The sequence below is a fragment of the Marmota flaviventris genome, chromosome 14, assembly GCF_047511675.1.
Source record: "Marmota flaviventris isolate mMarFla1 chromosome 14, mMarFla1.hap1, whole genome shotgun sequence".
Classification (NCBI taxonomy): Eukaryota; Metazoa; Chordata; class Mammalia; order Rodentia; family Sciuridae; genus Marmota; species Marmota flaviventris.
Genome location: NC_092511.1, coordinates 61,922,065 through 62,043,960, shown reverse-complemented (window position 1 = coordinate 62,043,960; position 121,896 = coordinate 61,922,065). Strand labels below are relative to the sequence as shown.

Below are 121,896 nucleotides of genomic sequence, written 5' to 3'. Positions count from 1 at the left end.
CTAGCAAAGGCTTTCTCTTCACATTCTTGTTTTCTTTGTTTTGTAGGAGTGTTTTAATTTGATGCCATCCCATTTATTAACCTTTGGCATTATTTCCTGAGTTTTAAGAGTCCTATTAAAGAAGTCATTGCCTGCCCCTCTGTATTGGAGTGTTGACCCTATGTTTTCTTCCAGGAGTTGCAGTTTCTGGCCTAATTTCTAGGACTTTGATCCATTTTGAGTTGAATTTTGTGAAGGGCAAGAGATAGAGGGATCTGGTCTCATTCTTCTACACACAGATCACCCATTATCCCAGCACCATTGGTTGAAAAAGGCTATCTTTTCTCCTACATATATATTTTTTGCAGCTTTGTCAAAAATCAGATGACTATAGATGTGTGGTTTGTCTCATGTCTTCTCTTTGTCTATGTGTCTGTTTTATGCCAGTACCATTCAGTTTTTTTAATATATCTCTTCAGTATTATTTGAAGTCCGGTATTGTGATGCCTGATTGCTTTTTTGCCTTAGAATTTCTTTGCCTAGCTGCACATGGTGATGCATGCCTGTAATCCCAGTGGCTCAGGAGGCAGAGACAGGAGGATTGCAGGTTTTAAGCCAGCCTCACAACTTAGCGAAGCTGTAAGCAACCTAGTGAGAACTTGTCTCAAAGTAAAATGGGCTGGGGATGTGACTCAGTGGTTAAGTGCCCTTGGGTTCAATTCCTGGTTACCCTCCCCCACCAAAAAAAAAAATGGCTTTGACTATTCTGGGTCTTTGGTTCTTCCAAATAAATTTTAAGATTATTCTTTCTAGTTTTGTGAAAAAGAATGTCATTGGTATTTTTATAGGAATTGTATTGGAACTATGATGTTTTGGTATGACCACCATTTTAACAATATGAATTCTGCCTATCCATGAACATGGAAGGTCTTTCCATTTTCTTGTGTGTTCTTTGATTTCTTTCTTCAATATTCTATAGTTTTCATCACAGAGGCCCTTTACCTCCTTGATTAAATTTATTCCTAGTTTGTTGTCACTGTTGTTTTGAGGTAATTGTGAATGAGTTATTTTCCTGATTTCTTTCTCAGCAGGTTCATTACTGGTACACAGGAAAGCTGTTGATTTTTATATGTTGATTTTGTAACTGCTACTTTGCTGAACTTATTAGCTCTAGCAGTCTTCCGGTGGAGCTTTTTGGACTTTCTAAGTATAGGATCATATCATCTGAAAACAGTGATACTTTGACTTCTTCCTTTCCTATCTTATTGCTTTTATTTCCTCCTTTTGCCTAATCATTATGTATATATTTTAAATTGTTATAGTTTAGATTTGAGGTAACCCCCAAAAGCTCATATGTAGTCAATGCAAGAAAATTCAAAAATGAAAGGATTGGGTTAGGAGAGCCATAACCTAATCAGTACATTAATCCCCTGATAGAGATTAACTGGGTGGTAACTGTAGGCAGGTAGGGTGTGGCTAGAGGAGGTGGGTCACTAAGGGTGTGCCTTTGGGGTTTATATTTAATCAGTGGTGAGGGGAGCACGCTCTCTATCTCTCTCTATCTCTATCTCTCCTTCCTGGTGCCATGCTTATAGCTGGTTTCCTCTGCCATACTTATCTGCCATGATGCTCTGCCTTACCTGGGCCCTGTGCAGTGGAATTGGCCATTTATGAAACCATGAGTCCCCAGATAAACTTTCCTTTCTGTAATTTTTTTTTTGTCAGGTCTTTTGGTCACAGCAGAGAAAAAAATGACTAAGACATAAACTTTTTTTGTGTGTGTGGTGCTGGGGACAGAGCCCAGGGCCTCACCCATGCTAGGCAAGCACTCTACCACTGAACCACACCCCAGGCCTTTACTGTGTATTCTTTCCTGTTCTATAGCTGTTTCCTGGTCTGGTATCTACTGGTCTTGCTTTAGTTGAATAGGTAAGATGTCCTTTTTAATCTTTTTCAAGTATATAGCAGTTACTGGCTACCCTTTCATATTTCTTGCAAAGGACTCATTGCTAGTTTTTGAATTCTTTTTTTTAATTTTGTTTTTAGTTGTTGGTGGACACAATATATTTCATTTTTATGTGGTGCTGAGGATCGAACCCAGAGCCTCAAGTGTGCTAGGTGAGTATTCTACCACTGAGCCACAACCTCAGTCCCAATCTTTGAATTCTTAATGTTTGTTGTTCTTTGTGCCATAAAACTTTTAATTTGGCTTTAGATTCATTTTGTTTCCTGTTTATTCATGTTTTCTTGAGTAGAATCTTGCTAATCTTTTTTGTTCTTATTGATACTTTTCTTTATTTGGAGTACTTTCAGAGTTTAAGTCAATCTTTTAATGGAATTTAAGAGGAGTGAGTTTTTGGTGGTCCTTCAGGAAAGATATTCAGCCTGGAAACCCTTTATACTGAGAGGCCACTTGAAGGCACCAAGGAGATCATTAGACAAAGATACCAAGAGGCCTATGCAGTCCTGGAGATGCAAACTGGGCCAGGTCCTGTGAGACTCTTGGACATAGTTAAGATGGGTACCTTATCCTGAGAACTGCACCACATGGGGAATTTTGAGCAGTATTTCAGGGAAATGGTATTGTTCAATTTGTTTTTCAGGAAGACTGTGTAAAGAGATTGGCTTTGGTAAGCTGGGTAGGCAAATCAAACAAGGACTGGAATCCAATCCTTTCAATATCAATATCTGTTGAGAATGCTCTAAAGAACATCAGTTTCTTCCTGTAAAGCCACCTTGTTACAATCTGTGCCTCTCTTGCCCATAAACTTCCATCCCCTAAGCTCTGCTTATGGGTAGAGGCCCAACAGCAAGGACAATGTGTGTCTCTTGGGCATACAGGTCTTAGGGTGCAGAAAAAAATGAGCAAGAGATTCTACTTGTGGTAGAATCCAGATTTGATGGGTGTCAGAATATGACAAGGAGAAAAATGGGAAAGTTGACAGAATTGAGATGTCAGTTTTAGTTATGCAGCATTTAAAATTTTGACTCTGCCAAAGAGCCACCTAGAGCTACTCAGTAGCCTAAACCTTCAAGGGAGACCAGGGCTAGACATGGTTTTGAAAAGCATTGGCATTGGCGTCATAGTTGAGACCTGGTAGCTGAACAAGGTCCCTGAACAAGGTCCCTGAGGGAAAGCCTGTAGCTGTGGAGATTAAATCAATTATCTTGTGGACATTAGTATTTAAAGGACATGAAGGCACAAAGGGGCCCATGAAGAGGGGTAGAAGACTTTGGGGTCCTGTTGTTACCAGCCATGGAGCCTCGGAGCAGAATGTTTCTTGATGGACAGGGGACCAAGAGTCAAGACTTCAGAGATCAATGAGGACAAGGCTCCTGAGCCTGGAAAATGGCTCTTTATGCAGGAACAGGGATGGGTGAGTGGGTGATATTAAAGTGGAAACCTGCAGAGATTGGGTAGTGGTAGGATGACCCAGGAAAGTGTAAGCCTGAAGAATAGCAGCATCCTGCCTGGGCAGCCCTGAGAGTCTAGGATGGGGAGAAAAGGAATAACTGCAAAGCATGTTCCCAAGGAGCAGCAAAAGTAGAGATTTAGAGTAAGTCAGTGGAGGGGGCACCAAACAGCAGGGGTTGGAGTGTGTAGAAAAGATAGTGAGGATACAAGAGGGTGGCTTGAGGTGGAGGACAGGAAGTTGGGCAAAGTCCTTCAGGCCAGTGGGGCTTCTCAGTAGGGGAGGGAAGGAGGCGTTGCCAAGACTTCTGGGGGTGGGAAAGAGGATGGGCTTGGAGGGATCCAGAGTTTGACAAAGCTTTGTCTGTCTTCTGTGATGTCCTTGCAGCTCTGACAGGAGTGTGCCCTGGACTATGTGGGTTGAACATATTTTCCTCCTCCAGGATGGGGAAAGCCTATTATTTACAGAGTACAGTGGGAGGGATAATGACGACTAATAGCTCTTCAGGATTAAGAAGGCTGTAAGAGCATCAGTGGGAGAGCTTCTGATAAGGTTGTTGCCCGTGCTGTGTATCTGGGCAGGGACAATGAACACTCTGACAAAGTGAAAACTCAAAATAGGGAGGATGGGTGAGAGTCCATTTGAGATGGCTAAGCTTCAAGTGCTGTGTGAAGCATTTGAGAAACTAATCTTGGTCAGTGAATGAAAGCTTTGTATACGTCAAGAGTGATGCTGGCTGTGATCAATTAGTTGTAAATACCACTGATCTCAGACCAGCAAGTCTGGGAATGGAACCACCATTTGACCCAGCTATCCCTCTCTTGGGTCTATACCCAAAAGACTGTAGTATGCTTACTACAGGGACACAGCCACATTGTGTGAATAGCAGCACAATTCACAAAAGCTAAACTGTGGAGGCAACCTAGATGCCCTTCAGTGGATGAATAGATAAAAAAAAATGTGGCATATATACACAACGAAATTTTACTCAGCAATAAAAGAGAATAAAATCATGGCATTTGTAGGTAAATTGGAGAAGACAATGCTAAGTGAAGATAGCCAATCCCCCCAAAAAACAAATGCCGAATGTTTTCTCTGATATAAGGAGGTTGATTCATAGTGGGGTAGGGAGGGGGAGCATGGGAGGAATACACGAACTCTAGATAGGACAGAGGGGTGAGAGGGGAGGGGAAGGGAGGGGACAGGGGGTTAGCAAGGATGGTGGAATGTGATAGACATCATTATCCAAAGTACATGTATAAGACATGAATTCGTATCAACATACTTTATATACAACCAGAGATATGAAAAATTGTGTTGTATATGTGTAATAAGAATTGTAATGCATTCTGCTGTCATTTATTTTTTAAAAAAATCAATTAAAAAAAAAAAAAGAGTGACACTGGCTTTTATTACCTTCCATGCCCCTAATGCCTGGCAGTTTTACTTCTGTAGTTTTGTTTGGTCCTCATATCAACTTTATGCCATATCATCAGCCTGTTTTTTAGACAAAGTGAACGGCATAGGGAGACAGAAGTGCTCAGCTTATATAATGCAATTGGGAAATGAGGGAGCCAACTTCTCTCCAGAACCTGGATGGTTTAGCCGATTAAAAAATTAATAAGCCTTGGTTTGTATTTATAAAGATGCCATAAGCAAATCATGGGGCTCCTTGGTGTGTCTGCTTGGCTTGGATCAACAGGAGACCAACTGGATGAAGACGTTTATATCTGGAGGTCCAATATGAAGAAAGACGCTCTAGGTGACAAGATGGGGGCATGGTGGATAGGATCTGGGACTGTTCCAAGGAGGGTTGGAGAATGAAGGATGCAGTCGTGCAGTGGAGGGGGACTTACTGTGGTGCTACTACGGTAGAAAGAAATTCAGTGGGTGGGCTTGGAAGCAGGTTTGGTTTAGTATAATTGATACTTGCAGCAGGTGGGATATTAAAGAGCTTGAAAACTTGGGGATGATTAAGTGCTTCTGTATCAATACAATGAAACACTAGGTGACTGTTTTGTGTTAGTCATCTTAGTGTTACTGTGACCAAAATACCCAACAAGGACACCATAAAGAAAGTTAAATTCATTTTGGCTCAGTTTCAGAGATCCAGTCCATGGTTGGCTGACTTCAGCCCTCTGGGCTTTAAAGGTGAGGCAGAACATCATGGTAGAGGGAAGCTGCTCAGGACAATGCAGCAGGAAGCAGAGAAGGGAAGGTTCCCATGGGAATATGCACCCTCTGGGGTAGGCCCCAGTGACCCACTTCCTCCAGCAATGCCTCACCTGCCTACAGTTACCACCCAGCAAGTCCATTCAAACCAGGAAAGTCTGATTAGGTCATAGTTCCTATAATCATTTTTTCCCTCTGACTTTCTGCATTGACACAGGAGCTTTGGCAGGGTGGGGGGGCACACCTCATATCCAAACCATATTTGAAAAGGTGTAGCTCCATATAATTTTTGAATATATATTAAGCGAAAAAAATGATACAGTATTACTGTATTCCACTTTAAAAAATATATATACACACACATATGATCATATTTACGTACTTAGAAAACGTTTGCAACCAATGTGGTATTCTTGTGTGGAATTTCAGATAATTTTAAAAATTTGTCTTCTAATTCTATATTTAACATGGACTTTGTATAAGAAGAAATACGCATATTTATAGCTACCCAGTAGTGAAATCAGCCCCTGCTGAAGAAGGACTTGCCCGCCCTCCCCTTGGGCTCTGAAAGACATGTTCACCATGATAGGGACCTGGGAAGGGTCCCTCTCAACTTGTAGGAAAGCAGATTACAAAACACAGTGTGTTCCTGCTTTTGTGAGAATACAAAGAGATATGAGGATTACTGGGTATACTGAGGGGGCTTTTCTAGAAGGTTCTACCTAGTCACCAGTTAGAGTTATGGAGTTTTTAGTCAGATGCCCTCAGAGATGTGCTTTCATGTTGTGGGAAGTTTTGTGGATGGCTGGGTGCTTGTCTCACACACCGGATTGATTACAGTGCTGTTTCAAGCAGGAGGAAGGAGAAGCTAGAAGGGAGGTTTTCCTCACCATTTATCCTTCCCTCTCCTCCTTCCCCAGTACAGGCTTCCCCCTTTATAAGAACAGCCACCATCAGAACCAGCAATGTGAAATAAGGAGAGTAGCTCCAGGCACGGGCCTTTAGGGGAACCTCCTCCCACCAGGGACAGCAGAATCTTGGGTCCCACCTTTGCCCCTCCCTATTAAACTCACACCCTAGTCAGATTCCATGATCCTTAGCAAATGTTAACTCTGGACAGTAACAATTTTAATGGAGGGTGGGGGGGGCAGATTGCCAAGTTGGATGGGAAAGGGGGACAAAGGGAAAGAAAATAGGAGAAATAGATGTGGGAAAGGCCATCTCATATCCAGATTTAACAGCAGTCTTTGAACATGGCTTTATTTATCTGGGTGCACAGTGGACAAGGACAGTCTTTGTCCCTGTGAGCAACAAGGACTTCATTTGTGCATCTACAACACAGGCTGAAAGGGTGAGGTTACAGGGTACCATAAGGGTCAAAATTAAATCCTGGTTCAAGGAGGAAAGAAAGGATCCACAATGAATTTGAGTGCAAAAAATAAATATAAAATTTATTAAAACACCCACAATATTTTAAAGATACCAGGAGTAATACAGTTCACAAACCCAGTTGTTTGTGTAAATTATAATAAAATACAAATCAAAAAAGGATACATACTTGCAATTTCTAGGCACCCTAAATTAAATTTACTGAAACACTGGGGGAGAAGGGAGAGTAAGGAGGGGTAGCTCAGGAGGCAAACCAATAAAGTGGAAGGAAAAAAATATTAACAAAAAGGTAAAAATTATACAAAATAAAATTATCAGCATAAATTTACTGTACTAAGAATATCTACAGTTTAATACACATCCTATTGCCTTGAGACATAGCAAAAATCTACCATTCATCCATCAACCCCAGATAAACTTCATTTCAAGTAGCCACAGTTTACAAAGTCAAGACGGAATATTCAAGTATGGTTGTTAAGTTCACCTCCATTGGAAGCCAAGTAACCAAACAGGAATTCAAAGAGATAAGAAATAAAACACATCAGAAAGCTACAAGGGCTCTAGATTAAGTCTAACGTGTTAATAATATGCCACAAGACGACCTGTCCTTGTTTCTTTAATACATGAAAAAGAAATGACATCACTCCTGTTTTTCTCCCCTTTTCCCCTCAAAAGAAAAAAGGAAAGGTACTGGAAGGGAGGAAATTTGTAATGTTCAAATGAGCCAATTGGTATTTTAAGTCCCCATGTGAAGAGTGATGAGTTCCCCTGAACGACGGGTAGTCAAAACGAGGAGAGCACAAACAATACCACTACAAAAAGCATCCCTGATATCAGAATAGAAGCGTAGGAGGAAGTAGGCCAAATAGCTCACTGATTCTTAGGCAAAACTCAACTTTAGACCTGGCATTTCTGCGCTGAGGTCTCTGCTCAGGGGAGAAGCCTATTGCTTCGCTCTTGCCGGCAGCTCGGCAGAAGGGCTGGGCACACCAGAAGGGCCCCATGTTCCAGGAAAAAACGACGCACGTGTGTGTGCGGGACTGTATAACCTATGCTGGGGTATGCACCTCGATGTCCATTTTGGTCCAGGGTATGATGAAGCTGGCCATGTACTACAGCAGAGGCAGTTGGCTAATGAAGCTAGGTTTTGAAGGAGTCATTTCAAATGACAGCAACGATGACTGAGAAAGCATGATGAGATGGGCATAGGAGATTCACATTTTAATCTAAAGCAAAACTTAAAGGAAACAAAAAAAAAGCTGACCACGCTCCTTCCTTTAGGCGTTCTGCCATCTTAACTGCCAAAGAATGAAAAAACAAAATGACCCCAGATTCTTCAAGGTCAAGCATATCATCAAATGGACAACCTGCAGGTCTCAGACCCTCATGGAATCTACTGAAGTTGTCATGATGTCCTGTTTTTGAGGTATTTAAAAAAAAATTGTGAGAGTGGATGATGCAAAATGGAGCTTCCTGTTGAGTTCTAAAATATCAACTTCTGTGGACCCAAGGAGAAATTTAGCACCAACTAAAAAGCAGCCTCAGTGGCATTGAGGGACAAAGAAAGCTCCTGCCTGTAGTCTGAACATGACGGCAACAGAAGCCACGCTGGGGCAGACTGAGAAGAGCAAAGGAAAGAACTCCTTGTCTACTGTGGCCCCAGCTGGTATCAGAAGAGGAAGGAGCTCCCTCTGGACCCCTCAGTGTGCCCCTTCGAGACTCCCAGGAAATCTGCTTAGCACCCTGGGCCATAGGAGGAAAACGTGCGGTCCTGGCTCTGAGGACGCCTGCCATGCTGGGAGAGGCAGGAGTATCTGACTCCCTTTCCTCAAACGTATCACTCCCAAGCCCTCCCCATGTTCTTCCTCATCAGGCCTGAGAAGACAGGCATGAAACCAAAGCACCAGCTGAGCCAGACAGGCCCATCACCACCCTCAGCAAGGGAGTGAGCTGCTTTCTCACCTTGGGTTAGTTTGGCCACCAAGGGAAGAACCATAAAACAAAACACAAAAATCTGCTCAGAGCAGATTACAGCATGGTAAACAGAGGTCTAAGAAGACAGCACCAAACGAGGAGGGGGAGGGAAAAAAGCCGAGAGAGACTGGAGCCCACCTTATTTTTGGTTGGTTGTGGTTTCAGAACGTTGATAGCACCTCAGCAAGACAGGATCAGGGACAGTCACATTAAAACACCATAGCACCATTTTATTTAGTCTATTTCAATTCATAAAAATGCTTCCTAGTCCATAAAACACACTTCAGTAACAAAAGGAAAAGAGATATTGGTTGAGGCACGTCAGGGATATATCAGAGTTTTCCACCAGCTTTGCCTTGGTTTGCGATCTCATGGTGGTTAAACTTCAAGAGGAAAGTCTGGCTGGGTATCTCTCAGTGAAGCCAGGTCACGTCTACTCATCATCAACCATCCTCACACATCTGCTGCTGTCTGATACAAAGCAATTAAGCTCTGCTACTTCTTTCCTTGCATTAGCACTTTAAAAATCCCTTGCTCTGCAAACTACTGTTTTCAAAAGAGGCAGGTGGAAGGGCCAGAGGGGACAGGTAGCATCCCTTTCCATGCACACCATCGTCAGCTCAGCAAGAAGGCAAAGCAGCACCCAGGAAGCTGGGGGTATGGGGAACTTAGGACCTGCTAAAAGCCAGACCCAAAACAAAACCCCCCAAATCCACGCAACACCTTTAAACAAGCTTACCAATGGCAAGACGATGATTTCTTGAGCTAGCACCAGTTATTTTATAAGAACCTGCTGCAAAGTGATTTTTCTTTAAAAAAAAAAAATCTCTTAGCATAGAATTTTGCAAGTACTTCCCTTGCATGCAACAGGAAGGGAAAAACGCATCAAAGCAAAAAAAAAGAACCGAACATTTGCGCTGCATGTGGATGGTGTCCATGGACGGGGCACACTGGGGAGATGACAGTAAGACTCCATCATTTTCTGTTGCTATATTATCATTCTTAAAACTTGGTCATGCTGTTAGGTTCTTTAGTTGCAATGGCTTTATTTTTTCTTCTCATGATAAAAATGTCAATCATCTTTAGGACTTAAAAAAATGATAGTGCCAGTAAAAAATAAAAATTTGATTTTTCTCTTTAAGAAGCCTTCAGCAGCAAGGGGGGATAAAGAGCTGTGCATAGTTACTTTTAAAATATATGTCTAAAGCATGCTAATTTCAATGACTGAGATTTGAGGTAGGTTATACATGTAGTGTGTAAAGATCAGCAATGGGCTTGAGCGCGGCAACAGCACCACCTAACTCTCAGAACACGCTTGGAGGGCAATGGGAGCGTCCCACGGAGACTGCCTCTTGCCAGCCTCTCAGCTCCTAGCCAGGAGGCTTATGACCCAAGGCTGTGTGGGCTGGGGACAGACTTCACATGCTTTTAGCTTGTATTGTTTTCTCCTTTCATCTAATGGCTTTGCTACCAAAGGGTGACGAGGGGAAGAGTATATTTAACATACATCAGAGAGATCCACACATGCCAAGTATCAGAAATCACCTGGGTTACACTCGGGACCTTCCAAACCAACAGCCAACCTGGGGCTTCCACGGGTCATACAGACGGTCACATTCTCCAAATGTTTCGTAAAATATCATATTTCTTGCTTAAGATCATTTAAAATGAAGTTTTCAAGGCACCCCCGCATCTACCTAAGCACGGAGTCAAATGAGACCTGCATAAAAGTACTGATGCGATAAGCAAAATAGCATTTAAAGGACCCAACTTTTCCTCAAAACTAGAAAATTAGCATGCTCATTAAAGACTCTGCTTCCTTTAGCTTGTCAAACTGAAGGTCAGAGGTTTTCCTATAAATCTGAGTTCTGAATAATTCTAAATCCTGATAAGCTCTTGGGTATTTATTTCAAAAGCAATAATATTTCATTTTTGTCCTGTAAAATAAATGCAACTTTACAGAATATGGTAAAAGTGGAGGATAGACAAAGCACGTTAAATATTCAGCTACTATTTACAATTTCTCCCACAATTACATGTTAAAACGTACTTTTTTTTTTTTTTCAAGTTGCTGTTTAAATCTAGGCAAAAGTGCTTAAAAAAATCTTTCACTATTTACAATTAAAACCAGACCACACAAATGCTCAGGACGTCTCACAGCGACTCTCCACCGGTGCTTCCCAAGGGCTACAGTGAACACCTGGCGGGTCGGTTCTCAGCTCTTCCACAAGGCACCTGGAAGCTCAGGAGCTTGCCTTTCGCATTGTCATCTGATTGTTAAACTTGACTTATGAAGACCTACATCTGAATAAAACTGCTTAATAAATATCTGATGTTTATTTCAGGGCTTGGCTGTCATTCACCATGTGGCCACATCCCCCTACCCCTGACCATGTCCTGACGAAACCCTTCACTCGCCACACACATCCATGTGGAGCTTGAGATCATCTCTGCTAATACCACAGGAAAAACGAACACTCCAACAAGTGTGACTTGCCATAGACGAGGGCTACTTCCACCTGTCAGGCCCAACCTCTCTTAACAATGTCACTAAAATTAAGCACCACATTCTCATTTCAAAGAACTGAACAAATGCACCAGAATTTTAGAACGGGTGTGTTACAAGGGGGTAGAGAGAGGAGGAAGGAAAAAAAGAAAATGGAGAAAATGAAGAACTGGCACCAATGAGGGAGGAAAATCATAGCAACCTGTTGAAAATGTTTGACTCTTGCACTTTAAAATTAAGTGGAGGCCTCACCCCCGCAGAGCATGGAGAGGGGGTAGACTGGGGCATGCACCATTGTCCAATGTGGAGATCCAAGAGTAAGGACAGATGTGGTAACTGCTGTTACACTGGTTTGCTGAGCTCCCATAGGACACAACCTGCCCAAGAGTCAAGAAAGTTCCAGCACAATACTAGAGCACCTGGTTCCGCACAGCCCAGCACCATGCGCAGAGCCATGCTGGCTCTCCACTGCTTGGATTCAACTTGCTTTTAGAACAGTAGCCCTTTTGCAGCATCAGCATAGACTTTGGGGCGATTCTGAAAAACTGCCACTAAGACAAATTCCTTCAGCCCAGTATTCATTGGCTTATCAAGTGGTGGAGAGGACTCCTGGGAGCCTCTCAACTCCAGCTCCAGCATGAGGTGCTGCCTAGCAAACCATGACATGATGACTTGGTAAATAACGGACAGATAGGATTCAGTGTGGAGACTAGCAAGCTTGAAGCTGTCTACTTCCATCCTGGTTTCTGGGAAAATTGACACCAGGGTCTCTGGGGCTGGGCCTGGGGTGCCCCTGCCCTGCCGCCAACTGGAAAGGGGCCCCAGATGGTTTTCTACAGCTTTCCCCATCCTGCCAGAGAGGACGAGGCTGTCCCAAGGGCTCCCTGCCCGTGGGGAGGGATGAATGAACTGGGGGGCTACACGCTGCACTTGGCTCACAAGGGGCAGATGACTGAGAACCTGTCAGCTCCCAAGAGGCCGGGCTCGCCGGGCAGGAGCGAGCACTGTGGGCCTTTCCTGCCCTCCATTACCATTACTATTGTCGCTTTAAAAAAATCCAATAAATACACATTTTAAATGGAATTTAAAACTACTCCTTTGTGAAAGGACACTATAAACTTTCTTTCCATTATTGTGATATACAAGGATAGAGTTTTAAAAACAAAATAAAAGCCCCCCCAAACAAGGGGAAAAATAAAACAACGTGGAGATATAAATATTAAGATCACGGAAAAAATCACCCGACAGCCGTAGTTTCTTCTTCAAAGTGCTGGGGACGTGGGGGGAGAGGGAGGGGCGGGTCAGTTCTGAGGTTTGGACCATAAATACATATATATGATAGGCATATCCATATATGTATGTATAGATAGAAAGACTTCTGCACCCCCAACCCGCCCCCGGTGTGAGGGCAAAAGCACCAGAGGCAGCTCGGGCCGGGCCCGACGCTGAGGTACGCTGGCTCCCTGGCACCTAGATCCAGCGGCTGTAGGGGCCAGTGACCTTCGTGTAGGCGTAAGAGGACACGGTGACCGCTGAGTCTGTGGGCACGGCCAGTGCCTGCCGGGTGGGGACAGCCCCCTTCTTCTCCTTGTGCTGGGGCTCAGGGACCATGGCACCCCCCCACTTGCGCTTCTTGCCATAGAGCTTGGCCTCCTGCTGGCCCAGGCCCAGTCGGGCGGCCTCCTCCTGCCGGGCCCGCGCCCGCTCCGCCAGCTGCTTCATCTTGGCTTCCCAGAGGGCCAGCCCGTGGTTGGGCTGGTTGAGGTTCTTGTGCTGGTAGAAGACCAGCGAGATGCGGGTGGGGTGGCAGCGGTTGGGCTTCTTGAGTGGTGTGGTGGCATGCAGCTCCCGCCGGGCACACTCGATGAGGATGGAGCCATGGGCGGGGGCCACGGCCACGCCGCCGATGTTCTCGTCTAGGAAGTTGTGTTCGCTGTCTGACCACAGCTCTTCCTCCTCTTCCTCCTCCACGCCAGCACCACCCTTCTCCTCCTTCACAGCTCCCTTGCTGGGGGGCTCCTCAGCTGTTCCCTCCTCCAGGCTGAAGGGGTCCCATAGCTTCTCCTCCGACTTCAGGGCCCCAAACAGCTTATCACTGGAGCCCAGAGGCATGCCAAAGGCCTGCCAGGCTTTGTCCAGCTGGCTCGCCCCGGGGGTGGGGATCCTTCCCTCCTCCCCTTTCATGGGGTTCCACAACTTGTCTTGGAACCCGGCACCACCTTTCAGGGCAGAGTTGAAATCACCTGTCCCCACCCCCCATGGCTTCTCAGTCAGGCCAGGTCCAGTCAAGGCTGAGGTGTTATTCCCAAACTTACAAGGACTCCACGGTTTGCCTCGCAGCCGTCCTCCAGGATGCGGAGCCGACTGCTGCCCATCGCTAGCAAACAGCCCCCACTGGCCATCTGGGAAGTGCGAAGGTGTCAGGCAGCTGGTCCCAAAAGAACTAAGCTTGTCGGGGACGACGGCAGGACTCTCCCCTGGAGGGAACACGCCCCAGCTGCCACCCACACTGTTAGTCCTCTTGGGAGACATGGTTGAGCCTCCTGAGTATTGTCCCCATAGGTGATTGGGTCCCCCATTCTGAGATGCCTCAGGCAAAGGTGTTTTGCCCAGCTTACCAGGATCCCTGGTTACAGATTCGGCCTGAGCCAGTGGGTCTACCGGCTCTTGCTTGATGGATCTGTTATAGCAGTTGGAGCTCTGAGCAAAGGGAGAAGCGTCCCTGGATGCTGGGTGGAGCTGGGGAGCCTTGGGAAGCAGATACTCCTTGGGGCCTGGGTAAGTAGACTGCTGGTGGTGAGGAGTGGGGTGGTGGGTGTCTGTGGGAACAGCCTGGCCAGGTAGCTCGGCAAACTCAGCACCACCGTAGGCTGGGCTCAGGCTGTTGTGCAGAGCATGGAGATCTGGCTTCTTCTCAAAACTGCTGCTGCTGCCACTGTGCCCCCAGGTGCCAGGACCCAGGAACTGGGAGGGGAAGACGGGGTTGCTGGGTGGAAAGCCATAGTAACTGAATGAGGGAAGAGCGTACTTGGAGTGGAACCCGTTGACGGAGGTCAGGCTGGGCTGTGCATAGTAGGAGTGGTAGGAGTACACGCTGTTCATGCTGTAGGGGTCGGAGGGCCGGCAGTTGCCCAGCACCGAGTAGCTCTCCACCACAGAGTTGCCGCTGTACTTGAAGGAGCTGAAGTGGTTCTGTGGCTCCACCTTGAGGGAGGGCTTTAGGCTTTGCTGGGACAATCCACCCTTCAGAGAAAGGCCTGGGGAGAACAGAGGGCAAGGTGGGAAGGAGCCAAGAACACCGCAGCCTGGCAAGGCCGGGGTGGAGGACAGGGGAAGGGGTCTCCCTCCTTTCCTGAGTCCTGTTTCAGGTGGGAAAGACAGGACAGGTGAGATTCTGAGACTTACCCAATTCAGGACCTGGATGTCCCTGAGCACAGGCCCCAGCCCCATTGTGGGTTCCAGGAGGTGGCTTGCAGTCCTCATTCTACCCCAGTGAACTCCCTGAGTCTTCATCAAATCACCACTTCCAATGCTGGATCAGGGTCGCCAGACACAAGAACCCAAGTGCCCACAACCCCCTGCAGTAGCATGCCCACAAGCCCTAGGGCAATGCACCTTTCCTCAGACTCCAGGGGGATGTGTGAGCATGCGAGAGAAGCCAAATGCTCCCATCCACCAAGCTGTTCCCTGGAGATAACCAGCCCTCTCTGCACTTCCCTCCCCAGGGGCCTCCTCTCAGGTAACTTTGCTACTGACCCAACTAAGCAGAGGCCCCAAGACTCTCTGTCTGGTTGATAGCATGATGCAGGAATGGGGGTGGAGGGTGAGGCCCTCTAGGAAGGGGCCCAGGCCAGCCCTGACAGTGCCCTCTCCACACACCTGTGTCAGTGGGAACCCCAGCCAGCTCCAGGGCCTCCTGCTTGATCTTCTCGGGGGTGCTCAGCTTCTCCTTCTGAATCTTCTTCTTTTCAGCTGCTGCCCTCCTGGCTTCCAGCTGCCGTTGGCGGCAAGACTTGGCAGGCTCAGGGAGGCGCCGGACCTCGCGGGGGAAGGCAGTGAGCACCTGGATGGCCCCGCTGCCCACCTTGGCATTCTGGTTCTCCTCACTGCCAAACTCATCTGTGCTGGCCATCTTGTACAGGGGGAGCACGTGCAGCTGCTCGTCCTCGGGAATCTGGCCCACACAGCGATTGTCTTCCTTGGTCAGGGTACAGACCTGACCCACACGGGGAGAGAAAGACATGGGGTTGGGAACCAAGTGCCAGGGAGGGTCTAAATCCCCAGATGACCTTTCCTCAGACTCCAGGGGGATGTGTAAGCATCCCCATGCAATCCAAATGCCACCCACCCACCCAGCCCTACCACTCTCTGCTGCTTCCCAGAGTTTCTAAAAAGCATCTTGGTCCATACAGTACCAGTACTGCCAACATTATAGCCTGCACCACAGCTTTCAAAACGGATCTGTTCATGTTACCTCACATGCCCCTGATGTGGCACAAGGTCAGTGCTGGCAAGGGGCTGCCAAGAACAGGAAACCTGCTCTGCCCTGTGCCCAGCATTGCTGCCACTGCACTTGGCTGAGCCTAGACCTTCCAGCCCCTGTCTTGAACATTCAAGTTCCTTTTGCTCTTGAGACACTTCTCCTTTTTGTTAAAAACTATGTATTGGTTATACAAAATTAGATGAGAAAAAAAAAAAAAAAAAAACCCCAAGGAAATAAAAACTATCTCCATAATCTCACTACCCAGAAACAATCATTGCAAACACTTGGGTCATTTGTGCATACACATACACATAATTACTTTTTGATAATTAAATAGGGATATACTACATATTTTAATAAGTCCCTTTCTTAACATAGTATGAATATTATGCATTAAATATTCATCCCTGTATGATTTATATCATACATGATACATATGACTATGGTACCAATGTTACTTAACTAATCCCTCATTATCAAACATTTCAACTTGTTTCTAATTTTTTCCTACCATAACAATTTTTTTTCAAAATCTTTTAGTATTTTTCAAAAAACTTAATTCCTTAGAATAAATGCCGTGAAGCACACCAACCACATGCAGCCAAAATGCCCTCCAAAATTATTGTTTTACTCACACTAACAGAATGTGAGTTTCAATTCTTTCTCACATTTTTGCTGATAATTTCGTCTTTGCTCTCTTTAAAAACATTTTGTTCATTAAAATGTATCTTATTGTTGGTTTACATTTCCCAATGAGGCTTATTTCCCTCCCCCGCCCCCCCAGTTTACTCTCTCCTTTTGTATTTTCTTATTTTTTGTATTCTTGATGCTGGTATTTGAGGCCTTGACCCTGGAGATCTGGCCCCTCCCAGAGCTAGTTAATTCCCGGAGATAGCACATGACTCCCTGAGAATAAGCCTTTGATACAGAACCAAACAATTCAGAGCCCACATCCCCCAACCACCTCCTTCATCAAGCTCACATAGCAAGCCAACATTCTCCACTCTAAATCGCCCTACGGCCAGGTCCCAAGCAACCATGGACCACCTGCATAGTCCAAAGCCTGCTGAAATTATCCAAACCCGAACAGACTCCACATACCTACCCCTGCCTTGCTATTCCTTCCTGTGGAAACCACAATAAAGGCTCTGGCTAAATTTCCCCCAGCTCCCCACTATCCTGGTACTACCTCTACCCCATGGTATGCCATGTCTTCTGACTCTAGGGATCTGTATGAATTTCTTCCTTGATGACAGTCACTTCATGTGTCTCTTTTTTCATGCCTATATTTTGTTTATTTTTATGTTGTGCTAATGATTAAACCAAGTGCATCACACGTGCAGGAGGCAAGTTCTCTGCCACTGAGCTACAACCCCAGGCCTCATGTGTCTCATGATACCCGATTAAAATAAAGTTGTACAACTCTGTAGAATTGTTTTCCTTCTTTTGTGCATCTTATACCTTTTGCCAAATTTTATTCTATATTATTCATTGTTTCATACAGTCTTCTTTTTAAAAAATATGTATTTTTTAGTTGTAGATGAACATAATACCTTGATTTATTTATTTTTATGTGGTGCTAAGGATTGAACTCAGTGCCTCACATATGCTAGGCAAGTGCTCTACCACTGAAGTACAGCTGCAGCCCCATATAGTCATCTCTGTATGTTCATGTTATCATTCCTTTATCACAAATGCTACTGCAGTTGAGCTCTGTGCACTGTTGGTCATTGTGGGCATTCTGATGACTGCTCAGACAGCTGAATGAGTGTGCACATGTGCAGTTAGACACTTCGACACAAATGAGCTCATGTTATATATCCCTGCTGTTCTAGGACCTACTTTTATTTTTTGAACACAGCTCTACCTCTGAGCTATACCCTATTTTTAAATTTTGAGACAGGGTCTTGCTAATTGCTGAGGATCTCACAAAGCTGCTGAGGCTGGCCTCAAACTTGAGATCCTCCTGTACCTCAGCCTCCCAAGATACTGGGATGACCATCAAGCTTGACTGTACCTGGGAGGTCCTACTTTTTTTAACTCAAAGATAATTCCAGTTATCCATTTTATATTTGCCTTTTCATTTTTGTATCATTTCATTTTATTTCAGTTTTATTTATTGAACAGAAACATTACACTTTTCAGGGTCAGTTTTATAAATCCTTTCATTCTGACTTTCTCCTTTGGCTTCAAACTCTAGCTTGATCCAATGTTATAAACAGGAAGAAGGTAAAATGAAGGGTGAGACAGAGATAGAAGCAAAGTTTCTGTCCTAGCACATAAAAGACACCTAACAAATGACAAACGAATGGCAATCCTGATTTTAAAAATAAGTAGTAAAGGACATAAGTGGAATATTCACAAAGCTGAAATGGGCAAGAAAAATAAGAAAGATGTTCAACCTCTTCAGTAGAAAAGACACAAATCAAAGTGAGACTGCATGTTGGCCACTGGGGGAGGCAAAGACTAAAAGACTGATAAAGTCCAATGCTGCCAGTAGGCGGAACAGATGCTCTCCAAGCCTCTACAAGTAAACGTTCCTCCCTGGGGACCTCAAAGAGACTACCACATAGCTGCACAAAGCTGCGTGAGGCTGGATCCTCCTTGTAGCTTATAGATGAGAAACTCTGAAAGTACCTACGGTCCATCCATAGGGGCTGGTGAAATAAGTGACAGCAGAGCCATACCCACAGCTTCAGCAAGCGTGGACGTAAAGCCATCTACACTGACACAAAATCTGAGTTATCCCTGAGTTAGGAATAGCAAGTCACAGAAGAGGATGGAGAGATTAACTAGAAACCCTCACACTAGGGTGTAGACAGGTGCCTGCCCCATCTTGCTTATCAATCTGAGGCACAGAGACAGGAGACATAGTGGAGGAATGAAATCCTGAGATGGGGCTACTTCACATGGCCAAGAAGTATAGTCAGAATCTGGGAGCTCCCTTGCCTCTTCCACAGCCGCCCAGGAGCCCTGCCTGCACAGGACCTAGCTAAAGAGCATAGCACAGCACGGGTGCCATCTCTTTGAGGGGGATTCCCCACCTGAGCCTCTTCCCTTCTTCATCCACAAATATGCCCCTGGAGAGCCATTCGGCCTCAGAGCTCTGCCAGCACCAGGCCCTCTCCTCTAACTGCTTCTTCTGTGCATCTAATAGATATCTCAAAACAAATTTTTGATTTTCTACCCCAAACCTGGTCTTCCCCTCTTATTCTACTTCTCACTAAGTGGCACCAGTATACTCCCAGTTGCTCAAGTGTCTCCCGTCCCTTTGTCCCTCACACTATTTACTTCTCCCTCAGCTTTTACTGCTACCAGAGTATTGGGGGACTCTGTCCATTTTATTCCCCACCATCTAGACAGTACTCAGGAACACAGTCAACACTCAATAAACAATTGCTTAATTAATGAATCAAGGGATTGTCTGGAATTATATCCAAAGGTCCACAGAGACCTGGAACCCCATGAGGGACTCCAGGTGTCCAAGGCACTGCATCCTACAGTATCCACCTAAGACACAGAGCCCACACACCCCACCAGCCTATCATTATGGGTTTTCTCAGAGAAGCAGCAGGAGCAGGCAGTCTGGCCAGACATCACCCAGAATTCTCAAAATACTGCCTCCTTGTCCCTCCTGACCCTGGGCCTACTTTCTGCAGAGTCCACAGCTAGGCAGGTGGGGTTATCGCAGAACACAGGCTTCCTTACCACAGTACACCCATTGTAGAGGTTATGCTGGTCCTTGTGGGCGTGGGCACAGAAGTCCATGCAGGCTGTGACCCCCGAGAAGGGCCGCCCTTCCTTCAGCCCCAGGCGGCAGTCGATCGCTATTTCCTCATTGGTAACCTGTGTGAATGTCAAGGAGAATGAGCTGCCCATGGGACCCAGAGGTGAGTTATCCTGATTCTGCACCTGAGGAACCTCAAGGTCTTAGAGGAAGGGAGGTTAAAGATCACAGCTGGCTTCAACTTGGACTGGCTGAGAGGCCCCAGTTCCTAAAAGTTACTTTCCAATCCCTGTAGAAATGGTTCCCTCCCAGATTATCTCCAGCACCCCTGCCTCATCTGGGAGGTGCAGGTTCTAGGAAGAGCTCAGGCCTCAGCAGTGGAAAACAGACTAGAGGTGACAGAGGACAACTGGGATAGGGGACAAATACTAGGGGTTCTGTAGAGATGGTGTGTGATGCAGTTAGCTTGATATAAAAAGGATTTATCAAAGAACTGTATCACCTCTTTCCTTCTGGGCTGGGCTCTTTACGAGCACAAAGGAGCCCACTCCTACTTCCCAACTTTAGGGAGCCCAGGGTGGGGAGAGATGTGGACGGTTTGTGGGCAGAGAAAGGCAGGCCCCAGTACCTGGTTCTGATAGGCCTGAGGTGCCAGCCGTTTGTACAGGGGAGCGACTTCAGTGGCCAGGTCCTGGAAACTCTTCCGTAGCACTTCTTCCTGTGGAAAGAAGAGCAGTCATACATATCCAGAGTGGCCCTGCATGGCAAACTGTGTGCTAGGAATGAGCCACCATCCAGAACCACAGCTAGGTGTATCTGGCAAGATGGAAAGTCAGGTGCAAGTGAAATTTTATTGTATTCCCTTTGCCATGTCCACTTCAAAGCTGGGGGCACTGAGGCTTACACCAGGAAAAGCCACTGTCAGAAGAAGGTCCAGTCATCTTGACTACTATGCTACTGCCCAGTTCAGCCCAGGACACACAATACACGTTCTTGTTTTCAGTGCTGAACAACCCGAGTCAAAGATGTGATAACACAGGCATAGAAAAATTGTGAGCAACAGGTAGAGAACTTCTTAATCATGTGAGAGACAGGAAGGCAGAGCAGACAGGATTCTGTGCTAGAAAATCCATGTCCAGCCTAGCCCAGAGTCTGTTATGAGCCAGGTGTTCAGATGAACTCCCAAGTTCTGACTGCTAAACCCATACCACCTAAGTACAAATTCAGTCCCTCAGGGGCACTAGCCACATTTCAAATGCCCAGCAACTCCTGCCCGCTCATCATCAAAGAAAGTTCCACTGGATGGTACCACTCTAGACAAAGTAGTGGTCACCTAGTAACATTCAGAGATGTCTCTCTGGTCCTCACAGAGAAGAAAGTCAGACTATCAGGGGCTTTTACAAGGCCTTCAGCACAGGCACAAAGAACCTATGAAGAAGCAGGAGGAAGACGGAAGAGAGAAAGAAGTATACACACAGGATTAGAAATGGAAATTAAGACAATGGCTCATCTCTCCATCCAGTAAGATGGCCTGGTCACTTCCCTGGCTGCTACCAGACATTGCCACTTATATAGTGGGCCTGAAGCCAGTGAAGCATAGAGAAAAGGCCCATGAGATCTGGGGAAACAGGCCGAGGACTGAATTTTGCCTTCACCATAAGCCAGAAGACCTTCAGCAAGGCCTTTGCCTCTCTGTAAAGTGAGGTAACAGTGCCCACATTATTGAGGGGGGTGGTATCTGAAATTAACTGAGATACCTGTGAGGAGCTCAGCACAGTATCTGGCCAGGCATGGTGGCGCACACCTGTAATCCCAGAGATTGGGAAGGCTGAGGCAGGAGGATTGAGAGTTCAAACCCAGCCTCAGCAACTTAGCAAGGCCCTAAACAACTCAGTGAAACCCTGTCTCTAAATAAAAAATACAAAAAAAGGCTGGGGATGTGGCTCAGTGGTTGAGTGCTCTTGGGTTCAATCCCCAGTACCAAAAAAAAAGAAAAGTACCAGGAAATGATGACTGACAGCATGGGGGAAGTATTTTAAGAGACTAAACCAGTCTTTCTATTCCTGGGAATTCTTAGGTCTTGGTGGCTCTGAGGCACCTCCATTCACCAAAGCAATTGCATTTGCTGCTTCAGGGAAAGGATGGATCCTCTCTTAAAAGTCTAGTACCAAGTTAAACTATTGTAAGCTAACAAACAAAATAGTCTAAGAGACAGGTTTTTTTTTTTTGGGGGGGGGGAGTTCTGAATTTGAAAATCCTTCCTTTTGCTTTTAATGCTTTAAAGTTGCTTCCTTATGTTGGAAGTTGGAAAACACAAGTTCATATGAGCTGTGGTGCAGAGAAGAGGTGCCCAAATGGATGTCCGTACTTCAGCATGAGGAGCTGGAAGGTTAAGACTGGGATCAAGACGCTGTGCCTGGATTCCAGCAGAGTGACTCAGTACCTGCCCGCTCAGGAGCTCAGGCAAGGGGGAAGGAGGCAGAAGTGAAGTGATGGCTCAGAAGGCTTAAGCCTGCTTTGTTGTGGTATGTGAGTCCTACTCATGCCCCCCGCCCCCCCCAGGTGAGAAAGGGGAAGGGTCCCTGTGCTCCCTGCACAGCTCTGCTCACCTCCTTGGGATTGTCCCCTGCCAGGCGGAACTTGCGAGGTGTCTTGCTTCGGGCGTATTTGCAGCCATTGAAGTACATGCTCCAGGAACAGCCAAAGGAGAAGGAGGCACCACAGGTGTTGGGGTCTTTGCCTTGGCAAGCGCAGGTCCGGCTGCAACATATATCACAAAATAGGCACACAGATGCAATACCAATTTGCTCTGGAATCTTTTTCCTCCCATGAGGGAAGTCCCTGATGAGGCCTGGCATCTACTAGCCTCCCAGTGACTTGGACTCATCCTTCCCTGCCCCCACCTCAAGTCCTTTCTCAAATTTCTTTAAGCAGATGACCAGCTCTCAGCAGCCCGCTCTGCCCCCACCTGAGCATGAAAAGCTAACCTGGAGTCTGTTGTTAGGAGAAGCATGTGGGTTAAGGTAGGAGGATGAATTAATAAAGGCCCAGTATGGTTTACACTTGGCTTTAACTCTAACATCCTGACCAGCTCCAATGCAGACCCCCAAGCAGGGAATGATGTGAACCCCAGGGTTGGAACATGCCTGTTTCCTATAACCCAGCTGAAAGGCTTTGAAACTAAAGAATGTTGATATAAAAATTCAACACTTAATAAAATGTGGAAACAACCCAAATGCCCCTCAACTGTGGAATGGATAAACTGTGATACATCCATACAGTGAAAGACCCCTCAGTGGAATAAAAAGGAACAAACCACTGACACATGTCAACTGGACAACCCTCAAAAACACCACGCTCAGTGCATAGCCAGGCTCAGCAGGCTGCACTCCATATGATCCTGGAAGGTGACATTCCCACAAAGGTAAACCTGCAGGGTCAGGAAACAAGATTGGTGGTTGCCAAGGGATGTGAAAAGGGATACTGATAAAGGGGCGTTTTATCAGCACAGGGAGTTTGGGGAAGTAGTGGAACTGATCTCTATCTTGATTGTGGTGGTGGTAGCTGCATGACTGTAAATATTTATCAAAAGTCTCCCAATTATATACCTGAAAGGATGAATCTCACTGAAAATAAATATACTTAATAGAAAACAAAAACAAAAATGAGGAAATCCAAAACAAAGGCAGGTTTTGTAAAATATTTATGTTTGTGGGGCACATACTTTTTTCACACTGTTCACATCCTTAGCGCCTCAGCGCCGATCTGGAGTTTAACAGTGAAACTGAGTCAAGTCAACAGCATCCCCAGAGCAGGGCTAGCACCCAGGTCAGGATCTGTGGGGAAGCATTTCTCAACCCTGGTCCCAACTCTGCAGGACAACAGCACCCAAGGAGGGTGTAAGCTTGCCCAGGGTTGTCCAGAATCCCTGCACCTGATGCCCTGAGCCCTACAGGGGACCTTGGCACCCTGAGCCTGCCCTACTGCCACGTACTCATCGTTGAGGCCACATCTTCGGCTGGTGGGGTTCCCATATTTCCGCAGAGTGTCAGTGAGCTCCTGGTACAGGGTGTCTCCGAGGCTGCGGGGAATGCCCTCCCAGGCCAAGATGAGGATGACAATCACGGCGTTCTGGCAGTGGTGGCCAGCCCGGTGCCGCACCAGGCAGAGCAGCTTCTCTTCCAGCGTGTGCCTGCGGATCACCTGTGGGGATGTGAGGCCACATTGTAAACTGTGGGAGTTTAACAGTGAAACCCCTCCACACGGTGCCACAAATCCCTCCTTGTCACATAGCGTCTTTAAGGTATAGACCTATGAATGTCACAATGTGGCAGTAGCAACCCCACAGGCTAAGAGATTATTAAAATTAGGGCATAAACCACAAAAAAAGTCTTTTAAGAGTGGAATGAAGAACGATCACTACAGTATCTTAGACTTTGTAGTTTAAGATACTGATGACTTACATAGGCCTTGAAGTAAAAAGACATAAAATTCTTTAGATAAAATTCTAAGACACAGAAATTTTTACATTGTCCTAAAACATTTCTAGTGAAAATACAGCATACCTGTGTTTTTAGTTAAAAGCAAGAGGATTAGCACAGTGGAAAACAGATCATTGTCCCTCAAAAAGCTAAAAGCAGAATTAGTATATGATCCAGCAATTCTACGCCTTGGAGTACATGCTGGGGAATCAGGGGCAGCAACTCAGGCAGATACTTGCACACAAATGTTCAACGCAGCACACTGACAACAGTCAAAGGAGGAAACAACTCAAGTTTCTATCAGTAGATGAATGGATAAACAAAGTATGGCATATACGTACAATAGAATATTATTCAGCTATAAAAAGGAATGAAATTCTGACACCTGCTACAAACTCGGATGAACCCTGAAAACACTCAGCTAAGAGAAATAAGCCAGACACCAGAGGATGAACATGGCAGGGTTCTGCTAAAATAAGGTGCCTAGAATAGTCAGATCCACAGAGACAGAAAACAGATTACAGGTTATCAGGGGCCGGGGAAGGGGGAGTAGGGAGGGAATTGGGGAGAATACCTAAAATACCCAAAACAAGCTGTTAAAAAATTTAAAAGCAAGGGCCCTGGGCATCACACTACTCTGCAACTCAGGATTCAGCTGTTCCTCATCCAGGTTTTTTCATCTCCTCCCTCCACACACAAAAAGATGCATCAGGGCAAAGCATCCTGGGAGCTGGGGAACAAGATGGCTGAATTTCCCCAAAGGGTCCCAAGCAGTTCTGTGAAGAGATACAAGGTTGAGGGCCTGTAAACAGGGGTGGAATGAAGGCAGACAGAGGGGAGCTAAGTGGCACCAATGTAACAAAGCAAAAATGCACACAGTCCTGAACTATAGCAACCGGGAAGGAAACTAGCAAAGGAGTGGATCTAGTGGGGAGAAAAGTTTGGGACTATGGGGGCTGACGGACAGGGAAATACTTTAAGTGACTTCCAAGTTTTGTGGCTTAGGAGGCAGCAGTGGTGGTGCTGAATGGCATGTCAACTGGGAGTTCTCAGAGGTCAAGCTACTTGGGAAGATCTCAGGGGTTATTTCCACCAGGCCTGCAGGTCTGGAGGTCGATGTCTGGGCTGCAGATGGCCATGGTCACCAGTATGCCCAGGCAGGAGATGAAGAAAGGGGTAGCCAAGCAGATAACACTAACAAGGAAAGTGGGCCTGATCCAAGGCCAGGGAGTGATGGGACCACGGCAGTGTGAAGGCATCTGCCAATCAAAAGGGGGAAGCAAGGTTTCGGCTCCATCAATTGCCTGCAGTTGGGGGATCCTGGCCTAGCATAGCCAATTCTTCTGATACTTTATTGCAGGAAAAAAGATGAAAATTTACAATTTTACGTGATTTTTTAAAACGTGGATACCACATTCAACTTTTTTGTCATGGTAACATATACAAAAAATTTACCACATTAAGTGTACACTTTAGTGGAATTGGGTATATCCAAACCATCACCATCTCCAGAACCTTTTCACCTTGCAAAACTGAAACTATTCAAACAATAACTCTGTTTTCCCTACCTGATAGACCCTGCCAAGCACTATTCCATTTGCTCCACTCATGAATTTGACACCTCTAGGTACCTCATAAAAGTGAAGCCAAGCAAAATCTGTCCTTTTGTGACTGACTTGTTTCACTAAGTGCAATGTCCTCAAGGTTCATCCATGTTGTAGCATGTACCACAATTTCCTTCAAACTTTTAGGGGATACTTTGCATGCTGAACAAAATACATCTCTGTCCGGTTCTTGCTTTGAGGCAAGGCAATAATGGTTCCTCCCTACTGAAGCATCAATTATGTTTATTTTTTAAATTGTATTTTGGAAACCAGTAACACATGAATAAGATACTAAGTCACATACTGTGTTTGAACTTCCTGTGTAGTTACCTGGCTTTCTGCAGAATGAGCTGGGGAATATCATGGGCATCAACACGCATCTGTAGAATCTAATATGACAGTGGTCCCTGTTACAAAGATTTGTGAGGCACTATGTTCAACCTCTGCTCACTACCTGGGCACCGCACAGGCTAATCACACTCATGGGTCATGTACTCAGAGCACACAGCAAGACCCAAGCAGCCAAAGCTGTGATGGAAGCTGTGTCATTCTGGATTCCTCAATGGCAAACACACAAATGTCTTAGCACAAGTAGACAGCTTTCCCTGGCCACATCCTCACAGGTCTATGGATATGGTCAAAAAACTAGGAAAGCAAAAAAGAGGAGTTGCTCCCTGCCCACACTCCCATGAAGAAACCCAGCAGGATGAAATGCACAAAAGTGTAAAAGTCAAAGGTGAATGGAAGACATGAACACACAAACACTGAGCACTATAAAGTGGTGGTTCACATTCTGTGAAAGCATCATGAATATCTCACTTCGTTTCTAGGCAGGCAATCCCTAAGAACTGAACCAAGAGCAGTGTAACGCCCAACAGAAAGCAAAGTGTCTGCTCCTAGAGGAGGGTCTTCATTTCATTTCCTGGGGTTTCCCAAGTCAAGTCTGCTCCACTATGCCTGATGGGACTTCAGATACCTGCCTTCTGATCTCTACTAGCTTTATCCTGCCCAACCAGCATCTCTGTGGTTCTTCTATCAAAACTGTCTGCTGTCCTCACTGTGTGCTTGTGTTTATTCTAAGCCTTTGAATGCTCCCTGGGCACTCCCTCCTTCTCAGGTTTGGCATCTTCCATATTTGGTATAGGATATCTTAAAATCAGACATTACAGTTGGGCACTGTGGCACATGCCTATAATCTCAGCAATTTAGGGGCTGAGGCAGAAGGATCACAAGTTCAAGGCCAGCCTATGCAATTTAGTGAGATTCTGTCCCAAAATAAACAATAAGCCGGGTGTGGTGGTGCATGCCTGAAATCCCAGCAACTTCGGAGGCTGAGGCAAGAGGATCGCAGGTTCAAAGCCGTAAACAACCTAGAACACTCTGTTTTAAAATAAAAGAAAATAAAAAGGGCTGGGGGTGTGGCTCAGTGGTTAAGAACCCTTGGATTCAATCCCTGGAACCAAAAGAAAAAAAATCAATAAAAAGGACTGGGATGTAGCTCAGTGGTAGAGTTGTTCCCTGGGTTCAGTTCCCAGTATTGCAAAAAAAAAAAAAAAAAGAATGAAACAAAAAGAACAAGATCAGAGGTTACTCAAGGACTCCCTGGATTGACCCATTGTGTTCTCAGATCATTCAACACATTTTCTGCACACTCGCAATGTGCCTTAACACCCACATGCTCTACTCATAAGAAATAATTTCTTTTCTTTTATCTTCACTCCACAGATGGGAATTTCCTTAACTCTGGGAATAGTCACTATGTATTCCCTACGATGTCCACCAGGGCTTGGAGATCTCCATGAAGACCAAAGTAAAGAGGACGGAGGGTTTTTTTTGTACCTTTCTGTCTCCCTCTTGCAATAAACAAACGGGCTCTTCCTAATCCTTGGCAGAGCCATACAAGCTTGGTCAGGAATTAATGCTCTACCACCCATTCCAGGTTCTAGAAGTGCACATTCTCTCCTTCAAGAATATCCACATAGCAGGCCTATAATCCCAGTGGCTCAACAGGCTGAAGCAGGAGGATCAAGAGTTCAAAGACAGCCTCAGCAAAAGCGAGGCCCTAAGCAACTCAAGTGAGATCTTGTCTCTAAATAAAATACAAAATAGGGCTGGGGATATGGCTCAATGGCCAAGTGCCCCTGAGTTTAATCCCTGGCATCCCCCCCACATACACAGACAAGGAATATCCACATAGCCAGCTGTCATCTTTAACATGACAACTTTTTTGAAGCTGGAAAAATCCCTCCCTCTACCTGTGCCCTGAGAGGCTTTCCTCCCCAAAATGTTGGAATTCCTCAACAATCAGTTGAATTAGCAAGAGAAACGTGCAACTGTCACTCTATGGCTGATGTAATTTCATGGATGGGTTTTATTGAAAGAGAACCTTCACCTTGGATCAGCCACATCAGACCTCCCACTGCAACAACCATCTCTCACGAAGGTGGGGACAACATGTTTCTCATACCTGTGAATGTGCTAAGTAGTTCCAGATTATTTTGTTGCATACACTTCTACAATAGTGACTAAAAATAGGTATGTGGTAGTTGGAAGTTCGGATGCCTTTGATTTTCATTAAATGCAAAGATGCAGGGGCCTGGGGCACATGACAGTTACAACAGGCATGTGTGCAGATGAACAAAAGCTGACCAAGGTCATTCTACCAACCTCCCTCTCTCAGTCATGTGTTGTCCACCTAGCCTTTCTGCCTTTGCCTACCTGACCCTCTTGCTTGGGAATGCTTCTAACCTGCTCCCCAGTCCAAACATGGGCCAATACCCATGGCCCCATGCGTGTCCACTTTTGGGAAAACCTAGCCTGAACACTCCTTCTGCCACTCTAGGTCCTTATCCCTGAACTCCTATAGCACCATATCTGCCTCTCATATTAAACCTCTATTATTCATGCCTCCATGGCTTTATTTTGCTTATCTCTAAGTATAAATAGCTTCCACCCAAAACTGAGCATCTTTCACATGCACCCTTACTAAGCCCCCAGCTGAGCTCACAAGACTAGAAGGGCCTTGCTGCAGCTCCTGGGAACTTGTTCTGCAGAAACAGATGCTCTGCTATTGACATATCTCCCTGTGGACAACCATGACAAGACCAGGAGAATTTTGCTTTGGTTAACCGGGGTCTCAGTTGGTGACATTCTCCCTGCTGAGACACCCAGGCTTCCTGGGAGGAAACTGCAACTCAGAAGTCGGGCAGTTGCAAGGCTAGTCATGACCCTGCTCAGAGGTTCAGCCTAGTCCCTCAGGTTGTATTACAGTAGATCAGTCTTCAGTTTCCAGTGAGAGACAGGAGTACTGGCCACTCCAGAGTACACAGAGAGGGCAGAGGAATCGAAGAGTCCCCAGTGGGGCCCGGCATTGGGTAATGACAGCTATTCCAGCTCACTTTTTCCTACCCTGTAGCCCTGAACCAAAGACCATATGAACCAAGATAATGTTCAACAGTTCTCAGACAGCCCAGATGCCAGGAGCTGGCATTTAGACAACATGAAGACAAACAGCTGATGCTGGAGGAAAATGACCCTAACCACTGGCTCCAGAGTTCCCCCAATGGTCAACATACCTGTGTCCTACATCCCCTGCCCAGTGGGGAAGCTGCTCTTAATAGTTGAAGGGGTGAGGAGAGCAAAGAACAGTTTGGCTACAGGGACTCAACACTCACCCACTTTGCAATGGGGCAGCCCCGAGAGCTCTTCCCCTCCTTTCCTGTGTAGATGACCTTCTCGATCCGGATGGCTTTCCCCTTCTCTCCATACCTAGAGAAGGAGACAGAGGCCACCATTAGCTCAGTGGAATGCCAAACACCTCATGGTAAGAAGGCAGGCCCCCAGGAGCTTCAGTTTGGCTTTCTGGTTACTGTTGGGGCATGAGAGGGGAGAGAGGTTTGAACGTTATTCAATGCTTCGAGGCTCTGGAGACACAGTGGCTACCTCCAGGTTCCCAGGCTTTGGTTCACCTGCTTCTTCTTTGCTCTTGTCCATGTGGCCCATCTCTGTCCGAGGGCAGAGGGATAGTCAAGTAGAATATCCCTGATTATTACCTGTGAGCCTCCAAGAAGGGTCCTGAAACCAAAGGCTAAACACAGACACTTGTACTCTGTCCTGTTAGCTTAGCCACCTCAGAATTAGTGATTTATAAATCCAATGCACAAAAGAAAATAAATGGGGAAACTCTTACTTTTCTCTTTTAGCCACCTCAACTGACCTCTGGGGAAGTGACCCTTCCAAACACACACACTGGCTTTCAGGTTCCCCTGGACAGTAAATACATCTGGTTCTCGCACACACCCACTGCCCTGGTCCACACACACAGTTCTGCAGAGCTGCAGGTCTCTGAGACCATCTAATCAACTATATCATGTTCAGAGGTGACAAGATCATAGTTGGCCTCAGAGCTGAAGTGACTCATCCAAGTCCACACAACTATATGGGAGAAACAGTGGTTCACCTACAGCCTGGGAAGTCAGACAGACTGGGTTTGAATGCCTGTCCTACCACTTTCTACATCTATAATGACCACTTACTGACTTCTCTAAATCTCAGTTTTTTTATCTGTAAGATGGAGATGAAAATTGTTCCTACCTCCTAGGCTTGATAAACACAGCGCACAGGGGAGCGGTGGTGGTTCATCTTACTGAACCATCTCATTTTAATTTCAGGAAAAATATAACATCTGCAGATAATGGTCACTTGCCACCTCTTCCTTTCTACTCTCGATGCCTCTATTCCAATCTCTGTCTCTCTGACCTCATGTTTCTGACATGCCAACAGCCATCTTTGTTTTTTTTTTTTTTTTTTTTGGGTACTGGAGAGTGAATCCAGGGACACTTTGCCACTGAGCTACTTTCCCAGTTCCTTTTTATTTTGAGACACTGTCTCACTAAGTTGCTTCTGATCTCAAATTTGTGGTCCTCCAGCCTCAGCCTCCCAAGTTGCTGGGATGACAGATGCGCCCCGACACCTTTGTGTATTTCTCCACTTCAACAAAAATGTTTCTTGTAATTTATTACTGAACATGAAGTCAGCTGGTGCTGGGGAAGACTCCTTGCTTTGAGGAGTCCTACTAAAGATCTATTAAGAATTTTTAACTCTAAGAATCATTTAACTCTTATCCAACACAGTTTTAACATCTAAGGAGACATATGGCTAGTTTTTTTTCTTTGACCAATTAACATGTTTTGTTTTTGGTACCAGGGATTGAGCCCAGGGACACTTAACCACTGAGCTCCATCCCCAACCCTTTTTATATTTTATTTAGAGACAGGGTCTCACTAAATTGCTAAGGATGGCTTTGAACTCACAATCCTCCTGCCTCAGCCTCCTGAGCCACTGGGATTACAGGTGTGTGCTACTGAAGCTGACTAGTATGCTCTTCTTTTTCTTTCTTTCTTTTTTTTAATGTGGTGCTGAGGATCGAACTCATTGCCTCACACATGCTAGGTAAGCTCTACCACAGAGCTACAACCCCAACCTACTTCATAACTATCTAAATCACACTTTTCTTGTATTTCTGTAATGAATTCAGTTTGAGCAAACATTTTAACATACTATTTAATAAAGCATAATGTTATCATAGTGATTAAAATACCACTTTTTTAATCTCCTCTCCTCCATTTCTAGGAATCACTACCTCAAAATAACCACATAAATGCAGTGCCTGGGGTTGGGGCCCAGTGGTACAATAGTGGGTAGAAATGATCCCATTTGGCTCAAAATTTCTCTGTATGTGTATTTTTGTAAATGTTTAGAAAGATGGAAAGGAAAACATCAAACCTTTAAAGCTTATTCTGGGAAGAATAACTGCTGGAGGGTTTTATTCACTCTGTACTTAGACTTTTTAAGCGTCTTCTTTCATTTTCATAATTCAAAAAGGTGTTGTTGTTGTTTTTTTAATGCTAACTGAAGGTTTCTGAGTTTCATGTTGTCTCTTCCACTGAGTTCTCAGTGAAGGGGTGAGAAGTGCTTCTGGTCATTACAGCATTAGAATTTGAAGGCTCTGTTAGGACACTGAGAATTCTATAGTGTGGTCTGGATCATGAGTTAAAAATCACACAGTGCTGCTTTTGTTTGGCTCCTGAACAACTTTCAGTTGAACTAGCATTTATCAGGAATCACCCACAAGTTTAGGGTCTGGGCCTCTGTGTGTCCTGGGGATCTCTGTTGGGAGAACAACTCGAGGTGACCACACTAACCTCTCTAAAATGTAGGACTATCATGTTCCTCACAGGAGGGTGAGCCAAGGACACGGATGCTGGCTTTCCACCCAGGTCCTCCCCACCACCCCTGTGAGAAACGCGTCCTGCAGCAAGCTTCATATTAGAGATCAAATAAAAAGACCAAGCACTGCCTGAACAGTTACACTTCTTTAAAATAAATACATAAAATAAAAACAGAATTGAGTGTCTCTTTGTGTTTAAATACAACCAATCAACTCTTACTTCACTCTTTCTTCTTAAACATCTCACTTTCTGTCCTAGCATGGAACATCCCTTCTACTACATAAACTCCCAGACCATAAACTAAGCCAACAAGGACAGGCTGAACCTTATTCTAAAGAGAAACTAATAATCTTAGCCAGTGGTTCTCCAAGGGTGGTCCCAGGACCAGCTGCATTGGCATCACCTGGGAACTTGGTAGGAATGGGAAGTAGGCTTTTACATCACATCCCAGACCTGCTAGGTCATAAACTCAGTGGGGCCCAGTGAAATGTGCTTTCAAAAGCCCTTAGGAGCTTCTGATGCCTGCACAAGTTGAAGAACCACTGCTCTAATGCTGTATTTCTTCAGGGTCAGCTCTACCACACTAATGAGATCAATTCCTCCAAAGCTCAGAGGACTCTCTAGCGTAGTTTTGGTTCTTCATTTCTAGAACAAGCATTTAATGAACTAGGCTGCAGGGAATCCCTTTCCCAGATAGAACACACAAGGCTCTGGGCAACGTACCATTCTCAGATCTGAGTTTGACAACTGACTCCAATTATCTATGACAATGAGGACCTGGGTACCCAGGAGGTATAAAGCCCATAAATAAATTGAGATATTTTAAGGAGTTGCTTTCAACCGCCCTCTCCTTTCTCCAAATCTGTACCAGAGAAACTAACAGCATCATCTCTTTGATGATTTCAGTTTATTTCCCCTCCTTGACTTTGGCCAATGCCTGACAATTTCAAAGGTTCTGCAGAGAAAGGGTGGAGGGAAAAGAACTCTAGAGAGATGGCAAAGATGATTCATAAACTTGGCCCCCAGTCAGGGAATCATTCATTCATTCCCCTCCCTTGTTCCAGAAAGGATCTTAATAACATTCCTCTAAGATAAAAATAATAGGTGATGAAAAGAACAGCTACTTGGTACAGAAAATACAATCAGCGGGGTTTTACATGTACTTTTGAGATGAGTCTGGAACATTTTGTCATATGAAGAAGAATCAAAACATTCGGACACTCTTTAGGGTTATATCAAAAGGACTCAGGAGCAACCTGAATAGGTCCCATGGCCAAAGGAGGGACATCACATTTCTCCTAGTGGTGGGGGTACAAAAATCTGGCTCTAAACTTACTAGCAGCCAACATAAAGATGGAAATGCAATCCGTTACATGATTGACAAGGTCCTTAAGATAAAAATAAACCAATTGCTGAGGAAAAAGACAAGTATTCCTGGTCTTAAGAGGAATTCCTCCCTTGGATCAGATTCTGAACAATCTACAGTTGGCTGTTACTTTTAAAACAAAGAGGGAAAAATAAATATACAAATCTCAACTTTTATCTCTCTCTCTCTTAATCCATTTTCGAAATGTACTCTTCCATAACTAGAAGTTATTTAGGGAACTACCTGGAAATCTCATAAAAGTGGTACCCCCTAGGCCCCCCCAAAAAGCCAAAGCAAAAAACAAATACCCATATTGGATCAAACTTGTACATTTCTCTACCCTTCGGCAAAGGATAATGTTGAGATTCCTTACCAAAAAAACCACTGGCCAAGGGCTGGAGTCGTGGATCAGTGGTGGAGCGCTCGCTAGCATATGCGAGGCAGGGCCCTGGGGTCGATCCTCAGCACCACATAAAAATAAATAAATAAAGGTACTGTGTCCAGCTACAACTAAAAAATAAATATTAAAAAAAAAAAAAACCCACTGGTCAAATGATGTTTATTCCAATATAGAAACTGTAGCATGCATGCCTGTGGGCACAGGAAGCAAGCATGCACAATACACACGGTTTTAAATCTGTTGTGCTCTCATGGGCTCAGAAGTGCCCTTCACATCGGGCTGGAATTTACCAATTGGGTCTTTGATCTACTTTGAATATAAATGTTTCCAGATGATGTAAGAAATTAACAGTAACCACAGCAGATCGCAGACTTCCATCCATCTCACCTTACAGAAATTCAGCTCAAAATCATGTTCCCTACTATGCCAACAGGACTCATTTGGCTCCCCTGCTCAGATAAAATCTGGTTCCCAAACCTGTGGAAACTCTAGGCTGCTCAAGTCTTCCACAAAAACTGCTGTATATGTGTGAGCAAACATATGCTCAGGTTCACGTCACCTCTGTTTTCACTTACAATGCTCATGCTTGTTATTGAAACTGCAATCAGTGCACAAGTACACGAGGCGGACAAAGACTGCCCACCGTGTGGTGCTTGCAGCAGACACTGTTTTTCATACGTCAGCTCAGTTTATCCTCACAATACCCCCACTCTGTATGTGCTTCTGTCATCATCCCTATTTTGTCATTGAGAAAACTGAGTCATACAGGAGAACAACTTACCAAGGACTCAGCAGTAAGTGGCAAGGCCAGGACTGGACCCAGAATAGCTCCAGCATCTATGCTCTCAGCCACCACGATGCATTACCTCTCCACAGACTGGAACTTGGTATTTACTAACTGCTATGAAATGTACATAGATTTAAATACTCTATCTACATGAGTTGCATGTTAATTAAAAAAAACTATTAAATATTCTATAGTCTTGAATTTGAATTGGGAGTGTCAATATAAACTCAAGATGTTTAACCCCTAGCAAATAACAAAAATTAAAAACTCACAGATACAACTTAGGCTTTTCTACTGAAATGACCTAAAAACAATGAACAAAGAAGTGGTGTACGCCCATAATCCCAGACTTTTGGGAGGCTGAAGCAGGAGGATCATAGCTTGAGACCAGCCTCAGCATCTTATCAAAACCCCATCTCAAATAAAAAATAAAAAAGGCTGGGGATGCAGTTCAGTGGTAAAGCACCCCTAGGTTCAATTCACAGTTTTTAAAAAAATTTTTTTTAAGTAAAAATAAAAACAATTAACAACCTACTATTAGCAATGAGCACCCTTGGTACGCTGATAGTCTGTTTCCTCAATGACTTTTCCTCCAAAAAAGGAATCAGGACTTCTAAATAATTGTATGACATGAGTCCAAATGTTTTCATTCAGAAATCAATTGATATTACCTATAAAGTAGTTTTGAATAAAGACAGGGAAAAAAAATCAACCTGACTCCAATCAGCCTTTTAGCTCTGATTACCATACCATAGGACTTACAGAGGAAGAGCATGTTAAATGACATCACAGGAAAGTGATAAGAACAGCTCAGACTGTGGGAAACAAACTCTGCAGGACATACACCCACATAACCATGTTCCTTCAGTAAAAATATTTCAGGAATGAGGGGGCATATGGAGGGCCGACAGATTCAAAGAAACCCAGGACTTCCTGGAAGTGAGCACCCCACATTTGACCTGCCACAACATGGGTGTGAGGGCTTCCTTTCTGCACATTGACTAGTAGGAGGCATATTCTGTCAACACGTCCATTTCTTCTAGGACATCTGTGCATCACTCACCGCTCCTCCATGAGTTCCCGGATGGAGGCTACCGTGGGGCCAGATCCCAGGTGAGTGTAATAAGGACCTTCATCTTTCTCCACTATTTGTTCTGCAGAAACACCAAGAATAAGCATTATTTGAAGATAACAATTAGTCAACACCAATTAAGAAAGGCAAGCCACCAACAGGAAAATTAATAGGCATGTTACAAAACAGGAAACGCAAATGACTTATAAGCATGTGAAAATGTATTCAATCCCTTCAGAAACCAGAAAATCATAATAAAGCATCATTACACACCCGCCAAATGGGCAAACATTTAGAAATCTGGTAAAACTAAGTGTCATCAAGACTGTGGACTAACCTCTTTGGAATTAAGCTCACTAACACCCAGTAAAGCTGGAGTGTTGCACACTGTGTGACCCAGTGATTCCCCTTCTATGTACACACTCTAGACCAGGGGTCAGCAAGCTACTCCAAAGGGACTACAAAAGAGACACAAATGCCAGCATTCATAGCCATCATTCACAACCAAAAAATGATAACACCACACGTGCCCATCAATAAATGAACAGATAAATTAAATGTATGTATCATCTAATGAAATATTAGTCAGCCTTAAAAATGAATGAAGTTCTAGCTGGGTGCAGTGGCTCATGCCTATAATAATCCCAGCAGCTGGGGAAGGATTCAAAACCAGCCTCAACAACTTAGTGAGGCCTTAAGCAACTTAGCAAGACCCTGTCTTCAAAACATAAAAAGGGCTGGGGATGTGCCTCAGTGGTTAAACATCCCTGGGTTAATCCCCAGTATAAAAAAAATAAATATATAAATGTACCATAAGTATGTAAGGGAAGCTATGTAAAGAGTATACAGAAACTTTCTGTACCATTTTGCAACTCTCCTATAAATGTAATATTATTTCAAAATAGTTGTTTTTCTTTTTTAAAAAAATAAAACAAACCAGGCAGTGAGTTCTAATTTGTGATTGTGTCTATTAAAAAAATCATGGTCAGGGGCTGGGATTGTGGCTCAGGGGTAGAGCGCTTGCCTAGCGTGCATGAGGCACGCTCATACAAATAAATATGCACCACATACAAGTAAATAAATATTTAAAAAAAAAATATGGTCACATATATCAAAACACATATAAAAGAATTTGCAACAGTCAAAACTGGAAACAACCCATTATGGGTGGAATGTCTGTGCCCTCCCAAAGTCGTATGCGGAAGCCTGATCCAATATGATGGTATTAGAGTGGGGCTTTTGAGAGGTAATGAAAGCAGTCCTTATGATTAGGATTAGTGCCCTTACAAGAAGGGCCCCAGAGAGCTCTTCTCCCTTCCCCACTCCCCCAAACCCTCAAAGGATAATTTCCTTAATATTATCCTCACCCCCCGCTTTTTTTCTTTGTATGTGGTTCTGGGGATTGAACCCAGGGGTGTTCTACCACTGAGCTGTATCCCCAGTCCTTTTCATTTTGGGAAAGGATCTCACAAAGTTACCCAGGCTGGTCTTGAACTTGCAATCCCTCCTGCCTCAGCCTCCTGAATCCCTGCGATTACAGGTGAACATCACTGCACCGGGTTTCCTTAATACATCAAGAGCTACGACAGCTAAATAAGGTCAATAGTATAAGAAAAACTTGGGGGAAAAAAAGGATTAAAAAAAAAAAAGAATCTTGGAGAAAGCAAATGGTTCAAACACACATGAAACTACAATAAGATAATTTTCTCCTTTCAGATAACTCACTGTGTTGGCAAGGTTATAGGAAACAAGTAGTGTGGAATTTAGCAATATGTTAAAACTAGAAATGCAAAATCTGACTCAGCAACTTCAAATAATTTATTTAAAAAAATTTATTTCTAGAGTTTGGTTATACTTGCATATGTATTAAATAAGAGTATGAGAATATTTACTGTATCATCATTTGTAACAGGAAAATATCAGAAAGAACTAAATGTTCATTACTAAGAACTGGTTAAAAATATTATGGCATACCCATATAATAAAATATTAAGTAGCTAAAATTAGAAGGCTCCAAATATACTGAGAAAATGATTTCTAAGGTATCTTAAGTAGAAGGAGATTCAGACTCTCAGTATAGCGTGTGTAATATGCATATACAATCACATACACGTTCGTACACAGACATAAGATAAAGGTGTATACATTATTACCAACACTAAGAACAGAGTAAGAGCAAGTTTAAACTGACTTCACTTGTATTCCTGAGGGGGTTTTTTTTGTTTTTTTTTTTTTAATGGTTAGCAATGTGTACAACCCAGCAGATGATCTGCTCATGAAGGCACTTCGTTCCTCCCCATTGCCCTTGGACAGTCTTTACTTGAGTTATTACCATGGTCTCCTAACTGGTCCCCTCCCTCCTAAAGTCATCCTATCCAACATCACCAGTTATGCTCTCCAAACAGAAATCTGCTCACACAACTTACCACTGACAACTCCACACTAGATAAAAGAAAGACCACCACCACCAACTCCAGAGCTCTGTCCTCAGGTCCCTGCCATTCAGGCATCTCTACAAACCTGCTGACCTTGCATTCTGCCTTGGCCACCAAGGCTCCTGCACAGTATCCCTGTGTCTTTAAATGTTTTCTCACTGACAACAGTGCCTTCCTTTATTTCTCCCTTTGGAGAAACTCATCTCTTAAGGCCTAGTTTAAGTGCTGTCCTTTCTGTGATGCCCTACTGGACTCGCTCAGAGCACTTTATACACAAAGCACTATCAGGCATGGGTCACAATCCATTATGTAACTGTTAATGGGGCACAGAAGAACAAACACAGATCTTGCAGACAGAGACCTGGGCAGCCGTAATGCATTATGTTCCAACCTCTCTAATCCTCATGCCTTCATGTGTAAAATACATAAAGGGTTTATTAGCACAGTTTTTGGCACATAATATGAACTCAATAGGTTGCTATTGTTTAGGCTCTGACAAACAAACTGTGTGACTACGGACAAGTTGCACAACCTTTGTAAGCCTTAAAGCAGTTGAAATAATATTTACACATGATAGAATTATAGAGGATTAGATGAGATGTAAGGTACTAGGGCTTTAACACTGAAAGAATGAATGGTTTCAACTAAAGAGTTAAAAGCTACCTGCTCCAAATTTACATTTTTTGAACCATAAAACAGATTTTACAGATGTCTGCTAGTGAAGAGTGGAGGAGGGGAGAGGCTGGGAGAGACTGGGGTTTAGGGAAAGACAGTGTGAAGTCGTGGGTGTTGGGGTAGTAGTCTGAAGCTCTTTATAGGTGCTAGGAGACCACATGGTATACAGAAAATAGAATAGAAGAACATGCCAGAACTTCTGGGCTCTGTTCCAGTTTCTATTGTCTGGAGAAAATGCAAAGTTATGAATTGACTACAGGGTCTTACACTGGAACTAGAACCTAATATAGCTTTTGGTGACTACCCTCTGCCCCACATTAGAAAAACTCAAAACTCCTAGGGTTAAGGGCAGAGAAAGGGAATTTTCAAGGAGAAGATGCAAACTAAATCTTGGCAACTCCAAACCAGCAACTGGAACAGACGAAAAGAGGATCCTAAACCAAGCCAACCTGGAAACCGGCTGGTCGGGTTTCTCTGGGAGGGCCAGTGAGACACACAGGGCAGACACGCTCCAAGAGCCAAACGAAACCAAAGCCACTTGTAGCAGTTTACAAGGCAAAACAAGGAGTGTCTCAACAGCATGCTTCTTTTCACTGCATCCCTTGCCCCAGTATGTGTCTGTGTCGGGGGAAGATCTGTGAAGAAATCTGACAATGAGGGATATCTAGTATGAAACTGGTGTGTATATACTACGCACACTCTGACGCCCCAATATCTCACGTTCATATAGTTTTTGTTTTAGTATATTCAATATTATATAGGGTGCTTAAAGGTTCCTGAGTTAGGAACTAACATATTAAGGATAAAGGAGATGTTAAGCATAACAATTTAAAAATTAAGTAAAAATCCTGTTCTGTTAAATTTGAAGTATAAATATCACAGTGACACATACCTGAGATAATCTACTTACAAAGAAGAAAGGCTTCATCGGGCTTATGATTTCAGAAGTTTTGGCCCATGGTTGCTTGGCCCTGTGGCTCTGAGCCCGAGATGGCACAGTGCATCATGGGTGGTTTATGGCAGAGGAGGTCTGTCACCTCATGGCAGCCAGGAAGCAGAGAGAGGAAGAAGAGGGCCAAGGTACCAACATCTCCTTCGAGGGCAGGTCCCCATGACCTTTCTTCCACTAGCCCGGGCTCCTAAAGGTTCCACCACTTCCCAGAAGTTTCTGGCTCAGCACAAGCCTTCAATACGTGGGTTTTTGGGGGATATTAAAGTTCTATTTTAAACTGTAGCAATCACTATGAACTTGGGTTCTACTCAAAGAGCATAAAAGCAATGACACTCTAGTAACTTTAAGCACCCCTAGCTGACCAGTTTTGATTTCTAAATATCATTATCCACCAAAAGGAATAGGCATCCTCAAAGAAACGATCAATTCAAGGTCTAAGGCAGAAGTACAGCTCATGTGTGCACTGGTGTCAAAACGGCTGCCCGGCCAACAACTTGCACAAGACATCACTGAGTACAAGCCACAGGCTGATTTCAGAAATGTTGAAAATGTTTTTAAAAGGTATACACACATGCACACTCACACCGAGTATGAGGAAACGTGATATTAAGCCACCTTTTATATTCTGATAATTGATAACTATTGGAAAATTATGCATAATCCTGGCTTTCTGGTAGAAGCTAACTAAATGATGAAGACAAATCCTGCCACCTTTTGGTAATAATACTTGATGTAATGCCTACCCTGTTAATTTTTAAGTGCACAACATGGCACTGTTAACAACAGGCCCTATGTTGTACAGCAGATCTCCAGAACTTTCTCATCTTGTGTGACTGTAACGTTACACCCACTAAACAAACTTCCCGTTTCTCTCCCCCCATCCCCTGGCAACCACCATTCTATTTTCTACTTCTGCAAGTCTATTTTAAATACCTCACATAAGTGGAATCATGCAGTATGTGTTGTTCTGTGACTGACTTATTTCACTTAGCATGTTTTCAAGATCCATCCATGTTTAGAAAAGTGTCACTTTTTAAATATACAAGGAATGATAGAAAATTATCACTTTGTCATCTCTAATGAAAAATTAATTTACTTAAGGAATATAGGGATCTGGATAAGCATGTGACTGCTGTGATTTGGCTATGAAGTGCCCCCAAAAGCTCTTGTATTAATGCAGGAATTTTCAGAGGTGCAGTGATTAGATTATGAGAACTGTAACCTAATTAGTGGATTAATCCTGGATAAATACTTTAGAAGAACTACCGTGCTGAGTGGCTGCTGTAGGCAGCAGGGGCAAGGCTGGAGGAGGAAGGTTTCTGGAGGTATGCCCCGGCCCCTCCCTTTCTCTTTCTGCTTCTTGGCTACCATGAGTTGAGCAGCTTTCCTCCACCATGCCCTTCTGGCCTGACATTCTGCTTCACCTTGGGCCCAGAGCAATGGAGTTGGCTGACCATGGACTGAACCTCTGAAACCATGAGCCCCAATGAACTTTTCCTCCTCTTAAGTTTTTCTGATCAGGTGTTTTGGTCACAGCAATGAAAAGCTGAACTTCCTGATCAACTGTCATTACTAACATTGGGACAAGCATACTTCTGGATTCGATGTAATGAGGAGCATGGCATCATCCACTTAAAAAAAGTTCTCCACCAGAACCCAATCAAGTACTCAGATCTAACCGTCAGCCCACAGGAAACACAGAGAAACAGGAATAAGTTAGGCAACATCACAAACCCAGAAAGGGCAACATAGAGGCCAACTAGGCCTGTGCTCATCAACAATGTGCTCTGGGTATGGCTTTGCCTTCCCTTCTGCCAAACCACCACCATGAACTTACACAACACCATGTGTACCTTGCACAGAAGTGCAATTGGATCTACTATGCAGCTAACAAAAGGCATCAATGGGCTTGAACTCAGTTATGGTGCCAGAGAGGAGAGGACACTTTGCGAAGTTGGGGTGCTTTGTGTTTCTGTTTGTTTGGTACTGAGGATTGGGCCCAGAGGAGTTCTATAACTGAGCTACATTCTCATCGCTCTTTGAGACAGGGTTTTGCTAAATTGTTGAGGTTGGCCTTGAATTTGTAATTCTCCTGCCTCTGCCTCCCTAGTTGTTGGGATTACATGTGTGAACCAATACAACCAGTTTGGGGCAAGTTCTATGTGATATTTGTGTTCGGAATCACAGATCAATATATGGTACTATATATACAGCTGTTCTGTGACTGACTTATTTCACTTAGCATGTTTTCCCATAGAGAAATAGTTTGTTCACCTTAGTGCTGTTTAATGCTATCAATCCTCAACTGAATAGGTGAATTTATTTATGTTTAGTGTTATATATTTAGTCTTCTGTTATTTTATGTTTTCCAAGTTTATGTGCTTCCTTGTTTTCTTTCTTTCCTATTTTTGCCATAGGTATTGTATTTTCTTTTTTCCTCTCACCAGCACCTCCTTTGGCAATCTGGAAAATCTAGAGTATGTTTCTGGTAAAGCTAATGGGACTTTTAGAAGCAAGCACCTTTGCAATTTCTCCCATCTTTTCCTTTACTTTGCCTTTTGCTCATAGATGTCTCCCCTTCTCTATTATAAGATACTTAACATAAAAATAAATTTATTTCAAATGAGTGAAAATACCTTTTGTTTTAGAAAAATAATTATCATAGACTTTTCTTTTATTGAACAGATTTAATGTTCACTGCTGGCACCAATTCATACCACAACTTTGACATCTATTATTCATTTTAATGCATCTCCACAAAACTTGAGTTTTTGTGCATTTGGAAATGTTTTAATGAAGCCTTTACAAACATGAATGGTAATTTAATTGGGTATAGACTTCTTGGATCAAAAGTTTTATCTCAACATTCTACTCTGAGGACTGTAATATATATGTTCAACAAATAATTCAGACCCAGAATAAATAATCCTTACCAGCAGAGAAACAGGCAAGTAGACTCACACAGATACTCTATAGAAAAGGGCATATGACAAAGTGATGGGACTCATTAGTCAACAGGGGAAATGTCAAAGCCACAAAGAGATACTATGGTATACCTACTAAAATGGCAAAGAAACTGATGACAGTATTTGCTGGTGAGGATGTGCAGCAATGCTGGTGGGAGTTTAGATCATTGCAACCACTTTGGAAAACTGATAGTACCTACTAAAGCTAAACACCCACAATTTCAATCCTAGAGACAAGCTTAGCAGAAATACATAAATGTGTACATAAATGCACCCAGAGACATGTATAAGAATGTTTCATATCAGCATGATTTATAATAACCCCAAATTGGGAACAATCCAAAAGACCATCTGTGATCCAGTAGCTACGCAATGGTATATTCACAAACTGAAATACTGTGCAACAGTAAGAATGAACAACACTGCTACATACAACATAGATCAATCTCACAAACACGCTACTGAATGAAAACCAGAAAAGTACATACATGTGTATGCATGATTCCATACATATGAAGTTCAAGAACAGATGAAATTGATCAGTGTGGTCAGAAGTTAGAAAAGAGCCTTGGGATAGGGGTCAGCACACACTGTGAAGGGCCAGATAGTAAACATTCTAGGCTTTGCAGGGCATGCAGCCTCAGGGGCAATTACTCAGCTTTGATATTATAGTGCAAAAAAAAAAAAAAAAAAACTTTATATGATACATAAACTAATGAGCATGGCTATGTTTCATTGAAACTTTATTTACGAACCCTGAAATTTGGATTTCATATAATTTTTATGAGTCATGAAATAGTATGCTTCTTTTGGTTTTCTTTCAACCATTTAAAAATATAAAAACATTTCTTTTTTTTTTTTAAGAGAGAGAGAGAAGAGAGAGATAATTTTTTTTTAAAATATTAACTTTTCAGTTTTCGGTGGACACAACATCCTTATTTTATTTTATGTGGTGCTGAGGATTGAACCCAGCGTCCCGTGCATGCCAGGCGAGCGTGTTACTGCTTGAGCCACATCCCCAGCCCAATATAAAAACATTTCTACTCACAGATGTGGGCCAGATTTGTTCTTCAGGACACAGTTTGCCAGCCCATGCTGTTGGGGACAGGTGGTAAGTCACAGGGGAAGGGGATGAGAGGCACTGTGGAGTGCTAGTCATGTTCTGTTCTGGTTACGTAAGGGTATAACTGCTATAAAACTGTATTAAGCTGTACACTTAAGATTTATATTCTTTCCTATATTTCAATAAAAAGAACTTAAAAAAAAAACTTTTTAAAAGTTAGGAAAAAAAATACTTTGAAAAACCAAGTATATGTCACCAACCTGATGGTTAATTTGTAGGCATTTCTTCATTAAGTTCATTAAATTCATCAGAATCATTATTTGCTTATTTTTACTCGTTTTTCCTGGGATCGCTTATGATCATTTCTTATCAAAGCTTTCGAAGTCTTCCGCTGCCTTTGGCTCTTATCTTCCATTGATTTATTCCAGGCTCCTCACTGGGAACACCAACAAATGTTCCCCATGTTTCCCATAAAATGTGGTCTCTCTTCTGAGCCCCCCATCTGCACTGGTTATGTTCACTCCTGTTTTTTTTCCCTGTCTTCCTCCCTCATGCTTGTCCCCCATCCTCACTGATTTGCTTTTCCTGTAGCTTTCGTTCTACTTTTTGCAGCTCCTAATGCAGTCTTAAGTGCTTTGTAATGGTGCTCTCCTAGCACTTAATCCATAACTCTTGTCACTCTGTAACTTCAGTACCTCACCCTTCATTTCTCATTTCATGGTGAACATTTCTTCAGCCTCCCTTAAAGTATAAATTGGTTGAATGATTCTTTTATTTTCTAGGGTAAATTTCCATCTTATGTGTTATATTAATTCCTCTCTTTTCCCACAGAATTTAATGGGTACCATATTGGATTTTTGTACATTAATCATTCTTTTCATAAGGAAAGTTTATTTCTAAGGGCTTCTCACCTTCAGCATGACCGACACTGTGCAGTGGATAATTTGTTGTAGGGCTGTCTTGGGTATGGTAGGAGGCTCAGCAGCATACCTAACCTCTAATGCCAGCAGTATTTCACCTGTTATGACAACCAAAAATATCCTCAAACATTTTGTTTGAGGCAATTAAGAGGGGAAAAATAGTCCCCCCCTCATTGGAAGTCACTGATCTAGACTCATTTATCCAAAAATAGAGTGGGTAGAATCCTACTCCTGGTTACCTGACCACTGCTCAAATTCTTCCCTTAGACATTAAGTTAGAGAACTGTATGTTGTAGAGGTTTTGATTATTAGTTCAAAAGCTCAGCAGTCTGAGAGGGGCTGGAGGAACTGTGGCTTGCTGTGGACAGTTGCAAGTGGGAAATTTCATCTCTGAGAATTCCGTTTGCTGGAGCCAATGCCTCTGAATTTGTATGTGTGTTTGTGTGTTGAGGGTTGGATTATATACTCTGTCCTAATGGGGACAAACACTTTGGGACTTGGGCTTATTCCCTCAAAAGGGCATGAGCTGGTCATTCTGATAAGACATCAAGTTAAAATAAAGCCTTACATTTGGCAGGATTTTTGTTTGGTGGTTCAGCAAATACTGAACAATGGCCTTTGTTTGATGTTGCTGGCCTTCAGCTACAGAGTTGGCTCCTACTATATGGTTTCTCCTCTCTCCTGCCAACTGTCCTTATCCCACACCTTACTCCACCAGAAGCTGGAGTTAGAGGGACTCAGTCAACTGCTTGCACCCCAACTTTGCACAGAGCATGCCTTCTAGACAGGTGGTCTCCAACCCATTCCCTAAGATGTAGGTTCCCTCTGAGCCTCCATAATCATCTTCTCAACACTGGAACTATATACCTTAGTATCCTTTAACTTGATCTTATACTGGCAGACAGCCCTTGAAATTCATGGTTTAAGATGGTAGCTTTGGCCAAATTTCAGTTGATGAGACTTTCTCTTCTAATTTTGTTTCTTTTGGTTCTTTTCATCAGGTTCTAAGAAAGGAGTTTTTTGTTATTTTGCTGTTAAGTCCTTGTTCTTCCTTTTAGTCCCCAGTGCAATATTTCTTCCTTCTCCATAAAGGTAAAGTGACAGAGCAGAGAAATGACTCCACTCTCTTAAAGAAAAAACTTGCTTTATGTCTTACTTTGAGCAGAGAGACAAGAATTGAGTTCTCTTTCCTAAAATATTCAATAGAAAGCTCTGGGGGACAGCTCAGAAGAGCAAAATTCAATTTTTTAAAAAATGCTGATCATATGGCTCTAGGTGTTTTTCTGAACCCTGTGCACTTAATTTTACACTCATTAAAATAGAAAAATATGCTCTGTTCTTCTGCACTAGGTTGGGGTGAGAATGAAATGGATCTTTTCTGCCATCAGCAAGAGATTACTAAACATAAGAAATTACTCATGACTACCTAACATGAAGAGGGATCCTCAGATCTAAATGAAACTTACACCTTTCCCTCCCTCTCAGAGACCAGGGGATCCACACTTTGCCAGTAGGAAAACTCAAGGGTAGAAATGTACATGGGAGCACAGCTGAGGCACTTCTTTTTTATGACACTGGTCCACAGAGATAATAAATGTACAGATGTCAAAATCACACAAGGGGGTGCTGGGGCTGGGGCTCAGTGGTAGAGCGCTCGCCTAGCGTGCATGAGGCACTGGGTTTGATCCTCACACCACATTAAAATGAAATAGAGATATTGTGTCCACCTACAACTAAAAAATAATTATTATTTTTTTAAATCATACAAGGGTTTTATTTGTACCTATCTTCTCTTTCCAAGCAATCCTTTATAATGCCTCAGTTTTCTAATGTAATTAGCAGACTTAAATCTGAACATCTTAAGCATATACAACTAATTAGATTCCACTTCAATGACGGTCAGTAACCGACCACTAGCATGATGCCTCCTGATAGTCATAAGCACACAGCAATGGATGAGCAGATGGTCAGGACCTACCTTGGATCAGGTATGTTAGACAAATTTTTTAACACTAAAATCTCAGGTCACTTATGAGTCCATGGGCAGCATGCTGGGCTTACTGGTAATAGATATAAATACCTTCATAAAAATGCGCCCATTTGCCAACAACAAAAATTAAAAATAAGATCATGCCTAAACCTGACATCCTTGTAGAGTGAAATACAGAAATAGAGTAAGGTTGACTAGGTAACCAAAAAATATGTAGAGTATTTGTTCTGTGTTCAACATCAGTACAATGCTTTAAAAAATACAACACAGTTTCTGTTCTAAGGAACATGGAAACTAACTGCAAAGACTAATGTACAAAGTCAGACAAAGAAGGACAAAGCATTATAACTTGACTCTTCCCCAGCACCGATGCTATTTTCTGTTCTCAGCCCTGAAATCCAACCTCTGTTGGATCTTCCACCTACCATCTCCTCCATTTCTTCCCACGGCTCATCTACTTGTCCTTTAGAGCCTCCTGTTTGAGCCTTCTCCTCTAAACTGTGGTCTCCTCCATTCTCAGACTACACATTTAGCCTAGTGAAAGGACCCAAACTGTAACTTCAGCTCCCATCTGTTTGCTGAAGAACTTCCATTTCATAGATCCAACATGACTCGACAGGGATACCCCTCACAGAAGTCTCCAAGGCTGGAGGGCCAAACTCACTCTCCTCCAGTGTTTTGCAGTGACACCACCATCATGCAATCAGCCAATCCAGGACCCTAGGAGGAGCCTGTGCCTGCTCCTTCTCTCTTCTTTCTGCATCCAACTGTTAATGAAGCAGAAATTCTTCTTCTTATTCTTTCTCCTATCTATTCCTCTTCCTCCTCAGCATCACTCTCTTAGTTCAGACACCCATTATTTCTTGCCTGAATGACACCTGAACCTGCAAACTGATTTCTCTGCCTTTGAATATCATCCCTTCTTCCCCAGAACTCTCCTCTCCAGCTACTCCTGGTCCTTTGTCTAACACACCAGCCACCTCAGAACCACCTGTGTTTCCCCCTGTTCTGTGATCTCCACATCTTCACTCCCCTCACTCCCCCCACACACGTGTTTCTCCTCCATAATCTTCATACCTCTTTGCCTGGCACACATAGCTACCTTCTCCCTGTTGACCAATTTTAAACTTCTATTGATCCTTTAAAATTCAGATCTCACCTCCTCCAGGAAGTTCTCTCTGATACCCACCTACTCCCTTTATATTGGTATCCAAATAGTCTACCATCTTGAAAAATACTTCATATGACATTTCTCTTTACCTCTGAATTCAAGGGAGGGGGAATAAGTTCTCAAAAATACTACAGAAAATAGACTTTACATGACTGTAAACAGAAATAACTTTGTGTCATCCCATTCAGGACTGTGGTCCCTACCAAGGTTAACTGACAGATACTGCAATCAGCCACATCCATTGGACAACACCTCTCCCTTACCTGGACTTGCACCATGATCCAGGAAAGGAGATTTTTTTCATATGACCACTTATTTAGGACAGGATAATCAACTGATTAAAAATTCAAGCATTTCTTAGGATAGCAGCCCCTAAAATCTGCATCTCCCAGCTTCCTGCTTTGGCTAGGAGTTTAGTCTCTGCAGCTTCCTGTCAGCTGTTCCTCAGAGATATCAGGACAACATTTAAAAGCTAACAGACTGTTTCCTCGTCTATAAAATGATGACTAGATCTCAAAGGATGCTTTTCCCACTAAAAAGTCATTTGGACTCATTCTCTACCCTAGTGGCTCCTCTGGGAAATTTCCACATTATTGAGAATGGATACAATGCAGAGAGGCCTGCACACATCCTGCCCCTGTGTTATAGGATCACTAGGGGATCAGGGGCATTTGAATGCATGCTTCAACGTAATAGAACTATATCAACAGCCATGCATCCCCTGCAATAACGCAATACAGAGCTTCAACTTAAGTTTTCTCAAAACTGTAAAATCACATGCTTTTTGGAGGAAAACATTACCTTCTCATATCATCTAAATTTAGTTTTTTGAAGCTTCAAGGGTGCCTTGAATTCTAGTACTTCGATGAATCCCCTTCAAACCCTTGGAAACTCATAAGTTTTACATAAGGGTAAAACAATGCTCTCAGTGCTCAGGGTTTTAATATGATGCCCATATTGGCCAAAATTGTGTATTGGCAAGACTTAACCAATACACTTGACTAACAGGTTTCTTTGCTATGCCGTAGGGACTAGTTATGCTTTTATAAAGTTGTTCTCACCGTCTGTCATCAATTGTTTATCCTGAATGCTTAATGGAGACTTCATTTTTCAGCTACTGTCACATCCATGGCAAATTCTTCCTTATATGCACCTACCATGTACCTCTCTGCCTCCCATGGGTGAGGGGATGAGTTGGGGGATACAGGATGGTCCCTATCTATAATTAATCCTTGAGTGAGCACCTTTATCTCTAAACCTTGTCCTGAGCCTGAATTCACAATGGCAGAGTTCTCCCCACTCCCATCTCCCCCCAGCTGATGAAGCACCTGAGCAGACGCAGGGCTCCAGACACCTCTGGAGTCCAGGATAGCTTCCCTATCACAAACCCTCAGTCCCCACAAAAATTGTTTCAGGAAAAATCCCTTCTTCTGTGCTCTCTTCACTCTGCCGCCATTGGTACAGTTAGGGCTTGTTTCTCAACCAATTTCAATGACACGTGGTCAGGAGTCCTGCTGCTGAGCTCAAATCTCACTTCCAACTTTCTATGACCTTGGGAAATTATTTAATCTGACTTTTGTTTCTTTGCTGTTAAAATGGAGCCACTGACGGTCCTCACCTCATACAAATGTTACGAGGATTAAACGAGGTGGTAACTGTAAAGTACCTGGCACAATGCCTGGATCAGAGCAAGTGTTTCATAAATACCAATATTGTTATTCCCAACAGCCACCAGTCTCCTGCCACAGGGTAACCACCCTCCACCAACCCATCTTCCATGTTACTGCTAGGGTGCACTTTTAAAAATATCGATTATAGGGACTGGGGTTTAATTTCATTTTGTTGCATTTGGATTTCCAGTTTTCCCAGCCCCATTTGTTGAAGATGCTATCTTTTCCCCAGTGCATGTTTTTGGCACCTTTGTCTAATATAAGATAATGGACTGTGGCTCAGTGGTAGAGAGCTCGCCTAGCACACGCAAGGCGCTGGGTTCAATCCTCAGCACCACATTAAAAAAAAAAAAAATTAATAAATAAAATAAAGGTATTGTGTCCAACTACAACTAAAAATATTTTTAAAAATTATAATATCAATTATAAAATACATATTTTTGTCATAGAAAAAAATTCAGAAAGGTTACCTGTAGTCTGACCATAGAAACAATCACTTGACAAAGTGCCTGCTAGTCTTTTTCTCTATTTTCTTTTAAACCAAACAAGATTACCATTTATATACTTTTCTTTTGGGAAGAGAAAAGTCACCAAGAATTAAATCCAGGGCCACTTAACCACTGAGCCACATCCCCAGCCCCTTTTTATATTTTACTCAAAGTCAGGGTCTTGCTAAATTGCTTAGGGCCTCGCCTAAATTGTTGAGGCTAGCTTTGAACTCACTATTCTCTTGCCTCAGCCTCCTGAGCTACTGAGATTACAAGCATGTACCACCGTGCCCATATATATTATACTGTTATATTTTCTGTTTTCACCCAAGCATTTTCCTATGATTGAACAATAAACAACATAAGGTAGGTTTGGTTCTAATTCTTTGTTTAGATACAGATAAAATACAACCTGGAAGAGTAAGTGACTGGCAATGATGGGACTCTGCTCCCCTTGCCTCTTGCCCATTGCCGATGCCCTCCATCTGCCTGCTAAGGCAGTAGCTGCCACTTTTGCATTGCTGGGGTTCTTGGATGCTGAGTGTCTATTGCCTACATTTTTGCTCATTGGCTTGAAGCTGGTACACTTGAAGCTGGTACACATCCCCCCTGGGAGCTCCTCAAGTCCCAGGAACACAGCAGAATACCAAGGTTTCAGGTCCAGCCCTGCACTAGTGGGCTTCCACCTGGATCTGTGCTCCCTGCTGCCCCAACCCTGTGTTCATGTATTTCTGTGTCTGGAGAGGCCACCTTCTCACCTCTCACCATCTGTATTCTCTACATTTTTTTAAAAACTCAGCTTGGCCAAGTTTCCTAAATAAAACATGTATCTCCTTAATGATGACCAAACCTGGTCCTCCACATACTCTTATAGCACAGCTACTTCCATGCAAGCATGGCTGTGGTGGAGTGCAGGGTCAGATCCCACTGAATGGGCCACTATGTATTTTATCATCTATTCTGTCTCCTCAAGCAAGCCACAAAGTCCTTCCTTGCTGAGCCACTTGTCTTCATTTTTATTCATAGTGATTAAGGATACAGGGCTAGGTGATCAATGAATGACTGATAGATACAGGACAACAACCTTGTCCTTCTTTTACAATGCATGTGTTTTTATTTCTTTTTCTTGCTGATTGGACTTGACAGGCGTGAGACCAGCTGGTGCTCCTCTAGGCCTCACTATGACCCAGATGTGGTTCTAAGTGTTTGCACAGATGAACTAACCCAACCCTCAGCCTGGTGAGTAGGTGCTATTACCATTTTCATTGTACACTGAAGAAACAAGATATTGGAGGTTGGGAAAGTACCTAAGCTCTCCGCACTAGTAAGCATGGCAGTTGAAATTTAAATTAAAAAAAAAAAAAGAAACTAATTTGACCAACCCTAATACCTATGCAATTGAATGCAACAATTAGAACATTTATTAAGAATCAACTATGCCCTAAGCACTTGGTAAGGACATTTCTGACCTTGGAGGAAGGGAAACACCTAACATAGCACTAAACCCAGGCAGGAGGGACAGATGTGTACAAACACAGAAAAGAGCAAGGGGAGGGGGCCCAATTCCTATGATTGGAACTAGATTCCCCCAAATACTGGGAGATAAGGTGGCCCTCGAGACCTTGTCAACACTAGTCATGCCTAAGGAGCAAGGTGAGCGGAACGTGATGCTGACATGTCTGTGCACACTCAGCAGGACCCTGCATGTCTGCTTGCTCCAACAGAAGCCAACATTTTTTGCACTGCAAGAGAATCCTTGTCCCTGGTCCCTTGGTGTCTACACAGGACTCTGGGGTAGCTGGAGTGGAAGGACAGCTCCTTCTCACAGGCTGTGACTCGGCTTCCCAACAAATCACACAATTTTGTTGCTATTTATGTATTTTGACAAGTCAAGAGGACAGGACTGTCCTTTCCTAATACCCATTTGTGTACCATAAAGTCACAGTAATTCAACATGCTTATCGCCAGCCTCAGTGTTCTTCTGTCAACACCTGTCTTTCAGAGAATCTCTATCAACAGCAGAGCTCGGAGCCCAGGGTGAGCCTGGAGCCTACCACCGCACCAGCAACCTCCTCTAAACAGAATCCACGTGTCTTATTTTTACCCTGGAGAGCAAGGCCTACCATACCAGCTAACTCTTCAGTGTTCTGACCCCACAGCACTGCTGCACGCATTACCCCACAAGTACCTCTGTTAAAACCCCTAACTCATCCCCTGGCCTCTCAGCCACTTCAGACCCACTCATCCAAACAGAACTCACAAACTCTCCTTCGAACCTGTGGTCTTAGCAAACACCACCACCACAGTAGAGACCCAAGTTGGCCTCATTGCCTTCTCCTCTTAAGAGGTTCTAGGACCCTTTGTCCTTTCCTAACCCACAACTCCTTTCTTATAGAACCCTCCACCAATCTTTCCTCCTCACAAGCCAGAACAGTCTTTCAAAGCATAAGTTGGCAGGGCATTAGTTGCTTTTGACCTCTTAGGAGCTCACCTAGTCCAACTGCTGACCTTGGCTCCCTGGGCTCTGCTCCATCTGGCCCCTGCCTACCCCTCAAGCCACCTTTTCTTTCTCCTCTCATCTCTTGCCAGACCAAGAACAGTCCAAACAAGTTCCACCTTCCCATAGCTCAATCTGTTCCCTTTTCCTAGAATGTCTCCTTTCTGCCTGATGGCCCTGAGGGGCTCAGCACCGGAGCCACCTTCAGGTGCTTTTAGCTCAAGCTGTACCACACAGCACCTGTCCTACCTGCACTAACATGGCACACACCTCACGGCATCATAATCAGTTCCCATCAATCTTTTTCATTCACCTCTGAGCTCACTTCTGTGTTCCCAGGACTCAGCTTGCTGGGAAACTCATAAGTGTTTTCCAAATGAAAAGGCAGAGCCTGGAGATTCAAAGCCACCAGGCCATGGCCCTTTGCTCTTCCCTGACACCTGGGTGGACTTACCGACACAATCGCAGGTTGGGAACTCGGCCTGAGCCCTCTTGGCAGGTGTGTCCAGCAGACTCTTGGTGGGTGTGTCCAGGTACTTAAGAGGTGACTCCAAGAAGCCACTGAGGGTGGGTGTGAGTGGGTTCTCAGCCTTGGTTGGTGTGGCCTCCTGGCCTACCTCCTCCGAATGAAAGCAGGTGGTTGAGAGCACAGTCACAGCCCCTGAAGACTCAATCTTGATTTGCTTGGGGGAGCGGGTAGCAAAAGGGCTCTCAGGGGCTGGGAGACATGCTGGTTGGTTCTCAGGGTCCTGAATGGGCACAGAAGGGGGGCCGGGAAGCCCAAAGCTATCCCCAAATTCAGCCTCAAACTGCCGGATGAGCTCTTCCAGCTTGTCATCGGCAGGGGGAAGGGGGCCAGTGGAGCCTGGCTGCAGGGTTGCCATAGGGCTGGGGGACCTCATTTCCTGAGTAGGGGGCAGCAGGCTGTCCCCGGAGGGACTAGGTGCAAATAGCGCAAGAGAAGGTTCTGGGGGCAAGGAGACAGCAGAGCCCTGTGAGGCAGGGAGAGAGACAGGGGGAGGGGTTGGGAGAGGGGCAGGGAGAGAAACAGGGGGAGGGAGGGAGACAGAGACTGGGGCAGGGAGAGACAGAGAGACAGGGGCAGGGAGAGAGACAGAGACAGGGGCAGGTGGATGTGCCTGCACTTCCTCAGAAGCTGGGGACCTCAGCCCTTCCAGGACAATCTGCCGCAGCGGCAGGAAGAGGGGCTGTGCTTCCCGGGGCCTGGACTTCTTGATCTGAATGGGCTTTCGGACACTGGGCTTAATTCCAGGGGTGGTTTTCTCTGCTCCCACAAGAGCTCCAGCTGGTGTGGGGGGCTTCTTCTTCTTCTCCTTGGGTGGTTTGTCAGGAGGCCGTGGGGCAGGTGAGCTTGGTGGGGCCCACCAGCCAGGAGTAGGAGGCTCTGAGGGAGGGGGAAAGGAGGCATCGTGGGCCTGTTCTAGAAAGAGACTTCGCTTATGGTGGAGGTGCTGCTGTAGGGCGGTCTGGGCCTTCTGGTGGGTACTGGGCTCCGAGGATGGTGGGGGAGCCTCCCTCTGGAGGACTGGTGATGGGGTTGGGGCTGGAGAGGAAGAGGGTGCCTCAACCTTGACCTTGGGCTTGGTGGGTAGGGCCTCAGGTCGCTTGAATACTGACTGGATGTAATCACTGGCACTGCCCAACAACTGCTCCAGTTCAGCCATGGGGTCAGGGCTTGGACGGGGCACAGGCCAGGAGTTCCGGGATGTGGCTGGTGGGGTGTTGGTGCCCCAGGCTTCAGGAAACTCAGTTCTAGGAGTTGCTGGAGGAAAGGCAGGGCTATCAGGAGCAAAAGATGCATGCTCCTCGGGGGGAACCACAGGCCATGAGGGGGCCCGGAGGTAGGACTGGGGAGACCTGAAAGGGGCTGGAGGGGACAAGGCCTCAGGGAGGGGGCAAGAAGCCTGGGAGGTGGAGTGAGAAGGCTGGGGGAGGGCAGAGGAGAGTTGTGTGAGGGCCTCGATGGCGATGGCGGTCTGCAGGCTGATGTTTTTTTCCTTGGCGATGCTCAGGGCACTCTGGGACAGGGGCAGGCCCTCCAGGGGAGGAATCTGGGGGACCTCAGAGCTAAGGAGTGGCCTGGTGCTTGGGGCTGGGAGGCTAGCCTCACCAGGAGGCAGAGTCCCTGGGAGCCTGGGCCTTTCCTGCCCTCCTTCCATGACCACAGACTTGATCTTCCCCTCCAGCCACTCGAGGTAGTCAGGGCACTCTGGGCCATCGCAGTTGCAGTTGGGTGGTTTCATGCCATGCCGTGCAAGGGCCAGGGCTGTCTGTAGCGTGTCAAGGTCTTCACTGCCAGCAGAGCAGCCCTCAGACCCTGGCCGGGAGCCCCTGCTATTATTCCCAGCCTCGCGACTCATCTCACGGTTGAAGGTTTCATAGAGCCGGGTGCTAAGGGCCCCGTAAGAGGACACAGCTTCGGCCACAGCCGAAAAGGCCACCAGATCGTGGGCATCTTCCAGGCGAGCAGTGTGAGCTGGGCCTGGGGCAGCGTCCCAGTCGGGCTTCTGGTCTACCCGCCAAGGACCCGCAGTCCCCAGCAGACTGGGTCCGGCGGGCTCTCTAGCACCATTGACCGGCGCCCCTGAGGTGCTTAGCTGCCTTGAGTCCCCATGGTACACTGGCCCTGAGTCCATCTGACCTGGAACAGGTCCATCAACTGGGCTGAGCTCTGGGCCTGTCTGGAGAGAGAGGGGAAAGCAAAAAAGGAAAAAAGATGAACCACATTATTTGAAAGGCATCACCCTCTTCACACAACTCCGATGTACTTCCCAATCCTGTTTTTCTTACAAACCCTCTCCTGGTACTTCCTGAGCCTCAGTTCATCCTCCCATGTCTCTATTCCTTAGTTAGCCTCACCAGCTGCAACAGAAAGATTTTTTTCCCCCTAGTGCTGAGGATTAAACTCGGGGTGACTTATCACTGGGATACATCCCCAGCTTTTTCATTTCTGAGACAGAGTCTTGATGTTGCATGGGGCTGGCTCAAACTCACAATCCTCCTGCCTCAGCCTCCTAAGTAGCTGAGTTTACAGGCATACACCACCACACTCTGCAACAAGGAGGTCCTAACACAGAGTCCTCAGTGTTGCTCAGGCTCTGTGACAGTCTCAGACTAATCATACTGACAAGCTCCCCGAAACCAAGGGCACCAAGAAAAAGTCTAACTCACAATCACCAAAGTCACACCAGGACCATATTTTTTTTTTCCCCAAGACGTAAAGAAAGCTAGCCAAGCCCAGCACATAACTATGTGCTCTAAGTGGGAAGCATGTACATGTAAGGGTCAGTGGGGAAAAGCCCTTTCATAAACTCAGCCTGGACCAGCAGTCAGCCCTGCTACTTATCAGGAAGGAATCCACAGTTCCTTTCTCTCTCCTTTACTGTCCTCACTTAAGCCCAGGCTGAGCTGTCAAACAGCAAGGGACAGACCACATTCCCTACATAGCCCCAGGCTGGAGGGAAACACTGGATCCCACACGGTGTGTGTTTAGCCCGTGCCAAGTCAATCATGCTGATGACAAGAAAATTGCTGCTTAGGAAAAAAAAAGACTCAGGCCACTTCCCAAGTCCAGGAACCACCATTATACACCTGATATCTACAGAAGCACAAAAGGGAAAGCACGAGAGGAAGGGGACCAGGAACACCCAGCAAGGCCAATACTAATAAGACATGAAATTGAGTCCGCGAAACTCATCCTTCAGGAAAGAAAAGTTCTTCTTTACTATCAAATGCCAAGAAAGAACACCCAAGGAATGACAGATTTTGAAAGTCACAGTGGATGCTGCAAGTAGTATACAAAGATAGAAGGTCTGAAGGCACCTCCTTGCAGATCACTTAATTACAACAGGAACTCTGTAGTGAAGAAATCTGATGTATACCACTTTAACCAAATGACCAAAGTTATCATCACCAATATTAAGACAAACCAACATCATGGGCCTGCCTCTGCCTATGATACACTGAGGATTAACACCCTTCACACAGAACTCTTGCCAAAATGTAGAACCTGAATCTACTCTTGAGGAAATGTCAGGAAACCAAAATTGCAGGGTGTTCTACAAAGTACCTGAAATGTTCTCTTTAAATATTTCAGTCAAGAAACAATCTCTTCCAATTTGTAAGGACAAAAATGCACGCTCACAGGTTCGATCTCAGACTGAGAAAAACCATCAATAAAGTATATTGTTGGAACAATTCATGAAATTTGAATGTGGACATGGACAAGATAATACTGAGTGCACTTAATCTTCTTGATGTGGATCATTAGGCTATGGTTACATAAGAGAATATCCTTGTTACGACACACACGCTGAAGTAATGGGGTAAAGGGACACAGTAATTCCAACTTATCTACAAATGATTTCAAAAAAGCTATATGTGTATATAAAAAATACCTACATACTATATACAGAGAAAACTATAAGGCACATGAGGCAAAATGTAAACAATTGGGGTATACAGGAGACCCAGGCACTATTCTTACAAATGTTTTTTGTTTGTTTGCAATAACCATTGAGCTACATCCCCAACCTGTTCTATTTTGTTTCAGACAGGATCTTATTAAGTTGCCCAGACTGGCCTCAAATTTGTGATCCTCCTGCCTTAGCCTCCCGGTTGCTGCAATCATAGGCATGTACCAATATGTCCATCCCTGTACAACTTCTCTGTAAGTTTTAAACTTGCATCAAAATAAAAAGCTAAAAAAGAAATCAGGGGCTGGGGTTGTGGCTCAGCGGTAGAGCGCTCACCTAGCAGGTGCAAGGCCCTGGGTTCAATCCTCAACACCACATAAAAATAAATAAATAAAATAAAGTTATTGTGTCCAACTAGAACTAAAATATAAAGATTTTTTTTTTAAAAAAAGAAAGAAAACAAAATACAAAGCACTTTAAACAGATTGCTAAAATGATGCTAGCTCCAAGACTGCCAGAAAGGGCCATCAGAGGCTCCAAAGTGGTGGCAGAAACTAGGACTTCAGATCAGACCTGTGAGAGGTGAAGCCCCAGCCTTCAGTTCCTGCCTCATCCTCATCACTGCTCCTGTTCTGGTCACAAGGGACCCTTAGGCTTCTCCAATGGGCCACTTTCTCTGATGTCAACAAGCTTTGTACATGGAGTTACCAGTCCTCAGGCACTGAGAGGGTCACTCTGGCTTATTTTTCAAGCACCAGCTAGCGTCACCTCCTCTCCCACCCAGTTGGCAGAGTTATCTGTGGTTCCTTCTCCTGGGATCTAATGACACTTTGTACACTGTGGCTTCTTCCCTAGGTTCCCATAGAACCTTTATTATCATTATCATACGCCATGACTATCACATGTTCGAGCAGCTGCCTGCCCTACCAGCCAATGTCCAAATCTTAATGACTCTGTGCCTCCTGTCCACAGCTGGTACAGCAGCATAATCCCAGGAGATTAAGAGGCATCACATCCCCCACTGGCCATGGAATAATCCAGCATCTCTCTAACCCTGGAGGAAGACCACTTTTCAGAGGAAAGGCCCAGGAGTATGGCAGATGACCCCGCACTCCCTTCCTTCTTATAGACCTACATGAACGTGAGCTGACAAAGCCTACAAAGTCTGAAGCAATCAAAATTTACATGCTTGTATATAAAGGACAGAAGGAGCACGCATAACCACAGAGAAACATGAGGTGGGCGCAGCGGAGAACTCTTGTAATCCCTGCAGCTCGGGAGACGGAGGATTCCATGTTCAAAGCCAGCCCCAGCAAGTTAGTGAGACCCTGTCACAAAATAAAATATTAAAAAAGGGCTGGGAATATGGCTCAGTGGTTAAGGACCCCTGGGTTCAATTCCTGGTACCAAAACAAAACAAAACAAAAAAACTCACCAAAAACGTGAGTGTAGCATGGATTTACAAAAACAGTGTCAGGAAGACTAATGCTACACGAGCTGAGGCTTTCCCAAAATGGTCACAACAACGAAAAGGGATTTAAAAAGTTATTTTTGGTGTGTGAATAAGAACAAGGAAGGGCTAGGCTAGTTTCGTGCCTTAGAATTCCCTGCGAAGTAAAATGCTTTTTGTCCCAAAAAAAGAGAAGAAAGGGAAAAGTAGGTAAGGATATGAGGGAAAGGAAACAAAGCCAGCAGGGGTGGGGAGATCTTAAGAAACCCTAAATTCTAGTTTCCCAGTCAGGAAGCCCACTGAAATATTTTTCAACACCTGCCAATGGTCCTGGAGCAGGGGAGGACACCAACAGGCACAAAGGGCAACACCATTCCCAGCCTCCAGTCGCCTCAGTTTGAGAACCATGCCGGGTAAGACCCCTGAATGCATTCCCAGAGGAGCCACAGGAGCCAGGTTCCACAGAGGACCTCAACCTGTCCATACCCAACTAGTCTAACTCCTCTTGTCACGTGGTCAGTGGGCCAGCAGATGGAGAGATCCCATGGCGGTCCAGTCACAAATCCGAAGGCTGTGGGCCAAATCTGCCACCAATCTGCTGGAAGGCCTACACAGTATTCATATTTTTGTTTATTTTCCCAACATTTAAAAATCAAACTGCACACAAAACCTGGGATTTCCTTGATGGTCCACACCTCTACAGCAGCGGTGACTGCAGAATCACAAAATGTAAGTGCTCCAGCTCATACTCAGTTCCACCACTCTGTATTGCCTCGAAACCAAGGTCAGGGGTCAGGGATTACTTACTAATTGCCTGAATTAATTATCATTTCATTCACTTGTGTTACCTGCCAAGCCCCTGAAGGCTTTTGAATATGCAACTCAGTCTGTAGAAGTTCAAATTTCACAAGGTCTGCTGTGGCCCCTTTGAGGCTGGCTATGGAGCATCACAGCTGTAAAGGCTGGCTCACCACTGGAGACAAGAGCACAAGTGGGATGTCAAATGATGGGGGATGAATCTCTAGAAGTCCACCACAGGGCTTTGTTCTCAGAACTGTCCAGTTCAACATGTTTATCAATAACAATAGAGAGGGCACACTTATCAAACAGGCAGATGTTGAAAACAGGAGGCAGGCTGGGATTGCAACTCAGTGGTAGAGTGCTTGCCTAGCATGTGTGAGGCATGTGTGAGGTTCGATCGTCAGTACTACATAAAGATAAATAAATAAAATAAAGGTATTGTGTCCACAAAAAAAAAAAAAAAAAGAAAGAAAAGAAAATAGGAGGGATAAACCTATGCTGAATGACAGTGCCAGGAGTCAAAACTTCAACAGGCCAGAGAGAAAAAATCTAACAGGGTAAGCAGGGTCCCGTACTCACGCCCCAAACCACATCTACACAGATTAAAAATGGGAGAAGCAATGGCAGCAGAGCACATCCGACTGTCTCAGGAATCGAGAGGGAGAAAAGACTGAAGGCTAACTGGAGGTATACTCAGTATGACATGATATGGTAGCATCAAAGGGTCTCATGACCCACAGTTTTTTTCAAACTTTGTGATTACAAATCCTTTATGAATTTATAAACAATGTTTTACAAAACACTACTTCCCTTTACTAGATAAATATGTCTTTCTTCCTTCCTTCCTTTCTTAATGTTGACTGATATCTTTTAAGTCTATCTCACAGTCTACTAAAGGGTCCCATACACAGCTACCTAAAAAGGACCTGTAGCACAGGTGGAGATGGCGCCACTCTGCCCAGACAGTCCCTACCTGAACACAGAACTTCCCTTTAGGGACACATCCTCCGAGAGCACAGAGAAGAGTGAGCAGGACAGCTCAAAACCATAAGAGCGTAGGTACCCCATAAATACATACAAGTATAACTATGTTGTCAATAAAAACAAGCAATCCATAAAATAAATACGTCCCGTTTGGTCCTGAAAAACTTAAGGTCTTTAAACATGTCATTTGGGAAAAGAATTAAGAGTTTTGAGTAGCCCTAAGGGTAAAGCTATAAACAGAACCTAGGCTCCTTTTAAGGAGAGAATTTTCCTAATACTGCAATGAACCCAATCCCCCAAACAGCCAGAGGGTAATGAGTTCTTATCAATGGAGACTCTAGACAAGGAAACCCAAGACTTGTCTGACAATTACTAGCAGGGAGGGCAATGTTGGAGGACAGACTCCAATTTAAGCCCTTTCAAAGTCCCAGCTCAGACATTCCTCAACTCTAAACTCTCCATATTTTCCCTCTTAATTCTTACCGTCCTCTGGGTTCCAGCAAACACCGTGTGAGGAAGCTCCTAAATGTCTGCTTCCTGCCTAGACTTCTCAAGTGCCCTCCAGCCAGCTCTAAACCCTGGAATGTGTTCCACACTGAGAGTCAGCTTGTCTAAAATGGAACTAAACTCTCCTTCTCCATCTCCAGTAACTCCTTTCCCAACTTTACCATTTTTGCACTTCACGTTCCCAGGCCAAACATTACCCATGTCCCTCCATCGTGCCTGGGTATCAGATCTAGACAACTTTGAATGTGTACTGTCTCTCTGTTCTATCAGTCTAACTTTGCACTCCTGCTCTCCAGTCTAGGTCTTTATGTGCACATGCACTTTTTACTGATCCTAAGCAACAGTGGCTTCTTTAAGCAACTCTATGCACCCTTAGTCCCCCATCCCACCATACACACACACACAGAGAGAGAGAGAGAGAGAGAGAGAGAGAGAGAGAGAGAGAGAGACATGCATACTCTTTTCTCCACCCTGAAATCTATTGCTGAACATACTTCTGTGGGACTCCCAAACTTCAAAAAATCTCATATTTTACTCTTCTTCAAGCTTCAGATTTTAAGGATGACGTGTTGCATATCAAGGGCTGTGTGTGTGTGTGTGTGTGTGTGTGTGTGTGGTTGACTATATTTCCCAAAGATGGCCACAATAATCCCTTCATCCCATAAGTTCTTGTTTTGTGACTTTGGTATTTCTCTCAGGGATGGGTGGGGTCTGTTCCCTTCCCTTCAATCTGGGTGGGCTGTGAATATGATAGAAGTGACACTTTCAAAGTGACACCTTAATGACCTTCAAAGATAGATCAAAAAGTTGACCCAGCCTGGGTTTCTTGGGACACTCACTCCCAGCCACCATGATATGAGGAAGTTCGGGCCCGTGGGAGCCCACAAGTAGGAGTCAGCATTCCCAGCTAAGGTCCTGGCCAAGCTATGGTTAGTCACCAAACGAGGGTGAAGGAACTCTTTGAGGATTGACTAACCTGGGATTCTCAAGCCTTTCCAGTTAGATCCTAAACATCAAAGGACAGAGACAAGCTACCCCTTGCCAAATCATTTCTGATTTCCCAATCCAGAATCCAAGAGCACAAAAAAAATGACTGCTGTTCTATGCCACGAAGTTTTGGGCGGTTTGTTACTCAACAATAGACCAGACTATAGATTTCAAGAACCTCAAGAAGATACAGAAGAAAGGTGAGGTCTATAGAAATAATGCCAAGAAGCCTGTCAGTGCTGTGAAAATAGGGCATACCTAGGCCTGTGGGGGGAAGATCAGTTCTCCCTACGCAGGAATGCATGTGAGTACGTGGGAGTCAGAAAGGGTTCATCTCAAAATAACCTTTGGGATGAGGCTGGAAATATGGGCAGTATTTTGAAAGAGGGGCAGGAGGAGGAATTCTAGACAGAAACAATGAAGGAATAACATATGCAAAGGCTTGAGGTTGGGTGAGCTGCTGTGGGTGTGTTTGACCCAGCCTGAACCCAGGGCCTTATGCATGCTAGGCAAGCACTCTACCACTGAGGGAGAGCCCACAAGTAGGAGTCGGCATTCCCAGCTAAGGTCTTGGCCCCACTTGTTTTTAAATTTTGAGACAGGGTCTCATTAATTTGCTGAAGCTGGCCCAGAACTTTCAATCCTTCTGCCTTAGCCTCCTCTGTCGCTAGAATTACAGGCCACTTCATCCAGCAGTTGTTTGTGTATCTATCCTAAAGTAGGAGGCAGAAGGTGCATGGGCTACAGCATGAACACAGCAGATTTATAATTCGGGACATTCAGGTGTCCCCACAGAGCATGCACTACAGGATTCAAGGCTGGTGATCGAAACACCAGTTACACTAATGCTACTGCTCAAATCCACAATAGTGAGGGCTAGAACCAAAGCACTGGCTGAGATAGGGATGAAATGTGGTCATGGAGGTATATGATCAATTGCAGGGAGAGAGACAAGAACTGAATCAATTCCCTCCTAGGAGGTCTTCCTTGACCCGCCACAGGGTCTGCACCAGACTACAGGTACAGTCACCAAGAACAACTTGTTCTACTGGGGATCTTTTCATAAAAATGTATGATCAAATGGAACTACCATTTGGCCCAGTTATCCCACTCCTCAGTTTATACCCAAAGAACTTAAAATCAGCATACTGTAGTGACACAGCCATATCGATGTCCACAGCAGCTCAATTCTCAATACCTAAACTATGGAACCCACCTAGGTACCCTTCAACAAATGAACACATAAAGAAATTGTGGTATATGATATGTCAAGAAATTTGTAATGTTTTGAACAACCCACAATAAAAAATTTAAAAAAAAAAAAGAAATTGTGGTATATACACACAATGGAATATCACTCAGCCATAAAAAAGAATGAAATTATGGCATTTACAGGTAAATGGATGAAACTGGAGAATGTCATGCTAAGTGAAATAAGCCAATCCCAAAGACCAAATGTTTTCTGATATGCGGATGCTAATTCACAATGGGGCAGGGGTGAGGAACAGAGGTATTTGGACTAGACAGAGGGGAGTGAAGGGAGGGGAAGGGGTATGGGGGTAGGAATGATAATAGAATGAATCAGACATTATTATCCTATGTGCATATATGATTACAAAACCCTACATCATGTACAACCAGAAGAATGAGAAATCATACTCTATTTATGTATGATGTGTCAAAATGCATTCTACTGTCACATATAACTAATTAGAACAAGGGTAAAAAAAAGCATATGACCAACTACACCTTACTTCCATCACACCTTTGGAATCTAGCAGAAAACCTCTAGGATGTGTTCTAAAAGATCTGCCCCCTCTGTTTCCTGAAGGACCTGGCTGGTACACAGCTCATCACCCCTGCGCTTTCAAAGGAAGATCGGTGAAAACTCCAAGCAGAGTCAGTGGTCTCTCCTCTATGACAGCACTGTCACATGCATAGATGGCAGAAATCAGCAAAGGCTGCTGAATGCCACTGGGAATGCCTTGGTCCCAAAGGACCCAGGAATCCAGCCACAGACCCTAGAACAGCTTGGCACTCCCATCCGCCCTCCAGAGAGGCCCACCAATGGCACCAGTGCTGCCCCCTTCCAGGTACAGAACCCTGCCCAGCCCTACTGGGACCTTCCCACCCACCCCCTATTAGGTTCCTTGCCTCCCACTATCATGTAGATGGCTCCAGTCCACCCTAGGCAAGGCCTTCCCCAGCTTGGGGGCTAGCTCCCTCCTCCAGGGGCAGCAAGGATTTATTACCAGACGATTCAGGGGTAGTAAACATTACTCAGGCAGAGCCAAGCATGGTGGTGCATACCTGTAACCTGAGCGACTCAGGAGACTGAGGCTGGAGGATTATGAGCAACCCAGTGAGACCGGGTGTCAAAAACAAAAAGACAAAGTCAAAGTGTCCCTGGGTTCAATCCCCAGTACTGGGGGGAGGGGGACTACAACAAAAAAAAATTACTCAGGCAGAGAAAACATCCTTTTCAGATCCAAGAAGAGACCTAACCTACCATTCTCCTTCCTGACACTGCTGTGCATGCACTGCATTGCCACCTGCAGTCTCGGATCTCACCCACCAAAGACTTGCCTCTCCCCCAGGGGTCCAGGAACCTGTGCTGGGATGTGGCTCTGCAGCCTGCCTGGCTAAGACTGCAGAGGCCCTGCCCATCTCCTCTTCTACAGCAAACTCCCTTCTTGGACTCCCATATCCCCAGGTATCTGCAGGTATTCAACAGCCGCAGCCTGCCCTCTCCACCCACGGGGTTCTGGAACCCCCAGGTGCCAGGTGAGGCAGGAAAAGAGTAGAACTCCACTCAAACACCACTTTCGGTCACCAATACAGACAGAGGTACAGACACGACATAGGTTTCCCAAGTCTTTCCTGTCTCTCTGAGTATCAACACACTGCAAAACCACATCAGCAATTCTCTACTAAAAGGAAATGGAAGAGTAAAAGAAGATGAAGGACATTATCTGGAAGGAGCAAAGTCCTCACTGGCCATATCTTCTTAGGGCCTCTAAGAAAGGGGAAGCTGCAAGATGTGCACAGAGGGCCGACTTGACCATCAGCGGTGACATGCCACGTTAGAAAAACGTGTCTAAGATGTTTTCAGCCAGAATGAACATGTCTGTAATCAGCCTCCACAAGATTCTTCCACGGTGGAATCTCCAAGAGTGGACTCTCATGGGACTCCAAGGCAGTGGTGGCTGCTTCCCTGCCAGAGGGCCAGTAAGTCCCACCCAGTGCTTTCCTGACCACACACACCACGACTCTGCGCCTCTGTTCTGTCAGCGGCTGTTTGAGGGCTTGACCCTTCCCAGCCCCACCCTTTCCCTCAGTCCCTGAGCTCAGCATCCACCTCCCAAACAGATGGCCCCATTCCCTTGAACAGTACATGGGTTGTATTTATGGCACGTTGTCTAGAGTTGATCAATTATTCATCTCTTAAGAGGATCCTGCCCTCTTGGGATTTACTGATGAAACCAATCTGAGTGGAGAGACTTTTAGGGGACTCCTGCAGAAGATGTGCTTATCTGCCTGTTTTTGCAGGAGAGTGTATACATGTACGTGGGCTAGCCCAGTTGAACGTGTGCACCATCCACATCAAAACTGGCCCTCTGCAGACAGCAAACCAAAGAGGGTTATCTACAACTTCTTGAAGCCATCACATGTCGGCAGAGGGTGTTCCTGTGAGAGGTGGTGGGGGAGACGTGTTTCTCATGGTTACTATTTACGTATCAGTAAAACATTTTAAAATCTAATGTTTTCTACTACAAAATGGATGAATACAGATCTTTCAGTGGCTGGGGTATAATGCACAGGAAAATGCTGAAATGGGCTTAACTCCCTGAGGTCATCATATCTGGCAAAAGCAGAGCTATGACTGTTCCTGCCCTCTGACCTAATAATAATTAATGCGGCTTTGAGGAAGAAAGGAAAAGAAGCAGCACCAGGAAAAGTCTCTATAATGCTGATGGAACACCCTTCTGATAGGCTGAGCATCTTGCTAATCATTCTACACTTATTTCATTTAATCATCACAAACTCCCACAAGGTTAAGTAACACTCTCAAGATCACAAAGCAATCCAAAAGAGGCTGTCCATTTTAAACTTATATGAAATTAATGTTACCTATGCCAAAGATATCCCCTGAAGCATTAACAGTGTGTAACTACAAATAACCCAAGAGTCCAAACATGAGGGAAGTGGTGTCTAAAAGGTATATTTCTTTTTTATGAAAATAAAATGGGGGAATAAACATATGAAAAATACTTAGCTTTATCAGTATCAAAGAAATACAAAGTAAGACCGTAGTGAGATTCCATTTTATACCTATCATATAGGACTCAAGAGGAACATTGAGTTGACTCTTGTCCCCCGGCCACTTACAAACTGTGACCTTAAGAAAATTAATCTGTCTCCCTTTCCTCATCTGTAAATTAGGACTTCACAACAGTACCTACCTCAAAGCTGTTACAATGATTAAACTAATAACTATACAAAGAACACTCATAACAGCACCAGATACATCGTAAGCACCATGAGAAAGGATTTTAGATCAAAACCAAGTGACTACAGTTTAGCATTTACTTTTCCTTATACACCACTGGCAATAAGGAAAATAGGACAAACATTCTGGAAAGGTTTATGGCACTACATTTAATGTCGACCTTGCATATTCCACATCAGGAATTAAGTATACAAATGTTCACAGCAGTATTACTCAAACACTGAAGTGTGAAAATATTCTAATTGCCCATCGACCACAGAATGGACAATAGAATATTACAGAGCAGTGAGAATAAATGAACTACAGGATCATGAATGAATCTCAGAAACTGCACTGGGGCTGGGGGAGAAGCAAGCTTTGAAAGACTACATATGCTCTGTTGATCCTAAAAACCTCTAACAGACAAATAAACAAAATTAAAATGTGTAAAAACATAAACATATAAAACGAAAACTTTAAAAGGCTAATGAAAGAAAAACACAAAATTCACTCCTCCTGGAGTGAAGAAGGGGGATGGGCTGGGAGAACACACCAGAGTGGGGTCAGTGATGCTGTCCATGTTCTAGTTAGAGAATTCACATGTGTCTTTTATCATTAGCTTTATCTATTGAACATATAAAACACTAGTTTAATAAGCTTACACACATATAATAAAAATTACGACATTTCATCAGTAGATTCACAATTGTTTAAAATAGGAACATGACGTATAAGGAAATGTGTTAAATGAAGAAAGGCCAAGAATGTACTTCTTACATGGATACTTCGAAGGTTTTTCTGTTGGAGAAGTGAATACTATTTTAGGTAGAAAAACAAAAACCAAGATTCAAAATATTGCTTAATTTAACAATTTCATTCCATTAACACACATGAAACATCAAGAAGAAATACATGGCACCATGAAGACTGCTTACCTCTGGGTGGTACTGAGTGGGTATATTTTCTTATTTATAGTCTCCAAATTTTATTATACTTCAATTTTACTTAGGGGGAAAGGTTTTAGAACACAAACTGAAAGTTTGTGCGAACCTTGCGTGCCTGTTAATCTCTGGGACAGGAATTTGTGGGTGAGGTATTTTCTGTGCTATTTCTATTGCTAGAGAGCTGTTCACAGCACACAGAGATCACACACGCAAAGTAAGGAAAATGCCTAAAAAGACGAAGAATACTCTGGAAGGAGTGTGGCCGAGGAGGGGTGCTTAGCTTGGAACTTCCCACCCATTAAGGATTTCTGCAACTTGCTGTGGAACGAGAATTCCAAACAAAAGCCTTGCCACTGTGACCAGCGATGGACCGTCCCCTCCCAGCTCACCGCCCCAAAGCACCCCGTGGCAGGGTTGGCAAGCGAGGGCGAACAGAGCTGCAGCCACTCTGCAGAGTCCCCCGCCAGCCTCTTGATCTGCAGCCAGGAAGCAGGATCCAGCCCTCCTGACGGAAGCCCCTGTCTCAAGCAGCCGGTGGCGGACCGGCCAGAGGCCAGCAGGGAGGAAATCGAGCCCGACCACATCTGAGGCCTGGCATAAAGCAGCAGTGGCTGCCTCCGCAGCCGCCAGCACACAAGAACCAGGTCATGACGTGCAGGCGGCTCCTCAGCCAGACGCAGCTAGAGCCGGGCTCCCAGCACGCGCGTGCGGGCGCACACTCAGCCCAGCAGCGCTGGGCCACCGAGGGCCACGCTGCGCACGTCTGCAGCCAGAAAAGCCCCTGGCAGCTCCCGGGAGGCGGGGCAACCCACAGCGTGCCCACCCGGTTATTCACACCGAGTTCCAGCACCACCTCCCAAGCAAACAAGAAAGCAAACTGCTGGCACCACGGCTCCCTGACAGAGAGCCAGCCCTTGGCTAACAGCCCCATATACTTTCCCTAAAGGGCCCCCACAGCCTTCAAAACCCAGCTCAGGTGTGTTGTTAGGGAGTAGCGCTGAGACGGCTGCTATCAGTTTTGAGTGCCCGGTGCCACCTACACTAAGCAAGCACTTTTACATTTAAATGTAACCTTCCAGTTCCCACAACTCCACATCCATTTCAGCAGGTGAGCAGATGAGGCACAGAGAGGGTAACTGACCTACTCCTCAAAATTGACAGCAGGGCAAAAGTTGAATCCAATATCAATGCAACTGATGTGGATGCCCCTGGCCTCCCAGCTACCACGATTCTAATCATTCAGAATCTGGAAAATGAGCTCCTAAATTTGAGGGAAGTGCTCAGTAATTACTAATGGATTTCAGCTTCTTCCTCAAACCCCTGCCAAACAAATCTATCCCTTCCTCATTCCTTTTCCAAGGACTCAAGAAGACTAAAAGTCCTCCCCCACCTTTTTCATTAAAATAAATCAATCTTTAACCACCCCAAAATTTGAAGGAAAATTAAGTGGAGAGGTATCCACTTCTAAGCCCTAAGGCCAACTTTACACACTGGGCTGGGAAGTGGCAAAGGGGCATTATGTGTCAGATATGCCTGTTAAGAGACCCTGCTGCTGTTCACAAGGCAGGAAATAGCTGGGCTCAGTGGCGCATGCCTGTAATCTCAGTGGCTCTGGAGGCTGAGGCAGGAGGATCACAAGTTCAAAGCCAGCTTCAGCAAAAGCGAGGCAATAGGCAACTCAGTGAGAACCTGTCTTTAAATAAAATAAAAAATAGGGCTAGGGATGTTGCTCAGTGGCCAAGTTCCCCTGAGTTCAATCCCCAGTACCCCCCGACCCAAAAAAATGAAGGAGTGCAAATAAATTCTCTTTACCCTAAACCATAACTCCAAACAAACAAAACTCACAAGACGCATTCCACAGCCTCATTTTCCATAGTCACTGCTGGTCTGTTACCTCCAGTAACTGAACAATGCCAGTAATCAGGGTCTTCTACATGCTCACCTGTAAGTCCTGCCTGCAGTGTGGGAGAGGGAACAGCACCTTAGCCCAGCCGCATCCCTGCTCCTTAAGGTTCAGGAGGGGTGAGGAAGGTCCTAGGAGTCCCACTCCTTTGGCCTCTATGGCAGACCACCCAACCTCCTGCCTACCTTCACACCTCCCTCCCTCCTTCTGTTTTTATGATCCTACTGAATCCTGGTCCTCCTCCATTCTCCTTTCCCTCCTTCATCCTCTCAAGGAGCTGCTCTCCTCCTCCTCTCCCCCGACTCTTGGAAACCTCACTTCCTTTCAAGACTCCATCACCCCAGCTTACACCAATAACCCAAAAGCTTCTTTCTCCCTCCAGCTGCCAGACATGATTCCACGTGGATGCAATTTAAAGCTCATACATTTAAAACATAACTCAGGGGCTGGGATGTAACCCTTTGGGGTAAAGTGCTTGCCTAGTGTGTGCAAGGCCCTGGGTTCAATTTCCAATACCTCTAAATAAAGAAACTAAATAAGTAAAACCTAACTTAGCACCTGTCCTCCTTTACCCAGCAACTCCTCCTCTAAACAATCCCTCCCACTGCCTTTTTTTTTTCTTTTCTTTTTTTTGACAGTACAAGGGAATGAACCTAGGGCCTCATTAGGCAAGAACCAGTATCACTGATCTTTCATTTAGAGACAGTCTCACCAAGTTGCCCAGGCTGATCTTGAACTCGTGATCTTCCTGCCTCTGCTTCCCGAGTACCTGGATTATAGATATACACCTCCATGCCGCTTGGACAATACTTTTCTTTAGGAAAAAAAAAATCATGTTAAGGGCTAGGAGGAGTTATAGCTCAGAGGAGTTGCTAGTTGTGTACAGCACTTGCCTAGCACGTGTGAGGTACTGGGTTCAATCCTTAACACCACATAAAAATAAATAAATAAGACAAAGTATTGTGTCCATCTATAACTAAAAAAATTAAAAAATAAAAAAAAGAGCTATTCTCCTGGGTACCCTATTCAAACCCTCCATCACCTTCAGTGTCCTCATCTTTACATTTCCATATGCAAACAAAACTGAAACCTGCCACATGCTCCTCTTGAGAGCACTTCAAATCTGCCTTCTTTCAGTTGACTATTCTCTGAATCCCTCACAGGACAATCACAGTAGAAGGTTCCTTGACTGGTCGGCCCACCTCTGCTTTCATCCCAGCAGACCACTGTTAGATTCACATTCAATCTACTGAGCCTAGAACCTCTATATCACATCCCCCACCCCACCACAGTCCCCTCTAATTCATTACTTTAATCTTCTCTTTTGGTTCAAACAGTAAAAAAACTATCTTCCCTTTTGGTTAAAAAAAAAATCAGTAGATAAGTGAATGAATGAATGAATCACAGGTAATAAAGGTCTTTCCATCAAGTAGTGATTCTCCTAAGACCTTAAAACTTACATTTGTAAAAAGTCTTTTCTACACTTAATGAAAACTGAAAACTCATTATGAGAGGAATGTTCTGGTAGACTATGATACAACTCAATGGAATATTATGCACTTGTCAAAACCCTTTACTATAAACACTAAGGGAAAAAGATGGATGAAACAGGAAGCAAAATAAATAAATAAAAGCAAAATACCATACTGTATAAAAGTTTTGATTGGAACAATGTAAATCTATATATGCAAATGATAAAAAGATAGTTTTTTTGTTTTGTTTTGTTTTTTCGTACCAGGGATCGAACCCAGGGCCACTTAACTCCTGAGCCACATCCCCAGTCCTTTTCTTTATTTTTTTATTTTGAGACAGAATCTTCTTAAGTTGCTTAGGGCCTTGCTAAGTTGCTGAGGCTGGCTTTGTACTTGGATCCTCCTGCCTCAGCCTTCCAAGCCACTGGGGTTATAGACATGTCCACTATGTGCCGGGTGATAGTTTTTTTTGTTTGTTTGTTTGTTTGTTTTTAATGAAAATCCTCACAAAACTATGAAATTCTATCTACTATTGCTATCAGCACATTGTAACAATCTAATTAAGTATCCATTCGCTTATTCCTCTAACAAATATGTATTCAGCATTACTTTTAGACACTGAGGACATAGTGGTGAAGAAGCAGAGTCCCGACTCATGAACAGGGACTTGTTAGATGTCTGAATCTGTCTTAGATCCTGATCAAAATTAAGCTCCTTCAGGAATTTATACTGTACCAGTGTCACTAAAATGTGTGTAGCAGTATAAGCCTATATCACATACTGAGACTTTGAATATATAATGAAAGCAATGAAAACTGATATTAACTATGAGTTTATCTCCAAGTGAAGCTACCTTTTGTGTAGTTACTGATAGGATATCAAAGACACATCATAAATTCATTAAAGAGCCAGGGAAAACCCTGGTGGATGACCCAAGAGAATAAAAAGAGGTCAGAAAAACAGAATGATAAGGAAGAAAAGGAATAGTTTCAGTAGAAATTGCTCAGTGAGATAGAAGAACAGGGGGCTCTTTTCACTAGAAAGTGAAAAATAACCAGATAAAAACAATGATATTCCCACTGGCAAGAAATGACCATGGTTTGTGTGTGTATGTGTATAAACACACATATAGTTTTATTTATATATATATATATATATATATATATATATATATATATATATATATATATATATATTATGCCACATGTACTTCATTTACAAAATTCAAAATTCAGTATATTCAGTGGGGTTTTTAAAAATATGTATTTATTTTTAGTTGCAGTTGGATACCACACCTTTATTTTATTTATTTTTATGTGGTGCTAAGGATCAAACCCAGGTCCTCCAACGTGCTAGGCAAGCACTCTACCACTAAGCCACAACCTCAGCCTCATCAGTGGGTTTTTATGTGTTAAAATTTTCCCTAACTAGGGGCTGGGGTTGTAGCTCAGTGGTAGAGTGCTCACCTTCATGTGGAGGGCATGGGGTTCGATCTTCAGTACCACATAAAAAATAAAGGCATTGTGTCCATCTACAACTAAAAAAATTTTTTTTAATTTCCCTAACTATATCATGAGCATTTCTCCATACTGTTAACTATTTAAGAACTTCACTTCTAATTTTGAAATATGCCTTCTTTCAATTGGCTCAATCTCTGAATCTCTCACAGGACAATTGCAGTAGAAGACACACATACTGTTCTCCCTGATATGTGCATGACATACACAGAGCTTGCAGCAAATCTCTAGGTTCACTACAATCCTATAGCATATAGTGACTGTCGGGGTCATTTCTTGCTTCCTCCTACATCCATTTGGACTTATCATTCCCAAGGACAGGCATGAAAACTGGCAATAAGACAGGGCTGAATGGACAGACTGCTCAGCCCAAACACAACAGGCAACAACCATGGTAACAACAAGGGGTTTTACTCAGATTAGCACAGGGTTTTATTTTATTTGAGTGACTATTTAAAAACATGTCCCTAGCAAGCCTTGGGGACAACGCCCCTTCCAAGACTAGAGAGGGAGTAATTGGTGCGGCAGTATCTATTGGTCTAGTGCCATAGGTGACACTGATGAGGTCCCCTAAGGCCCCTTAAGACATGCCCATCAAGCAATAAGGAGACTGAGCACGGGCCACGGGGTCTTGGCCTGTACTATTCCCCACTGAGTACCAGGGCTGCTCTGCAAGCTCCATCAGTCCAGGACAATGTAAGTACCAAAGCTGAGAGTCAACTCAACTTTGGAACCTGCATCACAATTTAATAATGTTGTGGCAACTAAACACATAATTCACTTTTACTGTATTTTACAAAATGATCAGCCTATGATGGATTAGAAATTTTAAAATCAGGAGAGGATAGTTAATGGGTACAGTAGTACAGTTGGAAAGGAGTAATTTCTTAAGTCCTATAGCACAGTAACTATGGTTGACAACAATTAATTGTATATTTCAAAACAGAGTGAATGTTCCAAACATAAAGGAATGAGGTGATGGATATCCAATCATCCTGATCATTACACACTGTGTCCACGTATTGAAATGTCTATTTCCCATAAACGTGTATATTATGGGGGCTGGGTTTGTGGCTCAGTGGTGAAGTGCTTGCTTCACATGTGTCAGGTACTTAGTGCGGTCAATCCTCAGCATCACATAAAAATAAAGATTTTTTAAAAATACATGTATTATGATTCAATTATAAAACCTAGTCCCTTCACCAGAAAATCTGAACAGCATTGATATACATCATTTAAATGCTAACACCAGTCAATTCATATAAATAATTAGTTAAAAAAAAAGTTGAAATGATAAATCTAGCTATCTCACTTGGTTTAAACATCTCACAAACCTTTAGAGAACACCAAGATAATTCACTGGGGGAAAATGTCTTTTTTGATAAATAGTAGTGGACAACTAGATAGACACATGCAACAGAATGAATCTGTACACCTGCCTCACACCACATACAAAAATCCACTCACAACGAATTCAAGACCTAAGTGTAAAAAGTATAAAAAAGGTCTAAAACTAAAAGGTCTGTAAAAGGTCTAAAACTGTAAAGCTCTTAAAAACAGACATAAATCTTCCTCATCTTAGACAATGGTTTCTGTGATGTGATACCAACAGAACAAAGATCAACCAGATTTTACCAAAATTAAAAACTCTTCAGCTCCAAATGACACCATCAAGAAAGGTGGGGGCATAGTATGGGGGAAATATTTGCAAATCGTTAACACTCCTAAGAGATTTCTATCTTCATAGAAAACAATAATAAAATGACAAACCAATTTAAAAATGGGCACATTCACACAAAAACTTGTACATGAACATTCATGATAGCATTATTTACAATAGCTGTAAAGGGGAAATAAACCAAATGTCCATCAACTGATCAATGGATAAACGAAACAGTCATACCAAGGATTATTATGCAGCTACTAAAAGAAATAAAGTATTGACACATGCTCCAACATGGATGGCCCTTGAAAACATTGCATTAAGTGAAATAAGTCAGACACAAAAGGTCACATACTGTATGATTCCATTTATATGAAATATGCAGACTAGGCAAATCCACAGAAACAAAGTATACTAGTGGTTGCCAGGGACTGAGGGGGCTGGGGAAAACCAAAGGGAGGTTAATGCTATTTGCTATGGTTTCTTTTGGGGTTGATGAAATTTTTATGAAATAGAATGGTGTTGGTTGTGTAACTCTAAATATACTAAAACCACTGAACTGTGAACTTTGGGTGAATTATGTTAGATGAAGTATATCTCAGTAAAACCATAATTTGAAAAATATAGAAAACCTTACTCTGCAAGAAGCTATAAGAAACACAGAAGCTAAATACCTGCTCAAGGAGGGGAGTGGTGGGGAGGGCCAGGCTGGTGAGCTCACCCTCAAACAGATGGAGACACAAGCAGAGGAAAAACTGAAGCAGGAAAGCACATCTTGTAACTCCCTCACAAGCATTTCTCTCTGCATTTTCCCATTAGGTTATAGGTGAAAGTGAAAACAGGAGGATCCTATCCCAGGGACCTTGGTGGCAGCAGTTCCTTTTGTATTAAAGGCAGACAAGAAGAGCACCTCCGGCACCTCATTGACAGTCTCTGAAACAGATAACCCCTCGGGTGTCAGGGGTAGTGGCAAGAATGTATATTAAGTAGTAAGTATGTCCTTAAAGAGTTAAATGCAAATCATTAGTTGAAAAAAAAATCATGTTAATACCCACAACAGGGAGCCTGATATGCAAAATAATCTAATAGTCAATTACCTGTGAAGCATCCTCCTTGTAATGTAAATGACCACTCCAGAAGTACTGCACTGGAAAACGGAGCAGCAACTAGCTGCTCTGACCCAATCTGAGGACATAGCTCAGTTGGGACATATCTCAGGCCACCACCTCTGGTTAGGGATGAAGAAGGCCCAGCTGAAACCCCCAAGTAGTGGCAGGGTGCTAAACCACACTCAGCCTGAGGGCATTCCTCCTCAGAAATCAGCAGCTGTGCCCCACCCAAGGTGGTGAACAGTTCCCCAGCACTGTTCTCAGGGACAGGCAGTGGCTGGACCAGTTTTAAAGTCCCTCTCTCTCCAGCTATGGCCCTAATCCCAGGCCAACACCAAACCAGCCAGGGACAGGGTAGGGTGTGGGCTGTGGCCTGGCATTGCAAAGACAGAAGGGCAAAAGGAGAAAGGAAGGAAGGCAGTTCCCTGGGGAGCTGGCCCTGTTCCACCTCTCTGCCTATGGACTCGGCGACCAGACTCCTGCCCAGCTTTGCTAAACCTGTCTTGCTCTAATCTACCAGGGCCTTAAGTTCCTCATCAACTTAAAAAAAGAAAGCTTTAAAATAAAAAAAAAATTTACAAAAACCAGACTGTATGCAAGCATGACTGTGTAACAACATATCCCATCAATATGTACAACTATAATGCACCAATAAAAAAATTTTAAAAAAGAAACAGAAAAAAAAAATGACCACCAAATACTGAATGTGATGTGTGATCCAGGGGTTTTTCTCCCACAAAAGAGGTTGTTGACACTGCCAAATATGATTAAGTGGGGCTGGAATTGTAGCTCAGTGGTAGATCGCTTGCCTAGCATGTGTGAGGGACTGGGTTTGATTCTCAGCACAGCATATAAATAAATAGAATAAAGGTCCATCAACAACTAACTAAAAAAATTTAAAAAAATAAAAGATGACTCTTTAAAAAAATATATGATTAAGGTCTGCAGATCAGCTAGTGACACTGCATCTACAATGAATTTCCTGATTTTGATCACAGCTGTGGATACCAATGTGATTTTTAGAAAATTCACATTCAAGTATTTAGAAGTACAGGACATCATGTTTTCTACTAACTTTCAAATGGCTCAAATAAAAATCACAAAGAAAGGTTGAAAGTATAGCTCAATGGTATAGCTATACCTAGCATACACAAAACCATGGATTCAATCCCCCACGAAACACACAGATAAAGAGAGAGGGGGCAGGGGAACAAAGCAGATGTGGTAAAATGTTAACATTTAGGAATCTGGGTGAAAAAAAATTCCTGTAACTTTTGAAACTCTGAAATTATGCCAAAAAAATTTTTTTAAAGAGTGATTGTTGCTGGATATCTCAAAGGGTCTTCCAGTTTCTGTGAAAAGGTGACATTCTCCACAGTTTACAGGTGAGGAAGAAGAAACAGGATGAAGTGTGTGGTCAGCAGAGGGGCTCTAGAACTCAGGTTCTCTCACTTAACTTAGGTCCGTCCCCTCCACCAGCCGCAGGTTTTCCAACTGAGGAACAGTGAGCATGAGACAAAATAAAACACTAATAAAATAAAAGAAATATGTAATATTTGCCAAAGTATAAAAAAAAAGTTAATACCACTAATATAGAAGCTCTCATGAATAAGAAAACTCTAAAGGAGGCAAGGAAAATCAGTATATATTCACAGAGAAAAAGATACAGACCACAACTAAACATAGCAATAAAGGATTTGTAGGTCAAGACCTTTTACATCATTTTTTATATCATTTAGAAAATAGTTTCTTAATAAACATGTATTATTTTTTAAATTAGGGTAAAAAACAGACATCAAAAAATTTTTCAAAAATGACTATTCTAGAAAGGCAAAATATTAACAGGAGTTTAAGTGGAAAATTAAGGACTATTAACCCTAACCTAAACTATCTTTTCTGTGATGAATTTGCCTTCTTTGTAACAAGAGCAAAAAGTTTTAACTATTTCCAGAGTTTGGTCATATCAGAAATGGAATAGCTTTTACACTTAAGCTCCCTTGCGTTTTCACAAGTGTATGCATAATGCCTGGCCTTTTCACAAACCATCACAAGCACTTAAAGGCATGTCTTTCTAGTCCTGATCAAGTATTGGGAGCCCAAATAAACAGAGCTCTTTTTGTTATATTAGTCCCCAGTGGAGCAGTTCTCAAACTCCAGTGTGCTTAGGAATACCTTGCAGAAAACTGGCTACTGCTGCTGAAGCCAGGTCTCACCCCCAAAGGGGATCCTGACACAAGTGGTCCCCAAACTACCCTTTGAGAACCCCTTTTCAATAACCCTGCAGGGATGAGGGTGAGCGCAAACATGGGGAGGAGCCCCACCTGATTCAGAAGCTGGGAGAATTGGGACTCTTGCAGGCTGACGGGGACAGCGCTCTCTTTCTACCTCCCAGGTGCACACACGCTTGAGAAGTCAGTGGTCGGTGCCTTTGCTCTTTGAAAAGATCACATGGACAGGAAAGGCAGGGGTTGGAACAGGCTTTGTCCAACAGGTGAGCTGAAGTCCTGGGCAGCCTGGCATTGCAGCCTCACTGCCGGAATGGGCTCTGCTCTGGGAGAGGCATTTGGAACAACTCCACAGGTTCACAGAGGTCCATCTGTCAGAGTTTCTGCTCAGCACCCCGAGAAGGCAGCTCCTCCAGAGCTGGCAGAGATACAGAAGTAGCTGCCAGGAGGGGCCCTTGTCTCAGCCCCAGGGCCACCTGGCACACAGTGCCTCACCCACTCCAGGTGGGAGCTGGGAGATGCACTAACATGAGATGGGCCCAGAACAATATTTCCACCTCCCTCCCTGACCCACAGCATTTCTTGGGTACACCCTTGCTTCCCCTGCTTCTGGGGAATTAAACTAGCAAAGAAGCCAGAGAAGCATTTCGATCTCCTCTGATGCCCTGAGCTTGGGAGATAAGTGGAAAAGGAGGGCGAGCCCAGACCACCAGCTAAATGAGTAACAGTTTGCTGTAGCAATGAAGCAAAAAGGGTGACACACTGACGCACAGCTCTTGCAGAGGGACTGTCATCCTGTTCTTGTCCTCCACCCCCGCCTTCTTACGAACAGCAAGGGTTTCCCAAACTCCAAGTCCATACCCCTAGGCTCTTGGGTCTCTGTGAAGCCAGCCCTCCTAGGCAGGCATCTCCTGTTGGGGGGGAGGCAGAGACCAGGGTCCTGAGGGTCTGCAAAGACCACCAAAGAGGCGGAGTGGAGAAGCACACCCCAACAACCCCATCAATTGATTCCCAATTACTAATAAAAGCTTAGAAGGCAAATACCACAGGAATTAACTTGACCTAGGAAACGCTTCAGGGAACAGACTCTGGAGAGGACAGCAGTGGGAAAAGAAAGATGCTATCATGAGACAGGAGACTGGGCATGGAAATGGGGAGCCAGTTTCACCAGTAGTCTTTATAAGTCCTCCTTCCAGCCTTGCTGAGTCCTCTTCCCTGTACAGAAGTTGCATGTTTGTTTTGTACTAGCTTCAAGTGTTTGGAAACCCAGAAAGCAGTCCTCCCTACTAGTTAGTATATTAATAATGAGGTTAATGACAAGTGAGTTGCAGTCCCAGGGTAATTATGAGGTATGGGATCCTCCCTGATGTCTACATGTGGGAAAATGTCCCAGGACTTTTTTCTTCCTGTGGGGACAGGGTGGGTGCCCCATCTGTTATCTGGATCACTGCCTCCAGGCTTGGAGCCAGGGCTGCCTTAGGCTCTTCTCCTCGCCTTGGCCCAGGCTGGTACACTTTGAAGAAGGGATGTGATGTGATGCTCACTGACTCTCTCACCAATTTGATTTCACAAACATTTATTAAAAGGATTTACTGCATGCAAGGCTGTGTGCCAGTTTCCGAAAACATGAAATTGATAAGAGGAGCACCCCACCATGAGGAATCCATACCCACACACTGCAGTATTGCTAAGGAGGTGCAGTGAGCTTCCAGAACTGAGGGACAGAGGAGGACAGGGAAGTGTCAGAAACAATAGCACAGAGCAATTGACTAAAAAAAAAGAGTCCTGTTGCACTCTTTAACCTGCAGAGACAGGTTAAAGAGTGCAACAGGAGAACAAGAGCTGGGGCGGAGGGTACAGCTCAGTGGTAGCACCCTTACCTGGCATTCACCCAGCACTGAATGGGGACTGGGGACTGCAACAGAAATTAACCCATTCACAACAGTCATTTACAACCATAGTATGCCTAGGAATGAATTTAATAAGAGATGTGTAACAGCCAAGTGGAGAAAACTTTCAAACTTTGATGGACATCCAAAAAGAAAAGAACAGAATAAATGGAAAGATATACTTCCCTTCCTCTGAAAGGGAAAACTCAATATAAAGCTGTCTATTCTCCCCCAAAATCTCTAAATTCTATGTGATTCCAATTGGAAACTCCCAACAATTCTCACAGAACTTGACAGGTTGTTCAATAAGCTTATCTGGAGAAAGAAACTAGGAAGAAAAAAAAAAAGGCGAACAATGTTGTGGAAAAAGAGTTTTCAGAACAGAACTGTTAAATAAAAACGGTGGTTATTAAACCAATGGAGTACACGGAATCAGACTAAGAATTCAACAGACCTGCAACAAGGTCCTAGAATACTAGTGAATAAGAATATTTATGAAATACTTCCCTTGGAATTGCAAACCACTGGGGAAACTATAAATACTCAATGAAGAGAATGGAAATAACAGGCTTTCCATTTGGGAAAAGTTCAATCCTATCTTATATAAAAAAAATATATGTGTCACCGTGGAGATCTGAATGTCTAAAATAAAACTATATAGTAAAAACTCAGAAGCCAAAATATTGATAAATTCCAAGTGTACAAAAATCAAATCTCTGTAGACAGATATTACGAAGGCCAAAAAATGTTTTTCAAAATAAAACAGACGTTGGATGGGGGTGTAGCTCAGTGGTAGAGAACACATTTAGCATGTGCAAGGCCTTGGATTCAATCCCAGCACAAAAAAAAAAAAAAACAAAAACAAAAATAAACTGGGTATGGTAGCACACAACTGTAATCATCCCAGTGTGCTCCCAGGTAGCTGAGGCAGGAGGATCACAAGTTCCAGGCCAGCCTCAGCAATTTATCAAGACTCTGTCTAGCTGGGCACAGTGGCACATGCCTGTAATCCCAGCAGCTCTGGAGGCTGAGTCAGGAGGATCCCGAGTTCAAAGCCAGCCTCAGCAAAAGTGAGGCATTAAGAAACTCAATGAGACCTGGTCTCTAAATAAAATTCAAAACAGGGCTGGGGATGTGGCTCAGTGGTTGAGTGCCCCATACACCCCCCACCCCGCAAATGACCCTGTCTTAAAATATAAAAAGGGCTTAATATGTAGTTAAGTGTTTGCCTAATATGTGAGAGGCTCTGGGTTATCTCCAATGCTGCAAAAACAAATATACAACAGAAATTGACAAATAATATATTAAGAACTTTTGTCGATCAATAAAAAGATAATCTAAAAGTAGATAATGGATATAACAGGTAATACACAGAATGAAATCAAAGTAACCAACATTTTGAAACATTCTTAACTTCACTAATAAAAGAAATTAAAATGAGATATTTTAACCTATCATTGGCAAAAATTAGGGACTGAATTGCTTATTTGGTGATAGTGAAGGATAATTTGTTAGGTACTATCAAATTACCTGTAGAAAAGGTAACTTGGCAATAGCAACTAAAAATTTCATTTGTTATGATTTTGTCCTATAACAATCACCTGAACAAGTAACAACCAAAAAAAATCTATATACAAATATGCTCATTACTTCATTATTTATAACTGTGAAAAAAGTTGGAACTGTGAATGTCTATCAATGGGAAACAAGTTAAATTACAATAAGCCTATAAAAAAAATACTTCATAGCCATTTAAAAAGCTAAGGCAGATGTGCTGACATGGAAAGAGGTCTTCAACATATTAGTGAGTAAATAAAAGATTACTCCAAACCATTGTGGTACAAACACATAACTGTGGAAAAAGTAGTAAAGATAATGTCCTTGTTTTAAAGCCTGGAAAGATGTAACAATTGGCAATGATTACACTGGATTAGTGAAGAAATAAGAATTCTCAGTTTCCAATTTTAGGCTTTCATATTATTTTAGTTCTTTAAATTGGCACGTATTACCTTAAAGTTCAAAACAATTTTCATTTTGAGAAAAAAAAAAAAAAGAAGACTACTATTGAGATTTCTAGGTTGTACTCAAAGTTCATCCCTTGAGTCGGGTTAAGGGCAAGAAAATCTTTCCCCAAGATTCTTTCCCCCCCACCCCCAAGAAGATTCTTCTTCAAAACCTTCTCCCTTGGGCTAAGTCATTTCTCCACTGGTCTGAACAAGTTCAGGACAACAACAGGCCCTGCTGAGTACAGAAAGAAGAGACTGGGCCTTGACAGTGTCCATCACTGATGCCCTGTACTTTGAGCTCTAGAACAGGAATACAGAGATGGATATACAGATGGCTGTTCCCAAGAGGCACCCACCCCACTTTTCCTAGTATCCCTCTTTCATCTTCCATTTTCCTCTCTAGGACATTAGTCAGAGCCTGAAAGACACTAATGGGACCATATTTTCTAGGGGGTGCATGAAAGGAGCAAGACTTATACCCCCAGCCTCGCCTACCTCAGGCCATGAGCTCTGGGACAAATACTTTTATGTCCTCTCTCACTGTCCCTAGCTTCTAGCTTTACTTCCCCTTTGCATAAGGCTTTTCTAAACACCATTACTAAAGACTTCCATGTGGGTTTGAGATATGAATTTAGGACATATCCTAGGCAATGAACTCAAACAGACTTGTTTTCCAGGTCCTGGTTGCCAAGTTGGTAAGCTATTATTAGGGTGCCCATCTGGGGGTTTGGAGACAAAGCCCCAGGTAATAACCAAGAGCTGTACTGCTAGGGTTGCTCTTGCTACACTGGAAGGATTGTCCTCAAGGCCCTGTTGGGAGGAAGGTGGTCAGGCCGAACAGGGACTTGGTATTCACATGCTGGTTCTCTCCAGAAGCCCCAACAGACAAATTACCAAAACCTATAGAAGGGAACCTGGGGCTGTAGCTCAGTGGCAGAGCACCTGCCTAGCATATGTGAGGCACTGGGTTCGATCCTCAGCACCACATATAAATAAAATAAAGGTACTGTGTCTATCGACAACTAAAAAATATTTTAAAAAAACAAAACAAAACAAAAACCTATAGAAGGAGCCCACAGTCAGACTTAGAGAAAGTCATATTTTTTTAAATATGTTATCAAAGAAGAAAATATTGGTATTTCTCTCTTGGTACAAGGGATTAAACCCAACATAAACAAGGGTCCAACAGAGAATCTAGAGAAAGGACATATTGAATTATCGAAGACAATTTATGATTTAAAGCAGAAATTAATGCTTTAAAAAACGGGACAACTAACAAATCTATTTGCTTTTAAATTTCATACAGTAGACATGCAGGAAAAAAGTCAGTTCTGAGAGAAGTGAAAAGCAATTAACTGAATATACATTAGGCTAGTAAATTTGAAAGTAGATCACTTTCATGGAAAATACAAAGCAAATACTTTATATCAATAGCTACAAGGGATGAGGGCAAAAACCCAGAAGACTACAAAAGGCCCATCTCTCAAAAAAGGAAGCAAGTTTAGAGCCCAGCATGGTGGCATGTACCTGTAATCTCAGCTCCTTGGGAGGCTGAGGCAGGAGGATAGCCAAATTTGAGGCCAGCCTGGGCAATCTAGCAAGATCCTGTCTCAAAATAAAATTAAAAGGGCTGGAGACATAGCTCAGTGGTAGAGCACTTGCCTCAATCAAATGCAGTGAAGCACTGGGTTTAATCCCTAGTACCAAGAGAGAGAGGGAAAAAAAAATACCAAACTCAGACAGAGAAAGAGATTAAATACCAAACTAAGATAGTTTCATCAGATTTTCTCAGATCTTCAAGGAATAAACTTTTTATTTAAGCTATATTGTTTAAATTTTACCAGAGCATACAGAATAAAAGCTTTCCAATCTACTGTATGAAGTTACTATTATTCTAATTACTAACATCTGACAATGAAAACACAAAATTACAGGTCAATTCCACAGATACAGATGTTAATAAATCAAATAGCATGTTAAAAAAAAAAAACCCACCTCACTATCAAGTATACTCAAGGAATGCAAAGATAGTTCAATATTAACACAATTCATCTTATTAACAGGCAAAAGTGAAATACCATTTGATCTTCAAGTTATGCTAAATAGACACGACAAAATGAAACACCCACTGAAAGAATCTCAATAAGATGGAATAAGATTTCTTTGATATGCAAGAAATCCAACAATAACATCAGAACTCAACAAGCAACATCATGCTTAATTAAGGGTAAAACGCTAGAGTCATCCATACTAGTGAAAGAAATCACTAAGAAGAAAGATATTCCCTATCCAATAAATATTTGCAAGTGATTTAACATGGAAGCACAGACATCCCTGATCTCCATTCCAGCTCCACCTATAGTGAAACATCAGCTCTTGGTCAAGCACCTGGCCTGAGTCTCAGTTTCCTTATCTAAAAGTAGGGCTACTACCATCTGCTCCAGAGCTGTCATGAGAACTAAGGAAGAGAAATGTGAAAACTTTGCCCATGTGCCCACCCTGCTCATAGGAAGCTCTCAACAAATGATTTGACTACTAGCTATTGTTTAGGGTAAATATGTAATAATATACAAGCTATAACGCAGCATGACTCCATTATAAATAACACTATGGTATACAGCATGCATATGGAGTGTCTGTCCATCACAAAATCTGGACAAGCACTCCAGTTAACAGTGATTAACTGAACTGTGAAATCATAGGCAAATGCCTCTCCTTCTCTCCTCTTCTGTCTACTCATATTTTCCAAAGAATATATTACCTGTATAACCAAAAAAGAGACTTAGCTGGGCATGGTGGCATACACTAATAACAGCAGCTACTCTGGAGGCTGAGGCAGGAGGAGCGAATGTTTGCAGCCAGCCTGGGTTAACTCAGCAAGACCCTGCCTCAAAATAAAACAAAAAGGGCTGGGGAAGTAGCTCAGTGGTACAGTGTCCCTGGGTTCCATTCCCAGTACCACAAAAAATAAATAAAAAGAAACTCAAAGGCCAAAAAAAAGAATATAGATTTTTGGATTTATCCACAAATGGGAACAACCAAGGCCCAAATGGAAAAGAAACTAAAGGGGATAATAAGGAAGAAGATAACATAAGGAAGAGGCTCACAGGGTCCCCTGCCCTGTGTCCTGTCAGTGACACCTGTCACTTACTCCAGGTACACCTACACAAGAAAGAAAATACTGAAAGGCATTCCTGACCAAGTCAAGCTGAAGCCCTCCAGGTCTAAAGCCTCGGAACACTATTAAGCTACAGACTGAATTTACCCAAATGCCACAGAAAATTCTGGGCACTGGGAACAAAGTATAAGTACACATTGCTTGATCCAGGCGCTGGTTACACTGGTGTTTGTGAAAATTCATCACACTGTATATACAACGTGGTTTTTACTATGTATATGGTTCAATTGAGTTTTTACAAATAAAAAGCCTGGAGAGAAAACTCAATTTCTACTATCTGCTACAGTTTCCCTCGGAAATTCTGGTTTTAATAACTATGAATTCATGGATCAGTTTCATGGAACAGAATATCCAACACAGTGTGACGTGTCTGTCTGTACTTTTTCAGACTCTTGTATTGATTATCACTAAAGTTATCAATGATGAGAAATGAATTCTGGGGCAGCCCTCAGGTACAGGAGACACAGGGAGGGCCAAATTGGACAAGGCAGCTGCTCTCAACCCTGACTGCTCGTTCTAATCACCTAGGGAGCTTAAAAAAGTGCTAACCCAGGCACAGTGGCACACGCATGTAATCCCAGCAGCTCGGGAAGCTAAGACAGGAGGAGCTCGAGTTCAAAACCAACCTGAGCAACAACAAGGCACTAAGCAACTCAGTGAGACCCTGTCTCTAAATAAAATACAAAATAGGGCTGGGGATGTGGCTCAGTGCCCCTTAGTTCAATCCCTGGTAACAAAAGGAAAAATAACACTGGGGCCCAGCTCTACTCCAGACCAATAACACCCAGTTCTCTGGGGCTGGCCTACACACTGGTATTTCTTTTTTTAAACAACAACAACAACAAAAAAAAAAACTCCTTGGATGGATCTAATAGGCAGTGGGGGCTGTGAACCACTAGACTAGTTGAACCAGAGGAACTGGTCACTGGAAACTCTCTTAACTCTCTAGGCAAGTTGAAGCATGGCCCCTGCCTGCCCTGGTGGAAGCTATGAGGTGGGAGTGTTTAGGGATGAAGTGTCCTGGCACCCATCCAGATCCTTCTCCACAATGCCCTTCCCCCAGACCCCAGGCAGAGTCCCAGTGAGGAACGATGGATGCCCCCCACATGAAGGGTACAGCACCTACAAAGTGGGAAGGAGGAGTTCACCAGGGCTAGACACAGAATCCTGGCTCCTGGCTCCTTGCCGGGTATTCAGGCTGCTCTAGACCACTTGCCAGGACAGCCCCAAGACACACGCCACACCAACCACACAAGCCCAGAGCTAAGCCCTAACTACTACTCAGGGTCCAAATGATGCCTCTGGGAACCCACATCTGGAAAACAGGAAACCAAGGAGAAATAATAGTAGAAAAAAAGGCCACAGGGCAAAGGTCAGCATAGAGCTCAACCATCAGGTAGGACCAGCTCAGGGACAAGCAGCAAGGCCAGAGAGAAAGGAGATGCCATATGGCCTACCTGCCCAGAGCTGCCAGTACTAATAATATCTGGGACCTGTGCCACCCCCATCCTATGTCCACTTGACCTAACGGTGCAACAGGAGCTTATGGGTTTGACCCAATGTGTGACTACCTTGGCTAGGCAAGCCCTGGGGCATTTTATAAGCTCCCTAGATGATTCTGACCCAGAAATCCTTGGCCCATACTTTACAAAAAGCATGCCCTCAGAGGCCCTCTCTGCTGTCTAGCATGCAGAGCTGTGCTCAAAGCATAAGGGGTGAGAGTGGGAATGGTTTGAGGCCCTGATGAGTATCTAGAATAGAGAGGATAGAGGAAGGAGAGAGAAGGATACCAGGAAAAACAGGGTGGGCGTCTCTTGGGCATGACCTCCAGCTCCACTGAAAATCTATCTCCCTAGGACTCCTGGTGCGAGACAACAATGATCCATGCTGTGAAGGCCTATTCTCCCCTCTCTGGGTCCTCTTGTGGTCAGAGAGCCTTCTGCACCTCTGTCTGACCTTGTTCAAGCCAGCAGAGAAATGACTCCTCTGTGTAGCAGATGAAATTGGTCTGGGGAATCCAAACAGAGTTCTCAGGCCAGAACCCTTCCCAGGGTCTCTCTCTCTCTGCTTCTGACAGGCATTACTGGCCTCCCTGGTTCTTCCCCTTCAGTAGAGTAGCCTGTAGCATCAGAGGCAGAACCTCCCTGAGGTACAGGAAGGTGGACCTGCAGGAAATGGCTCCTTCTGTAAACTCCATCTGTTTAGCAGGGCTGGGAACCAAAGGCTGCAGGCTAGAAAGACAGGGGATGGGGGCATCTGGGGGGGAGGAGGAAGATGCTCTAGAGGCCAAGCACATGAAGTCAGTCAACTGGGCATGGAGCTCAGGAGCTCAATGTCAGGGACAAGTTGCAAACCCTTTCAAACTTTTTGTTTCCATGCAAAGCCCAGGAGGCTAGGATTACACGTGAAAATGCCTGGAGGCGGGGTTGAGAAATCCAATTACTTAAGCACCAAGGGCACCAGAGTTCCAGGCCACAGAATGACCAGGATTTACTTAGACCCTAATCCTCCTATCCTTGGCTCCTTGGCATGTTTGCCTCTTAAGGAATATTTCGTGGCTTAAGGAATATTTCGTGGCAAGACGATGTTACCTACCTTTCAGCCCCCTCCTTCCCTGTAGGGTAGGGCAGCTAGAATAGAAGGAAATTGGTATTTTCACTTTGGGGTCTTATCTTTCACATCTCAAACAAACAACAACAGAGCCAAAGATCTCAGAGGGAAGAAGTAGGGGCAAGCAGTCAAAATGATAAGGATATCCATCCTTACAGAAATCAAAGCAGTTTGTGATTAGCTCCCAAGAGGAAAGGACTACACCTCTAGATTATCAAGAGTCACCAGAGAAAGCTCATAAGTCAAGCAGTCTTGCCTGTAGCAACGCAGTTTTAGTTTCTTTCAGGGCCCAGTTCTACAGCAGCACCTACAGGAGACCTGCTTTATCCTGAACTGCATTCTTCCTCCAAGTCATGTAACACACACACACACACACACACACACACACACACAGTCCTGCTCCTCAGGGACCTCCTCCTCAGGTTCTGATGCTCTGCCATCAGACTTCCAGACTTACAAAGCTGAAGGGAAAGCAGAAGTCATCTTTATCTACAGAAACAGAGGTGAAAGGAAATCTTCTGGGGCACTCCAAGAGAAAGTCTGGGATGGAAAGATCTCTGTCCAGAAAGGGTAGGAAAGCATCGAAATGGAGATCATTATGCTTTCCCCAAAGCAAGTTCAAAAGTAGGGCTGTAGGAGCTTAAAAGTAGGGCTGCCTGGTGCTCTCAGCATTGGGCACTTTCTCCTGTCTAAGCTGCCAAGGGCAGTTGGGTGGGGGGGTAGTGTGCACTATGATATGTTTCTTGGAATATCATGGGGAGACTTGGAACAAACTAAACAGATCTCAGGATCTCAGGATCTCAAGCCCAACACACCTAAGGCCAACACCTTCCTTTCAAAATCTAGCTAGTCCATTTGGGGCCATGATCCCCTAACCTACTAGATCTTGGAAACGCTAACTTACTAAAAATGAGGTTGGCATGTTGATCCTTTCAAAGTCCCTTGAAGTTCACTGAGTTGGAGAGAAAGGTAATGAGCTAGGTATGTATGGGATGAGAAGTTTTGTCCATCATGTGTAAAGTTCACCACCTCAAACACAAACTTACCATTAAAAGCTTTCACTGCATGAAAACAAAAACTGGCAGGGCTGGTTTTCCACTTATGATTTTAGGTAATTTAGTCAACATCGCTTACCTTCCAACTGTTTTATGAAGTTGAAATAATGATTTCTCCTATTTTTCCCGTACTGAGAATTATACCCAGAACGTGATAAAAGCTCAGTAAACGTTGAAAAATAAAGGGACAGACAGAGTGATGAAGTGGAAAGGATGGTGTCACAGCCCTAGTTAGCACAATAATCTATACATTTTAAGCATCCAAGCCATCCCTATCCCCCGTTTGCCTAAAGACTCCCTAAACTTATCCACAAGGAAGCCACCTCCTCCTTAGAAGCTGCAGAGATGCTGGGAACAGGGGGAGTCCTCAGCTGACTGCCAGATGTCTGGGTGTGAGAGGAAATGAGGCCAAAAGCCCAAGAGGTCAGGAGTGGGAAAAAGAGGACTTAAGAGGATTGGGAGACCCAAAAGCTGAGCCAAACCAAAGCCCCTCCCCACACTCCCTGCCCCCAGCCCCAGCCAGCCAAACCATTTGCTACAGCCTCCAGGGTATGGGAGGGGACTTGGCAAGACCACAAAGCCCATTTCTAGCAGAAATGTCCAACTACAGCTGGAGGGAGCCCAGCACCCAGGCCCCTCCTCATGTAGTAAGAGGGCTGTGTAGCCATTATGGTGGTCCCTGCATACAGCCCCAGGACCCCTGCACCACTGTGGACAGGAAGGCTCTCCCTTCAGCTCACTCTCCTGTCTATCTTGACAAGCACTCTCTCACTCCCTTGATGACATTCAACAAAAGTTGGGGTCACCAAGAAGATGGAGTTCAACTCTAGGGTTTAACTCCAGTTCTTATCATACACAGGGAACTCCTCTCTCCCTCCATCCTCTAACTCAACTCTTGGTTCCTTTCCTGCTTTAGCCTGTCAAGCTCACCTGCTTCCATATCTCCAAGTTCAGCTCGGAGAGGAGGGGCTGCTCCTGGTCCCTCACAAAAGGCTGGAAGAACAAGAAGAAAGAACTAACAAGAGTGACTCTCAGTGCATAGAAAGCCAAGGATCAGATTCTTGATGAGGGCATTTCTGCAGTGGTCAAAAGGAAAGACAGAAGGCAGAGATCCTGGGCACAGTCCCAAAATAGTTTCCAGACATCCCTAGCCAGTGGAGTGTTCCCATGGGGCAGAGCGTGGGAGCCGCGTGGGAGCCCAAAAGCAGGGCTGCCTAATGCTCTCAGCACTGGGCACTTGCTCCTGTCCAAGCTGCCAAGGGGGAGGAGGTGACAACAGTGTGCGCTATGGTATGTTTCTTGGGATATCGTGGGGAGACATGGAATAAACAGAAAAATGACAACTTGTGTTCATGAACCTCAGCTCTGTGCCTCTATGTACACTCATACATCACAATATTCTCTAAAACCCTGACAAGACAACACACAGATGTTCAGATTCCCTCTGGCTGTTGGACACCATTCACCAATGGGGCTTACCCTCCTGCACCCATCCCATGAAAATGCAGACTGTGGCACTCCCTCTATCCTATGTCTCAGCATCTTGACCTGTTCTCAGACAAGTTCACACACCAGTTCTTCTGCCATGACCTGATGATAAAAGAAGATTTGGCAAAACTGTCTCATCCAGCCACACCACGACTAGCCACCTGAGAAAACCCTATATGGAGTTAAGATGGAACCAAGAACAGGGGGCTCAAACCTGAGGGCCTGTTGGCAGTGTCATCCTAAGAGGAAGTTATGATTCTCAGACAGTTCAACAACAAAAACAAGAACAAACATAACCTCCAAGCTGTCAGAACACAGTCAGCTCAGCCTCTACTGAGAGGAGGGAAGGGGGAAGACTTGTTTGGAGGGTTTCCTCTGAATTTTCAAATTGCCCCTGCCACATGACCACAACACGAAAGGCTGAAGGGTTGGAGTATTAGGCTGAGAGCTTCCAGCAGGTTTGCAGAAAACTGGCCTCATCACAGGTCAGCAGAATGCGGGCAGGAGAACTGGAGAGCACACTGGGAAACAGTGGAAGGGAAGTAGGTCTGCCAGAGAGAGCCATCAGTACAGCAGGCAAGAGGGATGCTTTTGGGAGTAAACAGACCTGTCAGCCATCCTTTCTCCCAGTAGAAAGAGAAGCTCTGCTGACAAAGCTGGAGATACAGAGGGAGGAGGGAGCTTCCCCCTCTGATTCCATCTGTCCCCATCTCCTTGCCCTGTTTTCCCCAGGCTGGGGGTGGGCAGAACAGGTCTACTCCATGATCTCAGTGCCCGCAGCCCTGCAATAGCACATGCGTGACTACAACTTCTCTAGTCAGCAGCGGGCAGCCAGTAAGGAAGCAGAGGAGGAACCTGGGGATTCTGCTCCAGAGAAGAGGCAGAGTAAGAGCCAGTGTGAGCTGAGGTGAGCTCACAGCTCTCTCCTCTGCACCCACACTATCTCCAGTACACACTACCCTCTGCTTTCCTAGGGGCCTCCCACAGTCTCAATCCAGGTGATCGCCCACTACTCCCAGTCTCACCAAGACATGCCAGATCCCCAGAGAAGCAAATGCCACCTGGCTCTTCTTCTCCTAGAAGCTGCTCCAAAAGCAAAAATCCATGCCCTCCCACAAGCACTTCCTTGAATCAAGTTCCTTGGGACAAAGCCAAGGAACCACCCTGGCGTCCTGATCCACCCTGTAGCCTTGCTCCAGAGCCCCCATCCCACGTGGAGAAGCAGAGCCCCTCCCTGCCAATGTCCCCACCCAGGCAGCAAGGTGGCAGGGTGCCACTTCCAGCACCTCCGCAGAGCTTCCCACAGTTTTCACAGGAAGCAGGAGGAGGATTTCCAGAGAGGAGAGACTAAGAGCATACAGGGACACTAGCAGCTCACCCACCTACTATCTAAGCAGCCAGGCTCCCCCAGATTCCTCCCTGCTAGGAAAAGTCCCACTGGCCTGCCCCTGCCCACCTGTCCCCACACACCTTCCCAGTCTCTCAGGTCTTGAAAGGCAGCCACTTCACGTTGCCTCCTCCCGTTTTCTCTGTCCTTAGCCAGCAGAGGATACTGCTGAGTAATCCCAAACTCATGGAGGGTCCCCAGCCCTGAAAACAGGGGCAAAGCCCAAGGAAACCTAACTCATCTGGTCCTTGCCAACCTGGGAGGCTTATCCATGGTTTCCTAGTAATAACAGATACTTTATGAGAATCTCCACTTGCTTGTCCCAAATACCCCAGCCCCCACCCTCAGACAACCTCCTGGAGCAACTCAGTGCCCCTTTCTCTGCTTCCCACACACCTGAAAACGCTCCCTTCCCAGTCTCCCAGACACCAAGCTGCACAGAGTAGCAGCAATGCCTGCCGGCTTCCCAGTCATAATGTTGCATCAGCCCCCACCCTACCCAAAATATCCTCACCCCCACCACCTCCTCTCCTCTACAGCCATCTCCATGGTGACAGCAGCATGACTAATGACACCCTATCAGCTTCAGATTCAGGAGTGCAATTCCCCCTCCCCCTTACCCTCACCCCCCCACCCCCAGGGATTTCTGCAAATTGGATGCTAACCAACAGTGCCAGGGACATTCTCAAGAGATTTTCAGAGACAGGGGTGGGGAGTGGGTTGCATGTCTTAAAAAAAAAAAAAAGAAAAGAAAAAAAACAGTTCAACAAACCAAACCCCAACTGCACCCAAACCATCCAGCTGAGAAAGCAAAAGAATCCAAACAAAACCCACACAGGCCTGAGAATTCATTGGCCGCCCACACTCCTGCCGCCCCTCCCCCTCAGCTGCTGCTACACACACAGTGGGAGATTAAGGGATCACCAGAGGAGACCCTTTATTTTTATCCAATCCAAACACATCACCCCCACCACACACACACAGACACACACACACATACACACAAGGTACCTTGACAGCTGTCCCTTGTGCCCACTGCCCGGCTCCTTCACCAGCCTTTATTTCCACCTGCAAAAGAAGCCAGAGAGACTGATGAGCCAGGCGGGTATCAGAAAAAGAAGCAAAGTCCTTCTTACAGAACCCCCGCTCCACACTGAAGGGGAAGGAGGGAGGGGAAGAGGAAGGGGCCTGGGAAGAAAGGCTAACAGGGACCATCTTCCTGCCTCCAGCTGCCGCCCAGACCCGTGCTGATGGGCTCATTCGCCTTTCCAGTGTGTTTTTGTTTTCATTTCTCCTTTTTGAACCTTCCTGAGACCCAAGAGGACACTGCCCCCCTGCCAGTGTTCGGCCTGCCTGTCCCTCCTGGCCCTGCGCGCTCTACCTCGGCGGGCCTCCTCTGGTGCATTGGCCGCCGCCGGGCCTCCCATTATCCCCGCCGGAGGGAGCGCACGGAGGGAGGCACTGCAGAGGAGGCGGCGGCCAGCTGCCGGCTGCGCTCCCCTCCCCGCCGCGAGGCTGGTGTGCGAGGGGGCGGCGCGCGCGCCAGCCAATCCCTCAGTCGGCCCTGCCCCCGCCGGTGGACCTGCCCAGCCAGGAGGCGGGGGCCGCCACCGAGGGTGCTGCTGAGCCGCCAGGGCTGCTTCCCAGGCCTGTCGCGGCTCCCTCGGCAGGCTGGGGATCCCGGGGCACCCCCTGCTTATTCCTGAGGGCACCCCTAAGGTAATTCGCAGAAGGCGTTTTCTTGCTCCTCCAGGGTCAAAGATGACAGACTGCATCTGGGATAGAGCAGACGCCAGTGGGATTCCGATCCTCACCACTCTAGCCGCTTTATCCTGGTGATAGCAGGACACTAGAACATGAGACACAATAAATAGCCCAGAAGAAAAAGCCAGGGGCTGCAGGAACCTTTACCCCGGTTTGCAAATGAGGAAACAAGGCAAGACTCAGCCAAGATGACACAGCTAGGACACAGCAGAGCTGGGACACCAGGCCAGGTTTGTTGCATTCTAAAGACCATATCCTTAATCATTCTGCAGTTCCAGTCTTTCCCTCTCCAGCGCCTACAGAAACAGGCTGTTTCTGGGAGCCCCCACTGCCTGTGCCTCAAGCCTTACCAAGTCAGCTGTGCCCTCCAGGAACATTCAAACACCTTATTCTGGGATCACTCCTGCTGATGCCTGAACATACCCCACCCCACCATGGTTTCTCTTCTTTTGAAAAAGCTGCAGGAGATGCCCCCCCAAACATCCTGACCTTAGGTTCTCCCAGCTCCGGGAGGAAGCAGAGGGAAGGTGACAGCCAGGAAATTGAAGGGCAGGGAGGAAAGGTAAGAAAAGAAAAGAGAGAGGAAGACCCTGCAGTCCATCCTGGATTCAATTACCTGCATCCCGAAGCATATCCTTCTCTACCCCATCCCCTCCCTGTAGCTGAACACTCCGGATCTTCCAACTCTCACACATTCCGGTACCCTGTTCCATCACTACCTAGCTGGTGGTAACTTACCTGTCTTAGCCTCACTTTGCTCATCTGTAAAGTGGAATTAGCAGCTACCTTCATACAGTTGCAGGGGCTCCCGTGGAGAAACGCACGCAGCACACTGCCTGTCAGGCTGTGGAGGCTGCTAGCTACCAGCGCTCTTCATTTCTGGAAGAGCTCACTGGATGCTACTTCTTATTCTCACAGATGAATAAGCCAAGGCCAGAGAAGAGATATGACTCATAGGACTAGTTAGGATGTGTGAGGGCCCCTGATCAGTGATTCGTTCTATTACCCACTCCATCACAGATGCCTAATTGCTGCCCCTCCCTGGGGCCCCAAGGGGATACCCAGAACAGGAAGAGCTATCTTAAGAGAAAGAGCAAAGCTGACCCCTGGTAAGGAGACTCCAGGAAACACCAGGGCCCATATTGCTTTCCCTAGGGGACAAGGGCAGTCCTACTGGGCTTCTCCCAGGGCAAGAAGGAAGGCCAGTGACAAAGCAAGGTAAGAAACCATGTCCCAAGCTATGATACTAAATGGAAAACTGGGCTTTACCTGTTGACAGGCATACCTGTCAACTCTTACTTTAACCTGGTTAAATGGAGTCCCTCTTCTACCCTCCCCAAAGCCCTTGGCCCATACTCCTACCACACACACGGTCTGCTACTGGATGAGAGAGACTAACACTGCTTGGTCAGTATCAATTAATATTGTTGCTGCTACAGCTGCCACAGTTTATCAAGGCCCTGCTACATACCAGGACCTGTGCCAACCACACTGTAGGATCATCTCATTTGACTTACTCCACACACAACCTTGTCTCTTCCCAGGAATGGAAGGACTTAGAGATACTTAGTTACTTGCCTGTCAAAACAGCTGGTGAATGGTAGGTTGGAATTCAAACTCAGCCCTTTCTTATTCCAATTCGCTCATGCATGCTCGCTTGCCCACTCGCTCGCTCGCTCGCTCTCTCTCTCTCTCTCACTCACACACACACACACACACACACACACACGCAAAAACAAAAGCCCCACCAACCCTACAGAGAGGAAGAGGAATAGAACTCTTGAACTGACCACTTCCCCTTACGCTGCAGATCTGAGAATAGTAATTTTTTCATGCTTCATAGACTTCCTGATGACTCTCCTTCTGCCTGGATTGCCCTCCCCTCTGGATCCCGGCAAGCTAATGTGATACAGGGCTTAATCCAAACAGTGCCTCCCCTCTGCCAGTTTCTCAGTCAGCAAGCCTCTATGAGCATCACTGGCTCCTGCCGGGTCCTCACAGAGCAGTGTACTGCCTCTTCTAGGCACCAACCACAACCAAGTACAGTTATTTATTTACATGGCAGTCCTCCACGTGGGCGGGGGCCCTGTCTTCCCCACTTTACTAGGCTCTGCACAGAGCTGGAATGTGCTGAGCCCAGTTTCTGCATGGGAGGTTAGAGAGGCAGGGGCTGGGCATTGAGATGGGGAGGCCCCTCTCCTGGTCAGCCTTCTCTCTGAGGTCCCCAAAGATCTGGGGGGCACATTTGCTCTCCTGGGAGGGCAGGACCTGCCATAACTGAACCAAAGCAGAGTTTGACTTGTTCAGCCAGCACACATCTTCCTCACCAGCCTGCAGGAGCCAAGTTTCCATACTAACTTCCTGTTCAAACCCCTCTCCCCCTGCTAAGTCAGCCCTACCAAGTGCAAATCTCTATCTTGCCCTCAGTTACCCCAAAGGAGCCCCAAGGCAGTCTACCTGCTTCCATCCTCATCCCACCCTGGTTTCCTTCCTTCTTCTGAGGTATCTGGAATGCCAGCAGTGGAGGGAGTCACAGAGGCACAGGCTGGGGCAGCTCTGCCTCCAACTGAGACACTCCCCACATAATCCTCCTCCCATCTCTATGTTCTCCTCTTAATACATCTGGGTCTTCACAGTGACCAACTCAGCGGTACTTGGAATCCCTGTGCCTAGGGCAGAGGGTCCCTTCCCCACCTTCCATCACCAACCCACTGGGCTCTCAGCAGGAGAAATGGGCCACGATCCTCCCCACTGGGGAGAAGTGTAATAATTCACCAATTTTCAGGACACACAATGAAAACCTCTGAAACATGGATACCCCAAGGCAGACCAGACCCCACACAGGTTAAAACCAAGGAAGGTGGAAAGATCCAGACCCACATTCATGGGGGATATGCAAGAACAGCAAACAAGCACCAACCCATGCAGTGCCCCACACCTGAGGCACAACAGACAGCATCTTATTTAAGCGTCAAAACAAATCAACGAAACAGTAATTATTCATGCCCATTTTACAGAAGGAGAAACTGGGATACAGAAAGGCTAAGCACCTTGCCAAGGTCACAGCTAGAAAATATCTAAGCAAGGATTTTGCTATTTCTTCATTTGCAAAAGCACAGTCAGAGCTACTACAAGTAGCTCTATGCTTTTCAAGTCCACCTACCTCTTCTAGAGCCACTAGGGGATACAGGAAGACAGGCTTCTCTTGTGCCATGGCTGTCCTAAATGAGGTCACTCTCCTTTGGGCTTCACTTCAGAACTCAGTTCAAGCCCCACTTCCTCCAGGAAGCTTTCTCCGATTACCCCAGCCTCTGCCAGCTGACAGCACTTCTAACATTTCTCATCTGGCACTTGGAATTTGCCTTTCTGTATGTGTGTCCTGTGTCCCCAAACAGAATGACTGGAGTCGTGCCTCTCCAAAGCCCCTGTGGGGCTTTGCCCACCATTGTACACGCTAAAGGCACTTAGAATTGACTGTGAGGGAAGTCTGTGACCTCCTTCCCTCTCCATCACACAAAGGATCCTGCCAAAGAAACCTAACACCCCCTCCACCTTCAGAGCCTATGTTTGAAGTCCCCGGTGTCCACGCATCAATTTCCACCCAAGTAATTGCAGCCCATCACACACACATCATCCCCTATATTTGAAACTCTTTGTGGTTGTCATGGGAACTGCCTTTGCCTTCATTCACTGATCAGGCCTCACAATTAGCTTTGGCAGCGGAAGTCTGTGTCAACGGCAATTGCAGAGAGGAGGAAGCTGAGGAGCAGGAGCAACAACAGAAGAAAAAAGATGCCCCTCCTGGAGATGCAGCAAAACCAGACTGAACCAAGGTACCCAGTGATGACCAGCAGAAGCCAGCAAGAGGCAGCCAACAACTCACCCTCTCACTTCTCCACCAACAAGTAGAACACACACAGAACCTCTGACAGGCAGCACTCACCACTCTGCCTGCACCCCACATGCCCTCTTGGATGCTTGTGAGAAGGTTTTATATCCTATGAATCTCAACAGGGTCTCCTCACCCCAAATTTAACAATTTTGGGCCACCAAATGTTCCAGAATCCAATCAAGTAACAAGGGACTATATGACACTGTAGAGAAGACAGGACACAAATGCTTAATAGTTTAGAAACCTGGGGCAGCCCCGGAGGAAGATTTCCAAGATGAATTAACATAAAGCATTAACCTCTCACATCAAAGAGCCATGAACACCCTTGGGTGTGCTCAGTGGCCTGCCGGCGTCTTCCACACCCCTGCCACCAGCCACGAGCACTCTTAACAGCACTTCTACCTGCGCAAGGTTGGGGAGAGGAGACTCTGCCCTCCTCACATGTCACACATCGCTACAGTGAAACTCTCAGGATATGTTCCTTCCCTTGCCAGCTGGACTACAGAGGCTCAGAGGTAACTAAGGCTGGTTTCTGCTTTCAAGGCATCTCTCCCTCATAGGCCTACCAGAATGTGCTATAATTATTTGTTTTCATGCTCGTCTCCCTCCCCAGACCACAGGCTCATTAAGGACATAGTTAACGTTGCCTCCGTTTCACTCAGAGCTCAGGTTCAGCGCACAACCCTGCCCACACCAAGTCCCGGGCAACATTAGCTGAATGGGGCTGGGAACGCAGCTTGAATGTCTGCGGGTCAAAGCAGATAACACCCTGTTTCTGGAAACGGAAGAGACATCAGAAGGAGATTATGCCCTCTTTCAGTACAAGGGACACTGAAGGTCCGGGGATTCAAAAAACATTTGAAGGAGGTGTATCCCCTCCTAGCACCAGCTCTCTTCCCCTTGCCCCGCAAGACCCTTACCACCTTCCACCCAATCTGCAGCCTGAACACAATACAGTGTGGCCCTGGCCTTCACAATAAGAGTCTGCCATCCCTCTCTCTTCTACAGCTTCAGAATCCAGAATCATCCACAGCAACACTGGGGGAACTGGGACACCCAGAGCTTACCCTGAAAGGTCAGATGAATGAAAAATAAGACAAAGACAGGAAAGAACAACTCAAATATCCTCCTCATAAGGATGGCTCAGAAGTGGAACAGACTTTTATCTAGTCCAGTACTTTGTCACTCTTTTTTCCCCCAGTACTAAACCCAGATTGAACCCAGGGGTATTCTACCACTGATCTACATCCCCAGCCCCACTCTCATTTGAGATGGAATCTCATGAAGTTGCCCAGGCTGACCTCAAACTTGGGACTCTCTTGCCTCAGCCTCCCAAATACAGGTATGTACCACTACACCCAACTCTCACCAGTTTTGACCCAGTTTCCACATGCTCCCTTCCTGAGGCTTCCCCTAGCAGTAATTAAGAGGAGCAGGAGGCTATAGGGTCATCTGCAGTCTGGCCAATGTTCCCCAAAACAATGCTATCCCAAGAAATTCCCATCCTATCCTGAGAATTTAGAGTTCCTACTCTAATAGCAGGGGAAGATTTATTATTTGTCCACCAATTCCCAGATGGGTTTAGGGCAGATGGGATAAGACAGAGTTAGAAATTGTACAAGTCAGAGACAGCCTTGCAGGAACAGTCATCAAGAGTGTCCAGCCTGCTGGACTACAGAGGCCCAGAGATAACTAAGGTAACATGAAACAATCAAGCAACCCTAAGACCTGTGGTCACCTGAAGATGAGCCAGTTATCCCACACTGGGTTGCTGGCTGTCTTTTTACCTCTCCCTCAGTGATTACTAAAAACTTAGGTCATCAAATTTCTTATTCAAATGACAAGAGACAAGGCCACCAAGGGATCTTTGTACTCCAGGTATGGCAACAGCCTTGGTTCTGCATAGATGCACATGGGCAGAGGACCACAGCAACCCTAAGGACTTTTCCAGAACAGCCAACTAGGCTACAGTGAGCTTAAGAGCAAGATGAAGGGGTGTCTTTTTTTGCCAACCTCATCTCTGAGCTTCCTACCAGCATTCCACAAGGCAGATGTCAAGAAGTGCTGATGGGGAATGGGTGGAATTGGTAACAAATCCTAAGGCCATGCACATGATGTTCTGGCCCACCAAGTCACCACACTGCCTTCTCTTGAATGAGAAAACCCAAGACATAGGGACAATTCTGGGTAGGACCCATGAAGAAATACATTTGGTACTAGAAGTCCATAAGAACAAGGTTCACTGGAGCTACTGATCAGAATTATGGGTAGAAAGAACTCATTTTCCCCATGAGGGAGTTGTGTGGGAGCCACACCTCACTCCCACTATTATTTCCCTCCCCATAACAGGTAAGTAAAACATGGCCACACCTTCAAGAAGTATGAGCTTTATGGTGGGTTACCCATGGGTTACCACAGACCTCACCACTTACCTGGAATGGAGGCCATGATCCTAAACCAGGAAAAAAAAAATTCATCAAAGAGCAGCCAACCCAGAGAACTAGTCCCCCAACCTAGAAAGATGCTTTGAGACCACAAAGGATATCATATGTTTGGCCCACATCCCTGTCCAACAGACCTTTCCTGCAATGATAGGAATATTCTTTTTTTTTTATTTTTTTTTTTTTTACAGTTGTAGATGTATAGCGTGCCTTTATTTTATTTACTTATTTATTTTTATTTATTTATTTATTTGTTTTTGGTGCTGAGGATCGAACCCAGTGCCTCACACATGCTAGGCAAGTGCTCTACAGCCTCAGCCCAATAGGAACATTCTTTATCTGCACTATCCAATAGTGAACCACTAGCCACATATGGCTATCAGGTATTTGAAAGATAAAGTGATTGAGCTATTAAATTAAATTAAAATGGCCACTTGTAGCTTATGGCTATCAAACTGGACAGCTCAGGTACAGCATGCTTTTTAAATCTGGAGAGCTCATGAATATTCTTGAGAATCTTCTAAAAACCATGGACCTTCTCCCCTAAGAAAACATACCCCTATACATTCACATAACAGTTGGCTGATACCCCAACCCAGGTCTGAGGCTAGCTCTAGCTCTAAGATTAAGTCTAAAATTGGAATCTGATCTTTGGCACTACAAAAATAAGTAAGTCTAGAACTTGACCAAAAGTGTTGTGGCCCCAAATAAATGTTTTCACTACAACACAGATCTAAGGAATATACTTTACATAGTCCTATCGAGAACCCACCAGGAAGCCCCCACCTGACAGAGGATGTCCTTGTAACATCCCCACCAGTCAGCACCTAGCCCCTATCCAGATACATGAAACAGTGCCTCTCAGGGCCAGCTCTTCAGTGTAGGAATAGCTGTAAATGTTAGACATTCTTTTTTCTAACATGAGTTCAGTTGGCCTGCTTATAATTTTTGCCCACTGACCAAAGTTGTCCGTACTCCTCCATGTGAAGACACCAATTCCCTCTTCCACACAAGACGAGCCCTGGTCGGCGTTACTCATCTGCAAGCTGCACAGCTCTGTTTCCTTCAATTGTCCTGCATATGACCGCTCAACACTCCTTACAAAACTTCAGCTCTTTCTACATGCTGGATAGCAAGGTTTCTTTTCATTTTAAAAAAGGAATGTAGGACTTTGCATTATCTTAATTAAATGTCATTGTTCAGGTTGCCCCAATCACCCTAACCTCTTGTTCTATCAATTTAATAGCCGCACCCTCACTACCAGGACCCACTTGTGGCTCTAACACACATATTACCTACTTCTTGTGAAACAGACACACACTCACCCCATTCTGCTTCATAAGCCTGCATATCCTTCTAAGAGGTCCAAGATTCCATGGACACATTCCTCCTCTGCATAAGCACCACTATCTTTACTCTTGTGGGGGCACCAATGTCCTGAATCAGGTTGCTGAGTGGCAAACATGTTCTCAGAACACACATTCTTAAAGGCACTGATAATCTACTAGACCAGAAAGACTAGAACTCCAAAAGAACAAGAATAAACAAGGAGTAAATCTCATGACTTCTTGCATTTTTTTGGCTTACAGAGTGAAGAAATGTGTTGGGTCATTCTTCGTATCTGGTTAGCCACTGGAATTCTTTGCCTGTTCATGACTTATTTGTGCCCCCTTTTCTATGTCCCATTGCTTCTAATCACAGAAGTGCTGCAGACTAGCCCCTCAAATTCTTACTTGGGAATCTGGTTGAAGTACATATTCTGATTCAGAAAGTCTGGGACAGGGCCAGAGATTTTGCATTTCTAACAAACTCCCAGGTGATGCTGATGGGTCTATTGAGCAGTGAGATGAGAGTGAAGGTGTCAACCACTCAGGAGGGCCTAGAACTCAATCTGCAGTAGCAGAGTCCAGGCAGCAGCCCATCACCTTAGCATGTAGACTCTGATGCAGATGAAAGACTAACCACACATCAGATACACCCAAAGAGCCCCAGACCGATCAGTCCACCTCAGACTAGTTAAGTCAGAATCCCTGTGGGGTGGGTCCCAGGCACTGTTTTGTACTCCCCATGATCCCAGTGTGGAAACCCTGATATACATAGTGGAGCAGGGCAATTATATCAGTGACCTCCCTTCAGCATGACATGTCAAACAATGGACCTTTGATTTGTCAAAAAGCTGGCCAGAGACACCATGACTTCTTTGTCAAAATCCAGAACTTAGCTTGTCTGGGCTGCTTCCTAAAGAACCATGGGGACTCCCGTAGTTCACCACTTCACTTTCTAAAGTCTCACAAACCACCTTTCAAATAGCCTGTTCTAGAACTATAAAAAATTAACATTAAACACATTTAATTTCCAAAATCTCTGAAAAACTGGGCTTTTCATCAGTCTTTTGGTCTTCTTTCACTCACCATAATTCTGCTTGCAGTTGAAAGACAAAGTCTTAGGTCAACTTTTCTCAGGCCTCACAAATGCCAAAATGTGGTCCCTTTTTCTAAAGGGTCTCATCACCTCCTCTTTATAGATCAATTCCCCCTTTACTGCTGAGAGCCCCCTGCCTCACATCCTCTATCTTCAGGAAGAAAGAGTTACCTGGGCAAGAATTCATCAGGTGTTCTGATGTTGAAAGACCCTAGCAGAAAGATGTGTTTCAGCCATGAAATCCACTTGGCAGAGGGCTAGAAAGGGTTTTCAAACCATCCACCTTTTTCATTTATCTAATTTTCAACCATAATACTCAATCATGCCTCCAACCTGATGCATATATTCTATGCCAATTTTTCCCCCATAAAGGGTCATTCTCCTACACAATCAGGTCTTTACTTTCCTCACCCATGGGCAATTTTTCAGTCAGGCCCAGGACCATGGTGGCTTCTTGCTCCTGGTATGCTGCCTCCCACCCTGATGCCTGGCCCCAAGGTTCTGCATCATAGTTCTTTGAGCAAGCTAGAGAATGTCTTGAAATAAACATTTAATTTGTATTGCATGTTTACAAGTCAGACTAATGCACAGTTGTTTACGCAAAAAGATTCTTTTCTACACATTCTAGGAATGTTTTGTCATGGGGCACTGATTACCTACTATGTGCCAGACACTATGCATGTTTATGCATCTCATTTAATTCTCACAACAACCCTGAAAAGACGGGTTAACCCAATTTTACAGTTGAGAAAACTGATGCTCAAGAGATTAACCCTGTTGCCCTACTATGAGTCCTACTGTGCCTCTATTCCCACCAAATCCTACTTTTTTAATCAGCCGTTTTTGTTGTGTCAAGTCACCTCTCAATCAAGCAGAACGTGAGTCAAACAGCTTCTGTCAAGGATTTTAATCCTTCCCGGAACTAGGAAGGATTTTGGCTTACAGAATGAAGAAATGTGTTGGGTCATCCTCCAGGCAACAAGAGGTACAAGAATGAACCCCTTCAGGTATGATACCCTACAGCTGCTGTCAACCTGCCCCAACCTCATGTTAGGACCCAGAGAAGTAACCATCTGCCCCTGGGAAGTATCCTGTAGTCTTGATGGACCTTTATTTAATTTGTTTATTTATATGCAGTGCTGAGAATCAAACCCAGTGCCTCATACATGCTAGGCAAGAGCTCTACAACTGAGCTACAATCCCAGCCCTGCATCCTCTAGTCTTAAATGAGGAACTACTTTTCTGAGTTGAGGGATTCCTAGCTTCCTCCTCAAATCCAACTAGGACAAAGGATGAGGAGTAGGGCAGACAGACAGAAAACCCAAGATAATCTTCTTCCCTTACAGGATGATACAAAGCAGCTGTCAGCAGACAGCTCAAAGGAAGCCCGAAAAGCAGCTGGGAGAAATGGAATCAGGATGAAGTAAGGAAAGGGTGCCCAAGGGAGTGACACAACTCTAACAGGAGGAAATACCAGCAAGCAGAGATACAAGTAGATGGTCTAATTTCTGAAGTTCCTGGGTCCTGCCCCATCTGAAGAGTCACGGGCAAAACAACCACCCCAGTCCTGGAACATGTTCCTTCTGCTTTGTCCTGCTAAAATCTAATGGTTAATGTCCCAGCAGTCCCTTGGGGCTGCTAAACACTTTGCTCAGGCAGAGTCTCTCTGGCACATCTCAGCTCTGTGTCTGTGCCAGAGATATGCCCATTAAATACAGTGTTGCCTGGATGGTAGTTCTCAGGCCTTCAGCCTTCACAGACCAATAAAAACTATATAAATATGAAAAAAAAAAAAAGACCCTAGTTACACCACTTTGTTTTACTAAGCAAAGACAGCTTTAAAAAAAAAAAATCTAAACCTCCATAAAAGCAAGCATGTTTTTGAATATCAAAGGCAGAAAGGACCTATCCTTGGAATAAAGTACTGCTCTTTAAGTCAAAGAAAGTTAGCTTTAACAAAAAAAAAAAAAAAAAAAAACTCACTCCATTGTGCCCACTGTTTCTCCAGAACCTAGGAGAACGCCATTGTGGGACAGCACTGATCCACAAACAAGCATGTGGACCTTGTTCTGGAATTCCACAGGCCATCAAGCCACAGTTTACCAGACCCTGGGGGCTCAGCCAGCAATGTCCACAGGGCCTAGATGTCTCTCAGCACGGTCGTCTCTGAGCCTCAGCTGACCCAGAGCCACAGTATCTTTACCATGACCACCCGGCAGCCTCGGCCAGCAGCTTACACACAAGGAAGACACGGCCCTGGCCTCATTCCCAGACCCTTTCACTCAGGTATGCCCCCATGTTGCCAAAAGCAGCACTTAACATCATTTACAAGGGCCACTGGTTCCAAGAACATCAAGCCCACAAAGCTAAGTCTCCTCACCCATTGGGTTTGCTACTAGGAGGAATAGAATGAGATACAGGGGTGTGGGAAAGGAAATGAACATCAGAAGGAAGTGAAGGAATCAAGTTTTACAAAGTATAGTGGGCAAGTTCTCCTCACACCAAAACACCAAATCTCATTCCCAGAAATGAAGCCTATACCTGATCCTGCCCACTTTCAAAAATTACCTGCAAGAAAAGAGACCAGCAGGATGTTAACTCCCTCAAAACCCAGCAATATAAAGGGACTGGACACTGGCTCCCAGGCTGGGGTGGGGGAACTGCAGATGTGATCCAGATGTCTGTTTTAACCAGAGACAGAGTAAATAGGGCACCAAGTCTGTGGTTCCTGGTCTTAACATACAGGATCCACAGCGAACGGACAAGGGAAGGTAAGAAGTGATAGAAACATCCCAGCAACACCCACTTTTCTGCCCCCAACACTTGGATCCTTCTTCCTATCCACGGGACCACAGCCCTACCAGCTTGCAGTTCAGCTCTGCTCTCAGCGGTCAGGGAAATCCCTGTGTGAACTGCCAGCCCATCACAGCCACAGGTGCCCAACCCTCAGGAGCACACAGCTGGGGAGCTTCAAAGGCCATGAGGTACAACTCCTCCATAAGGAGAAGACATGTCCAGAGAGACCTAAATTGTCTGGGCCCTTGGACAGATCAGTGGCAGAGCTGGGGGAGCCCCACAGGCAGCGCAGGCCTGTGTCTCTGTCCAGCGCCAGTTCCGCTGCCTGGAGCGACCTCAGCCGCTACATCGCTCCGCCTAAGCTGCTCAACTTCGCTAGTCTCTACTTCTGCCAACTCTCTGCTGTTGAGGCTGCCACCAACCTTGAACCGGCAGTCCACTGCCAGAATGGAAGGGAAAGACAGCAATGCAGGGTCACTGCCCCTCCATTTCTCCCCTAACCCTCACCCTGGTTGTCTCATCCCAATATCAACCTCACTCCTCTATCCTCCTACCCCCCAAAAAGGGAGTACTACTCCTTGGGGTTGAGAGTGGTTCAAAAGTACATCATTCATTCATGAATTAGTGTCTGGGTGCCTACTACCTGTCAAGGTACTACTGTGGCAGGTCCTGAAAACACAGATTAAAAAATAGTCTTTGGTCTCAAGAAGTACTCAGTACCACAGGGGAACCCAAATCATGTGTTTTCCATTAAATTCCCAAACAGTTTCAAATGGCTCTTTTGCTGTCTGAGAAAAATGATGGCACCCAAGAAAAGATTTAGGGAAAGAAACATTCCACTCCATCAGGGTAGCATAAAATCACTCTGTCACTCTACAGCTTTCCAAATTCATAAGTCTTTATCCCTCACTTGGCACCCATCACTGCCAACATCACCCAGAACTTAATGGGACCTAGAAATACAACACATGAAGCTTCAAGCAGGACAAGAAACATCTGGAGATAAAGCTAGACATCACCGACCTGTATTAAATGCAAACATAGATGAGGGTGCCAACGCACCCTCTGCGATTCAGTTACTCCCATATCAAACTCCCAGCCCAGCAAAGGAGGCCACTCTGGCTTCCAACCTCAGTTAAGCTCCCATTCATGGCCCCACTCAAAATTGGACCAAGAGATGGGACCTGGGAGAATGGACTTAACTAGGCAAATCATTAACAAGATCCTCATGATTATAACACTCTCAAAGAAGGGATGAGGAGCCTAGCAAGGTCCAGCTTACCTCCTTGAGAAGCCCCACTTTTTTCTTTAGCACCTCACACTTGCGGAGTTTGCAGATCTGGTGGGTGCGGCGGTTGGTGCAGCTGGTGCAAGCCCCACAGTTTTCCAGTCTCCGGCAGGGCTCGCAAGTACCACACCGTTTCCTTTTCTTCCGCCCATCTCCACCAGATCGCAGCTGGGCCTCACTCCCGGCTAAGGGCAGCCCAGGCCCCTGGAAACCCCCTACCATCACCTGGCCCTGAGGAAAGTCATAAAGGCCTGGCAGGTCCGGCTGAACCGCCAGGGGCACCTGAAATTGGCTCATGACGCTGATGCTGATGCTGCCAGAGGTGGGGGCATAGGTGCGGAGCAGAACCACAGTCCAGTTTCCTGCTTCCTGCAAAGGCCACCAACTGGTTCTTCTCTCCTAAAACAGTGAAGAAGTCTACAAGGGTGAAGACAAGGAGCTTCCGTCTCTGGGATGGGTGCCTCTTCTCAAGCCCTCTTCACCTCCTCTGCAGCAGTCTGACAGGGTTCCTTCTGGGGCCACTCTCCCACCTGCTGGGGCCCAGGATCTGGGGAAGGACAGCAGCAGCAGCCCCCAGGGAAGGGATCATCTTGGCTGGGTGGGTCCTTCACCCTCACCCACCCAGGACCCGGGCATGAGGTGAGCAGATGGGTGTGTGGTGGGACAGCAGTGTGAGGTGTCTCCTTCGGGTATTTCTCCTCCAGGATCAGGATGATGGAGATTGCTGCGCTGCCTGAAAGAGACAGAAAGGGGAAGCGCATCACTCGGGGCTCATGGACAACTTTCACGTGTTACCTCTTCCTGCTTCTGGGAAGAGAGAAAATGGGGGAAGAGAGGGGCTTGCTCAAATGAAGTCCTGCCCAGAACCTTAGGCAGGACGCACCAGGGAGGTGGCCTATGGCCAGACCGGGGACTAGGGGGTGCCTGGACGACGAATTTAAAGGGGGTGGTCAAGGGGGGATTTCTGAGAAAGTTGTCCTCTGAGCCCCTCCCCCCGCGGGCTTGTGAGAGTTTCACCAAAATTCCCCCACACCCCCTCACCGGAGGCCGCAGGGCCCTCCCCAAGAGAGCAAAGCTTTCAAAATAAAGTTTGCTGAGAGCCTCGCTCCTCCAAGCTGCCCAGCGCCCCCTGCACGGAAGCGGCCTGGAGGTGGGGGCGCGCCCGCGGGTAGCCCGCGCCGGCCGCCGCGCCTGCGGCCAAAGCCTGGCCCCAAGGGGGAGGGTGGCCCGCGCAGCCGAGGGGGCGCGGGGAGGGGGGCGCGCTCGGGGCGCGGGCCGGGCTGCGCGCGCGCCGCCGCTCGGGCTCCTTTGTTCTGGGGCCTCGGCCGCTGGGCTCCGGTGGCTCCGCAGCCCCCGCCCCGCCGCCCCCACCCGGTTCAGCTACACTGTGACCCGCAGCACCCCCGCAACAAAGTAGCGGCCCTCCCGCTGGTCCCGGGCCGTCCCCTCCCCCCGGGTCGGTCCCCCACGCCTCCCCTCCCCCACCCCGGAGCCGGAAAGGCACCGACTGCACCGACCTGCCCGCCGCCTCCGGGGCGGAGCGCACAAAGGGGCAAAGTTTCTCGGCCCGCGCCACCGCCACCACCGTCGCGGCCGCCGCCGCCGCCTGGGGCGTCCGCCTCCCGAAGCGCCCGGCCCGGCAGCGCTCGACGCGCGGAGCCCCCCGCCCGGGCCGAGGAGGAGACGGCGCAGGAGGAAGGAAGAGGCAGCGGCGGCCGCGGCGGCAGCAGCAGCAGCAATGAAGGCGGCCGCGGGACTCCCCGCCCCCCGCGCGCCGCGGCACGTGCTCGCCCGGGGACTCCCCCGCCCGGGAGGGCGCGCACGTGCGGCCCCGCCGAGCCCCGCCGGGCCCGCCGCCGGGCCCGGGGCCGCGCGAGAGGGGAGTTCCCGCTGAGGAGAGGAGTGGGAGAGGGCAGGCGGCGAGCGGGTGGGGGCAGGGCCAGGCCCGGCCGCCGCTTCTTTGCACCTGCAGTACCTCCCCAGCGCCTTGGCCGGCCCTCCCGGTACTCGGCCGTCCCCCTCGGACTGACCGCTCCTGCCCTCCGGCGGTACTACTGCCGAGGCTGGCGAGGCGGGGTGGGGCACGCGGACCTCCCAACCTAGGCCCTCGGCCGAACGGGCCTTGGTGTCCCCACTTCCTGCCACTCCCTATTGGCTCGAGCGGTCCGGGACAGCCTCAGCGCCCCTCTGAACCCTGAGCTGTGGACCAGACTGACCCCCTTTTCCCCGGCTGCCTCTCTCATTCCGAGGCAGGACAATAGGGGACATCGCGCGTTTGCGTACCGAGTCAGCCCGGGCGGCAAGAAGAGGGTGCCCGAAGGCAGAGGCCGTGGACCGGCTGCGGAGCACCCTCGCGGGGGTCACAACCGAGCGCCCTGCCCAGGCGGACCCAGGGCCCTGCCATCGCAAGCCTCCCCCAAGCGGCGCTCGGCTCTTTCGCGTCGAAAACAAAGACTAATCCGATACCCCCGCCCTGCCTCCCAGAGGAGGGGGAACGGGCGCGTCGCGGAGGGTAACAGAGGAGGACAGGGTTCAGGAGGGGCTTGGTTAGCCTCCGAGAGACCTTGGAGCGACCAAGCCCTAAAACCTGGAGCAAACACTTTAAAAAGTCACCCTGGGCTATGTTCCACGTAGGGGGTAAGGGGCAAAGCCGCAAGAATACTTCCAAGTTGCCAAACTAACCATTCTCTCTGCTGCTTTCTTCCCCTCACCTGTTGTGCAGGCCAAGTTGAAATTCCAGGTTAGATTCAGCTCCACCCATCTGGCCTGACTGCCAGACTGGTGCCCGCAGCTGCCTTCCACCTACCTGGGTTGCTGTGGAGAAGGGTGGGTCTCTAACACACACACACACACACACACACACACACACACGGGCAAGTCCTGGCAGAAACAGCCACGGAGCGGACTAGCCTGACCAGTTTGGGCGGTGCTCACCAAGCCAGGTACCTTGCAGCGGTCACCGCCCGCTGAAGCAAACTACTCAGTCAGAACTGGAAAATGAGCATTCGGCTGGCTATTTAGAAGGGAAAAAAAGTAACAGATCTCAAGTAGCGCTATCCAGAAAGCCCTAGGCGGTAGAAGCGGCCCCCATTCTGTCTGGAACTTCCCTCTCACAGGCCTGATTTTGACAGCTGGCTCCAGTGGCTAGGTTGTCAGCTGTCAGGTGGGTTGTGAACATGGTTGAAATACCTATTTCCTACCATGCATGGCCTTTGGAAAGACCAAAGAGTTTCTGTTCAAGGAAGTAAGACAAGAATTGAGAGGAAATGCCACTAAAGTGTTATTTTCAAACATGGAAAGTTGTGGGCTTGTAGCTTTCAATGTAATAAATTGTTAGTGTTTTAAATATTAAAGAAAATGTGGAAAGTATAGGAAATTACAAGTTTTTTTTAAATCACCCCAGTACAACCCGTATTTAATGATCTGCTATATTTCCTGCTAGCCTTTTCTAGTTGTAGCTTAGTTTCTCTTTTTTCCCCTAACATAGTTGTACTCATACTGATTATGCAATTTATGGTCCCCTTTTCACTTAACATTATATCATATATATTTTCCTATTTGGTATAAAATCTCTGGAAAGATAGTGTGACAATGAGGTGAAGATGGTTTAAGAACCAGAGAACTCTGGGTTCTAGACTGGGCTCAGTACTTTTTAACAGTGTTTCCTTGACCTAGGTACTCACAACCTGAGAGAAGTACTTAACATAGGGCCCAATAAATGACAATTATTATTGTTTAATCCATAGAACAGCCATGTGAGGTAGGTATTCTCAGACCCATTTTACAGATTAAAAATAGAAGTAACTTGTCCAAGCTCACTCAGTCAGGATTTTGTGGACTCAAAAATGTGAGCCAAGCATTTTTCCTCCTATTTTCTGCCTTATAAATAGCACCAGCAAAATATTGGACCAGGTTACTCTCCATCAGTAACTTATGAGAAGGTCATTTCATAAAGCCCTCAGAATAAGTTAGGTAAGTGGATGCTGGTTCCATTCACTGGGACAGTATAGGAGGAAATATGCCTGGGGACATCTGTGTGAGATGAGGCCCCGACTGGAGACAGACATGGACTCTATTCATGAGCAAGGAGTAAGTGAGGCCTCAGGTATGAAGGAGCTCACAGGGAAGTGAACATGGAGAGCAGAAGGAAAGGTCTCCAGGACCAGGCCTGGGGAACATCAGCTCACAAGGAACAGCAGAGGAGACACAGACTAGCCACTAGAGAGGTAGGAGAAACCAGGCTGCGCTGGAGAGCTTGATTATGCAAGCTTCCTAGTCACTGCCCCTGGAACCTCACCCTTGGGCAGTCCTATTGCTTATTCTTTCTGCTTGGGGAAAATCCTTCCTACATCCACCTGCCAAATTCCCAAAAATACTGCAGGTCTGTGCATAAATGCCAATTCTTTCATGATATCTCCAGCTTCTCTCACAAATTCCAGAGCCCCACCCACCCTGCACCAAAGTTAGATGCTCCCTCCAGAGAACAGTTAAGGGCCTTGAAATCGTTTGCATAGTTCCCTGCCAGTATAGAACTCCGGGGCAGCTAGGACGTTTCGGTCTTTTTACCATTGAAACCCTAGACCTAACACCCGATCATGGTGTGTTGAATGAAAAAAAAAAAAAAAAAAAACAGGTCATCAGAGCCCGATCAGTTAAATACCCCATTAACACCCAAGACCCGTAGGCTTCCAAGTTTCTTTCTGCCGACTGTCTGACCAGCACAAACCCTCCTGCCTTCTAGTCTCCGACTTCCAGTGCTGAGGGGTTATTCCGTAGTCACACGGTGCTCAGGACAGGAGAGCGGCTGGGAAGGACGTGCAGCGGGAGAATGATCCTTTATCTCCGAGCAGCTTTAGAAGAAAGCCGCAGCGGTTCCCGTTAAGTGCGTCCCCGGATCAACAGCATCATGTCACCTGGGAACTAGTGAGATGTCACGCTCCCGGTCCATCCTATTGAATCAGAAACTTAGGGGGTGGGGCCCAGCAGTCTGTTTTAACAAGCCCTTTAGCCGAAGTCAAGTTTGAGAAGCACTGGACTAGAGGAAGCTGCGGGAAGCAAGTTCAGCGCCTCCGCTGAGGCCAGGGTCAGGCCCCGAGGCGCTTAGTGTAGACAGCTACATCTGTGCCTTTTGTAAGCAGGCTTGGCGGGCCTACCCCCAGCGGCTGGGGACTGAGCCTTGTGCAGGCAACTGCGCATCAGGGAGGTCAAACCTGGCTGCGCTGCTACCCCAAGGACATTAGAAAAGAAACTGCCCTCTTGAGGGAAGGAAGGACGAAGCACTACGCCTATGACAGGGGTGAGAGAGGGGGCATTTCCCTGGATAGGGTTAAGGATAGAAATGGGGCTGAGCAACAAGGAGGTTTTACAACTCCACTGATGAACTAAAGTTGATTCAGCAGTGGGCAAAGGAAAAGGACAAGCAGCATTATTGGATGTGTGTCACATGTTCTTCTTGGGGAATTGATGCCTGGAACGAACACTGCTGGGTGTTTGCTGAACCTGCAAATGATTGAATGTGACTAACCTCCTCTGAGGTACTTGACCCCACTCCTTGACTTCAGCTAATAAGCGCTGTGTCCCTGTGTGAAGAATGAGATTTGTAGTAAGTGTCTTTTTGCAGAAATGTAAATATGCACCTGGGTTTGATTTTAAAGACTGAAGACATTGGGAGATTTATTTGATTTTTTTGGATATGTTATTTCTTTCGTCACATATATATTAAAAATACACTCAGTAGACATTTGCATGGAGCTTTCCCATTTCAAAGCACTTCCATACACATCGTTCTATCTGCACAGAGATGGCAATTGTGCAAATGTTACTTTCCTTTTCTGTGACATAGTTCTTATTATCATCATCACCATTTTGCAGAGAAAGGAATTGGGGCTCAGAGAGGTAATTTGCCCAAGTCACTCACTACTGAGTGGCAGAATGAGGCCTACAATCTAAGACCCTGAAATGGGCCTACTAATTTTGCTAGGGCTGATACAGAGCAGACACTGGCATTTTGCTCTTGGGGACAAAGAGATTCATTAGTGACTTGCTTTTGGACAATGCATGAGTGTGTGGGGTATGTGTATGTTTCTGAGTAGCTCAGCAAATGCCTTTGTGGGGTTTTTTTTAAACAGTTTTTTTAAAAATATACCTTTATTTTATTTATTTATTTTTATATGGTGCTGAGGATCAAACCCAGGGCCTCACACATGCTAGACAAGCGCTCTATCGCTAAGCCACAACCCTAGCCCAAATGCCTTTGTGTTTTATAACTATTTTTATGGAAAATGCATTTTGGATTTAGATTGAAACAAATAGTCTCTATTACTAGCAAAGGATATGCAAGGGAACCCATCATAATAGCAAAGAGGTAAAATATTGGAAATCTTCCAATCTAGTGAGACTGGGCAGGAAGTTAGAAGATTTGCTTGATTCAGAGACTCAAATTGCTGAATGCCCAACAGGGATAAAGACCTGAGTGTCCCTAAACTTTGGTTGGCAGGATGAATCAATCAGGATCAGTGATGTCATGCCACCATAGTAAACAATCCCCAGTCCTCAATGGGTTAACATAACAAAATTGTGTTTCTCAATTACAAAACATGGCCATTGTAGGGAGATTTGTTTGATTTTTTTTTTTTTTTTTTTTTTTTTTTGTAGGGGGCAGGTACTGGGTATTGAATTCAGGGCTACTCCACCACTGAGCCACATCCCAGCCCTATTTTGTATTTTATTTAGAGATAGAGTCTCACTGAGCTGCTTAGCACCTCACTTTTGCTGAGGCTGGCTTTGAACTCTCAATCCTCCTGCCTCAGCCTTCCAAGCCACTGGTATTACAGGCACGTACCACCGGGCCTGGGGTTAAGAGGAGTTCTGGCAACCAGCTCAGGAACCCAGGCTGCTGCAGATGGACATGTATCTCCTCGACTTGGAAGCCAGGAAGGCAGGATGGAGCAAATCAAGCACTGATTATTACAGCTTTTACCTGGAAATGACACACATCACTTTTGCTCTCATCCCACTGGCCAAAGAAAGTCACAAGGGGACAAGAAAGTACAATAAGTACAATCTTGCCATGTGCCTGGAAGAGAGAGAAGTGAAACTTCTTGGCTAACAGTATTAACTAATACACAGGAAACATGTGTATGTACATTTGAGTTATGTGTAAGTGCAAATGATTCTGTCCGTTTCCAGGGTGTTTCTCCCTCCTGGGGACACATAATAGAGATTCCCACTCTAATGGACTATCATTCTTTGCACTAGGGCAGACTCAGAGATTTAATGATGGTGAAAGAAATCTAAGTTGAGGGAAGCATGGAAGAGGAGGTGAGTGGTTGTGGGACAAGCTCAGTGGAAAGTAATTTATAAACAGAGAAAGATATCTAGCAAAGGTATATGTGATACCTAGGCTTACCTGCTAAAACTCCTAAAACAGCAAGCCTTGGCAGAGGCATTTCCTGCCATTAACTCCCACTCATCCTCCCTGGTTAACTCATGATACTTCAGGAAGCCTTTGATGATTCTCAAGACTGGGTAAGGGACCCACCACTTTTTTTTACATCGTAGTGGTGCCTGGCTCTGTCCCATCCACTGGGCTGTGGACAGGGACGACTCCTTGTGCTGGCTTCTGCATGGGACTATACTAAAGTAGAGTGTTGGAATGGAAGCAGAGACCAACCAGAAAGCTGTTGCAGAAATCAAGATGGGGAGGACATAGTCTCCACTGGGGTGGTGGAGATGAGAATGGAGAGAAGTATGAGTAAATATTTAGGGAGTCATATCAACAGGATGAGAGCTGATTGGACAAGAGAAAAGGGAAGGAGTTTTCTGGAAGAGCAACAGGGTGAATAGTGGCACCCAGGGGCCCAGAGATAATTTGATGAGGTCAGCTAAGACACATTTCCCCTTAAAATGCCTATGGGACATGCTCACAAAGAGAGATCCAGGAAGCAGCATCTGAGGGGCCTGAGGTTCAGGTGGGAGAAATGAACTGGGACCAGATCCTATGATTTGCCTCTTGGTTAAACTTCAACATTGAATCCTCCATTTTCAAAGAGACTTGCCCAAAAAAGGAGGGGGGGGTTGGAATGGGGGTGGGGGGGCAGAGAAAAATATATGTAGCAAAAAAAAAAAAAAATGGTGACATTTCTGAACTATAAATTCCTAAGAATCTTTAGTCCGTGGCCAGCACAGACGGTGTGAACAGTTCAGTCACATGGGAAAATCCTCAGGGAGTTTAAATTAAAGACACAGACACCATTTTACCTTTAAACCAGCTCCTGGACGGCTCCTCGAACCCTCAGCCTCAAGCTCCCCAGGGGGACAGTGAGGTTTTACTGAAGAGGCTAGCAAGAGAGCGAGCATGCTAGGGAGAGGGCATTTATTGGGGAATAAAGAATTCTGGGGAAAATCCCATCCAATGAAGGTCAAGGGGGGCAATGTGGCAAGGTTAGGTGCAATGATTGGATCTTTGGGGCAGTGGTGAGACAAGCCTCCACACGGACAAGCTCTCAAAGCCAAGAAGGGTGGGGAAACTCTGCCACATTAAAAGTGACTGAGCGCCTCACACCCAGCCAGGGAGGAAACTCAGTTAAGTCTCCCACAAGAATCCATTCATTCAGTACATTGAATGGACTTTATAGAATGAACTGAATGCACATCCCTAAAAATTGTTCAGCTTCACTGGTTTATTCCATGATCTGCTTTCCACATTGCTTCTGTCCCATATCCTGCTGAGCAGAAAAATCTGCTTGCCCCATCTGAGACTTGAATGTATCAACCTCTTTTATATTTTGAGGCTCCCCCTCCCCGTATCCTTTTTTTTTAAATTTTGGGGATTGAACCCAGGGACACTCAACCACTGAGTCATATCCCCAGTCCTGTCCCCCATACTTTTTTTTTTTTTATTTAGAGACAGGGTCTCACTGAGTTGCTTAGGGCCTTGCTAAGTTGCTGAGGCTGGCTTTGCATTCATGATCCTCCTGCTGCAGCCTCCCAAACTGCTGGGATTACAGGCATGTGCCACCGCGACAGGCCTCCCCATATCCTTTTGAGCCTCATTTGTAGAAACCTCCCAATGCAAAGGTATCCATCCTCTGAGCCTTCACAACAAACCATATGCTTCCCACTTGGACATTATGTCCCCCACCCATGACATCTCCCCTTCTCCTGTACACTGAAATACTTCCTCTGGATGCCTAAGTTCCAATTTCAGCCCATCCATGTACTAGTTTGTGACTGTGGGTGACATAAGGCCCATCCACTCTGCATCCTTCGTAAAGATGGGACTAATGCTACTTCCTTTGCAGAAGGATCAAATGAGCCACTTTATGGTAAAGTCCTATCTCAGTCCTGGGTATACAGTAGGTGCTCCAACTGTCCCATTCTTCCATTCCCACCCAATCCTTTGATTCCTCTTCCCACTTCACAGAAGAAATGATCTTATAATACTTTAACTATATGTAACCATGACAACCAGAGTTAAAATATACACAATAATCATGAGGACACTATAGGTTACATAAGGTAAAGGGATATAATGGTGTCATGCCCAGCATGAGGTGTGGCACTGAGTAAGAGCCCCATTCAGCCTTCCCAGTTGTAGACCCTAGTTCACTAACCACCTTCCTCCCTTTACATTCAATCAATGCTACATTCTGTGAGCTCCATTTTAATCTGTCTTGCTCAACTCCTCTCTTAGGGTTCCTGCACTCACCACTCCAGCCTACCTCCCTTCTCCTGTGGTCTCCTTTCTCACTGACAAGAATTACACTGCCTTTGATTCTGACTTCCTGGGAATGAGCAGTCCCACCAATGTCTTGGAAGCAAATTGATGGGACACCTAGGCCTTCCTGCAACCAATCAGGAATTACAGTTTCAGACTCTTGCTACTCAGAGTGTCGGCCATGGGCTTCCAGCAGTGGGAACACTGAGAGTCTGAAGAACGGCAGTATCTCAGCAGGTCCCAGAACTACTGATCAGAAGCTGGTTTAACGAGACCTCCAGGTGATTCATTGGCCCCCTAGTGAAGAAGAAGCTCTGCTTTAGAAGCCTTTTGGGAACAGGGCTAGTTAGGGTAGAGATAAAAAGCACATAGGCATCCCTCGTGGAGCTGGCAGGGAATACCTGGATTCAGAGTCATAGAGTCATATGAGGTCACTCTAACATTGTTCCTGGGGAGATACATTGTATTCCCAGCATTGTATTCTCTATCAGCTTAAGCAAGGGAGGGAATATCTCTGTTTTCTTGTCATTCCACAGGATTGTCCTAATGGTGACACAACTAGGCTATGACCCACATCCAGGTGACATTTGGTCATCTCAAACCACAGACTTGAATTTGAACATCAGCTTCAAGAAAATTAATCTAATTATTAACTAATCAAAAATTTGTATGACAGAAAACTGGTGTCAAAGGCAGAAAGAGGAAACTAACAAATTAGCCATTCAAATAGGAATGTGTGGTGGACTCAGGGTATTGAGCCAGGCATTGGTGGGCACTCAACAGGGCCTGCCTAAGCCCACAGGCCTGGGAGGAGTTTTGTCTGTTAGAAAAAGGAAGAAAGAGGTGCAGGAATCTGGGAAAAAACCATGAGGCCTGGCTGAAGAATTTAGTCTCTAAGTATATGCTCATCTGTGCAATAGGTAATGCAGTCGGGGTTTTCGAAATGTTTCTTGGGTTCAAGGACGAGGCTATTCCTTGGCCCCAGGGACCTCTTGGAAGCAGGCAGGTAAAATCCTTGATGTGGGATGCCAGAAGTCTGCTCTCCTGTGAGTACTTCTGGGACGTGGGCACTCCTGGGACTTGGTCACCAACATCAACACAGAGAAAAACCTCAGGATTAGGGTTGCCATATTTAGCAAATAAAAATACAAGACTTCCAGTTGAATTTGAATGTCAGATACACCGCAAATAATTTCTTAGTATACATATGCACCAAATATTACATGCCAGAGTCCCTCTGCTCAGGATCAGTCTGACCCCAAGGCAGTGGACCAGGAGAAATTTGGGTTGAATGCAAGTCTCCACATGGGCTGGAGAGAACCAGCAGTATTAACCTAACACCCACCCTATTTTTGAACTTACGACGGAAATGCGGTTGGGCAATGTTAGTTTAGGGGTGGGACAATCTTTTGTGAGAGGCCATGCTATATTGTTTGCTTTGTAAAATGTTTTGCCCTGCAAAGGTGGGAACTACCAACATGTTTTTCATATTATTCTGCATCAGATGGGGTAGTTTAAGGAATGTACACTATACAGTAATGTAATTTTGATCATTCCAAGTTGGGTTCCAGTAGGAGATGAACTATTTCTCTGTCCAAAACAACATGATCCTGCTTAACTAGATAAATTGCTGCTTGGTAAGCAGGCATTTATTCATTGGGACCTGCAAAAGAAAACGATGTAACTATTTACCTGATCAAAAATATTTCCAAGCATAAAATAAAATTCTTCTGTATGTCAACAAACCAAATTGTAAAATATTTACAAAATAAATGAACATAAAAATGTTATCTACTTAATACATAAGAAAGAAAATTAACACCCACCAGGAGAGAAAAAAGGCCCAATAGGTGAACATTCACCAAAGAAAAAACACAAATGACTAATAAAGATATATAAAGGTCAGCCTTATTAATTATAGTAAATTGACAGATTATAAAATGAAAATACAAAGTTTAGCAAAGACTGGACCATTTTTCTTTTCCAAGATATGCCACTGATAGAACCATAAATTTGTATTTCTTTCTGGGAAGAAAATTAGCAATGCTTATCAATAACCTTAAAATATTTTATATCTTCTGATTAAATGATTGCACTTCTAGAAAAGTAGGACATAAAAATCTGGGTATAAATGGCACAGGAAAGATGAAACAGGAGGATCACAAGTTCAAGGCTAGCCTTAAAAACTTAAGGAGACCTTGACTTAAAATAAAGAATAAAAAAATGCTGGGGATGTCGATCAGTGGTAGAGCACCCTTGGGTTTAATCCCCAGTACCAAAAATAAAAAATAAAAAAAACTTGGTACAAGTATCCTCATGAAAGACTAATTTATAACAGAAAAAAAAAAGAAAATACCTCAATGTTCAACATTAAAGAACAATTAAATAATCTCATAGAATATAAGCACATTGAAATATGATATAATCATTATAATAATTTTATTAATTTAAAAATTAAGGATGGGAGAAGCTGGGATTATAACTCAGTGGTAGAGCACTTGCCTAGCATATATGAGGCAGTAGGTTCAATTCTCAGCACCACATGTAAATAAGTAAAATAAAGGCCCTTTGACAACTAAAAATATATTTAAAAAAATTAAGGCTGGGGATGTAGCTCAGTGAAGGAACCCTTGCCTAGCATGTGCAAAGGTCCTGGGTTTGATCCCCAGAACCACAAAAAATAAAATTAAGCAAATCTGGATAATTATAGAAATAAGCAAAAGGAAAAATCTAAAAAGAATCTGTAGTCCAATGACAATCACTGTTTGTAGTAGACCATTATCAAAAACATTTTAAATGTTTTAATATTAAAATGTTTAAAACATTTGCTAACATTGGAAAATATTGAACATATGAAATCAAATGAAAAAAATTACTGAAGTATTAACAAAAATTTGTGAAATGAAGCTAGGCTTGGTGGTATACACCTGTAATTCCAGCAATTTGGAAGTCTGAGGCAAAGTTCAAGGCCAAATGGCAATTTAGGGAAACCCTGTCTCAAAATTTAAAAGATAAAAAGTAACACACACACACACACACACACAGAGAGAGAGAGAGAGAGAGAGAGAGAGAGAGAGAGAGAGAAATGAAGCATCAACACTTCTTTATTTTGGTACTGAGCCATATCTTCTGTAGCTTTTTTTTTTTTTGAGACAGGATCTCACTAAATTGCTGAGGCTGGCCTCAAACTTGCAATCTTCCTGGGGCTGGGGATATAGCTCAGTTGATAGAGTGCTTGCTTACCATGCAAAAGGGTTAGGGTTCCCCAGCACCACCAAAAAAAAAAAAACAAACCTTCCTGCTTCAGTCTCCCAAGCCACTGGGGGGCGGGGATTACAGGCATGCACCACCACACCCAGCTGCTCTTATTTATTTTTTGTGGTAGTGGAGATCCAACCCAGAGCCTCACAAAAGCTAGGCAAATGCTCTACCATTTAGCTACATTCCCAGACTTTTTGTTTTATTTTGAGACAAGTTTTCACTAAACTGTAGAACTGGCATTGAACTTATAATCCTCCTGCCTCAGCCTCCAGAGTAGCTGGTATTACAGGTGTGACCCCCCCATGCCTGGCCATGAATAACTTTAAATAGGTCCTTGAGAGGGAAAAAAGCAAACTCTGATTACTCTCTAATGGAGTGATGAACACTTTACACATGGAAATTACCTGGAGAACTTGAGGAATACTGATGCCCTGACCTCACTCCCAAAGACTGGTTGAAAGGACTGGGATGTCCCACTTCAGGGTGTCTTTGACAACATCCAGTCGTATTCTAGGTTTGTGAGACATGCTCTAAAGTGCAACCAGGCTGGGAACCACTGCCTGCAGGAGTGACCAGAAGTTGAGTTCAGCATTTAGGTCCCTGTGGTCTGATGGAGAGGGCCTTGGAGGAGCAACTGCAAGACCTGTTTTCTGGCTACATAGGTGGTTCTCTATAGCTGTGTGATTTAGATAACTTGCTTAACTGAACCTCAGTTTGTCTATCCATAGAATGGGAATATTTAATGCCTATTGCTTGTGTTGTGGCCTCAAGGAGAGGATAGGAGGAAGCACTATGTGAAACACAGATGTATTCTTGTAGCCAGGCACAGTGGCACATGCCTGTAATTCCAGCATCTCAGGAAGCTGAGGCAAGAAGATCATGAGTTCAAAGCCAGCCTCAGCAAAATTGAGGTGCTAAATAACTCAGTGAGATCCTGTCTCTAAATACAAATACAAAATAGGGCTAGGGATGTGGTCAGTGGTTGAGTGCTCCTGAATTCAATCGCTGGTACCCCCCCCCCCCCAAAAAAAAAAAGTATTCTTGTTAGAGTCTGCCACTCACATAACAATTATCTTTGCTCATTGGAATATCCTTGGTAACATGCAAATAAGCAGGTCTGTTTGAAAACTGTATCCACCTTGTGATTTCATTTGATTTGGAATGCCTATAGTAGGCAGGTGCTGTCAAATGTAGGTGCTTGGGGCAGCCCTAGCCAGAGGGCTCATATAGTGGACAAGAGCCAATAGATCTGGGTTGATTCAGACCAGTTGGTCATTCCTGCTTTTAAGTGGCTCTCGTCCAGGAGCCAAAACCTCGTTCTCATGAAAATCTGCCTCTGCATTTGAAACAAACACTTCACAATGTCTAGTTCCAAATAAAAATTCTTATGTAAATCGCTTCCTTGGGAGATTGTCTTTCTATAGCTTAAAATGTCTTGGGAATACCTCTTTTGAGATTGCCTTTGTCTAAGCTACATAATTTTTTTTCTGAATATTTTCAACCAGTGAATTCATTCTCCATCTTTCAAAGAGGAGCTTAATTTTAGAAAGCAGCCAAAAATATCTTTCAGAACCAAACCTGATGATTAAGGTAGTGTTCGATTAGGTAAGACATTTTATTTTCTAAAGTGAAGAGGTCACTTGGAAGCACACATGTGTGTGTCTTGCTACCCATACTCCTGGTACTGGGCAGACAGATGCTCAACATGTCCTTGTTGAACGGTGAACAGAACCTCGTTCTATTGTGACCCACAAACTGGCTCCAAAGGTAACTCTGACAAGGTCTCTGAGCAACAGTTTGGGACTAATAAATTCTAGTCAATCCCTTTCCTTGATTAATGTGCTACATCTTGGGGCTGGGGTTGTAGGTCAGTAGTAGAGTGCTTAACTTGCAAGTATGAGGCACCAGGTTTGACCCTTGGCACCACATAAAAATAAATAAAATAAAGATATTGTGTCCATCTACAACTAAAAAAAATTTTTAAAATATGCTACATCTCTATCTTAAGCATTTGACCCAGGAGAAAATATAGTTCCCGCTACCTTACTGAAGCTATAGCTGGATTTTCTTTCCTAAGGCAACCACTAGTCAGTGACACTGGACAAATCTAGGCATTTAGGGAGTTATTTTTTTTTATGTCAACTCAGTCCACAGAACATCTGAACATGGTATTGTTAATAACAACAACACCAGATCATAACTCATTTTGGGAGGGAGGTGGTAACCAGGATTGAACCCTGCCATGCTTAACCACTGAGCAACATCCCCCAGCCCTTTTTATTTATTTATTTATTTATTTATTTTGAGGCACAGTCTCACTGAGTTGCTTAGAGCCTTGCTAAGATGCTGAGGCTGGCTTTGAACATTCGATCCTGCTGCCTCAGCCTCTGGAGCTGCTGGGATTACAGGTGTGCGCCACAGCACCTGGCAGAACTCATTTTTTCACATGATGATTTCAAGACACTGACATTAATCCAGATATGCAAAAGGAGCTGAGGTATATGGGCCTTGATGCGTTTGAGGTGTACAGGTTAAGCAGCTCACAGCAGGAGAGCGAGAGTCACCAACCCAAGCAACACCTGGGTTGTTTGGCACTGCTGTTAACTAGCTGTGCCACCTTGGAGAAAACAGAACACAGCCCCTAGGGTCTTGATTTCCTTATCTATGCAATGATTTAGCACCCGAATAGTGAGACATTCTAAATTGAAAAGAGTCAAAGACAGCAGGTTGCTAACAGTAGACACCCCACTGGCAAGTGCTAAAGAAAGCAAGGTCCTGCCAGGGAACAGGGAGACTTTCAGAGCAGCAGAAGCCAGTTGGAGCTGAGACAGAGTCCCTATTTGAAGGACAAAAAAAGTCGAAGATGAAGCCCAACTGCTTCTGGCCATGGAACGGTTTCCAACACACAGGTCATCTAAGGTCGAGTTCAGGGCTTGCAGCCAGCCACCAGGCGGGAAGGAAGCCGCAGTGAATGCCTGTCTGCTTGCCCAGGCCTCCACCTTCCGAGCAGAAGAAGTCCCACACCCGCTCCTTTGCCCGGTCACCCAAGAGACCTCACAGGCTCTTTCTAGACCCAGGCATTCTGACTGGTCTCAAAGACAGCCTGCCCAGAGTCACTGAAAGAGGCAGGTAATAGAACAGCAATGAAGACCAAGTCAGTTTATTTAAAACATTCACATATTTCTCATTCATGTCTGCTGCCCACTCCAGCCTCTCTGCCTCCCGGTCCCCAGACACCTAGACCCCTTTCTTAGCTCCCTGCCTTTCTCATGGTGTCTACTCCAAACCATCTGCACCTCAACTCTTGCTCCAAAAATCCTGCTGTCACTTGATGCCCAGTTCAAATGCTGTGTGATCCATGAAGATGCCTTAGTTGGAAGCAGCACGTGTTCCAGTCGACTGTGCATCCCACCCAGGGGTGTGCAGTCTCCCCAAGTGTGACCATGGTGCCCCTCCACTCCCCCATCACATCATGTGTAGTCCCTCCTTTGTCCAAGCTCCATACCTACCTAGAATGTCCTTCCTACTGACTGCCAGAACATTCCTCACCTCAGCTTCCAAAGCTCAGCTCAAAGAGACTCAGTGAAGAACTGTCCAACTCTCTCATCTTTCCACTCACCCATACCTATCAATTCCATTTACTGAATGGAACTACTGTGCTACTCTGTGTCCAAAAGTTTATTTACAATATCATTTGTTTTCTCTTTTGGTGTTGGGGACTGAACTCAGGCCTCTAAGCAGGCTGAGAACACACTCGACCACTGAAGCATATCTCTGGTCTACAGTGTTTCTAATCCTTGGAACA

The 121,896-nt window shown here is 45.1% G+C and overlaps 1 protein-coding gene across 2 annotated transcripts; it reads right to left on the bottom strand.

The window, feature by feature from the left end:
* Positions 1–6,988: 6,988 nt before the first annotated feature.
* Positions 6,989–105,820, bottom strand: Tet3 (tet methylcytosine dioxygenase 3). 2 transcript variants are annotated; one of them, XM_071601738.1, is made up of 12 exons: positions 105,107–105,820; positions 91,522–91,578; positions 52,865–55,112; positions 35,575–35,665; positions 29,403–29,496; positions 23,638–23,846; positions 22,253–22,403; positions 20,272–20,361; positions 19,625–19,762; positions 15,313–15,649; positions 14,052–14,690; positions 6,989–13,835 (listed from the first exon to the last, which is right to left on the bottom strand). In XM_071601738.1, exons 1-12 carry the CDS (start codon positions 105,407–105,409, stop codon positions 12,904–12,906), a joined length of 5,289 nt encoding a protein of 1,762 aa, XP_071457839.1. In that variant the 5' UTR covers positions 105,410–105,820; the 3' UTR covers positions 6,989–12,903. The 2 variants fall into 2 exon arrangements, with proteins under 2 accessions (XP_071457839.1, XP_071457838.1); XM_071601737.1 differs by having other exon boundaries at positions 6,989–14,690; positions 105,107–105,525.
* Between the last annotated feature and the right edge of the window lie 16,076 nt (positions 105,821–121,896).

Excerpts from the sequence above, each read along its gene's own strand:
- Tet3 (XM_071601737.1), bottom strand. The coding sequence starts at position 105,409 with ATGAGCCAATTTCAGGTGCCCCTGGCGGTTCAGCCGGACCTGCCAGGC. Across the intron at positions 35,666-52,864 it reads CCCAACCTGCGATTGTGTCG|AACAAATAGTGGAGAAAGAT; the intron begins GTAAGTCCACCC and ends GTGTTTCTGCAG. Across the intron at positions 20,362-22,252 it reads CAGGGGACAATCCCAAGGAG|GAAGAAGTGCTACGGAAGAG; the intron begins GTGAGCAGAGCT and ends TTCTTTCCACAG.